Source organism: Pygocentrus nattereri, chromosome 16 (assembly GCF_015220715.1).
Source record: "Pygocentrus nattereri isolate fPygNat1 chromosome 16, fPygNat1.pri, whole genome shotgun sequence".
Taxonomy (NCBI): Eukaryota; Metazoa; Chordata; class Actinopteri; order Characiformes; family Serrasalmidae; genus Pygocentrus; species Pygocentrus nattereri.
Window position 1 is genome coordinate 7,360,807 of NC_051226.1, and position 144,179 is coordinate 7,504,985.

General features: G+C 41.3%; 3 protein-coding genes across 17 annotated transcripts in view; all 3 read right to left on the minus strand.

The window, feature by feature from the left end:
* The window catches only part of LOC108444384 (WD repeat-containing protein 7), a 269,505-nt gene extending 257,468 nt beyond the window's left edge, over positions 1 to 12,037 (minus strand). The window contains exons 1-3 of one of the 2 annotated variants that reach the window (XM_017725554.2): positions 11,869 to 12,037; positions 1,299 to 1,470; positions 271 to 377 (exon numbers count right to left, since the gene is read on the minus strand). In XM_017725554.2, coding sequence (XP_017581043.2) covers positions 271 to 377; positions 1,299 to 1,457 — 266 coding nt within the window. In that variant the 5' untranslated portion in view covers positions 1,458 to 1,470; positions 11,869 to 12,037. The remainder of the gene's footprint in view (positions 1 to 270; positions 378 to 1,298; positions 1,471 to 11,868) is intronic. The other variant, XM_017725555.2, reaches the window with a different exon arrangement.
* Positions 12,038 to 15,868: 3,831 nt separating this feature from the next.
* add1 (adducin 1 (alpha)) lies at positions 15,869 to 90,797 on the minus strand. Of its 13 annotated transcripts, XM_037546214.1 has the most exons (19): positions 90,646 to 90,797; positions 58,877 to 59,082; positions 55,417 to 55,579; positions 52,814 to 52,965; positions 51,390 to 51,470; positions 49,001 to 49,150; positions 48,084 to 48,227; positions 46,282 to 46,380; positions 45,332 to 45,505; positions 43,375 to 43,722; positions 29,740 to 29,835; positions 29,308 to 29,397; positions 28,524 to 28,541; positions 25,485 to 25,568; positions 23,748 to 23,904; positions 23,178 to 23,465; positions 20,732 to 20,815; positions 19,788 to 19,821; positions 16,151 to 16,289 (listed from the first exon to the last, which is right to left on the minus strand). In XM_037546214.1, coding segments are annotated over exons 2-19 (2,355 nt in total). In that variant the 5' UTR covers positions 59,069 to 59,082; positions 90,646 to 90,797; the 3' UTR covers positions 16,151 to 16,288. The 13 variants fall into 13 exon arrangements, with proteins under 13 accessions (XP_037402108.1, XP_037402106.1, XP_037402107.1 ...); XM_037546211.1 differs by lacking the exon at positions 19,788 to 19,821 and having other exon boundaries at positions 15,869 to 16,289; positions 43,468 to 43,722; XM_037546209.1 differs by lacking the exon at positions 19,788 to 19,821 and having other exon boundaries at positions 15,869 to 16,289.
* Positions 90,798 to 131,266: 40,469 nt separating this feature from the next.
* The window catches only part of LOC108436950 (programmed cell death 1 ligand 1-like), a 21,120-nt gene continuing 8,207 nt past the window's right edge, over positions 131,267 to 144,179 (minus strand). For both annotated transcript variants that reach the window (XM_017713728.2, XM_017713737.2), the window contains exons 5-9: positions 142,160 to 142,273; positions 138,621 to 138,686; positions 136,635 to 136,691; positions 135,539 to 135,641; positions 131,267 to 132,800 (exon numbers count right to left, since the gene is read on the minus strand). In XM_017713728.2, the coding sequence (XP_017569217.1) occupies positions 132,347 to 132,800; positions 135,539 to 135,641; positions 136,635 to 136,691; positions 138,621 to 138,686; positions 142,160 to 142,273 (794 nt within the window). In that variant the 3' untranslated portion in view covers positions 131,267 to 132,346. The remainder of the gene's footprint in view (positions 132,801 to 135,538; positions 135,642 to 136,634; positions 136,692 to 138,620; positions 138,687 to 142,159; positions 142,274 to 144,179) is intronic.

The window sequence follows — 144,179 nt, forward strand, 5'->3', positions numbered from 1 at the left end:
TATTTTTTAATCACTTTTTCTTTGTGCAAGTGGATTATCTTATATGTAATCTCGTCTGAAACATCCCCTGAAAAATGAATAGCTTGTAAACGGCTCTTGAATGTAAATTGAATAAATGAAGGGTCTTCAACTCCTTACACTGTTAAATCATTATATAAACCTACTGCTGTAAACACTACATATCATTCAGGAACATCTTTTATGTAGAGATTCCTCAACTCTCATATACGGACACAAACTCAAACGGCCACACACTCAGTCTGTACCCACCCGCTCTCTGACGCGCTGACCATGTACTGTTTGTCACTGCTTGCACTGGCCTTGGAAAGACAGGTGATGGAGGTGGTGTGTCCGAACAGCAGAGCCCGTGGGTTAATCTGCACAGCCAGGGAACAGACAGACATGCCACTACTAACTAGAGCAAACTGAGAGGTATAAATGTGAAATGAACAACATTCAAAGACTGAATAATGAAAAGCCATGATTTTAGTAGATAAAGGAACAAAAAGAGAAGTGAAAGAGAGGAGAGGCGGGAAGAGAAAAGGACAGAACAGGAGAGGAGAGGAGGGAAGAGAAAAGGACAGAACAGGAGAGGAGAGGAGGGAAGAGAAAAGGACAGGACAGGAGAGGAGAGGAGGGAAGAGAAAAGGGCAGGACAGGAGAGGAGAAAAATTGAGAGGAGAGGAGAGGAGAAAAAAGGATAGGACAGGAGAGGAGAGAAAAGCAGAGAAGAGAAGAGGAGGGAAGAGGACAGGACAGAAAAGAAGGGAAGGGAGGAGGGGGAGGAGAGAAAAGGATAAGACAGGAGAGGAGAAGAGGGAAGAGAAAAGGACAAGACAGGAGAGGAGGGAAGAGAAGGGAGAAAAGGAGAGAAGAGGAGAGGACTGAAAAGAAGAGAAGGAAGAAGAGATGGGAGAAGAAAAGAACAGAAGAGGAGAGGGGAGGAGAGAAAAGGATAAGACAGGAGAGGAGAAGATGGAAGAGAAAAGGACAGGACAGGAGAGGAGGGAAGAGAAGAGGAGAGAAAAGGAAAGGAGAGGACAGGAGGGAAGGGAAAAGAAGAGAAAAGAAGAGAAGAGAAGAGATGACAGGAGGGAAGAGAAGAGGGGAGGAGGAGAGGAAAGGAGGGAAGAAAAGAGAGAAAAAGGAGAGAAGAGAAGAGGAGAGAAGAGAAGAGGACAGAAGGGAAGAGGAGAGTTGAGAAAAGGACAGAAGGGAAGAGGAGAGGAGAGAAGAAAGACAAAAGAGAAGAGGAGAGAAAAGAAGAGGAGAGGAGAGGAGAGGAGAGAGCTGTTCACCTCGAGGTCAGGGGTCAGGTCCCAGATGCAGATCTGACCATCGTGGCAGCCGCTGATGATGGTGGCCAGGTCGTCCATCACCAGCAGGCTGGAGATGCAGTGTGTGGGCGCGTTGCGGCTCCACAGCACTATGGGTAATACCAGACTGTTTCCCGACATGTTTTCTCTCAGACTACGACAGAGAGAGAAAACGACAATAAACACGCTGTGGGGCGAGTTCACGACACCAACGGACCAACAGAGAACCAGCCTCGACTTCCAGATCATACTGAGCAGAACAAACTGCTCCATCGCCGCTTCATACACGCCAGGGTCTCGCAAGCCGAATGTCAACAACAGCCATAATGTCCTTTCAACAAAGATCAAGTCACCTAGCATAGGCCAAAAAATGAGGGGGGGGGGGGGGGGGGGGGGAACTAAAATTACTTTGTCTTTATATATATATATATATATATATATATATATATATATATATATATGCTAGCTAGCTGCTTTTCTCACATCTCCAGCAGGAGACATTCACAACATTGTTATAGTATAACAGAATAGTGCAGTATAATAGTTTCTTCTCTCTCGATGTTGGACTTTTTCAATGCCAAAGTGAGCGTCTCATTTGCTTCATTTCCCCGTTCCACCTTAAATGTAACTCCACGGCACCATTTAAGGTGGGACAGGACAACTGGAACAAGAAGCTGGCGAATGCGAAGCGACTTCAGCCTTTAACTTTTTAGTGTTTGGCAGTTTCTCGTTGCAGATTAAACATATCAGGAAACCAGCTGGAGTCTGTTCATCTCCAAATTGTCGATGTTCGTCTTTAACCTCTCTTTGCCTTTGTGTCAGCTACTAGCTTGGCGAGACTGTTCTCTGCGTTGCTATGGTGACCAGCCGTCTGCGCTGATCTTCAGGGTTAAAGGGTGAATCAGCAGTTCTACATTAACTCCAGCGTTTAAGACCATTTACTGTTAAACTGTGTTGAAGGATCAGCAGAGCTTTATTTTACTGTAAAGGAGGAAGATTTTATTATTACCTACTGATCTGATTCTGCTGTGGACCGTCTGCAGGGCAGTAAAAGAGCCACATGTTGCCAACCCCTGATATGTGGACACTAAGCAGCAAAACCCATTTTGAATGAATTGTTTTTCTGGTGCCACTAAAACCAGCACATTTACATATATCTGCTTACAGAGCCTACAGCCGCTTAGCACCGCCCCTTCACGCTGAAGTTATAGGGAGTGTTTCTGATTGTGGGAATTAGACTTCTGTGCAGTGAAACACCCACATACATGCACACTAGTGAACACACACACTAGGGGGCAGTGAGCACACTTGCCCGGAGCGGTGGGCAGCACTATCCACAGCGCCTGAGGAGCAGTTGGGGGTTAGGTGCACTTCAGTCACGTACTGTCAGCCAAGAGGATCAAACCGGCAACCTTCCGGTCTCAAGGCTGGTTCCCTAAGCTCCAGCCTCAAAATTGTTTACAGTGGTGGTGATAGGAACCAGACATCCATCTCACAGACAAGCTCCCTCACAGAAAGTTACGACATGAAATAGTTATGAATTCACTGCGTTTACTGGTGACATTAGATTCACATGAGAAACCATGTGACCTCACAAGCTAAAGAGATCTGAGAGGACATCACACCCCCCCACCCCCCACCCCACTCCCCAAATCTGGCCTCCATCCACCGAGGGGTTCTCACTAAAAGCCACTGCTTTTCATTACCCAGAAGAGCAGAATAGATCTGTAAAATCATTCAATCAATCACTAACCAGCAGAGCGAAAACAGCCAGGCGTGCACTGTCAATACATTCCGCACCCACCCCTGCCTGCTCAATGTGACGGAGCCAGAATTAAAACGTCACTCTTTATTCGCTCAGTGATCTGGGACAGTGCGTAGGGACAGCATGATGCCAACGTGCAAGACAATGCACTTTATCACAACACGGATATGAAGCAGGAATACACCAAACTGAAAACATGACAACATATCCTGAGTGTAGAAATAAACAAATAAACTTTTTTTTTTTTGCTTTTTCTACTCTGGATTACTCTAACACAGTCACTGTGCTGAGTACAGACTGCATCTGTGGTGCCATCCCACTCAGGCTGCCACAATCACTCAGTTAACAACAAATTCATTAAAATTCGTCTGAAATGAGCATCTTTGCACAATAAATGCATATTTTAACCCCTTAAAGTCCCAGATTTATTACAAACCAAGGCTCATTACTCACAAACTACAGGGACCTCGGTGCAAACAGGTTGAGCTGTTCTTAGGTTATACACTCTTAAACTAGATGGGTCTTTAAGGGTTCTTCTATACAGAACCATGAACATTCATGTGTGATTAAAGAGTTCTTTAACAGTTTCTCCAACTGTGCTGTAGATGGTTCCATGTAGAACCTTTCTGAAAACCCAAAAAGGGTTCTGCTATTGTTACACTCTCAAGCCTATAAGAACAGAAGAACCCGTTTGGGTGCTATATAGAACCCTTTTCAAAATGGTACTATACAGAACCATATACAGCACGTTCACCATCAATCTCAGGAATCCTTTCAAGATGCAAAGCACCCTTAAATCATGCAAGTGGTTCTTTGAGTGTTCATGGTTCTATACAGAACCATATGCAGCACATTATCAATGTGAACAACCTTATCATGGTGCAAAGCACCCTTTAATCATGCAAGTGGTTCTTTGAGCGTTCATGGTTGTATGCAGAACTATTTTCTTTACTAAAGAACCCTTCATCATCATCATCATCATCATCAGAGTGTGCAATAGAAGCCCGACGGGTCGCGACCTGTGGTTAAATTCTCCTGCAGCGCTCTCTTACAGTTAGAACCAGGGCCTGAAGAACATACCTGGTTACGTTGTATTGGTTTTTTTATTAAGTTTTTTTTTTTTTCATAAATTGGGTTATTGCTCAGAAAAAAGCCCCATATCAGGAAAAACTTGATAGTTTCATGATAGTTTTGAGAAGATTTAAGCATAAAACACATTAAGAAAGAAATTTGATGCATATTTCTGACAAACCTGTATCAAAACTGACAGACTAAAGGCTATATGTACACACACACACACACACACACACACACACACACACACACACACACACACACATCTGTATATAAAATTACTCCAATAACAAAGCGTAAGAGACATATTGAACGTAGTCATAGTAAATACCAGTTTGGTTATGTAAAATATGGGGGGGGGGGCACTACATGTATGCGCAAGTACCATCAAGAACCAGTTTCAAACACTGCGTTCCAATAAAACCTCACACAACAACTCCAACACATTGTAGTACTTACACAGAAACATTGGTGTAATGTGAGAGACTCATCATTCACATCACACTATTGAGGCCACACGACTCCTTTTACATATAATAACATTCATTTATATGTAAACGATCACATCACAGGCCTCACATCGATATTACTATTAAAGAGACCACGCAATACCTGCACACTACATACTGCCCTTCAGACCAATAACCACCTATCTAGCACCACATCTCGCATTCCAAAGATGCTTTCCGATCAGAAGACTGTATCAATACACAAGTTGCATGATTTTCTAAGCCTAAATAACACGTTAACACGCGTTTCAGAGTTTTAACTTGCATTAGTGGATGCAGAGACAAACTGTGTTCACAGACGGTGGTTTTCAGAAGGGTCACTGAGCCCAGGCAGTGATTTCTGCACCAGAATCATGTCTGTTTTTAACACAGTGCTGTCTGAGGGCCCAAAGTTCACAGCCAGCAAATGCTGGTTTTCTGCTTTGTCCCTCGCATACAGAGATTTCTCCAGATTCTCTGCCCTTTTAGCAGTGCTACATTAACACAGCAGTAGCTCAGCTCGGCTGTGAGCTCTAGTCTAAGGCTTCTCTGTCTGCTGGGTGTATAAGGTTTGACACAGATCCGGGCAATATGACAGTTTTTATGATCATAATGATACATTATATTACAATATGCCTCTCTGAGCATGACATGGATATCGTTTGTACTCAAACACTTCACAACTGCATGTTTGACTACAGGGCTGTTTAATTTGATTTAGTGCAGAACAGTGTTGAAAACACACGACTAGATTCATATTTTTGGTAGTATTTTAAATCAAAGTACAAGAAAAAATAAAAAATCCATACATCATTCCAGTCACTGCACTTGTGGTAATAGCAGAACGCTTTTTGGTGCTACACAGTACCAATTTTTTAAAAAAGTAAAAGCGCTCCAAATGGAACCGTCTACAGCACACACCATCAATCTGAAGCACCCTTTCACCATGCACAGATCGCGCAAAGGCTTCATTGAGTGTATAGAACCATTTTCTTGACTGAAGAACCGTCGTTTTTAGGTCTAGGCCATCATTTAAACTGCAGCTCTTGCGATTTCAGTTACAGCAAAGCGCCTAATCGTTCATCTGCATCCGTAACCCACACAGACTCAGAACCACGAGGAGAAATCGCAAGAGAACATTTACCTCACAAGTTTGTGCCGTTTCATGGAAACCCTGACTCTCCGAAACATCGCTTTGATCTTCACCAAGGGAGGCAGCCTCATCCTGACTTTGGAGTTCTCCATTCGGGAAGCAGAAGTGAAAAGGACGTTTTTTCCCTGCACTAAAAGCGGCGCAGCTCTCAGAGTCTCCGTCACCAGCACAGCGGCGAACTACTGAGCACAACTATAGGAGAGACCATCTGTGCTGCCTAACTAATCAATGACAAACAGTCCACAACAGACAGAGAGCAGCATGTGGGACAGGAACTCCAGCACAGCTGATTGAGTCAGAGTTCAGTTCAGATAAAACAGTGTTTGATTAGGTTCTACGATGGTGCTCAGAAGAGACCACTCAGAAAAACTCCTGCTGACCCTCACAGGTACTCAAGTACTCGGTTGACCGTTCCATAGGTCAGTATTAGAACACTGAAATCGATAATCGAGTATTCATTACGCGTCATCACAGGACTGGAGAGAAAATAAGCAGGTTACCAAATCAGGAAGACGCTGGTTTTACGTTTTAACAGGACTATATAATCATTATATTATATATATAATTAGATTATAGATTAGACATTAGATTATATATAATCAGTCATTTGTTCAGTGCGATTGCCTAAGTGCCCTTAGTAAGCAGACAATGGGAAACTCCGGGTCGACGTGAGTCAATCAGATTTCTGCTTTTCAACCGGCCAATAAACTCACAGAATAAGTAAAGGTAAGGGTTAAACTCAAACGTCATGCCACGGGCTGGTGGGTTATTTATTTATTTACTTACTTAAAACATCAAGTTTAAATATTACATACTACTACATGTAGTATAATGAGGAAACTCTTCTAAATCAGTTCCAAGTGGCCTAAAGTAATGAAAGCAGGCTTCACTGAAGATCCAACATTACCCATTTTTTTTATTGATTACATGTCATTTCTACTTTTATTTACAATCAAACTTTCTATAAACCCTTTAAGAGATAAACATTCACCTTTCCGCCACCTGGTTTGAAGCATTTCTTCACAGTGGTGCTCAGACAAGCTCATACAGCTTATGGTCATATAACCTACGGACCAAACGAGATAGAGTTCACATATTAACACTGACAGGTTAATAAAGCATTATTTCAAGGAAAGAGATGGCAAAGGAGAAGCTTGTGGAGTCCAGCACTGAACTACACAGATCAGGGAGACTCCCACAGGGAAGTGACCGCTAAACTTGGTCAATCGAGTGATTAAGTGACCCTTATTAGTCCCACAAGGGGGAAATTTCACCACATACACACTAGTGAACACACTCTAGGAGGCAAAGCAGTGGGCAGCCCTGTCCACAGCGCCCGGGGAGCAGGTGGGGGTTAGGCGTCTTGCTCAAGGGCAGGTCAGTCAAGTACTGCCAGCTCAGGGGATTAAACCGGTCACAGGGCTGGTTTCCTAACCTCCGGCCCACAACTGCCCCACAGAGCTGTCCTGAATGACACAGCACTCCTACATCGCAAGCTGCTCATGAGTCAGGGGAGTTCGAGCACACACTTAAAAATGATGGTTCTTCAGTAAAGAAAAGGGTTCTGGATTAGAATCATGAACACTCGAAGAACCCTCTGCATGATTACATGGCTCTTTACATGGAACTGGTTCTTCAGATTGATGGAGAATGTGCTTTAGATCAGGGTGGCAAACTCAACTCCAGTAAAAAGGCCACATTTAAAAAATCTCCTCCAATCTGTCAGCAGAGAAAAAAAAATGTATTTCATTTTTAATGAATGCTGTGCTGTAACCCTTACCGGACACTGTTTATTAAAAAACGCAAACACTTCGACAGTAAAACACAGACCTTTGTAATAGACCTCAAAATATTACATGAACAGCTGAAACATTGAAAATGTAAACGTCCCCAGGAGCTCGGTCCTTTAAACCCGCCTATTTGCTTGAACTAGACACCCGGCATCCTTTCCTTGCTGCAGGTTTATTAAGCCTCGGGCTCAGTTTCTGAGCTGCTGAGCTGACGTTCAGGGCTCATGTTGGTTGAACCGAAGCTGAAATGCATTTTGGTGATATGACTGGTGTGGAACTGTGTAGAATTGAGGTGTAACTGCTGTCCCATAGTTTGTTGCTGGGGTAGGAAAGCTGGAGCACATTACACAGCAGTGCATGCTGGGGACTGTAGTGCAGCACATTGTGAAACAGGCTAATAATAGGATTGAATTGCGTGGGGGCCTGATTTTGTGTTTGACACAGGGGCTTTAGATGGTTCTAACCAGAACCTTTCTAAAAAGGGTTCTATATAGCACCAAAAGAGCTCTTCTGTTGTTACAAGTCTGGCATCGTAACTATAGAAGGACTCTTCTCTCTTTAATCATGCAAAAGGTTCTTTGAGTGTGTATGGTTGTATACAGAATCATCGTCTATACTAAGGAACCCTTGAAGAACATTTTTGTTTTTTTTAAAGAGTGTATGGAAAATTAAATTTTAAAATGTAAGGTTGACACCAGATGTGGACGAAGTACACAAATCATGTACCTGAGTTAAAGTAGAGATACCCAAGGTAAAACATCACTCCAGTAAAAGTAGAAGTTCCTCCCTTTAGACCTCCACTTGAGTAAAAGTACTGAAGTATTTGCCTTCAAATGTACTTAAGTATAAAGTAAAAGTACTAAAAGAGTAATTCTGGCTCTGATGTCCTGTTATCATTTTTATAACCAAACTGGCTTCATGAACTCATTTCAGGTGAAAGTCCTCCAGCGTCTCTCTTGGTAAACCAGTCTTTTAATAGAAGGTCATTAATTAGTGACGCTGACGTCTATTAAAATGATCATAAGCACAAAACACTGAAGGTAAACAGTTTCCATCAGGGAGAACCGAGTGGCTCTGAAATCACTTTTTACACACAAGCAAAGTTTCAGTTTCAGATTTATTTACAACTTAGTTCCAAGTTTAAGTTGAATAAAAACTGGCTTTAAACTCAGGATCACAGATGAGCTCCTTTACTATGTTGATCTGTAGGCGTCTGTTCATAAACATAAACCAGCCCAAACTCATTTACTATAAAATGAAATGGTGTTTGTAGAAATTCAGAAAAAAGCCGCGTCAGTCTCGACTGCATATGTGGACATATTTCTATATTGAGCTCTATTTACACAAAGTTAGGTTAGTTCATCATTTATGTTGAACAGACTCTCCCAAAGTTTTACGCTGCTGCGCTGACGTTGAACCGCGTGCTGCACTGGGTCGGTCTGACCAACAGGTCAAAACCAGCTCTAAACAAAGTGACCGCTGGGCCCTGATTGGTGCTCTGGCTTTGCGCTTCTTTCGTTTTGACATGTTACATTTTTATACACACAGAAACCAAAAGGAACGACAGATTTCTCAGAATGTAGGAAAAAGTCAGATATTAGACTCTGAAATGTAGTGGAGTGAAAGGAAAAAGTCGCCCAGTAATGGAAATACTTCAGTACAGATACACGAAAAAACTACTTAAGTACAGAAACTAATTACATTTACTGAGATACTGTCCTCCACTGGTTGACACCAAGCTACTGCTGAGCGATGTGACGCCTGTACCAGGACATTGTTTGAGATTTAACAACATTTTTAGTGATTTACTCGCTAATCAGATGATGAAACAGCAGTTTTCCTTTTGCCACGTGTGCTGTTAATATTTTTAGATCATTTATTCTATTCTGTGTGCTTTACTTACAATATCCAGGACCTGATCGTTCAAGGGGAATTCCACTAATTTTCCAAAACCAAATAACTGACATGCACACAGAGCCATTCACAGTGGTTTGGAGCGAAATGGTTGATTGTAGAGACTCAGATGTCTCTACAGTGGTGGTGATAGGAAGCAGGGGTCGCCATGACTACAACACAAACACAGACATTTTATTTACCATCCTAAACCAGCAGTGAACCTACACGGGTCTAAGCTTGAATGTTAAATGTTGATAAAATAGTGGAAAAGTGAAAAACAGTACCTTTGGGGAGGATTAAGCCCTGCATGCACCTCTCCACTATGAATGGATTAAAAAAAAAAACATTTCTGGGCCAAAATCTGATTTCAAAACTGGCGGCGTATTCATAACCATGGGACCACTTTCTGTGAGGGAGCTCTTAAAAGTTATTTCCAGCCATAGAGCACCAGACTAATCTCTCTTTGAACTGAGAAAAACCAAAGGTGAAATACTCAAAACTGAAGGTCATTAAATCTGACAAAACCGTGTGACTGGTTTGTAGCATTTGGTTCATTAATGCAAAAAAAATGCATGTTTTTCTAGATGGTTCTGGCAACCACGCTTGCATAGATCACGGCGTGACTAGCAAGCCGACCGCCTCTTTTTACTGAAAGTCCCGCCTTTCTCCACATGTTGAGCGTAATGAGCTTTTCTATTCATGTTTTAACCAGTGAACTGTGTCCTGCTTTATACCGTCCCTGTTGTGACCGGCGGTGAGGGCAGCGATAAGCTACAGCCAAAGAGAGCACAAGACACGAGTGAGAGGAAAGCATTCTCTCTCCCAGGGATGGGCAACATGACAATATACACCGACCGATCAGGCATAACATTATGACCACCTCCTTGTTTCTAAGCTCAATGTCCATTTTATCACTATGTAGCTGCACTTTGTAGTTCTACAGTTACAGACTGTAGTCCATCTGTTTCTCTGGTACTTTGTTACCCTGTTCTTCAGTGGTCAGGACCCCCATGGACCCTCACAGAGCAGGTACTGTTTGGGTGGTGGATCCTTCTCAGCACTGCAGTAACACTGACGTGGTGGTGGTGTGTTAGTGTGTGTTGTGCTGGTCTGAGTGGATCAGACACAGCAGCGCTGCTGGAGTTTTAAAACACCTCAGTGTCACTGCTGGACTGAGAATAGTCCACTGTGGGCAGCGTCCTGTGGGCAGCGTCCTGTGGGCACTGATGAAGGACCAGAGGATGACCAACACAAACTGTGCAGCAGCAGATGAGCCACTGTCTCTAACTGTACATCTACAAGTTGGACAGGCAAGGTAGGAGCGTCTAATAGAGTGGACAGTGAGTGGACACGCGCAGTGGAAAAAAGCGCATGAACTTAGATCCGACCGTCACATTAAGGTCGCACGGCCATGAATCGGATACGTATCCGAACTAGGACCACATATGAAAGTGGCTCAGGCCGGATTTGCGTCCACACAGCCCTGAAAACACCAGATCTGAGTCACATTAGGGCAAAAAAACTGATTTAACCAACGAGGCTCATAATGTGAACGTAGCCTAAACACCAATATCTGAAGCACTGACCCAGAAGGTCCCCAGTCTGACCCGCCTACCCTAGGGGCAGTGGTCTCCAACCCTTGTCTTGGAGAACCGCCTTCCTGTTCCAACCTGAATCCAATAAACTGCCCCGCCCCTTCCTTAACGCTATGCCATCTGATCCAGCCAATCAGGAGCTTGGAAAGTGGCTGATTCTCTGGAGCAGGTGTGGCAAATCGCGGCAGGCTCAGCAAGACCAGAGCTGGAGACCACTGCCCTGGGGTACACTGGGTGTACTTAGTGTGTCTGCACTGGATTTGCCGCAGTGTTTTCAGACGCCACTCCAAGGTGGAACCCCAAAATAGTGCACTATATAGTGTGTAGTGCACAGTTCCAGGCACATTGTGTTCCTCTTGACCACTGCTGCCCTCAGGCCTCATATTAATAAACGCTGGCTTGACATTTGCCTTAACGAGGCTGACCTGAATCGCACCGGGTACCGAAATACGCCTGGGGGAAAACCGCGATACCGAGTTTGGCTGATATCGCCCAGCACTAACGTCACAGGGAATAAAGCCACTCTGCACCTGATTACAGCCAGAAAGACCCTGAGAAGACCACCAACGCCGCCACAGCCGTTCATTCAAGGACATAAAGGAACACAAGCCGCGGTAAATGAAGGTTTCCAGTATAAAACTGTATAAAACTGATGTTAACCTGACACAGCACGGTGTCCATCACCACCATCACCACCAGCACCACTGCAGCGTCGCACCTTCGGGGCCGGTTTATTCACTCATTCTGGGTTCATATTGTAGTTAAACGCGCTCTGGTGAGGCGTATCTTACCGTAAGGTCCTCTACAGCAGCATGCCCCGCCTGCGGGACGATTTAAGCGGGATGAGAGCAGAAATTCGCGGCAGTGTTTGATGTTGTTCTCCCGTAAATTCGTCCTCGGACTGCAGTCAGCTGATCCGCGCAGCGCGCTGACGTCACCACGTACGACGCCTGCCGTGCGCGCTCGGAACGGTGCTGCCGACTAGCGGCCAGACTGGACACTGCAGCTGCATCTGATCTCGTTCTACTTCTTTCACTGTTTCCTTTATTCGTTTTACATTCATTCCTTTTTAAACTTTATAACAGGAGAAAATAAATAAAAAATAAAATACTGTGGGTATCAGAAAAATTCAGCAAACGGATTTTATATATATATACATACATACACACACACACATCAGGCATAACATCATGACCACCTCCTTGTTTCTACACTCACTGTCCATTTTATCAGCTCCACTTACTGTATAGCTGCACTTTGTAGTTCTACAGTTACAGACTGTAGTCCATCTGTTTCTCTGATACTCTGTTACCCCCTTATACCCTGTTCTTCAGTGGTCAGGACCCCATAGACCCTCATAGGGCAGGTGCTGTTTGGGTGGTGGATCATTCTCATTACTGCAATAACATTGATGTGGCGGTGGTGTGTTAGTGTGTGTTGTGGTGGTATGAGCGGATCAGACACAGCAGTGCTGCTGGAGTTTTAAGTGGAGCTGTCATAATGTTATTGACTGATCTGTGTGTGTATGTGTGTGTGTGTGTGTGTATATATATATATATATATATATATATATCGTTGTTGTCTGAAGAAAACCTTGTTTTCCAGTTTATGCCTATTGTCCTTTACCCTGTATGTAAGTTTCATCCTGAATGAGCTTTCAAGAGAGATCTAAGGGATCATCATCATCATCATCATCATCATCATCATCATTATCATCATTATCATTATTATTATTATTATGGGCACAGATATTGAAAGACAGTGTTCTATGAATTTATAAGTCAGATGCATTAATGCAAGTGTGGTTGGACGTAAGCTAGTGAAAACGGTCTTGGTGAAAGAAATGACTCAAGACAACATTCATTGTAAATCAATCATAGTTCTGAAGGAAAAGAAGTTTATTCATGGTCACAAAATAAACAGTACCATGAAAAAAAAAAAAAGATGGTGTCTTATTTTGGAAAGAAAATCAACTGAAATAATACAATTGAGAGAGTTTATGTTTAAACAGTCAAACCGGGACAACATAAAATCCAGAGCTTAAAAGAAACCAGCTACTAACTCAGCAATGCTAACAATCAGACGTCGTCGAAGCGAGACATGACGGAGCCGAAACAGTGATACAGTGGCAAATGTACAGAGGATAAACTATACAAGCTTTTACACCATGCAGTCCTTCTGGAAACTCAGGTTTGCTAGATACAGTCAGTCAAGCTGGTCTAAAGCCCAGATTCACAGGGTTAATAAAACTGGTCCAGCATCTTAAACCACAGACTAGGCGTAAACTGAAGGAAACCACTATTCACTGAGTCTGAGTGCAAATTCATGTTTTCTCTCATATAAACACCACATTGCACACAGTTTATCTCACAGATCTGCAGGAAGAGTTAGTGGTTTACAATTCGTGCTGTTGCCACCCCCCAAACACCCCCATGTCTTTTTTTGTATGGGGGGCCATACAGAAATCTGATATACAACACTGTTTCTATGTATATTATAGTATGTTAATGTACAGACATATACACACACACACACACACACACACCTCTCTCTGTTGTCGGATGCAAACCTAGTATCTCCAAAATAGTAACTTAATAGGAGAAGGAAAAACATACTTTTAATGTAAGTCCATGGAACCAGAATTTTTTTTCCAAGCCATTTTGGGCCGTTTAGGATGAAACTTGCATACAGGGTAATGGACAATAGGCATTTTCAAATTATGGCATAAACTGGAAAATGAGGTTTGCTTCTGACAACAGCTATATATATATATATATATATATATATATATATATATATATATATATATATATATACACACACACACACATACACACACACACACAATATTGGACATATGTGCATATCATATGCATCACACATATGTCTGAATAGTTTCATACATCCCAGTACAGTTGTTTGCTTTTAAATATTAAAATTACTTTATTACTTTAACTGCATTAGGAAGTATGTCAAAGAAACAAAGATGCATAAAAATGAAGCTAGAATATATGAGTAATATATGGCATCCATATATGAATGTTTCCTATACTGTTATGTCTCACCTGTGTGTTTGCAGTGATACATGGCTGAAATATATTTCACATATAAACATTTCCAATTACAAATATGCTGGCATGTCACATGTATGTCCATATGATTCTAAGGGAAGCCCATACATGCTAATATGCCATATATGTGAAATCAATATATTGCTGTATATCAGATTCTTGTATGGGTGTTCACTGTGTTGCATCTCAGGTAGTGGTTTAGCATCAATCGCTGTATTACAGGACACAGAGTGTATTTAAAAACATAGGTAATAACTGTAAATGTTATGCGAGACATCATAAAGTAAATAACTTATGTGCTCTAATGAACTGCAGTGTGATGGCAATGCCTCATTAGCATCATGATAATATCCTTTTTCAGCAGGAGGCATAGAGAGAGAGAGAGAGAGAGAGCTAATGGCAAAACAAAAAGTATTAGCATTTCTAAAACCCATCCAAACCGAGTGTTTTAGTGTGTTTAAGGCCAGACGAAACAAATCTGGACTGCAGCTTTAAAGGGACTCTTTCAGGCAGGGGTCACCAGCTCTCTTTTGGATTTAATCAATAGGTTCAGTTGAGACATGGCTGATGTGTGTGTCTGGCTATCAAGTCTCCAAAAACCTTTCACATTTTTTAAAAAGGAGTTAAGTGACAAAGAAACCTGGCAGGAGCAAGAATCGCTTTACTCACACAGAATGATTTAAAATGATCTGCAAAGCCGCTGCTGTACTGAAGGACATTTAATAGTGTTACTAGAAAAATAAAGAGTCAAAAGCGAAACACAAACATGTCAGGAAGGAGATTAGGGTGCAGCATTTATCACAGGAACCAATGGTGACCATTTGTTAATTAAAATAATTAAAAGAAAGCATTACATTTCATTCATATTCCACAGTTTAACTGGCTTTAAATAAAGGGGGGATCAAAAGGTGTAAATATTAGTTACATATACTGCATACAAGACCTTCGACTACAGGCTAGCAAAGCTATGGAGGCTGAAATGAGGCAAATTTCAAAACCAGCCCTTTTTGAAAAAGCGCCACCTTCGAAAGCTCATTCAGCACTTCTAGTCCAATTCAAGCACAAAGTTCCTCTAACCAGAGCTTCATCAGCGCCCTCATGTGTCTGAGATGGGTTTAGTGTAGAACACGGTACCTTTGATACATGATCTTATACTGTATATGTCACTATGACTTCTGTTGATTTGTCACCTGTTTATAAAGGATGACAGAATGAAATGCACATGGACATGGTTATTGGATAATTTAGCACCGTGCAGTTTTCAGCTTTCAGGTTTAAAGTCTTCAATTGCCACAATTTTTTATTTATTTATATTTTTTTTGCATGACTTTTTTTTTCTCTCCAAAGACACTTTGATAGAATCCCAATACATTCTAGTGGTTAATCAAGTTTAATCTTTTCTTATAAAAACAGGAGATAAAATAAAGTCTTCTGGAGTGTGGGCCGATGCATACATGCATAATAAAGCCACACAATACGCTTTACCGGACATCATAATGCAGTCACTCACCACACTAATAAGCAACTGTTGAAAACATAAATGCAGTGATTATTATAATAAAAAAAATTGGCACAAACTACAGGTGAACACAACATAAGCCAACACAAATGTATGTGTGTGTGTGTGTGTGTGTGTGTGTGTGTGTGTGTGTGTGTGTGTATATATGTATATATATATATATATATATATATATATATATATATATATATATATATATATATATATATATATATATATAGTGTGCATGTATGTATATTATATATAAAAATGAAAATAAAAAAGGTAATCGAATGGATGCCGTGGAAGCCTAGGAGTGTTTCAGAGCTTTCTCTCTAGGTCTCTGACTTCTTTTTGTTCTTCTTAAGAAATGAAGGGGTGCGGAATTTCTTCTTTTTCTTGGAGGGGGATTTGTTGGGGGATTCGTCACTGCCCTGGTCACCCGCAGCGTCGTCGGCCGCAGCAGGCTCCTCCCCGTCGGGGTGCGTGGGCGGCTCGGTGTGAGCCGGGGCGGCTTCTTCTGCAGGCAAGGGGGCGGCGGCGGTGGCGGCTTCTGAGGGGTCATCAGGGGTCAGGTCGGGGAGGGTCTGTCTCAAAGTGGCGGCATCGCTGTCGTCTTTAGGGCTCCGTTCCTGCTGCGCTTCTGCATGAGAGGACAGCAGGAGAGTTGGGAAGAAAGGTGGAGCGGGAAGAGAGGGTTTAAAGAAAGGATGTTAAATTAATATTCTGCGCAGGCCATGCAGTGACCACGTTCGGAGAGCGCGATGCCGGTCAGCTCCAGCTTAGTCTCATAAAAACACACCAGCAGCGTGGCTTTCGTACGCTGTATGTCCAAAAGTGTCTGGTATATACACTTTAAGGTGCACCCATTCCTAACTGTACAGTGCTCTGCGAAATCACATCACATTTAGATTTATGTCAAAACATCAATCATTAGATGTTTCTGAGAAATTTAGATATAATAATCCTCTTGTGCAAAGAAGGAAAAAGCCATGTCTATCCTACTATGATAGGTTTGAAAGGATGTGTAGCTGTCAAGAAGCTCCTCGCTGAGAAAAGTAGACGGACGCATCAAACAAAGAAGCTGAACAATGGGCTGACCACCCCAGAGTCCAGACCTCAACACCACTGAATGGGTTTGATTACTTCAGACAATGATCAACCAGCTTCTAAGACTGAACTTTGGATGTGTGTCTGCAGATTCTTTGAGGAACTGGAAGAGAGTCTCCTGAAAAGAATGGAAGCTGGAATAAAGGGAAAGAGTGACTCACTGAACACCAAACATCTGACTTTATATTCAGCCGGTGAAACCACTGCGTAGATTTTCTGCCTTTTTTCCTGGTGTTGACCGTCTTTGACTTTTGCACAGTACTGTGCATTTTGTATGTAAATCTGTTCAATTACTCACACTCAGTTTGGAGAATCTCCACAGAAAAGCAGTGACCCACAGAATGGAACACTGGAGCAGCTGCACTTGAGTCTAAAGTCACCACACTCAATGCCAAGTGAGGGCTAGAGGGGTATAAAGCCCCCCAGCACTGGGCTGTGAAGCAGAACTGTGTTCTTTGGAGTGATGGAGCTCCATCCAATACCTTTGGGATGAGCTGGCATGATCCAGAACTGACCTCACTAATGCTCAATCAGAACCTCACAGCAATCTTCAACATCTAGTGTAAAGCCTTCCCAGAAGAGTAGAGGCTGTTACCGCAGCAAAGGGCAACAAACTCACTATTAATACCCTTAATTTCAGAGGAAATAGCAGCAAACCTTTGGACATACAGTGTACCTCCTCTATTAAACCTCATCATCTGCCCCTCCTGACAAACTGTCCCTGAAAACTTCTAGAAGGATATGGTCACAGACTTGACACAAACACTGAAACAAAGTCCTCCTACTTCATAAACCGCCCTAATTTCTATATGTTCCATGCATACTGGTTACTTTATAATAAGATCTAACTTTTGTATTGTATAATAATCCTTGTGAATTAATTAGGTCACTCGAAAATAGAGGTATTTTCATATGACTCCTATTTGTGTGAGCTAAGTAACGCTGCACAAAACATAGAAAATCAACAGCATTCAAGCTTCTCTCATCCGCTTTGCACTGTCATCACAAACCCACACAACACAGCTTACTTCACATTTTAAAGCATTAACTCAGGCAGGTGTTTCACGGCTAAAGTCAAGCGCTGTCTTGCTTTCGAACTCATGCAAATAAACAACAGAGAACAGGTATCAAACCTGAAGTGCTCACAGCTCAAAAGCAAATAAACATATACATGTATATACAGAGATATTCAACAGTCACACCTGAGGACAAACTCATCACCAAAACGTCTGATCCTAATACAAGACCTCAAAAAACAAAGACGCAACTGTGACCGACAGCATCAAGCGCAACTGGCGCATTTCACACTCAGCAAAGCCAAAAACAGCACTGACACTGCGAAAGAGCACACGCCATCAAAAGAAGTGATAAACATGGAGTACCTGGACAGGTGACCATCAGGAACCGGAAAAACAATAGTCATACATTACCTGCTCTAAAGAATCTACAACATTCTGAAGTGGTACAGAAAGACGTCTGAGTTGTTGGTTAATCTCACAGAGGTTTAGAAAGCAGGAGAGTCTAGAAGCTTCTAGGATGAGCTTTGCAACTGGAAAGATCTCAAGGTGCTCCTATCAGTTTTTGAAAGCAAATTAAACACACTGGCCACTTGTTGAAGGAATAATTCAGCCTAATCTTTAGCTGCCACATTTGCATCGAACCATAAATGACCATGAACATTAATTTAATGTGTTACGCATTATTTAGAAAATAAGGGGAAGTCCATTGACTCTGAACTCATATATTGGGCAGTAGGGATGTGCAGGAGTACTTGAGTACTCTGTGTCTCACTGAAAATACTTTTCAGGTCCTCATTTAATCATAAGAGGACAGAGAAAACACACAGACCAACGATTCAGTAAAACGTGATAGAGTTTGGGGTGGATGAGTGCGAGTGAGTACCTCGCTACTGCCATGACGCACAGTTAAGTACATGACTGAGAACGCATCATCCTGGCCAACGCATCGCGGCCGTGGGCTGGAGGTCCTACCCACCCAGAGAGAGCGATGCCAACTGTGCTCTCTTGGACTCCCTGCTACAGACAGCTGTAGCATCACCAGGGATCGTACTCCTGATGATAGGACCAACTGTTAGACGGTTGTGCCTCTCGGGAGCAAATATTACTTTCAAAAAAACAAAAGCATTTTTGGCTTTGAGTAAAATTGTAAGTATATATTCATGATCATACATTATGTGTATGATTGTGAAACATTTTCTGTTTTTTTTTATTTATTTCATGCAGTTACTGAATAATTTGCCTTACAATCTGGGCATGTAATTTTAGCTGGAAAAACCAAAATACACCCATGAGAATAAGGGCCAAAACCCCCAATGTACACACGTCTGCTGAGGGTTTTATATGTAACGCTGATGGTGGTAAAATAGTGGTAAATCTGAAAAGGAAATTGTTTTCTTTGGGGACTATTTTGTCTTAGAACACCCTCAATGTATCCCTCCACCATGAACAGGTTAGAATAAACTGATTAAAATGCGTTTTAAGCCAGAGCCAAAACTACAGTAAACCAATGTCTAAGACATAAGGTTGAGTTTTCATGTTGTGTTGCTTTTAGAGGCCTTAAACTCTTCACATGTCTGGTTCCTCTCACTACCGCTGTGAACAATTCTGACTCACCAAGTTTCTCTAGAATTAGGCATTTTGCACCAAACTACTCTGAATGACTTCATATCTTAACCATTTAACTGTGCAGAATTTTTGAAAAATCGATGGAGTTCCCCTTGGTATCTCTTTCAGATATCCAAATGTACATGCACAATATAAACCATTCGTTTTTTATAAAAATACAAGGTTTCGTCTGTGGACTGACTCGGTAACTGATAGGAGCAGACCTCTGAGAAAAAGTCCAGTGAACACAAGAAAGTCGGAAGGATCGCAGATAGAAGAGACACTAAACAGCGAGGAGATAAAGCGGACGTGTTAGAGCTAAGAAGACAGAGGAAGCCATGCACCGAGAGGAAGCCAACACAAGCGTGGAGGTGAAGAGGAGCTGAGAAGGGGGACACTGTACTTACTATGGCAACAGGTACTCTTTTGCATTTCCATCTCCTGATTGTAAGGCAGCCACGAAGAAGAAAAAGCACAAGTAGAAAAAAATGTCTATGCAGGTCAAATCACAGCCACCATGTTAACTTAAAAAGACAGAAAAACCAAAAGGAAGAACAGAAAAATAGACCACCAGGAGAAAAAGAATGGACACAAAGCCATTCTTGGAAAGACCCCAGAGAAATGAGTATGAAGAGTGAATGAGAAACGTTTAAGACAGGTGGAATATTCCCAATTATTAGATTACACCTGAGCTTTAGCTGATTGTCCTGAACGATCACACAGCACTCGCACACAATAATGTGCACCAATGGTGAGCGGAGTAAAGCTGCTATGAGTGTCACTCAATTGAAAAAATGACTTTTTATTGCTGTATTGCAAGAACTATCTGGAGTTTTCTTTCATTTCAATTGATTTTTTTATTAGATAAATCACTTTTTATTCTGGGTTTGCTGTATTTTGCTGATATTACTGTGTCTCTGAAACATGTAAAAATCTTAAACTTGACAAAAGTGGTGTAATCCAAAGTAATAAAGACCAAGAGGTAAACTTAAAAAAGACATAATACAGAAACAACTGCATTTTATTATTATAAGCCAGTTCCAATACAATAATTTTTTATTTTGTTTTCAAAAGAAAAAAAAATAGAGCCAAATTATAATGAAAATGAACAATAATGACTATACAACTATAATGAAAAAAAAAAAACACCAATGTTAAACTATTTGTCCTCTTGGTCTCTTATTACATAAAAAACAAACAGCAAAAAATGTCTACAATTGTTAAAGACCACACTGATAGAGACATAGACAGGAACGGCAGCATTCCTATTATTAACCCCTGTGGCACACCAAAAATACAGTCAGGAAAGACATGCTTTTTTGGGTAACCCTGATCACCTGGATGAACCTACCTTCTTCTACTCGGATTGGGGTGCTAGGTGGAGTACGAGTGGGGCTCTGGCCTTTTCCCACCTCCTCTGGTTCCTGTGACTGATCTAAAAGGAAGAGAACATACATTTTAAGCTCGATTTACCTGCTGCTTGCTTAAGAGGAGAATACTTGCTTATTACATTTTTTGTAGCTAAGAAGGCAAGACATGACTTGCTAAACTGATTTGCTGTCATGAAATAAACAGCTGCTTCAATGTTTTGAAGGCTGTAACTTAACAAATCGACAAATGCTAAACAAAAAATGTAATTAGAATATAAACTCAAACAGCATAAAACTCTCAATGTTGTGCAAACCAGATTCGTTCAGGAAGGTGCACAGACAAGGACACAGCACAGGTACTGATTAGGGGATGACGCTCATGGCACAAAAGAGAACAAAAATCAGGCCCATTCTAGAACCCGGCTTCACCTCGAGAGTCAGAGGAATCAAACAGTTCATTTAAACTCCAGATCAGGTTTAAACAAGATATTTTATTAGTAACAAACTTACAAACAAACCCTGTCAGGAATTAATCCCAGTTAGAGGAGGGGTAGAGGAGTCACCACATCCACGTATGAGTGACTGCGTCACTTTTCATTGTTGCCCTTACAGACCACAACAGTGATTAAGAATTAGAGGTTAAATCAGGATTAATTAAGGGAATACTTTGTCCAAAAACGCTGCTGTGGTTAACAGAGGATAGAACATAGAAGGGGCCAGTTAGCATGAAATAACATGAGTTATGCCAACTGGGCTCAACCAGTTTTAATTCATTGTTATACTGTTATGTTATGTTCACATGTTTGCAGTAGACGGCAGGGCTGAACGATTTGGAGAAAATATCTGTGAGTGATTTTTCAGCTATTTAAATTTTGGTTATTATTTTATAGAAATTTAGGATCAGACCTGTTTATTTTTACCGAGAAGACCAGAATATCCACCTTTTCTGAGTTGAGGCTTGACCCCTTAATGTAGTGTGCCAGAAATCCAGTAAGTTTGAGTTGCAATGTCACAACACATGGAGGTTTGGTTGCTTTGGTTGTCCAACTCTACAGGCAGTTTACAACTCTGTTATGTCCAATTTAACCTCTTAAAACATTTTTTGATATGTTTGATAACCTATGCTGCAATTAAAAAAAAAAAAAAAAAAAAAATCAGCTCTTGCATTTTCCTAAATTGTAATTTCAATATGAAATTAATTTTTTTGCCCTAGAAGGCAGACAACGGCAAACCAGACATTTGGTTGTTTTGAAAAATGCTGCAACATTTTGCAGTCCGCAGTGGCAGACTGAATTCTTCATGAAGAGTCCAGTTTTCCCAACTTTTGCTGTCAACTGCAGTGGTGAAATAAACTGGATGTTGATTTTTCGGGAGCAATGGATGCCAAACATCCCACTGTTGAATTTTAGGCAAATCCAGTAATTTAAAAATGACACAGATCAAATGAAACATATAAATACGAAAAGAAATGTAGAGTTTTAATTCAACTCTAAATATGTGAATTAAGTTCCACAGTTTCTTAGGAAGTTCAGTAAGAAGGTCATTACAGTGATCAACTCTGCTGAAACAAATGCATGAACAGGTTTCTCTGCATCGCTCTGAGAGAGAAAAGGCTGAACTTTACAGATATTTCTCAAACGAAAAAATGCTACTTCAGTGACTATGTTTACACACCGATAAAACAGAGCTCAGAGTCTAAGATCACAGTCAGCTTTCCTACTTCAAAGCGAAAGAGCCAAGTTTCTCATAAAGCAGTGAGTTTTAGTACCAAGGATCAATCATACAGTTTTTTCTTGGTTTAGATGTAAAAACTCTGACATCCACAGAGAAATATCTGAATATGTGTGTCTTTATTTTCAGAAGAAATGGTAACGTGTAGTTCTGTGTCATCAGCATAGCTATAAAAATTGTTTCCTAATGACATCACCTAGAGACATCATGTACAAAGAGAAAAGCAAAGGCTCTAATATTGAACCTTGTGAGACTCAACAAGAAATGTTTTTTTATTCATTTATTTTTTGATGAATCATTCCCCAGTAAAACTAGAAACTGTATATTAAATAAAATTTAAACTATTCCAAAACTGTCTCTAAGAGGTCTTAGTTTGAGCTGCTTCACTTTAAAGTGTGGAATTTTTTATTCTTTTTTACCTTCTAACACAAACATGTGAAAACAGCAATAGGAACAAAGTTAATATCAGGTCCCATTATTAGCGTTGTTGGGTGAAATATTCCCTTTTAAATTAGGATTGTTTTGGGAAGGGTAAGCTGGGGAAGGGTAAGCATGAACGGACAGATAGTGGACCGGATCACCAAGAGAGAACAAACGAAATAAGACAGAAAGCGCTTGCAAAGGGAAACCCCACAAAGAGAAGCCTCCAGTGAGCAGGACGGACGCTTGGTAAGGGCAGATGGAGCTCCAGGGTACCTGCAGCTTGGCTGTCGATACCAAATGGAGCCTGCCCAGACAGCTCTGGGGTGACGCTGAGGGCTTTCAGCACAGCGCAGTGAAACTCCTTATGTGGTGACTCCGGAGGACCAGAGGGGCTGACCCTTCCTGAGCCTGCCCCAGAATCTGCGCTTCGGCTGGGGACAGTGGAGGAAAAAGGAGCTGCCGGGGTGTGGAGCTCCTCCGAATTGTGATCTGAGAAGGCAGAAGGGGTGGCAACTTCCCCTGGGTTTGAGACCAATGAGCTGACCGACTCTTCAACCTGTTCTGGAGGCAACAACAGTTTCTATCCAAACCTGTGGGGGGTGCTGCTGAGCTGCACAGTAACTCTAAAGCCACGAGCAAAAGTACAGGTGAAACTTAAAAAGCAGAAAAGATGATTTGTTTTCCTGCTCCACAATTACAGAGAGTGAAAGATGTTTGGCCATAGATTTCATCAAAGTATATAATGAAAAAAGGGGGAAAACCAGCTAATTGTGTAACAATAAGTCCTTATTCATTAAAATAATGTAGAAATTCCTCCCCCTGGACTCAGATTTGAGTTCTTACCTTCTTGGCCTTTCTGTTTGAGCTCCACTTCTTTGCGGTACTCCTCCAGCTCCTGGTCAGTAAGCTTGTTGAAGGGGTTTGGTCCAGTCTTGCTTACAATCACACGAGGCTGGTACTCCTTCTCAATAATGGCTTTAGAGGCGGTCACTAGCTCCCCCTGCAGCCGGAGAGATGAAATGCAATACAGACAGATCAAACATACTGGTAAACACATATGACAAGACATATTTTATAAAAACAGTATGTGCAAAAAAGAGGAGCATATTTTGACACTATTATAACTTTGATATATAAAAATAAACTGTATATTTATTCAATACACCTTCAAAGAAAATGCTATAGAATGCAACACCAACTAATTAAAATAAAAAGAACACCAAAATAGGTGGAAGACCGATGGATGGACTAATTTTTTTAATATTATTGATATGATATTGAAAAGCATTCTCTAAACAATAGAGCAAAGTTAAATTTATATTAAAAAATTAGCCAAAGGGAGAAATGAGTGCACAGAACAGGAACAGAATAGAATAGGAGTAGATCTGCTAATATTTTTAGTTTTTAGTTTAAATTTACTGATGTAAATTAATATACAAGTCAAAAAGCTCTTTAGTATCCACAATAAGATCAAAAGAGCATTTACTGCTATATGCATTGATAGGAGTTTTATTCTCAAAGCACAAAAGCTTGGAAGGAGATTATGATAAAGCACTGACTCCATTTATCAAGACTGACAGTAAACGCTGGCAGATAGTGAAGAACTGATGATTATGTACACTAATCTTGCCTGTAAGGTAAGGCAAGTTTATTTATAGAGCACCTTTCATGCTCTGCTATCATTCAAAGTGCTTTACAAATGATGAAATACAGTCAAAAAGTAGAGTAAATGAGAACAGAAAGGAAAACAAGACATTAAAACATGTTTAAAACAATAGATTTCAAAGAAATTTTTTTAATTAAAATAAAAATCTAATTAGAAATTAAATTAGGACAGTTAAAAAAAAATCTCATAAAAAATATTTTAAAAAAAATCATAATAAATAAAAACATAAAAAGAAAATAAATCTGTAAAAAGTAAAAACCCGTCAACAGAAATCTGTAGACTTTTTTTATTGCTTTATTTTATTTACATCTGCACCCTCTGTGGCATGCGTCAACATGTTTTATGTGTAGCATCTGTCAGCTGTGAATTATAATAAGGAAATTACTGATATTTTGACTTTCTATGTCAAAATAATTACTAATTTACTCATAATAATCACTTATGAAATTACACTTTCCTCAAGAGTAATAACTCTTAATAATGAATTATTTGAATTTAATAAACTAAAATCTTGAGAAAAAAGTCATTTTTTTACTTTGACTTTGCGCCTTTTGTAGTAAATCTGCCTCTATGTGCGCCCAAATGCTAATATGACCCAAAAGCAAACTCTTAACTCACTTCAAATGGAATGGCAGAGAACTTGCCACTATGAAAAGACATCTTGAACTAGAGTAAATGTCTCAGAACCTAAATTATTAATAACTTCAAAAGGAGAACAGAAGAGCTTACCAGCAGATCCAGAGTATGTTTAGTGTTTTTGAGTGTTTAAGAAAGTATTGTGTTATTTCTGCTACAGTATTTAAAAGCAAAGCAGTTACTCATTAGGTTGCATCAGATACACTATTAGAGAATGTGAGGAAATGTTGGGTGTGATTTGATTTTGAATGGAATGATTTTTATCCAGCAGGATGTACCTTTCTAAAAGACCTAGCAGGGCTACAGCTGTCTGAGAGGTCAAGGCCATCGATAGACTCCAAACAGTCAGACAGAGGAGCATCCTGCAATAGTAAACCTGATGAGCAGTGCACAACCAAGCCCCAATTATTAACACAGACACACAAAACCACACAAAACCACACAACACAGACACCCGAACAGAAGCAGGCCAGGCTTTGATGGACTACGTGCTCATTACTGTATTATTGTTATTATTTTAGTCTTATTTTCATAGTAAAAAACGGAAAAGGCTCACAAAATATTCATCCATGTAATGAAAATGTCCTTATATCTATATTGTGTGGACAGACACATATCATGTATATATGTATCTATATAGATCTATATTGTGGTTTAAATGTTAATTAGGGACTGAAAGTTACACAAAGTTCATAACCAGATTCAATATGACTTGCAATGATTTCTTGATACATTTTCCTACTCCATAAAAAGACAGAGTACCTGAAAATGTCCCTAATGTTACCATACTGATGTTAAAGCCACAGCACGAAATTAATTTTTTGTTCAATTTTGTTAAAATCAAAAGAAATAGCAATTCTGAGACTGGAGATAAATAACAGACATATAAAAACCTGAGCTTTGTTGCTGTAAGTCACTCTGTAAATCCTTAAATCATTTTTTTCAACACTTGACTTCACGTATTAACAACACACGCACAGTCTCAAAAAGAAGGTCTACCTGAATATTTAAGCCTCAAACACAAAATCAATATTCTGATAAAGATACAACGACAACAGTAGATACTCCACTCATGTCCTTCACCAGGTTTTGACGAAGTTCTCTTTTAATTTTCTTTCAAATGATCAGATTCATCCTCTCAGGGGAGGGTCTGGTGTACAACCCATGTTACAAAAACACGTTTCCACCAGACAGGTCTCCGAATCCACCTAAACTTACATAGTGCAGCTTTAACATGGTAATTGTCTATTGGAGTATTCAACATGAGGCTCTATGACAACAGAGTTCAGCCTGATCCATTCTATTTGGCTTCTTAGCAGCAAAAACACTACAAGCTAAACTTAAAAAAAATAAAGGTTCTGTTCAGGTACATTATTTGATTATCAAGGTAGAAAACAATGTAAATGTACCCTCAGAGGTACAACAAGTGGTTTTAAGGTCCAGTTGGTAACTTTAAATAAGTTTTTCCAGGTGAAAAGTACATATTTGTACCTTTTCATAACCTAGCATTTAAAACAGGATGATAAAATAAAGAGCCCGGAGGTGAGACGGGGTGTGTGGAGTCAATACAACTTAGAAATTATAATTTCAGTGGATTATGGTAGTTATGCTCCCTGACTAAAGGTACAGAGATGTACCCTTGAGGGAAACACCTCAGTGACAACAGCTATTTCTGAGAGTGTTTAGTGCTCTGACCTAATGTAACACTGACAAGCTAATATGTTAGTCCTGAACTAAAGCACTAACCACAATTACAACACATGTTATAATATGTTATGATACACCATGATTTGATGTTTGTTACATCTCTAATATTAACGTGTGTTAAACCCTTTGGAGAAGATGCTCGACCTTACAGTCTATAAAACTTGACTAACAGAGCCATTGTGATGAATGTAGCAGGTGGACGCATCATAACAGGAACAACGCAGCCACTCACACACTCACACTTCATAAACATGCACAGATCATTTCCCAAAGAAGCGAATGGGACAGACTCAAGCCAGACAGCTGCTAAATGGTTCAAGGTCATGCACTGCAACACCAGAAATCAAACCAAATGTGCTAGTCAAACCACACACAACATTTTCCACTGCAGCTACTGACTCGTCATGCTCAGGCTGTTAGCCACGTTATTGCCACCTACACAAGAAAAGCTCTTCTATTTCAGGTGAGCATGAGCACTGACCCTCTTGGGCTTAATAAAAGGACTTCGAAAAGGCTTTAAACATGCTGACATATTTAATTAAAATTACACTGGAGTCTCCAATTAGTAAACACAGCTCAACACACCATGCATGTTTTTATTGTGCAATAGGCAGCTAGAGCTGTCACGATGACTCGATTAATCGCTATCGGAAAAAATTATCAGGTAAAGTAGCTTTTTCTGTAAATCAGCAATGATTAGTTGGACGTCTGCAGGATGCTAGTGCATGTTTTGAATTTTGCTCCTGATCTCTCTAGGAAACAGGCTGACTGAGCCATGTATGTGTTTTGTTTAGTTTTTTTTATATTTTAGCATTTTAAAGGCTTCTTTATTTCTAATTTTCCATTACAAGTATCTTAGAATCTTATGCTTGTTTGGTTTAAATGCCAGTTTCAATTGACCTCTTTCTGGAGGCCTAGTGGCCATCATATACATTTGTTTTAATATAACCAAACAGAACAGTATAATTACAAATAATCATTAAATAAATAATAATTTCAATTTATCTTAATATTATAAATGAAAACTTAACTTACATATTTTTAACTACTGTAATTTATATAATAATATTCCTACATTTTTGTAATTACACTACAGAAACATATAATAAAATGACTATTATAATAACAACCAGTAGACGACTTGATTACTAATAAAACAGACAATGTCAGCCCTAACGCAATTTAAAACTAATTATGACATCACCATTAATTTTTCAAAACATGACTTATTAAATCACTTTGCAATAAATATGCAGTCTTTTACTCTAATGTATATAAGACTGAACACATGATTAGCCGCGTAGTTGTTAGTACAACAAGCATAACTTTGACGACGGGGCAGTGATGTCTCAACGAGGTCTGACTAGCATCTGGAAGGCAAACGGAGCAATCATATGGGTCATGCAAACTTATATTGCATGTTGTATGAAGAAAACTTGACTTCACAGAGGTGCCGTCATCCTCATCATAGCCTTAGTCGTTAAAGTCAAGGGAGACCAAAATAAAAATGGTACCGCAAAACTGATCAAACTAAAGGCAGATGAGCTCCACCCCAGGCAGAGGGATGCGAGGATGTAAACACGGTTAGCCCACACTCAGACTGTACTCACGTGCCAGATAGTCGCTCTCTGTGGTCAAAGAACAACGTCACAGTTACAGAACGAGCAACAATGGTGAGATAAAATGAACACGGTGAAGACCAAAGAAGGGGGGTTGTTTCTGTGTGTGTCCGAACAACTGATGAGTCAAACGGGAGGCTCATAGACTCACTGGCCACTTTATTAGAAATTCCTCCCTTGTAGATTCACCTGAATGGCGTACAGTGGCCAGTGAGTGGACAGGATTAGTGTTTCTAATAGAGTGGCCAGTGAGTGGGTAAAGGTCAGTTTTTCTAATAAAGTGGCCAGTTAGTGGAAGCACAAGCTAGATGTTTCTAACAAAGTGGCCAGTAGGTGGAAACACAAGGTAGGTGTTTCTAATAAAGTGGCCAGTTGGTGGAAGCACAAGGTAGGGGTTTCTAATGAAGTGGCCAGTGAATAGATAAAAGATCACTGAGCGAATGTACAAGCTAGATGTTTCTAACAAAGTGGCCAGTAGGTGGAAACACAAGGTAGGTGTTTCTAATAAAGTGGCCAGTTAGTGGAAGCACAAGGTAGGGGTTTCTAATGAAGTGGCCAGTTAGTGGATAAAGGTCAGTGTTGCTGCCAAAGTATTCAGCTGGTGGAAGCATAAAGTAGGTGTTTCTAATAAGTTAGCCAGTAAGTGGATGTCAAAAGTAAGTGTTTCTAATAAAGTGGCCAGTGACTGGATGTCCATGGCCGATGACAAACTACAAGATAGGTGTTTCTAGTGAAGTAGACAGTGTAGAGATGGAAGGGACAGATTTCAGCTCACCTGGACGAAGGAACGCTCCACCACAGCCCCTGTGAGCACCTGTGACTGTGGGCCTGCTGTTTTAATGTCCTGCAGGTTCTGCTCACGGATCTGTGTAGAAATACAGCGTCCAGTTACTGATACAATTACACCGCAAGTATGTAAACTGCAATAAATTCAATTCTCTCACTCACCACAATATCGGCATACCAAAATGTTTATAATACCAGAATTCATGTTAAAACATATTTTAATAAAGTTTTTTTTTCTTACATTCTACTAGTTTTACTGTAAAACGTTTATAATACCAAATCAGTTTAGGTTCACGTAAAAATGCCCCAATAATTTAATATGGAATCAAGTTATTACATTTAATAACATTCAGTGTCATAACAAATGTTATGACATTAAATAATATCATGAGTTATCCCAAGTTTGAACTCTTGTTCTGACCTTGTTGCGCATCTCCTGGACCTCTTTAGGGTTTGTGTTGAGTGGAACAAACTGATTGGCCACAGCAGCCTGTCGAAGGCTCTCCTCCTTCGTCCACTGCAATCATCAAAGCAAAGATTCAAACAAACCACAAACAAAACAGAGGGAAAAAAAGAACTTAAAAACAAACACCAAAATTAAGAAATATACACAAGCTTAACAGAACAATACTTCATGCTTTTCAAATTAGAAGAAAAACAAAAAAAATACTTAAAACTCAACTGACAATTATTAATTGCAATAATATTCCACAGAGCAGTGAACCAATGATGATGAATTCTGCTTAAACGATTTTTGAAGGTGGTCTGTCGCTAATTTAAATACATTGTAAATTGTACTATACACTGACGGTAAAATACATTAACCTGTTATTTTATAATGATGGGAAAGGTTGTAAGATTCCTCAATAACACCATTTATTTTTGAAAAATGCATCTATTAACTGTCTTTTAGTTTTTTAAGACCTAGTTAGTACCACAGTAAAAAATAGAGGAAAGTTTGTTAACAAACTTTAAGTTGGCTTGACAAACACACAATTAAAACTCAGGTGCTTGCTATGATGTTGCTAGGCCACTGCTATGGTATCCTAGGTGGTTGCTTAGGTGTTGCTCAATCATTGCTACGATTTCCCAGGTGGTTGCTAAGGTGTTGCTAGGCCACTGCTATGGTATGCTAGGTGGTTGCTTAGGTGTTGCTCAATCATTGCTACGATTTCCCAGGTGGTTGCTAAGGTGTTGCTAGGCCACTGCTATGGTATGCTAGGTGGTTGCTTAGGTGTTGCTCAATCATTGCTACGATTTCCCAGTTGGTTGCTAAGGTGTTGCTAGGCCACTGCTATGGTATCCTAGGTAGTTGTTTAGGTGTTGCTCAATCATTGCTACTGTTTCGGTGGTTGGTTAGTGTAGTGGTTAACACCTTTGCCTTCTACACTGTAGACTGGGGTTCACTCCCCGACCAGGGCAAGCACCCTACACTATACCAATAAGGGTCCTTGGGCAAGACTCCTAACACCACCTTGGCCTACCTGTGTAAAATGATCAAATTGTAAGTCGCTCTGGATAAGAGCGTCAGCCAAATGCCATAAATGTAAATGTAAATGTTTCCCAGGTGGTTGTTAAGGTGTTGCTAGGCCACTGCTATGGTATCCTAGGTGGTTGCTTAGGTGTTGCTCAATCATTGCTACTGTTTCCCAGGTGGTTGCTAAGGTGTTGCTAGGTCATTGCTATGGCATCCTAGGTGGTTGCTAAGGTGCTGCTAAGCCACTGCTATGGTATCCCATGTGGTTTCTATGGTGTTGCTTGACCACTGCTGTGTTATCCCAGGAGGCTGCTAAAGGTGTTGCTAGGGCATCGCTATGGAATCCCAGGTGGTGGCTAATATGTATATATGCACTAGTATGTATGTGAGTTTAAAATAACATCTATTTGTAGCAATCAGAGTTTCTTCACATTATTCATTCATTTCCTCTGGGGGGAAAATTTGTGTTTTACCAAATGCACAAAAACCACATGTGATCTGTCCTAAAACGACGAGCGCACTATTCCTGTACTGGCTTTACAATCCTGCATCGTTTCATGGTTCTAGCAGTGAAACTGCCACCTGTGAAAAAGCTGAAGATCAGTAAGCTGGCTTTGCCAAGTCAATTCAACTATATAAAAGTCAGTGGTGCTTCAGTCCAATGAGGAAAGCAAACATTGGTAAGAGCCTCAAGATTATTGAGATTCAGATCACTATAGAAAGAATAAACTCTCCCAGGACAACTCACTTACATAAATATCCTTATTCGCACAGAACGTAGGCCTGATGCCAAATCAGCTCTGACCCAAAACTGATAGAGGAACAGTGGCTGAAGACGCCTGTTCCAGTACAGCATGATCTTAATGCTAATGAACGCGTGAGCACTTGTGCTGGGTCTGTTTCCCATGATTGTAATTAAGCATGTTTTTACATCACTGTCACAACAAAACCTTGTATCTCGAAAATCATAGCTTTAAAAGAGAAAGTTACAACACTCTGAATAAAAGTTAAGGGAATAAATCTTGGACTATTTCCACTCCACTCATCATGAAATGCTGACACAAGGTAAACGGGCAGCTGGCATAAAAAAAAAATAAAAAAAAATGGAGATACAAGGGTTTGATCCCACAGTGACAACGGATTCTTTTGACTATTTTCTGACCATCTACATCATTTCCACAACTGGATAGGAATCTGCCATCAGTAAAGTCTTCTTTATCTGCGTCGGGGAGTCTAAACTAAATTGAGCGCTGCAGTCCTGCTCATCATCATTGATACTCGTTGCTGCTGGATTTACCGTAAGAAAGGAAAACTGAATCCTGAAGGAAGAGAATAAAAAGGAGGGAGGAAGAGAGGGACACAGAGGAGAGAAAGTGAAGGAGTACAGGATGAGAGGTTGTGAGGAGCAGCAGGTGTGTTCGGGGTGGGAGTGAGGCAGAAGCGCTGTGTGCTTTATAAGCAGTGAGGCGTCTGAAGGAAGAGCTCTGATCAATACCACACGCACACCTGCACACACGGGATGTGCACGGGCACCAGGAGGGCAGAATAAAGAGCGTGATTATAATGATAATTATCTTGTATAATAAAATTCGGAGAAAAAACAAACTAAGAATTTCATTGTACAAGACAAACCGCTTGTGTGTGACAAAGCTCTTAAAATGCTGAAATCTGAAATCCTGTCTTTGTTCATCGATAAAGGCTGTGATGACACTGACGTAGTTAGACTGTCAGAAATGCGGCCTAAAAGCCCAAAAGGAGGTGGAATTGGCGTGTGCTCAAGAACTAACAACTTAAAAATGGTCAATTATTAATTATTAAAAATGCTTAAAATATGATTAAGCCAGAGAGCTGCACAGTAAACATGTGAAGCGGTGACGGCTACCGTCACAACAAACGTGCATCATCATAAAGACCTTTTTAAGGAACGTTTTGAATGTAAGGGACGTTTGAAGACCTCCAGTCAGATTTCATGTTCTGATATTCCAAGTAAAAATGAGCCATCATCATCAAGAGGGAAAAACTTACTGCATTTTTGGAGCACATTTTAGTGCACAATTTCTGTTTATTTGTTGAGTTTAACGTAAAGATACAATTTAACATTCAAATTTTAAACAAAAAATGTGCCATAACCTTTTGCAGAGGCCACATTTGCCCATCTCCAATGTGTTAAATGCAGCAAATAAACAGTAATTGTGCAGTAAAATGTGCTGTGTGTTTTCTAATATCATCTAGCATTATATAAAATTTAAATAAAAGGTGGAATTTGACCAGGCGGTACCCAAACTTTTACACATGACTGTTTATGTGTATTTAGTATACAGTAAATTAAATGGGGGGAAAAAAAATCTTATTTATTATTACTATTAATTAATGGCTGAAATATGTGCAGGCAGATATGTTGATGCACTGTCACTGAAAATGCTTAACAAACAAAACTAAATGTTTCCCGTCAAATGGACACAAACCGTTTCATAAAATGAAGATATTCCAAACGGCTTTGCCCATTTTTGACTATTTGAATAATTTTAATACTGAATTCTACATCGTATTACATTTTGTTTAATTTGTTGCAGCCCTAATTATGACACATATATATCAGACAAAAGGCCTGTTTCTTTCTTCCCCTCAGTTAACCAAATGTGTGTTTATTAACTCAATCAAATTTAGGCCGGTTCACACCAAGTGCAACTTTTAATGTAGTGACCGTCACACCAAGTCTGATGCATTTCTGTTTTTTTTTTTCTGTCTAAATAGTGGCGGGAAGAAGACAGAGAAGGAATAGAATTCATTCCTTGATCAGCAGCAGTGATAAATTTGGTATTTTCCTTTTACGCGCTGCTACTCCTCACACAGGAGCTGAAGCTGCATGATGATGTGTTAGTGGGAGAATTCGAGGCTCTGCCCCCGCTTCATGTTCCTCTCATTAAAAAGGAGAGAAGGAACCACAGGGAGCCCATCGGCCCCTTTTGTCTATCTGATGAATGTGTCACAGAGATTTCATCAAAAAATCAGCGTTCATTAATGGGGGAAGCTAATGGTTTCATAAGCATGAACAGACTAGGACGCCTCTATATACAGTCACTGTTGTTCCTCGCCTTTCAGTTGCGATCCTGTGCGTTTTCTTTAACCTCAGCGTTTTTATAGTTAGTGTGTTGGCTGTAGTAAAGCACTTTTTGCTCTGCTACAACCAAGATGAGTGGTTCATTTTATTGTACATTTGTTTGAGTGGCAACAGAGCTCTGACTGGTGAGCCTGATTTTTAATGCATCCATACAATGTAATTACAAATTACTCAGCCCCTATATTTGCAACAACAGCGGTCCTTGCAACTGTTTTGCGTTCTCCTGCAACCGTTTTACATTCTCTTGTGACTGTTTTGCGCCGCCCGGCGACTGTTTTACATTCTCTTGTGACTGTTTTGCGCTGCCCAGCGACTGTTTTACATTCTCTTGTGACTGTTTTGCGCTGCCCGGCGACTGTTTTACATTCTCTTGTGACTGTTTTGCGCTGCCCGGCGACTGTTTTACATTCTCTTGTGACTGTTTTGCGCTGCCCGGCGACTGTTTTACATTCACTTGTGACTGTTTTGCGCTGCCCGGCGACTGTTTTACATTCTCTTGTGACTGTTTTGCGCTCTCCTGCAACCGTTTTACATTCTCTTGTGACTGTTTTGCGCTCTCCTGCAACCGTTTTACATTCTCTTGTGACTGTTTTGCGCTGCCCAGCGACTGTTTTACATTCTCTTGTGACTGTTTTGCGCTGCCCAGCGACTGTTTTACATTCTCTTGTGACTGTTTTGCGCTGCCCAGCGACTGTTTTACATTCTCTTGTGACTGTTTTGCGCTGCCCGGCGACTGTTTTACATTCTCTTGTGACTGTTTTGCGCTGCCCGGCGACTGTTTTACATTCTCTTGTGACTGTTTTGCGCTCTCCTGCAACCGTTTTACATTCTCTTGTGACTGTTTTGCGCTCTCCTGCAACCGTTTTACATTCTCTTGTGACTGTTTTGCGCTGCCCAGCGACTGTTTTACATTCTCTTGTGACTGTTTTGCGCTGCCCGGCGACTGTTTTACATTCTCTTGTGACTGTTTTGCGCTCTCCTGCAACCGTTTTACATTCTCTTGTGACTGTTTTGCGCTCTCCTGCAACCGTTTTACATTCTCTTGTGACTGTTTTGCGCTGCCCAGCGACTGTTTTACATTCTCTTGTGACTGTTTTGCGCTGCCCAGCGACTGTTTTACATTCTCTTGTGACTGTTTTGCGCTGCCCGGCGACTGTTTTACATTCACTTGTGACTGTTTTGCGCTGCCCGGCGACTGTTTTACATTCTCTTGTGACTGTTTTGCGCTCTCCTGCAACCGTTTTACATTCTCTTGTGACTGTTTTGCGCTCTCCTGCAACCGTTTTACATTCTCTTGTGACTGTTTTGCGCTGCCCAGCGACTGTTTTACATTCACTTGTGACTGTTTTGCGCTGCCCGGCGACTGTTTTACATTCTCTTGTGACTGTTTTGCGCTCTCCTGCAACCGTTTTACATTCTCTTGTGACTGTTTTGCGCTCTCCTGCAACCGTTTTACATTCTCTTGTGACTGTTTTGCGCTGCCCAGCGACTGTTTTACATTCTCTTGTGACTGTTTTGCGCTGCCCAGCGACTGTTTTACATTCTCTTGTGACTGTTTTGCGCTGCCCGGCGACTGTTTTACATTCACTTGTGACTGTTTTGCGCTGCCCGGCGACTGTTTTACATTCTCTTGTGACTGTTTTGCGCTCTCCTGCAACCGTTTTACATTCTCTTGTGACTGTTTTGCGCTCTCCTGCAACCGTTTTACATTCTCTTGTGACTGTTTTGCGCTGCCCAGCGACTGTTTTACATTCTCTTGTGACTGTTTTGCGCTGCCCAGCGACTGTTTTACATTCTCTTGTGACTGTTTTGCGCTGCCCAGCGACTGTTTTACATTCTCTTGTGACCGTTTTGCGCTGCCCAGCGACTGTTTTACATTCTCTTGTGACCGTTTTGCGCTGCCCAGCGACTGTTTTACATTCTCTTGTGACCGTTTTGCGCTGCCCAGCGACTGTTTTACATTCTCTTGTGACCGTTTTGCGCTGCCCAGCGACTGTTTTACATTCTCTTGTGACCGTTTTGCGCTGCCCAGCGACTGTTTTACATTCTCTTGTGACCGTTTTGCGCTGCCCAGCGACTGTTTTACATTCTCTTGTGACCGTTTTGCGCTGCCCAGCGACTGTTTTACATTCTCTTGTGACCGTTTTGCGCTGCCCAGCGACTGTTTTACATTCTCTTGTGACCGTTTTGCGCTGCCCAGCGACTGTTTTACATTCTCTTGTGACCGTTTTGCGCTGCCCAGCGACTGTTTTACATTCTCTTGTGACCGTTTTGCGCTGCCCAGCGACTGTTTTACATTCTCTTGTGACCGTTTTGCGCTGCCCGGCAACCGTTTTACATTCTCTTGTGACCGTTTTGCGCTGCCCGGCAACCGTTTTACATTCTCTTGTGACTGTTTTGCGCTGCCCGGCAACCGTTTTACATTCTCTTGTGACTGTTTTGCGCTGCCCGGCGACTGTTTTACATTCTCTTGTGACTGTTTTGCGCTGCCCGGCGACTGTTTTACATTCTCTTGTGACTGTTTTGCGCTGCCCGGCGACTGTTTTACAATCTCTTGTGACTGTTTTGCGCTGCCCGGCGACTGTTTTACATTCTCTTGTGACTGTTTTGCGCTGCCCGGCGACTGTTTTACATTCTCTTGTGACTGTTTTGCGCTGCCCGGCGACTGTTTTACATTCTCTTGTGACCGTTTTGCGCTGCCCGGCGACTGTTTTACATTCTCTTGTGACTGTTTTGCGCTGCCCGGCGACTGTTTTACATTCTCTTGTGACTGTTTTGCGCTGCCCGGCGACTGTTTTACATTCTCTTGTGACTGTTTTGCGCTGCCCGGCGACTGTTTTACATTCTCTTGTGACTGTTTTGCGCTGCCCGGCGACTGTTTTACATTCTCTTGTGACTGTTTTGCGCTGCCCGGCGACTGTTTTACATTCTCTTGTGACTGTTTTGCGCTGCCCGGCGACTGTTTTACATTCTCTTGTGACTGTTTTGCGCTGCCCGGCGACTGTTTTACATTCTCTTGTGACTGTTTTGCGCTGCCCGGCGACTGTTTTACATTCTCTTGTGACTGTTTTGCGCTGCCCGGCGACTGTTTTACATTCTCTTGTGACTGTTTTGCGCTGCCCGGCGACTGTTTTACATTCTCTTGTGACCGTTTTGCGCTGCCCGGCGACTGTTTTACATTCTCTTGTGACCGTTTTGCGCTGCCCGGCGACTGTTTTACATTCTCTTGTGACCGTTTTGCGCTGCCCGGCGACTGTTTTACATTCTCTTGTGACTGTTTTGCGCTGCCCGGCGACTGTTTTACATTCTCTTGTGACCGTTTTGCGCTGCCCGGCGACTGTTTTACATTCTCTTGTGACCGTTTTGCGCTGCCCGGCGACTGTTTTACATTCTCTTGTGACCGTTTTGCGCTGCCCGGCGACTGTTTTACATTCTCTTGTGACCGTTTTGCGCTGCCCGGCGACTGTTTTACATTCTCTTGTGACTGTTTTGCGCTGCCCGGCGACTGTTTTACATTCTCTTGTGACTGTTTTGCGCTGCCCGGCGACTGTTTTACATTCTCTTGTGACTGTTTTGCGCTGCCCGGCGACTGTTTTACATTCTCTTGTGACTGTTTTGCGCTGCCCGGCGACTGTTTTACATTCTCTTGTGACTGTTTTGCGCTGCCCGGCGACTGTTTTACATTCTCTTGTGACTGTTTTGCGCTGCCCGGCGACTGTTTTACATTCTCTTGTGACTGTTTTGCGCTGCCCGGCGACTGTTTTACATTCTCTTGTGACTGTTTTGCGCTGCCCGGCGACTGTTTTACATTCTCTTGTGACTGTTTTGCGCTGCCCGGCGACTGTTTTACATTCTCTTGTGACTGTTTTGCGCTGCCCGGCGACTGTTTTACATTCTCTTGTGACTGTTTTGCGCTGCCCGGCGACTGTTTTACATTCTCTTGTGACTGTTTTGCGCTGCCCGGCGACTGTTTTACATTCTCTTGTGACTGTTTTGCGCTGCCCGGCGACTGTTTTACATTCTCTTGTGACTGTTTTGCGCTGCCCGGCGACTGTTTTACATTCTCTTGTGACTGTTTTGCGCTGCCCGGCGACTGTTTTACATTCTCTTGTGACTGTTTTGCGCTGCCCGGCGACTGTTTTACATTCTCTTGTGACTGTTTTGCGCTGCCCGGCGACTGTTTTACATTCTCTTGTGACTGTTTTGCGCTGCCCGGCGACTGTTTTACATTCTCTTGTGACTGTTTTGCGCTGCCCGGCGACTGTTTTACATTCTCTTGTGACTGTTTTGCGCTGCCCGGCGACTGTTTTACATTCTCTTGTGACTGTTTTGCGCTGCCCGGCGACTGTTTTACATTCTCTTGTGACTGTTTTGCGCCGCCCGGCGACTGTTTTACATTCTCTTTGACTGTTTTGCGCTGCCCGGCGACTGTTTTGCGCCACCTGGCAACCGTTTTACATTCTCTTGTGACTGTTTTGCGCTGCCCGGTGACTGTTTTACATTCTCTTGTGACTGTTTTGCGCTGCCCGGTGACTGTTTTGTGCCACCCGGCAACCGTTTTACATTCTCTTGTGACCGTTTTGTGCTGCCCGGCGACTGTTTTGCGCCACCCGGCAACCGTTTTACATTCTCTTGTGACTGTTTTGTGCTGCCCGGCGACTGTTCTGCACTCCCTTGCGACTGTTTTGTGCTCTCTCAAGTTTTTTTTCAGTCTCTCGCAAAATTTTTGTATTCCCTCACAAATGTTTTGCATTTTCCCTCTCAAAATCCACTGACCTTGCCAAACTATCATGAAGGAGTGCAAAATATTTGCGAGGGAACCTAAAACTTTTGCGAGGGAAAGCAAAAGCATGGCAAGGGACCACAACATTATTATGAGGGAACACAATGTCATAACCTCTTTTTTTTGTTTAAACCACAGCCCCTTTTGGGCTCTGTAGAAAATCAAGAATGTTCTGATTAATAAATGTACGCAGCGTCACAATTACCAGTTTCGGAGTCGATGTGAAAGACAGCACCAACATCTTCATTTTCCAAACTTGATGTGTGTTTTTTTCGGCCATAAAAATCAGACTATGTGAATGGGCCTGTAGTCAGAAAGCACATCCCTACTACACACACTAAACACACGCACACACGCACACACACACACACACACACACACACACACACACACACACACACGTACAGCTACACAGACACACCACACTGACACAGTCTGCAGGGATGGACTAGTAATGAACACTACAGCTCACCAGTGTGACAGGATTAAACGTTAGTGTTTCTGAAATATATCCGTGCAGAAATAAACGGGTGGTCACTTTATAAAATATAATTTTTGCTAATAGAATTTGGCTTCTAAGATCTTATGCTATAAATCAGACTTTGAGAGACTGAAGACACTCACACACACACTGGTTGGTGGTAATAACGCTGATTATACGCTGGTAATACTCGCCAGATTAAGATGGGTAATGAATAGCAAAATGCATGTTGCTTTAAACTTTAAGCATTATAATAACGCATAAACTGTTAAAGAAGCGGTAATAGTCAGCATCAGGTTTAGCATGAGTAGCCATGACGTCATTACTGTAGCTTTTTTCAGCGCAGAACCAAAAGTCATGAGGAAGGGTTTCCGTATGGGGCGTTGGAGAAAGAGAGGGCACATGGGATGAACATGGAAACATGAGATACTCACTGATCACGAATAGAGCCTCACAACACAACACTCGCACTCCCCCAACTAGAGATAATCGTTCGGAGAGTTAAGAACTTCACAATGTTTGTTTTGCTTTTTTTTTTCTTTTCTTTTCTTTTCTTTTTTAAAGGACACTCATGCTTGGGAACAGATATGGGAATCTGTCATCAACTCTTAAGTCTGAAATACAAACAGGAAACTCAAATTTTGAACCAAGGATTTAAAAGAAAAAAAAAAAAAAAAAAGCCAAGTCAAAATGAAAAAGGCCAGTTACGGAGAGGACCTGGAGTCATCAAACTGCAAGCAATGACTCTGCAGATTCCACACCAAAAGCAGCGACTTTGTAGCCTTTCCCTACTACAGTTCGGGTTGCAACTGCAAATTTGGGGTCATTTTTTGCCAATTCCAGTTTATAAAATTACCCAGCTGGAAATTCTGAAATGTTAAAGTACATTTTTTTGTGAAATCTACCAACATCCTGCCTTTTCTCTGACCCCAGATTTGATCTCTCTTGTGTTTTCAAAGTAAAAACTTGTAGGGCAAGTGAGGAACAACCTAGCACGCCGTTTTTCTGCAATTTTTAAAATCCTAATCCAACTTAAATTTTAATTTGATCTGAACTTTTAATTTCTAAGCTGATTTTTAATTTAATGATCTAATCTATTATTTCAATCATGTTTCTATATTGTTTTAAATTTCTATTCTCATTTACTTAACTTTTTAAAACAACTCTGTATTTTCTGATTATATAAAATAGTTTTTTGCTAAATCATCTTAATAGTATTGTAAAAAGATTCATTTTTCTATACAAGCAACCCAACAATGTTTCCAGCACCTATTATCTATAAACAATTCAGCCGAAAATGGCAGGAGTGCAACACTTACACCTATTGACAGTTTAACTGAAACAGACTGAGGAGCTTTGTAATAATGGCTAAAGAAAAAAAAGAGGGGAAAATAAATAAATAAATAAATCAGGAAACAATTCATTTAATGCAAAGCTTTCTAACCTAAATACATAAATATTGTATAATTTATCAAAAATATATTAGCAAATTAACAAATGTCAGTACAAAACTATATGCACTTTATGTTCATAATTTTTATAGCAAGATTCTGATGAATATGTGAATAAAAACTTCAAAACCTCATTAGTTTGGGGGTCTTAGTTGTTAAACTAACCCCCACGTGTGGAGGCTGTACTTTAACCTGGCCAATTCTCTTAATTGATTCTCTTATAATTAATTCTTCTTAATTCTCTTATATACAGTGCAATGTTACAGCCACCAAGAAGAGATTAAAATAATATAGATGTGAATTCTGTGCCTTCTACTTACAATAAAAAGGTTATTTTTATGATATTAAAAGTCTTCAGGGTGAATCTGGAGAAATAGCTGTCTGAATGCTGTAATCATTCACAGATGCCGTTTCTATGATAACACCAGTACATGATCAAAAGCACATTTAACTCTAAGCACATGATATATCCCCGTTACGTTTCTCCTGCGTTAGGTTATTCCTCACTTTCCCCTCCAGACAGAAATAGAGGAGCTACTGTCTAAAAAAATTAAGTGGCTACCAGTTTAAATAAGAGCTATTCAGGAAACACCCTTTGAATACACCATTAAGGGCGTCAATGTGAGTTTTCTCTGCCTGTGAAGCGTCATATGGATCGTTTACCACAGAGAAACGGGTCTGTCATTTTTAACGGCTTGTGTTTATCTCCTCTTGGGAGGGGATCAACACGGCTCTTCATGGCTAACTGAGTTTGTGATCTGCTCCACCGAACCTTAACAGATAAACAAAAGGCACCACGAAAAGCGTAAACAATAAACAAAACCAAACCAAACAAAGAAGGAAAGTTGTAAAAGCACAAGTGATCAGCCACACTCACTTCAGGCACATGCCACGCCCTCCCAGAGCACCAGGAGACCAACCACAATGCATCTGATAAGTCATGCAACACCGCATGCACTGGGCAGCTAGAGAGCACCCTGACAGCCATTTGGCTGATAGGGAGAGGACAGAGGGGTTTGGCATTGTGAGAAGACGGGATGTTTCTCGGGACAGATATCAGAGCAGGAAAGAACACATAGGCTGTGACCAAAATGGATCTCAATCTGCATTTTAGGCCTTACTATGCCTAATTTTCTCCATATAAAAACCATATAAAAAAGTTGAAAATGTAGAAAATACTACCATCAACCAAAACAGCAAACATTACAATTAACTGCACTAAAATTAGGTTTTACTTCATGCTGGATGACTGACCTTAGAAAAGGCCTCAGTCCTGATTAGTCAATTGAAGCTGAGGCTTATAATCATCTTAAATTCGAACTGACAAATAAATAATTGCAATTAAAAATGTAATCATTTTAATTTTAATTTAATCATTTTAATTTTCATTTTAATTCAAATTTAATTTGGGGCAGTCGTGGGCTGGAGGTTAGGGAGCTGGCCTTGTGACCAAAAGGTTGCCGGTTTGGTTTCGATCCCGTGTCCTTGAGCAAGACACCTAACCCCCAATTGCTCCCCGGGCGCTGCGGATTGGGCTGCCCACCGCTCCGGGCAAGTGTGCTCACTGCCCCTAGTGTGTGTGTGTATATTCACTAGTGTGTATGTGCTGGTTCACTTCACAGATGGGTTAAATGCGGAGGTGGAATTTCCCCGCTTGTGGGATTAAAAAAAGTATCACTTAACTTAATCGTCTTTTTTAGGTTTATTGCATTTAGCGATCAAAGTACAAGTATAAATCAGCTGATCTGCAATCTTGTTTTCTAGCTGTCAATGGGTAGTAGCGCCTAACTGCTGACAGAACGGCTCAAACTCAAATAAACAAATACAACTGCCCTATAATAAACTACACTGCTGCCCCTTAAAAGTATTAAAGAACCAAAAAAAGACAGTGGAACTTTTGTTGCTCTCATTGCAATGCTAGCTTTACCTACCCCACCGCTCTCTCCTTTCTACTTATTTACTTTAGGTTAACTTTAGCTTTAGTGCATGGAACCTGGATATTACCCTAGAGCAGCAATGTTAGTTCAAGATCTTGAACTTTTAGAACTAGTGCAGGTTTCTCCGGTGCCCTCTGCGGTAGAGAAGTGATTTTTTATGTAAAGCTTTGGAAATTACTTGAAGTCTGATGATTTAATTATTAGGTTTTTTTTTTTTTTAAACTAGAAAATATCCCAATCATTTTTGATATCACCCAGGCCTAATTCTGATTCATCTTCAGTGATGAAAATGTAACAAGATTCATCTACTGATTCATGTATTTTACCCTTGCTTATACTAACCAGTTCACTCTATACAGCAGAACACTAATAAGAGAATAGGGATCAATTTCAGTCACAGTCCTCTGCTCAACAGTGTGGAATGTTTTAGAGGATCAAATCAGAGGTTTGCAGAAATACGAGACACCACACTGAATCTCCACCATCCAAGTCAGAATGCACTTATTCTGACTGTGGTGTTAATCCACCGTAAGCAGTCACACAACCACCACCTCACACATCGGCTAAAAGTGAAAAAACTACAGCGAAATGTTTCACCAAGAGGGAACAGTCAGTTCCTTTGTTTGCCAAACATCTTGGAGAGGGAGATGTGAGGGAGAAGCAGAAAGAACAAGGAAAATCTACAGACTGTGTTAAGAAATAATCGCGCTGTTCTGCCCGGGTGTCGGGGTGCTAGCCAGCTGCCACAGACGATCATTCAGTAGCAGTACTGTTTCTAAACTATGAACAATAAGGTAGGCACAGACCAAGCAGTTGGTTATACAGCTTGGCACGCAGACACCGGACGAGAGAGACTGCAGCAAGGGTTTGACGTGATCGTGTGTTATGTTCGTCCACACCTTAGTCTTCGCCTTGGGGCTGCCGCTGCCTTCCAGGCCCTCCTCGGAGGCCTCGTCTGGCCGGCCGGCGTTCAGCCAGCGGTTCTTGTCCCGCTGCTGCCGCTGGAAGCTGTGCTTCAGCGGAGAGCGAGCCCCCGAGTCGCTGTCCTCCGCATACGAATAACCTGTGGTGGAAGGCGGGATCTCTACATCACTGTACTTTTTAGCTTTGTCGCGCAGAGCCGGGCAGCGATACGGGTAGCCGGTCCTGTAGCCCTGCAGTGGAAGAGAGAGAAAACGGAGGAGAAGCAGTTTAACAGCATCATTATTAACCAGTGGTAATATTTTTACAAACATACCCAATCATGCCCCTTTACTGAATGCTCCAAGGTCACTCAGGGGGTTTACAACTTGAAATGCCTCGTACATTTTTAAAACCATTTCTCACTCATACACTGTTAGAAAGGTTCTGTTCAGGTACATTTTCTGTTCATCAATGTAGAAACAATATAAATGATCCCTCAAAAGGTAAAACAATGGTTTTACGTTCCAATTGTGGACCTCATATTAGTTTTTCCACGTGAAAATATCATATTTATACCTAAAGGTTTAAAACAGAACAATAAAATTAAAAGCCTGGAGGCGAGACGGGGTGTGTGGATAATGGTTCAGTTATGTTCCCTGATTAAGGTACTGAGATGTACACCTGAGGGCCCCATCCCAGTGACAAGAGGGCCACTGCCCGAGGGATGGTTTCACACCTTTATTATTACTCGAGAGTGCAGCTCATGGAAATAAGCCCAGAAATTGTGTGGAAACTTTCAGTCGATATCACATTTGTGTTTGTAAGTAGAAGAGGGGATATTTTATTATGATTTCCATTTGATAGAAAGTTGTTTTGTGTACAAAACTGCTCTGCCATATTTTGTAACATCAGAGCAAAGAAAACACATTTCTATCACATTGTTGTACACAAATGTTTGGCTGCACTTCATTTTTTCCCAATATGTTAAGCTCAAATTTAGAGAAATTGTAAAATAAAATTTGCACAGAAGTGTCATATGTAAGTGCCAAAGAAGTCAGTCCCAACTTGGAGAGTGTAAAGTAAAGATAAATTTACTGGATTTAATTTACTGGATTTCCAGTGTTTTATTTCTCAGCGCTGGTGCTGTTGGAGCTGCATCTTTGGGGATTCAGTCCTGAATATTCAGATGCTCTAAACAGGCTGTCCAACCTAGAATTACTGCTACAGTGAGCTTTTCTTTCCCAGCGCTGTCACTTTAAATACTACAATAACATCACAGCAAACCAAGTACCCATCAGCCCCTCCCTTGACCCCCCTCTGACATTTGAAGCCTGTAATGAGCTTTATTGTGTTTTAGTGTTTCAGTAAATCCTTCAGTAAATACTTCAACTTGAAGCTTCACTCTTAACACTGGAGGAGGCTTTAGTCCAGTAGGCTTCACTTTACTTAGAGCGGACTAATACAGCTTATGAGCTCTTATAATTAGCTATGAACAGTATTTATAATGCATCATGTTAACAATTCATAATGCATAATAAACATGGCTATAATGTGTAATGCATTTTAATAAACATTTACAACCATGTTTATAATGCCTTATGAATGCATTATAAAATGTTATGAATCTGTTTATAGATGCATACAAGAGGTGACATTCATAAAAAAGTGTGACCAATAGGTTTAATTTGGGTGTTAAAACTGTTGCAAGCTCAGTTCCAGCAGCAGTGATTTATACTTATGTTACTATATTTATTTTGAGTTCCCAGGGTGTTCCTATGACCCTGCTGAGGTGAGCTGGGAACTTGAATAAAACAAGTGCGCAACAGAGGGAAAAGCTGTGGGAAAAGCTCCACATCTCACCAGATTATCCAGCATCCGCATGAGGGCTTCGAACTCCTGCTCCCCGACCTGCCACTTGGGATGTAGGCTCGTCCCGTCTCCGACTGGCTCTGGGTGACGAGAACGGCTTTTATACTTGGTGGGGTCCAGCATCACCAGATTATCAGGACCACCTGCACTCGCCAGGGTACGCACCTGAAAGAAATGCCCATATTTATAGAGATGGTCTGTCAGGAAAGGTTTCAGGGAGGCTGATGTAGGAACGAACAAATGTAAAAACAGGGAATTTCAAGAACAAGGAGTTCTTTATTTTGATGGAGAATGTGCTGTAAATGGTTCTATATAGCACCACATAGGGTTCAGCTATTGTAACAAGCTTGATATTGTGACAACAGAAGAATCCTTTTTGGTGCTATACAGAACCCTTTTCAAAAATAGGGTGCGATATGGAACCATCTACAGCACATTCTCTATCAATCGGAACACTGTCATGATGTTAAGAACCCTTTAATCATCCAAATGGTTCTTTGAGAGTCCATGGTTTAACATAGAATAGGAATGGAAACTAAAGAACCCTTGAAGAACCATCATTTTAAGAGTGTACAATGCTAGTTAAGATGTACATGGTGTGCTGAATCAGAGCGTATGAAAGCTGAAGAGGAAGCACGTCAGCAATTAAATAAAATATGAAAACTACGGGGGGAATGTTATTCCTGTAATTCAGTCATTAACCAGCAGGTGGCATCAATTCTACTAATGTGTAGTACTGTCCTACTACAGTATTTCGCAGTGCTGCTCCTGGATTCCCCCTCTGCAGCACATTTTAGTGCTTCCCCTGCTCATAAACTGAATAGGTGGGTAGGGAAAACGTGAAAACACGTAATCTCCTGGACCAAGGCTGGGATATACTGTTCTAGCAGGAGTGAGAGATCAAGCAGTGTGAATGTAAACACAACGATGGGCAGTTTTACCTGAATCTCACAGGCTCTGACCAGGTTGTGGATGTAGTAAAAAGCCTCTTCCACTGTTTCTCCGACTGAAACCAGCCCGTGGTTCCTCAGAATTAGCACCTAGATGCCAAAAACAAACATATAAATCAAAACAAAGACACAGTCTCTTCTGAACAAGCATACCTTGTCAAGGCAAAAATTAAGCTTTTGAGATGCATTTAAAGACTTGTAAAAGATGTTTATAGTACATGATTTCATATGTGAACAGAAATAAGCTTGTGTTTGACAGACTTAGTGGCTTCTTTTTCCAATCAATATGTCGGAGTAAGAAAGGGAGTTAATCAACACGTCTTTTTAATCAGGTAAATCTATCTTCTGGAATTTTCTCAGCTTTTAAGCGCCTGGCTATTGCACGAACACGTAAATAATGAGTAAGAAGGTTAAAAAGACATGTTATCTCAAACTATCACCAGCAGTAAAGTTAAAAAAGAAAGACTTTTATCCTATAATTAGCCACACTTAGCTCAATCGGAATAGAACACGTCCATGTAAACACCTCAATCAGAACAGACTAGTCTGATTGAGGCCATTCGGAATACAATTTCTATCAGACTGAACGAGGTGGGTAATCCTGTAAATAATCCATTAAACAGAAGAATAATATCCATGTAAACCCTGAATCTGATTACACTGCCTATCAGAAAGCTTAAATACGTTCTACATGTCATAGTGAAAGTTTATACCGTTCGACTTGGCGGAGCAGTAACTGGTCTGCAGAGGAGACAAAGTTTATGCTCTGAGTGCTAAAAGACAACGGTGGGACGGATGTCCAGCTTATGTGTCTCAGAACACAATCTTCCTCTTCGCTTTCTTTAATAAGGACATGTGAAGGACATTTTCCTGACATTTTAAAGCAATTAAAAACACAAGCGCTGCTCACTGCTGCTCATCTCACTGACTAGACTCACGTGATGTTGGTCGTCACAGAGCACACTCATAATTTTGGATCGGATTATTTTTAGTGTGTATGAAAACAGAAATTTTTCCATCAGAGTGTTAAGTAGAGTCAGCATAAACAACTCCGTCTTAATCTGCACTCATCGGCCATATAAAATAATGGTTTATTTTATTAGGTTCAATTGCTTGTTAATACAAATAGCTAATCAGCCAGTCACACGGCCGCAACTCAATGCATTTAGGCGTGTAGAGGTGGTCAAGACAACTTGCTGAAGTGCAGACCGAGCATCAGAATGGGGAAGAAAGGGGATTTAAGGGACTTTGAACGTGGCGTGGTTGTTGGTGCCAGACGGGCTGGTCTGAGTATTTCAGAAACTGCTGATCTACTGGGATTTTCACACACAACCATCTCTAGGGTTTACAGAGAACGGTCAGAAAAAGAGGAAATATCCAGTGAGCGGTCAGTTGTGTGGACGAAAATGCCTTGTTGATGTGAGAGGTCAGAGAAGAATGGGCAGACTGGTTCCAGATGATAGAAAGGCAACAGGAACTCAAATAACCAACCAGAATCTCTGAGGAACGTTTCCAACACCTTGTTGAAAGTCTGCCATGAAGAATTAAGGCAGTTCTGAAGGCAAAAGGAGGTCCAACCTTTTACTAGCAAGGTGTACCTAATAAAGTGCCCAGTGAATGCATAATTGGAATGTATTCAAGCTGACTGGCAAAAACCTCTGCATGTAAACATAGACACTACCACAGAACTATGAAATTCTGATTGACTGTATTGACATTAACAACAGCTCTTAATAAGTTACTGTCGAAACTGTCCTTTAAGAATAATGATGCAGAAAATCAGTATATAGTACCTTGCTGGTGGGGCCGAGGTTTTTCTGTATGAGGATGTTCTCCTCCTCATCCACCAGGATACCGTGGTAGTCGTGGTAGGTCACCTCCCCCAGAGACAGAGCCTCAGGAGAAATGGGCAGGAGACCGCACTTCATCGCAGATACCTGGAGGAACACAAGCCGACGCACGGTCAGCTACGCCACTCAGGCGCACTTAAACAAATGAACCAACATGTCAGTGTTGACAATAAATAATGTGTGTTATTTTCTAAGTTTAGATAAAATGAGTGAAAGGACATTTCGATGAAACTCCAGTCTAATAAAATCCTTATGAACTGAAATGTTTTATTTTTGAACCATTGGGCTGGGCTGAAGGTGAAGAGATGTGTGTGAACAGTGGACTGCAGAGACAGTGGAGATGCTTGTTGAGCTCAGAATAAATAGTCACCATCAATTTCAAGTCAGACATTAGACATGTTCACTAAGCTTCTCGTATGTGCATAAAATCAGGGCCGGTCAAGTTTCGTGTCACATGATAATGGAGAAGATCTGGGAATTTGGAGTCTTTTTCATAGCTGAAACTCAATAGATATGTTCCCTTATTGTCTAGTGTGCATGTCCTTATAGCAAAATAACAGAAAATTCAGTAAAAGACAGAAGTTAAGTGTGCGATGGTGTCTGTATTCAAAATCTGAAGTGTATGCCCAGCTTTAGCTATTGGTTTGGTTTCCGTGCAAACAGTTTTGTGTGGTCTGAAAATTCCTGATTTAAACCAAAATCTCACATCCACATCCATTTCAAATCAGGCTTGAATTTCTGTGTGAGACAGCACACAGAAATTAACTGACAAATCATCGACAAATCAATTGACTGAGCATTAACCATTATTTAGTTAACAATAACAAAGAATATAAGCCAGTGGGGAGCGCAATCGTTACCGCGGCGCCAGCAGGCGTGTGGATGTGAACGATGCACTTGACGTCGGGCCGGGCGGCATAGATGGCGGAGTGCAGGGTGAAGCCAGCCTGATTCACACCCAGGTTAGTGCTTCCTCTGTCCACAATCTCCCCCTGCAGATTTATCTTCACCTACGAGGAGACAGGTGAGCACAGGTGTGCACACTGTTTTAGACAAAAATCTATAGGACAACATACATCGCTGCTATAAATAAGTCTGAAATAGAAGGAATGTATAAATTAACATCACTCAAAGCAAAATCTTTCTTTGAAAAACAGTTTAAATCAAGCTCATGCTACTGGTGAAGATGGACAAACATGGGGGAAGTCAAAAATGAGATGTATAAGTTGTTTTATAATTGCATCCTGGCACTTTAAATTAAAATCAAATTAAACTGCCAGGCGATTCCCACACCTTGTTGTTTTTTATACAGTGAACATTGAGAACAATGTGCTATCTATTGCTTTAATGTCCACTAAAGCAATAAGCCACAGTTCACAGTGATTTTACCACAGTTAAGGGGTGTTGTTAACCACGAGCCAAAGCACACAAAATGTGATAAAATACACTCACTTAATTTCACTGAATGTCACAAAACATTTTGTCCACCAAACACTGTAGTGTGGCATTTATGTGTGTTCATATCAAGCATTTTTAAACAGCTTCAAACACTGACTCAGCGATTCAGACATTAGAAGTGGAATGATTTTTTTTTATATCACCTATAAATGTGCCAGAATACACAGAATAAGTCAAGAAAAAAAGATTCTACACTGTAAAAGTAATTACTGGTAAATAAAAAATAAAAGTGAACCTGATCTAGCACCAACAATATCAGACAGAGAACACATGAAAGAGAATAGAATGAAACGAATGAACAGACAAAAAAAGACACAAAATAGAAAGACACAAGAGACAAAGAGATCGAGAAATGAGAAAAAGGAGAGACATGAGAAAGAAAAATGAGAGAAAAAAAGTGATACATTAGATGATACAAAATGATACATTAGAAAAGAAAACAAATGCAAAAGAAAGAGAGCAACACAGACAGACAGGACAAACAAAAGAAAAAAAGAAGAAAAAGAGATTCAGGGAGATGAGAGAGAAAGAAACAAAGAGAGAAAGAGCGAGAGAACAAATGAAAGAGAAAAAGAAAACAAGAAATACACAGATGGAACAAACAAAAGAGACAGAAAAGAGAGAAAGAAAGTCAATGAAGAGAGATAGTGAAAGACAAAGAAAGAGAGAGTGAACGATACAGAGAAAAAAGAATGAAATACAGATTCACAGAGACAGAAGAAAAGAGAGAGAAATGAGAAAGAGACAGAAAAAGGGAGCATGAGAGAGGGAGAGCGAGGGAGAGTGAGGGAGAGACAGAAAGAGCAAGAGCGAGAGCGAGAGCGAGCAAGAGCGAACGAGAGAGAAAGCGAGAGAGAAAGCGAGAGAGACAGAGAGAGAGAGAGAGAGAGAGAGAGAGAGAGAGAGAGAGAGAGAGAGAGAGAGAGAAAGCGAGAGACAGACAGAGCACAAAAGACAGACCAAGAGCGCGAGAGCGAGAGAGAGAGAGCGAGAGCGAGAGAGAGAGCGAGAAAGCGAGAGAGAGAGACAGAGAGAGACAGAGAGAGAGCGAGAGCAAGCGAGAGACAGAGACAGAGCGCAAAAGACAGACCAAGAGCGCGAGAGCGAGAGAGAGAGAGCGAGAGAGAGAGCGAGAAAGCGAGAGAGAGAGACAGAGAGAGACAGAGAGAGAACGAGAGCAAGCGAGAGACAGAGACAGAGCGCAAAAGACCGAGCACGAGCGAGAGCGAGAGAGCGAGAGACAGAGAGAGAGAGAGAGAGAGAGAGAGAGAGACAGAGAGAAACAATGACTTGGCAAAACATCTTGGAACAGCTTCACATCAGAACGTTAAGCTTCAGTGACGCTCAATTTTAGAATGATGTAACAAAATCCACTAAAAGCTGAATAATTCATCACCAACTCGCTGCTCTCTCTCAAACTGGGATATAAAGATGCTAAAACCACCTGTTCACCATCCTTCAAAGTCTAATATGGTGCTTATATAAGCTGTTCAGACGCCCATTAGCAGCGCTCTCACTGGGTGCTGTGATGTCAGCTGTATAGCACCTCCTCTCGGGTTAATATACAGTATTTGAGCTGTTTCAGCTTCTTTTAGAAGCTCAGCTTTAGTGAAGTGCTTCAATTAAACACAGTTCATTTAAGAGATCAGAGGTTTTGAAAGAAGAAATATCAGACTGGTATCGGCTGATCCTGCAGGTCTCAATATCAGTACAGATAAAGAAAATGTGGCGCCTCAAATTTCAGACACTTATTAAACTTCTAAGTCAAAAATAAAGAGGGCGGAGCCTTACCAAACTGGAGGCGGAGACTTCGCTGTACAGAAGTCCAAATGGGACAATCAGAAAACGCTCCTGTTCAGAGTTCAGTCTGACCTGAGGATGGACACACAAACGCAAAGGTTAAATAACCTACAGCAGCAATAAATATTTGATGATGATGATGATGACAATAATAATAATAATAATAATAATAATAATAATAATAATAATAATAGAATATGATCATTTATAAATAAAAAAAATGATGTAAGAATGCCAATCACTGACATCTTCACCACTTTTAATGAAACCACAGTTCTGAGGGAAGATTCACACTTCTTTAATCAGCAGTATCATGCCTATTTGAACTGACACACATCTGGCACTAAGGCCCAACCCCATTTCACCCCTCGCCCCTACCACTTAGCCCTACCCCTCTGTTTTGCGTGTTCACATCTAGGGGTAGAGTGTCCCGACTTTTGAGATAGAAGGGTAGGGTGAAGTGTTAGGGCTACATGGCCCTCCAAACGGAGGTTTTTCAGAAACCGGCAAGATGGCTGCACAAGTGACCAAAGAAACTCACAAGTTTAAGGTTTAGCCCCTGTTTAAGGTGCATACCCTCTTTGAAGGCCTATGATGTCTTCAATGTAACTAAAGCCCAGGAGTGAGGAGCTAAACTTTCCCCTCATCTGCTATCACTCCAGACAGGCAGGGTGGCCTACAAGGCAGCGCTAGAAGCTGTTAATGAAGCGATGCTCTTTTTATTTGAGGGTCCCATTTTGTCGGGAAGACTCAGGGTGCCATCCATGCAATGCAGGCCTCACACCAAATGACTTTTCAAACGATTTCACAGAAACCCATCTCTGAATAAAATCAAGAGAGTCTTGCTTGAGTCGCGCATCATCTCGACTGTTTAGTGTGAGCAGGTCAGGAGACAGAGAGAGAGAGAGAGAGAGAGAGAGAGAGAGAGAGAGAGAGAGAGAGAGAGAGAGAGAGAGAGAGAGAGAGACATTCAGGCAGAGAGAGAGACAGACACACACACACAGAGAGAGAGAGAGAGAGAGAGAGAGAGAGAGAGAGAGAGAGAGAGAGACAGACAGACAGACAGACAGACAGAGACAGACAGACACACACAGAGAGAGAGAGAGAGAGAGAGAGAGAGAGAGAGAGAGAGAGAGAGAGAGAGAGAGAGAGAGAGAGAGAGAGAGAGAGAGAGATGTTTATGGTTTAGTTCCTAACACCCAGTCATCAACGCTGAATCGCTGCATGTTGTGTCTCTCTCAAAATCTGAACACCCCAAGTTAAAATTAATGTTTTACTAAGTGAAAATAAGTTAATCTACAGAGAACACATATGAATATGGCATTTTTCTGTGAATTTCCGTGCATAATTTCTATTTCTTTGTGAAATTTAACATATAAGACACATAAAATATAAAAAGAGCCAGAAACACTCACCGTTAAGTGGTTATAGATGAGCTGGGACCAGCCGAACAGGTCGGCCAGACGGTAGAAGGCAGCGAGTTTGCAGCGCAGCAGTTTCTCTCCTTTCTCATAGGCGATGGAGTCAGAGCCTCTGAGGTCATTCACTGGGGTCACCATACCCAGACCTACAAAAACAACACACACATGAGATTAACAGACTGCCTACAGTATGTAATGACTTGATGAAATGGACTGGTGCACTGTGGAAACGTGTGCTATGGTCTGAGTCAGTCTGAGTCAGACTGTTTGCAGAAACAATGGACGTTGTGTTCTCCTGTTGCCAGCATAACGTTCTAAAGACAATGGCTGTGTTTACATGCAAAGATTTTCACCAATCCGACTGAATACATGCGCTTACAGATGAAGACTGAGGTGTTTATGCTCACTCTATTCGACAATCTGATGGAAAATCTGTTTTCATGCTCACTACAAGTAATCAGATCCAAAATTATGTCCATGCTTAGAGAACCACTTAGTGTAGATGTTACCATGACAACCAGCATCATATGAGTCCAGTCAGCGTGAGATGAGCAGCAGTGAGCAGTGCTTGTGTTTTTAATTGCTTTAAACTGATATCAGACTCATGGAAACGTTCTTCACATATCCTTATTAAAGGACGGCCAAGAGGAAGATGTCGTGTTCTGAGACACATAAGCTGGACGTCCGTCCCACCGCCGTCTTTTGAAGTTCAGAGCATGAACTTTGTCTCCTTTGCAGACCAGTTTCTGCTCCGCCACGTTGAATGAAATTTTCACTACTGTGCGGCGCAAATTATCAGAACATACTTAAACTTTCAGACTGGCAATGTAATCAGATTCAGGCGTTTACACAGATACTGTTCTTCTATTTAACAGATTATTTACAGGATTACCCAGCTCGTTCAATCAGACAGAAACTGTATTCCGAATGGCCTCAGTCAGACTTTTCTATTCTGACTGAGGTGTTTACATGGACAGAACTGATCCGATTGAGCTATTAGTCGGATTATTAACGGATTATCAGGCTGCAAGTAAATGTGGCTAGTGTCTGTCATGGTATGGGGGGGGTAAGACTGGGGGTAAGAACCTGCACATCCGTAAAAACATCATTCATTCTGAACATATTTTGAATAACACGTTCTGCCTTCTAAATGACGTCTTTTTCAGGGCCTTCCATGCTTATTTCAACATGACAACACCAAACCACACCCTGCACGTGTTACAACACCATAGCTGTGTGATGAGAGAATGCAGGAGCTAGATTGGCCTGATGCAGTCCAGAACTGTCTCCCACTGAAAACGTGTGCAAATCACAACAATGAAGGCCCTGTCTGGTTGTGCAGCTTATGTGACTATAAATAATTCCACTTTCAAAACTGGATCTTGTAGTGTCTTTAGTCCCCAAACGATTATTGAGTGTTGTTAAAAGTAAAGGTGATGAAAGGGGGCAGTCATGGGCTGGAGGTTAGGGAACCAGCCTGGTGACCAGAAGGTCACCGGTTCGATCCCCAGAACTGACAGCACATGGCTGAGGTGTCCATAAGAAAGCCCCCAGCCTAACCCCCAACTGCTCCCCGGGCGCTGTGGATTGGGCTGCCCACCGCTCTGGGCAAGTGCGCTCACTGCCCCCTAGTGTGTGTGTGTGCTCACTAGAGTGTATTTTATGGATCCAATTTATGGATGGATTAAATGCGGAGGTGAAATTTCCCTGTTGTGGGACTAATAAGGGTCACACTTAATCTAAACACAGTGGTAAACATGTTCCTGTCCCATCCTTTCTGGAACATGTTTCAGGCATTACATTCAGAGTGAGTATGTTTACAAAAAATAAAAAAGCTCATATACATTAAACATTATGGTTTCTACACAGGTCAACAGAATTTACTAATCACTGCTTCTCTTTTTATTAGCATTTCACACACTGTGCCACCTTCTTTGGAACTGGGTTTGTAATTATGCTGTGTTGGTTCACCTCCTGAACTGATTCACTGCTGCTCACGTTTCGCACTTTGGAGCTTCGAGCATTTTCATTTAGACCAAAAGGATCAAAACGGAGATGTGTGGGGCAGGAGTCTGTAGCTGGAGGGTATTGCCTGGGGCAGATGGCAGCAGACTGGGCTAGGGGCAAGAGTAAAAGAGCAGCTAATCCATTCAGCTCTGACTGCCAGGACCACAGGCATCTCAGAAAGCATTAAATAAGCCTACCTTAATGAGATAATGGGTCTCAGTGAGGTGAAAAAGGTCAGTTTGCATGTATGTTTGTGTTTACATCTCTTTTCTTGTGTGTATTTGTATATTTATGCATGTGTACAGTACCGTTTTAAACTGTTAATAATAATAACTAAGATGAAACAACTAGACCCAGACAATTATTACAGTATATTATCATTAAATAACTTAATTTACATATGTGGTTTTTGGGGTATGTAATGACCCAGAAAATGAATAAGGCTTTTAAAAATCTTAATATAGAGTTTACAGTATTAGCGTTGAACAACTTCACTGTACATGATGACCATGAAGCAAAACCATCCACACGTTTGCACGGTAATGTAAATGTGCATGACTCTGTCTGTATTTCTTTCAATGCGCACTCACTCATGTTAAGGGCAGCCATGCCCCCCTGCGGAGTGGCGGGGAACATGGTGGGGACGCTGGTGGTCATGAAGTCAGCGATCTGCTGCAGGGCCAGGAGGCTGGTGGGGTTCTTTCCCTTCTTCATCTGATCCTGAATCAGAGTCTCCAGCTCTTCACAGAAAGCCTAAAAAACACAACAAAACACTCACTCTTCCAACTCAACCTGTACCACAAGGCTAATGTGGCTAACAGTGCTGCAGAATTATAGTCCCCAGTCAGCGCAGTACAAACTGCACTCCTAGGAACATTTTCACACTCGGAGCGTTTCACTATTTTAGGCGGTCTCAGAGCGCAGAGTTGTGATGTCAAACAACATCTAACAAGTTTGAAGATGGTCTACATACGATTTGTTGTGAGGTCTGAAGGATCCGTGCTGTGAAAAGAACTTTGTGCTATTATTAACACATCTGAGCCAACAATCAGCCTACATAACCATAATAATCCATCCAAGAGGAGGGTATATTTTAGTTTGTCCATCTGAATTTACGTGACCAAATTGTAAGGCAAATTAGTCAGCAACTGCTTCAAATAAAAGTACATTTTTATTTATTTATTTTTTTGGAAAAGCTCCCCTCAAATTAAGAGAACGTGTTATGATGTCCCAAAACTTTTGTCCCTATATTGTACATACTGTATCAAGCTATTTAATCATAATAAGTCATACAAGAAGAGTTAATCATTTAAAAAAACACATATTAAATGCAGGGTCTTTAAGGTTTAGCTGTTGTGAGACCTTTTTGCACATAATCTATATTCACGTATTTAACGCGCTAAAACCTTCACATAAAGTCCGATGTGTATTTTTTGTGGATGGAGGCGCTGAGGAAGAAGAAATGGATTTACTGAGCAGTGCCAGCTGCATCAAAGTTCTCATTTCTCCTTCTCTTTCTCTCAACAGCACTCCTACTGTGGTGGCGTTCAAGGCTCTGCTTCAGCTTGAAGCTCCTCCCGGAGAAACTGAGTTCTAATGTCAAAGCATGTTTTCAGAATTGGACAGGGTCCCCAATATGAAAAACTTCATAAAGGAGGAATCCCACCACTATCCCTCAGAAAACCTGTGGATAATTAAATGGTTAAGATGTAAACTCAGAGTGTGAAATGCTCTGTTCCAGAAAAACATGCAGAGTCAGAATAGCTCACCATGGTGGTGATAGGAACCAGACGTCCACCAATACATTAAATGGCTATGAATTCGATGCCTGAGACTTTGTTTTATTAAAGTTTTGAGATGATTCTAGCCTTAAGGTCCATTCACGTTGAAGAAATACATGCTGGGTCTTGTGAGGCAAAATAGTAACCAAAGAAAACTTTTTCCCCCAGATTTTTCACATCAGTATTCCATATAAAACTCCTATCACTAGGAGTTCCTATCACTACCAATGTAAAGAAATCTGAGTCTCAACAATCAACCATTTCACACCAAACCACTCTGAATGTCCCCGTTTAAACCTAAAAGATTAAATTATGCAGAAAATACTCCTTTACAGCTTTGCCAACCCCCTTTCGTGCACAGAAACTGTACTAGAAACACTGAATAAGTAACTGTTAAACACTCATAGCGAAAAGAATCAATAGTTATGGTTATTTTTGTCCCTGCAACGCAGCCACATGAGGTTTCTGTCACACAGCACAGCCATGAAGGCAGAAATATATAACAGTGGCACCAGCCAGAGAGGAACCAAACAATCCAAATGCATTTCCAAATATTCAATAACGCTCCTAATCCCAGCCACAAGGGAACGCAAGAATAAAAATAAGTGCTTTATTGGAGAGCGCAGTCCAGTGAAGGATTATAAATGCAACTGACCTGGCTTTTGCTTTATCTACAGCTGTGATGGCTCAACATTCGCAGCTTCACTGAGCTGCGGGTGTTTCGCAACATCTGGCAAGAAGATGTTTCTAAATCACTAAACTCGTAAAACAAAAATGAAAAAGAAAAAAATCTTTTATTATCAGGTAATGGAAGAAGTCACTGACGGAACTTGTTGCGCATGAAGAAAATCATTTTATAAGTAATTAAACCACTGCTAAGCATTAATTCACTCAGGTCAGATCACGAGTGTTGAGGATGTTAAGACAGTGTCCTCTCATGCTCCTGTCTCTTCTTCCCTGAGGGTCTCTCTTGCTCTCTTGCTCTCTGAATAGACAAACGGGGGGAATTCTATCCCATCCTATGCTCCCACTAGCATCATGAAGACAATCTTTATCTGCCAAGGCCTAAGCAGTTCACAAAAACAGCCTTCTTCCTCAGAGAGCTGAGGCAGAGAGGGAGCTCATGAGGGGGTTCAGTGTTGGCTGAATGGTTGGCGAGTCTCGGCTGGAAACAGAGCGACAGTGAGCCTGAAGTCTGATCACATGCTGATGGGAAAAGTGTGGCGTATTATTCCGAACCGGTGCTGAACAGCGTATTGCTTGTTCACTCTCATCACAATATTGGCCTTTGAAACACTGAGGAGGCAGAAAGTGGCAATGCACTACTGATTAGTGCTGCACACACTTAAAAACATTCTTTAGTAAAGAAAATGGTTCTATATAGAACCTAAACACACAAACAACAATTTGCATGATTAAGGGGTTCTTTGCATGGTGAAAGGTTCTTCAGATTGATGGAGAACGTGTTGCAAATGGATCTACATTGAATCTTTTGGAAAATGGTTCTATATAGCACCCAAAAGGTTCTTTTATTGTTACAAGTTTGACATCATAACAGCACAAGAACCCTCTGGGTGCTACACAGAACCCTTTTCAAAAAGGTTCTATAGAGAACCATGCACAGCACATTCTTAGGAACCATTTCATCATGCAAAGAATCTTTTTTAAAAGTGCACCAAAAACCACTGAAATATATAAAGCACCTAAAAGGGTCTCAATGTCAAGCCTGTTACAACAGAAGAACCCTTTTGGGGCCTATATGGAACCTTTTTCACACAAAGGGTTCTTTGAGTTTTCTTTACTAAAGAACCCTTGAAGAATAGTTTTTCTCTAGGGTCCCGTCACGTTTTACTGGTCTTGACCTTGTCTTAATAATTCTAAATGGTTCACCTTCACTTAAAAATAAATAAATAAATAAAAATAAATAAATAAAAAAAAATAAATAAATAAAAAAAAAATTCACAAAGATGTTAAAAATGTTAATCAGTTAAAATTAAAAGTTAAAATTTAAGTTGACAGACACCTCCAAATAAAAAGTACTCGATAAATGATGATTTTGTATATATTTTGTTTATTAACATCTCAATTAGTACCTACTGATCATAATGAGTTTTTTCTCTAAATTGCTTTTTTAGTAGTAGTAGTAGTTTTTTGGACCTCAGTTTGGTGATTTGGCACTATATGTATGTATGTATGTATGTATGTATGTATGTATGTATGTATGTATGTATGTATGTATGTATGTATGTATGTTTGAATGAGTGTCTACCGGACTCTGAAGTATCATGGACACTCTCTTCCTCTGCTCCATCATGTTGAAGTCCTGTCGGAGGTCCGGCGCCATGTTCCTCTCTCTCTGGTACTCGGCGCTGCTCTCATCCACACGGTCGAAGTAGCGCTCCTTATGGGGCGGGTTGGTGGGGGCGGCCGTCACCACCCCAACACCTGAGTCTCCGTTCATCCTGCGATCAGCACCTGCAAAAGGGCAAAACGTTCTTAGAGAGCAAATCTGATACACTGTAGCCTACAAGAGTCAATGCTGATGTCACAGACTGATTGACTGATGTTGCCCAAGGCATGCAGCAGGTGGCGCTATACACTATTGTATGTTACTCTCATTACCCTCACAACTAGTACTGAGCAGTACGGACAAAACTTTTATTACTGTACAATTAAAATTTATTATAGAAATCTAAACAATATTCCCCAGCAATTATTTCCAGTCATAATAAACAAGGCTCCTGTGCTTTTGAATGGGCAGGGTCCTATAAACCTCTGAACTACAAATCATAATGTTTATCCCTGGTAAATCCGGACAAAAATGGGGATGTGGGGAGCTTCTACGCTTTCCTGCATCATTTTTATCAGTGTGACAGGTAAAAAAAGACATTATTAATTCTTAATTATTATTATTAACGTATTAATTAATGAAGCTAAATGATAAGTCACCAGTAGACAAGAGTCGAGATTCGTTTTCATGATCTTAAACGATGTTTCCATTTAGCAGTCATCACTGACCAGTCCAAACAGTCCCAGCAAACTGCTCAGGGTTGCCAGATTGGGCCAGATGTCCCTCAATAATAACATTTGTTTAGCAGTAATGTTTTCCATGATCTTTTTCATTTAGTTTTTTTAATAATAATAATAATAAGAAGAAGAAGAGGAAGAATAGTAACAAAATAAATTAAAGTAACAAAGTAAAACTTGGAACATTCAAATACTGCAGACAACATTCAACACAATATTTAAAAATAAAATGATTCAATAAATGCAGGCTGATACAGACGTGGCAGACAGGCACTAGATTAAAAACATATATTTCTTTTATGCATTCAGTTCAGTGAGGCTGTCCTAACCCGACTCCTCCCTGCCAGGTCAAAAGGAAGCGCAGCGTCAGTTTCCTGATCGCTCAATTTCCTCCAGCTGTGACAGATTTCAAAACACCACAACACAAAGAGATAAGATAATAAACACACTCCCCCCCGCACACACACACACACACACACACACAGAGTCCAGACAGACAGGGAGTGGACAACAAACTACACAGAAACTTTATTACAATACAAAACCTTCAAAGCCTCTCAGGCACAGAGAGCCCACGCCTGTGTGTTCAAGAGTTTGAGAGCTATAGAGTGCATTTTTAAACATAATGTGCCTGAACACAGTCCATTGAACAGGAGAGAGAGGGAGAGGGGGAGAGAGAGAGGGGGAGAGGGGGGGAGAGAGAGAGAGAGAGAGAGAGAGAGAGAGAAAAAAAAAAAACAGGGATCATGTCTGTTTCCTTAAGATTTTATATTATATCAGCACTTCTACTCTGTAAACTCCATGATAAGCCCACAAACACTTATTAATCGTCTTGTATAGAAACTATAGAAGCAATTGAATCTGCAAACACAGCCCAGTGCTGACGAGTGTTTCAGCACAACACAGGGCAGCCAATCAGAACACAGCCTGTTTACACATCAGTCTTAAAGGCACAGTAAGAAAACCGGTCTGTTATTTATGTAATTATATCATTGTATTGACCATTCTTATATGGAAATATAATAATGCGCAGCATGGAGAGGTTCCGTTTCTTACGGACGAACCGGTCAATCTGCGCTCAGGCTGAATAGGTGACTGTGGATGTGTTTCGCCAAATTCTCATTAGGATCACAAAGAGGCTGTTAGTAACATACAAATACAGCACTGTCTCCAGTTCTGACCGGCCTGGCCAGGCACTCACTGTGGGAAGGCTTTACGTGCTGCTGTTCTCCACTTTTACAAGACTGGACAGACAGACAGAGAGAGAGACAGAGAGACAGAGACAGAGAGAGAGAGAGAGAGAGAGAGAGAGAGAGAGAGAGAGAGAGAGAGAGAGAGAGAGAGAGAGAGAGAGAGAGACTGACTCAGCTTTATTGATTGTCTAATGTCTTTTGTCAGAGTGAGTGCTGTGTGGTGCCAGTGGGCTCTAACTCTTCTTGCACTAAAAGCCTCCTGCCTGCAATCAACCAGCACAGAACACAACAATACAACCACAGTGTAACTCCAGGGCCAGAGAAATGCGTTGAGACTACAGTACATACATTACAATTAACAATTCAGCAACTTTAAGGTCACCCACTGTAGATACAGCTTGTGTAATCTCCATAGAAAAGCAGTGACCAATAGAATGGAAACTCTGGAGCAACTGCACATGACCCTACGTTCACCTTGTCCAGTATAAAGCCCCCCAGCATTGGGCTGTAGAGCAGTGGAGCAGTGGAACTGTGTTCTCTGGAGTGATGGAGCGCCATTAAAAACCTTTGGGATGAGATTCAGACCTGATCATCCAACATCAGTACCTGACCTCACTAATGCTCAATCAAATCCTCACAGCAATGTTCAACATCTAGTGTAAAGCCTTCCCAGAAGAGTAGAGGCTGTTACTGCAGCACAAACTCACTATTAATACCCTTCATTTCACAGGAAACACTGCAGGAGCAGGTGTCCACAAACTTATACACCATGCAATATTCAAATTCAGATTCAGATTCCTTTATTGATCCCAGGGGGAAATTGCAGTTGTTACAGTTGCAGCCATTTATGTAAAAATAAACACTTTACTAATAATTTAAGACAATAATAATTTAAGACAATTAAGACAATTAAGATTAAGATTAATTAAGATTAATTAAGACAATATATTAAAAAAAGAGGCAAACTCGACGTAATGTTGTTAAAACTGGCTGCCGTTAACTTTGCCCAAAGTTATTTATGTTTGTTGGATCATGTTAATGTGATCATAGGGATGGATGACACAGAAAATAACAAAACCTCAAAAGATTTATCACCGTAGGTGTATCATCACACTTTGTTTTTCTGAGGTTGTGCCACATTTAATAACAATATTAAATAAACTTTAATTTATTCAACACTTAACAAACTGTTCCATATAGCATCCGCTTAAAATTTCACCAATATTCAGTTGCTAAGATGTAAACAGAGTCATTCAGACTGGTCTGTTGTGAAATGTTCTCTTCTGGAGAAACTTAGGCACGTTTAAATTTTTTAGTCAGTCAGTCTAAATCAATCAGTAGGTAATCTTCTCTGCAATGAACACACCACACCAAACCCCTCTGAATCACTGGGTTTACATCTGAGACATTTATTTATGCGTAAATTTTGACATATTGGTAGAATTCCCCTTTACAGGACTGAAGCTATGAGCCTTTAAAATCCAGATCATGAGTAAAACAGCTGAAACTAAAGTAATGAAGTGAAATCTGACCTCCACTCTGCAATGCACAACAGCCCCACAGCAGGAAATGACTAGAGAGTTGTGTAATGGGTCCAGCCTCTGGCCAGCTGTTCCACACAGCCATACACTGAAGAGGATAAACTCACCAACCCCTCCCCCCTAAAATTTCATCAGAACTGCCCAAAATGGGATCATTTAGACCTCATGCAATAAAAATATACCCGAAACAGCAAGAAAATTACACGTTTTATTGAGGAACCACGTCAGGCACTTTCAGACTGCTTTCATAAGTGCAGTAAGTATTTTGTTTGTTATGTTCACCACTGCTGGCGATGGGAAGTATACTGTTATTAAGTTAACAATATAGATATTTATGAAGTATTATAAATGGATTTTATCATACTGAAGACCACAAACAGCCCAAAAGCCAGAAAAAACATGAGCGTCTTATACAGTCAGCAAAAAGCCCATTTAAGGTCACTGCTGTGCTGCTCCTGAATTAGTCAGCGTACCCTTTCATACTGGTAACATACAGGTGGTGCACTAAGGCAGTGAAGCGTCCCAAATCTGATTTTCTCATCAAATCTTGGTTGTTATCTTTTAAATGTGATCTCTATGCAACATCAGTCTGAACAGATCAGCTCCTAAATTGAGCCGCATGCACAAAAGAGCAGAGCTTCATGTTGCTTCACGCAGCTCATCCAGAGATAAACAATCACGACTGCCAACGAACGCCAGTCACTCCCGGAGTTTCATCTTCATCTTCACCAGCATCACAGGAGTCGTCATTAAGCTTCACTGACCGACAGCTGGGCTCATCACCCACAGCTCAGATAAGTCACGTGAATTGGAAGTTTAGTACAAGGCCATTAGTGGACTTGAGAACGTTCACCCTGAGGCTGCTTTTATTGTGGCTGGGGATTTTAACAGGGCAAACTTGAAGAAGGCTCTGCCCAAATACTACCGGCACATGAAATTTCCCACCTGAGGAGAGACTCTTGACCGCTGCTACACCGCAATCAATGACAGTTACAAATGCCTCCCCTGCCTTGCCTTCAGCAAAGATGATCTCACCTCTATTCTTCTCCTGCCTGCATACAAACAAGAAATAAACAGGAACAACCAGTTCTCAGATCAGTGAAGGAGGCCATCTTCACAGTTCAAGACTGCTTTGAATCCACAGACTGGAAGATGTTCAGCTGGTACCAACATCAATGAATACGTTGACTCCATGACAAACTACATCAGTAAATGCACTGAAGACATTGCACCAAAAATCAATGTCAGATCATTTCCCAACCAGAAACCCTGGATCAATGCTGAGGTTCGGGCCGAAGAGCTTGGACTGCTGCCTACAACTAGTTACAGGAAGGCCAGATATGACCTTCAGAGGATCATCAAGCTGGCCAAAAGGAGCTTCAGGGACAGAATGTAATCCAACTATCTTGGCTCTGATCTCAGACGTATATGGAGTGGCCTGTGCACAATCACTGACTACAAAGTAGGTGTGAAATGGACTCTTCCTCCTCACTTGCAGATGAACTTGATCCTCATTATGCTCGTTTTGAGGCAACTGACACCTCACCTGCTGAGAAACTCCCAGTAGATGAGGAGAGCTGTGGTCTAGCCATTCCCCTGTCTGAGATGGTAAGAGTTTCTATCCACAGCCTGTCAGGCACCTGAACAAGCTGTTCCCAGTTACTATTTACCGTTCCCCAGTTACCATTTCACTCAGTCACTCTGTCAGCATTATTATTATTATTATTATTATTATTATTATTATTATTATTATTATTATATCATCTCTGCTATGGACAATAACACCTTAACAATAACTCACTTTAAAGAACAATAACACTGAGTCACTTAAGTCACTTTGAAATGTGCATTTTCTCTATATTTTGTGTATATGTAAAATATTTAAATTAGTTTATCATTTTTATACGTTTTTACTTTTACTTATTTACTTTCTGTAGAGTCATTACCTGAGCCTCACCTCAAGCATTTCAATGCATAAATGTCCTGACATGTTGTGCAAATGACAAGCTTGAAACTAGTTCAAGCAAATGGGCAGTTTTAAATAAATGTCACTGGGGACATTCAGAGAGGTTTATCAGTTTATCTGCAGCTAATGTAGTCACTGTTTTACGCAAAACAATTTGGTTTTATTTAAAATTATTTTTGATCTGTTTAATTATTCAGTGCTTATCTTTTGCTGTTGTAGATATGTCATATTTTGAACAACCAATGGCCAGTTGGGGTCAAAATGTTAAGAAAAAAAGAAAAGAAAAGAATAAGTGCTCCATGGATTTGTTGAGATTTTTTAAAATGGCTCTTTTGTAGTGGTTGAATTCGACACCCCTGCTTTAAGCTTTTACCAGACAGTTCTGCTCCGCCGTGCTGAAGGTCTACGACGCGGGAAACAACACCGTGATGTGTTGCTGGTCAATTCTCAGTTGGAATATCTGGAACGTTTCAGATGACGGACCCCCTCATGCGCCTTGACAAAATCAAGCTGAAAACGCGTGGGACGAGCGCTAGGCCACAGCTCCCGTCGCCTTGGAAACCGGGCAGGCTTCCACCAACTCCCGGGACGAGATCTGGTTTCCACGGCGAACGGCTGTGGTTTCCTGAGCTACGGAGTCCGTGAGGGGTCCGTCAGATAGAGAGGCTCTCTGTGAAAGTCCGGCTTTCAAAACAGGCCATTCACAAACACACAAAAACACTGGATTTGGGAATAAACACATTCATTAGAGCGGATTATCAAAGTCAAGGCAACAGGATGGAGGAGACATCCCGCTGCTTTTTGTTTTTTTTTTCCTTCTAAATGGACACTTCCTATAGAAGCAGGAAGGACCATCCGTGACATCAACCAGAAACCAACATCCACAGCAAAGGAAATGCTGTAGATCTTCCTCTGCACGGGTCAGAAACTCTAAAAGACAAGCATGGGGCAACATACGACCACATAAAGGCTCAAAGACAGTAAAGAAACAGCGAAACATTTTAACTCTGATTATTTTAAGAGAAATAAGATGAATATATGCATTTCTGCCACATCTTTTAAACGCTTTCTTGTTTATCTTTCACCATTAAAATATTTTGAGATTTAAAGATTTTTTTTTTTGTTTACATCAGCAATTTCATTATGAAGACAAACTGGAAAAATCAATGAAATTCCCGTCTAAAGACGTATTTCACTAGACCTGTCCAGGCCCTGCTAGCTTTCATTCAGTATTGGTAACCTTAGCATTTGGGTTTCACCGCTCCTTCAAACTGCGTATGGACTTCTCGTGAAGAACGGAGGATTAAAACCGAGAGCGATGGAGCCTAAAGCTCTCCACTGTCAGTATTAAAGATATCCGCTGCGGCTGTTCTGCACAAATCCCATCCCTTTCTGTTCTATTCCAGGACATCGCTTCAGAAACCTGCCAGTCGGCCTAATCCACACACTGCAGCATCTAATTACTGTCAATGATGATAATCAGCTTTTTATGGTCTGCGTCACTGCAGTTCAGGCTAGCAGAAAGCTGTGGGTGTGCGGTTACGTTACACTTTCAATCAGACCAGTTCTTTAAGGTTTAAAGGCCAATTCACACTGGAAGTATATCTAAAGAATTTTTCTCATCAGCCTGGTGCTTCAATTCACAGCATTCGGTTGTGTCATTAAGAAGACCACGTCTCCATGTCGGTAGGTGAGCCGAGACGCTGACTGTGCTCTGATAGAGCTCATCTCATCAGTTACTGCCCTGCAGGTGGGCATAAACCTAGGACAATAGACCAGAATGACCACTAAAAGATGAAAAGATGTAGACGCTTTAGATCCAGTCCCCAGTGCTACAAGGAGAAGATTAGCTAAAATGGCAGACTGGATGCATATAAAGTGCATTTCTACAGGGTTCAGAACGTTCCAGTGCGAGATATTTTATAAAAACTAATAAAAGTGGCTACTAAAACTGCCAAAGCTCTTAAATAATAAACTTACACATATATTTCAAGCTCAAGTCAGCTTCTTATTTGTGAATTTTCCATTGCACCATAAATGGTGCTGCAGTTGCACTGAGGTGCCTTAAACGTCAACCTTATTGAGGCTTCCCTCAGTAAGTGCATCAATTTCCTTCCTTTCCTTGCATCCTTACTTAAACAAATACCTCAAACTTTCACTTGGAGATGTTTACTGCACAGCTACCGAGCACAGCAAAGCCACCGGATCTGCTGAACTAGTCTCAATAGCTGATCCAATGCCGCATCCCAAACCACACACTTCCATACTTCAACTACACTAATAATAATAATAATAATAATAAAAATAATAATAATAATAGTAATAATAATAATAATAATAATAATTATATAGCTTTTTACAAGAACTCAGAGACCTACAGGTTTTCAAAATACAGAACATTAAAGACAAACATGAGAACATGAAGCACAGTCATAACACCACAAGCAAAAACACAGCAGGAATTGGCAAAGGGTTTGAGGACAGTCACAAGCAATAGAAAAGAGAGGGGTTTTAAGTTTAGATCTAAAAGTAGAGACAGAGTTGGCCTGTTGAACATGTGAGGAAAGAGTTCCAGAGTTGGGCCTAGAGAAAGCACGATCACCATATCCATGTAGGTTGGAAGGTGGGACAGTGAGTAAACCAGCAGAGGAAGACCTGAGAGTGAGCTGGTTTGTAGGGAATAAGTAGACCAGACAGGTAAGAAGGAGCAAGGTTATGTAGAGCTCTGTATGTGAGGAGAACAGTTCTGAATTGTATGCGTGCACTAATGAGTGCACTTCCAATGGTGTATATTCATTCTTTTTAGTGCGCTAGTGTGCGGTTTGGGACGTGAAAATAATAACGCAGTGGCAGTCTCAGCTCTTTAGATTTTAGCTTTTTGCAACAAATCAAATAAAATAGCAATACATTTAAATATATCAGTTCATATGCTTTAAAAATTACATACAAAGTGTTTTAAAAATTGACTGCCTTTATCTGATCCGATCTGTTATGGCTTCTCATTACAAACAGCCACACTACTGCTGAACGAACCTGAAGTTGCCTTCCAAATTGGTGGCATCAGAAAAGTCAGTGCAGAAATGCTTTTGCACGCTACGTTTCAGTCTGAACCACTCAGTGATTTTAGGCATGAAGCAAAATTTTTAATACTTTCAAATCGTTATGAAAGTTAAAAAAAATGCAAACCAGCTGTGAAAAGACCACGAACAAACTTTATGTTGAAGAATACGCAATCATTGTGAAGCTTACTGTTGGTGGTTGATCCAGCATTCCAGGTGGTTGCTAGGATATTGCTATGGTATTTTAATTAGTAGATGGGGTGCTGGCAAGCAGTTGATATGGTATTCCAGGTGGATGCTACAGGTGAGCCTGCAATGTACTCCAGGTAGTTGCTATGGTATTGCTAGATGGCTGCTGTGGTATTCCACTTGGTTGCCAGGTTACTGGTATGTGGTTGCTTTGGTTTTTTTGGTGGATCCTCTGATGTTTTTCTTAAAAAACAATAGGCTTTTAAAATGATTGCAGTAAAAATAAATAAATAAATAAATAAAATAAAAAAAACAATCTAATAATTTAAAGTTTAAATGCACAGGATTCAGGCATAGGCTCAACGTGCAAAGCTTGGTGGTCAAATCTTCAAGAAAATGTTTACATCTTCCACATAAAGTTATGTAAAAATGTACTGTAGATGCAAACTGCGACGGAAATAAGTATCATAGTGTGAAATTAATGTGTCATTACACCCTTAGAACTAGCCTAAAGTCAGTCCACTACAAAAATACAGACCCATTCACTAGTGTGTGCTCTGCCAACCCTAGCTGATGGCACAAGGTGGTACGCTGCCAATTCTTTGGCATCCTCTAATAGTAATGATTAGACTACTGGCCCGTTCATTTTTCTCTGACCGATGGATCCTCTCAGACCATTTGGGAACACTATGCCAGTCTGCCTGAGGGCCGTCACATTTTTCCACAAAGATTTCCATCAGATTTTCCATTAGAAACCAGACAACCTCAGTGAACTCCACCTCTATAACACTTCTCTTTACCCTGTACAGCTCTGAGCTCAGAGGACTAAAAGATACTCTGTCACTGTGATTGTACACAGTATGAGGGTGTAATCGTGTTATTCAAGCACCTGCAAAAGGCACAATACACAACATGCATCAAGATGTTCCGTTTTCATATGCTTTTAATGGATAAAACAGTAGTGTCTCATTTTAATAAAGAAAATTAAGTTATAATAAAAAGTTGTCAATGGTCCAATCCTCAGTTTAGTGGTCTACATCTTTATGACGCATGTTATTAAAGCACTGAACACACCTATAATTCACTCAGAGAAGTGTTTTAATGATATCATATTGTCCACTCATACTTCATATATACAATTTAAGGTGCACCCATTGCTGATAGACATTCAACTGCACATGTATGATCTACACAGAAAAGCACTAACCAACAGAATTGGATGCTCTGGAGCAGCAGCACATGAGCCTAAGGCCACCTAATGTCAAGAAGAGGCTAGAGGGGTATAAAGCCCCCCAGCATTGGGCTGTGGAGCAGTGGAGCGGTGTTCTTTGGAGAGATGGAGCTCCATTAAAAACCTTTGGGATGAAATTCAGACCTGATCATCCAACATCAGTACCTGACTTCACTAACGCTCAATCAAATCCTCACAGCAATGTTCAACATCTTGTGTAAAGCCTTCCCAGAAAGGTAGAGGCTGTTACTGCAGTAAAAGATGGACAAACTCACCATTAACACCCTTCATTTCAGAGGAATCAGCACTTGTGTACAAACCTAGAGACACATAATGTACATATTTGTTAGGAGGATCTAAACCACCCAAGAAACCAAAGCCAAAACAATCCGTTCTGACCACAACTGGCTCTTCTGTGTCACGGGTTTGAGATAGCGACGCAGCATGAATGCAGCTACTGCATTTTGGGAGGCAATCCGACTAAAACTATATTTAATTGTGCCAGGAGTGTCCTTGATACACAGAGCAGCTTTTGGTATTACATAGGTAAGATTAGCAGCAGTGGTGGGCTTTGGGCACAGTGACATGCTAATGAGACCACGCAGAAGCATATTCATAATGGTGACTATTGAAAACAACATCCACCCACATCCACATCTCATTCCCTCCCTCTCTCCCCCCCACACATACCTGCTCTGCTCTTCAGCTAGGCATTCAGATCCAAATGACAAAACAGGCCCCCAAACACTGACATGACTACCAAGCAAGCAGTGTTACCATCGGAGCCTGTCAGTGAAGAAAAGCTAAAATACCATCATGAACAGCCAAAGAAAAGTTTCTAAAATGACCGAGAAAAATCTTGCTGCATTGAATTAGCGTTTGCCTTTTTCTGTAAAACTACCTTTTTTTTTAATTAACTATTTTATAATCACTGTGATACGCCACAACACGCTTCTCTGAACATAGCATGGATATGCATGATGTTCAGTTTTCATGTTTGGAAGGGAGAAAACGGTAGAGTCTCATTTTAATAAAGAAAATTAAGTTCATAAAAAGATGTCATAATAGACTGTTAAAGATATATAGGCCTATTTAGAGGTTTATTAGTCTCTAGTTTATAAATCTCTATGATTCATGTTTATAAAGCACTGAATAATCAATTTGTCCACTCATACTTCACATATTCAGGCACTTTAAGATGCACCCATTTTCTCCACAGAAAAAGCACTGACTGACAAAATGGGACACTGGATTGGTGCATATATATATATATATATATATATATATATATATATATATATATATATATATATATATATATATATATATATATATATATATATACACACACACACACACACACACACACACACACACACACATATATACACACATATATACATATACACACACACACACACACACACACATTTTTTTTCTTGCCCTCATAGTTCATTGACAAGGTTTGTACTGTAATTAGAATGCAGCAACACGGCTCGTCTTCAATCTCCCCGAGTTCAGCCACGTCACCCAACTGTTGCCCTCCCTTCACTGCCTTCCTGTAGCTGCATGCATCGGACTCAAAACCCTAATGCTCGCCTACAAAGTGGACCAGCCCCTACCTACTGGTGAAATCTCAAACTGTACCATGAGCCCTTCGAGCTTCGAGTCCCGCTCGGCTTGACAAAGCACTTCTTGTAAGTCGCTCTGGATAAGAGCGTCTGCTAAATGCTGTAAATGTAATTATGTATTATGTCGTCGATTTGGAACAATAAACACAACTTTCATAGGATTTAGTGCAACATGCCTTGTAAAACACTGAATAAACATCATTATTTATTTTTATATTATAGTATTTTTATATGTGAAACTACGGGTTCTATTTTGTCTGTTTCGACTTAAAATATCATGATGCGGATTGACGGAGAATGTACTGTGGATGGTTCTATATGGAACCTAAACCCAAAAAAGGGTTCTTCAATTTTTACAAGCTTGAAACTATAAACAGCAGAACCCAAACAACCACTGAAGACCCATCATTTTTAAGAGTGCAGTTATAAAAGGTTACTACTATTACAAAACAGCAGTATTAGTATAATTGTTGTTAATGTTCTAAAAATACAACGCTATTATTATCGTTATTATTTACTTGTTCAGAATTCCGCTAAAGCTGCCCAAGCGCAGAGGTGAGCGTGCATCTTCCGGATGGTCACCATAGAAACAAGGAACACATATCCATGGAAACGGCTCTCGGGATTACATAACAGTGTACAGTAACACGCCACTTCTGGCATGAACTCGTCCCACACACACCAACAATCCAGCAGTGTGCCTCTCTCATTATGACAGCAGCTCCAGAAGCTCACACGCTAATCTATACGTCCACTTTTCTTTATGGTTATTGTTCTATCACACCGTTTTCCTCTCCTCTGGGTCTAACCACACTGAAAGGTTGAACAGCTGGGTCTGTTAGTGTTAAATACTCTACCGTCTACAGCTCTGAGCAGCCACTGATGTAGGTGTTATGATGAAAACAAGCTGGACAAAAGATGCTGCAGCACTTTCCATTACTACATACTACAGCGAGGGGGGGGGGTTTACAAATAAGAGAGCATGATAGAAGAGAGAAAAGAGAGGAACAAGAAAGAAAAGGGGTGAAAGAAACGGAAAAGACGACGAAAGAAAAAGAAAGTACCAGAGAGAGAGAGAGAGAGAGAGAGAGAGAGAGAGAGAGAGAGAGAGAGAGAGAGAGAGAGAGAGAGAGAGAGAGAGAGAGAGAGAGAGAGAGAGAATTAAAATGAGAGAAAGAGAAACAATGAAAATGAAAAGAAGAGAGGGAGAAAAACAAAAAGAGAAAGAGGGAAAGAGAACCAGCTCAAGAGATAAAAAGAAAGAAATAAGTGACAGAGAATCAGATATGATGAGGAAAAAGGGAGGAATGCAGAGTGTAAGAGTAAGAAAGAAAACAAACAGATAAACAGACAGACAGAAACAGACAGACAAACAGACAGACAGACAGATAAACAGACAGACAAACAGACAGACAGATAGATAAACAGACAGACAAACAGATAGATAAACAGACAGACAAACAGACAGACAGATAAATAGACAGAGCTTTATTAATTTTTAATGATATGTATTCAGTATTTTCGTGTGTGTGTCAAAGGTCAACCTGTCAGGAAACAGCAGGCACAGTTTTTGCTGTCGTGTAGTAAAGCTAATGTTAGCATGGTGGCTGTGACGTGCACGGCCCCGCCCGCCCCGCCCCCGCCCCGCCCCCGCCCCGCCCGGCCCGCCAGGTCCCCACAGCGGCAAAATCACGTTATCATTTCCAACCTGCCATGTTTCAGTTAGCGCAGCTCGCTAGCTTTAAAAACTGACCACAACGTTACGCAGCAAATGTAAACAAACACGACAGGGGTCCAATTTAAAACTGTTCTGTGTGCTACAGTTCAGCGTTAGGTTGGACAGCCAACTTCCTGTAAATCTTGTTCAACCTATGACCCCATTTGTGGGCGGAGCATGGATGGACAGTGGAGCAGTAGCTCTGGCTTACCACTTTTTCCCTTTTCCTTTCTTTACGTTTGAACTCGTCTGGCTGTGGGAGAAGATAACACACCAATTACATAACCATCACTGTGGAGGTTCTCCAGCTCCTGCAGAGGCAGTGAGAATCTCCTGTATCACTGTCTGTAAGAGGTGGACTGTTTGAAGGATCCTGCCACTCAAACTCTTTGCTCTGTAATGTAGGTCGGATCCCACCAGTGCCAGAGGAAAGTGTGCAAAGGATAAGCGCCCGAGCAGAAATCTGCCGTGTGGACCTGCTGAGAGATTTAAAGGCACTGAGAACCCCCACGCATGAGGGAGTAGGTGGGTTTTAAGAGCATTCACTCATGCTGGTTTCATAAATAAGAAGAAAAGAGTGGGAGAGAATATATGAGAGAGAGAGAGAGAGAGAGAGAGAGAGAGAGAGAGAGAGAGAGAGAGAGAGAGAGAGAGAGAGAGAGAGAGAGAATGAGAGAATATGAGAGAGAGAGAGAGAGAGAATGAGAGAATATGAGAGAGAGAGAATGAGAGAATATGAGAGAGAGAGAATGAGAGAATATGAGAGAGAGAGAGAGAGAATATGAGAGAGAGAGAGAGAGAGAGAGAGAGAGAGAGAGAGAGAGAGAGAAAATGAGAGAATATGAGAGAGAGAGAGAGAGAGAGAATGAGAGAATATGAGAGAGAGAGAGAGAGAGAATGAGAGAATATGAGAGAGAGAGAGAGAATGAGAGAATATGAGAGAGAGAGAGAGAGAGAGAGAGAGAGAGAGAGAGAGAGAGAGAGAATAGAAAAAAAAAAAGCAACGATGAGAGAAGAAAGGAGATATTAACGTGTGGCCTCCTAATTTATTTGCTTTTTTGTTCAAACGTTGTAAATGTTCCCTCAGAGGTCCAGCAGTGGTTTTAAGGTCTGTTTGTGAACGTCAAGTCAGTTTCTCCAGGTGAAAAGTTGGTATTTGTACCTTTTCATAACCAAATGTTTTAAAACAGAGCAGTAGAATAAAAGGCTGGAGGCGAGGCGGCGGGTGTGTGGAGTCAGTACAGCTTAGAACAGATCATTACAGTGGATTATGGTTCAGTTACGTTCCCTGACTGAAGGCACTGAGATGTACGTATGAGGGTTCCACTCCAGTGACAGTTTAGTACCTTTATCTGAAAGTGAACTGGGAGGGAATAGAGCACTGTATACTGGCTGCGCTCAAAACACTGTGAACCACCATTCAGTGATCAATTTAAAAGCACTTCTGAGAAACTGTAAAGGCGCAGCAGTTGCCAAGACCCGGTTTACACTGGGTCACTTCATGTTATTAGTCTCTGGATTGTATCTTGAAGATTTAAACCACATGCATTTACACTCGGTAGTCAAATGTGATTACCAAAGAGTAGCCAGACTGAAATCTGATTGCTGTGTTGGATGGAATATGCAAATCTGTTTGTTACACAGCAACCAGATACCTGTTTATAACTGTTTATAAAATCATCTGCAGTTTGTTTTGCACAGTAGGATCTGTCCATATTGTATCCTCTGAGATACCAATCATGTGACCAGTGACGCACTGCATGGGGAGGAGTTTTAGTTACACTGGGAGGAGTTTCAGGTGTACTGGGAGGGCTTTATGTTGTATTGGGAGGGGTTTCAGCTGCACTGGGAGGGCATTCATTTGTACTGGGAGAAGTTTTGGATGCACTGGGAGGAGTTTCGATTGCACTGGGAGGAGTTCTGGTTGTCATACGTGTCTTGGAGAGATGGACGTGTTTATGCTGAGCATGTGGCTCTAAAGTTTCTCAGTCCACCTCCTGAAGTGGTTTTAGTGATCAGATTTGTATCGGTTTTAAATGCACCTTGATGCATTTGCACTTGTATTTTTATGTGGCCTCATCCAGACATAATTCTGATACTCAAGATGCAGAAAATGACCAGGTGTAAACAGAGTCAAATACAATAACAGCATTAAAAATCTGGCAATAATTGTCAAGCTGTACAACTTTGACTATCAAAATACAGCTAAACTACAAATCTCATGGAGAAAACACTCAGCTTGCTCAAATACCCTCCCCGATACAGAGTTCCACTTAAAGACTCTGCAACACTTTTCAACATGTGTTGAAAAGTAAAATAAACAAATACATGCTTGAAACTTGTCTCACCAACTTTTAAATGAACACAAACAGAATTGGCAGCAATATGAATTTTTGTTTGCATAAACATAAAAAAAAAAAAAAAACAGTCAATACATTTGTAGTATTACTTTTGTATTACTTACAATACTTGTAACACTCTATAATCAAAAAGCTCTACAATAGTGCAATAACTAACACTTTCTGTGCAGAAAATTTTCCTTACTGGAGGTTTCAATTAACAAAACCTTAAATAAATCAAATGTGCACATAAAAGCAACATAACCATTCTAAACACAACAAAGTGGATGCAAGAACAATTCGCAACAATACCGGACCAAAAGAACACCACTGACTATGTCCATTCTCTTCTGGCCTGGCACGTCCTGCATGTATGCATCTTTCCTCACTTGAGACTAAAATCCAAAAACGTCAGGATATTAACTTTGTCCGGTTTGAGTAATGATCTCTGAGGAGAGACTATGTGCCCACTCGCTCTGAACAATGTCTCTGATGGCACACAGGTTGCCGGGATGCACAAAAGCTTCCTGGCAACCCTGGAAAGATGAGGCGGTGTTGCGCTCGGGGGATTTCTGTCCTAACTGCTGAACCCCTCATCAATCCAGCGCACCCAGAAAACCAGCCAAAATCAGAGGAATTGCATGATCGTGCTGTGAGCTACAGTGTAGAACTCACCTAGTGAGTCTTCACCTGTGGAGCTGCTTCTCTGAAAGCATTTTAAAACTAAAACAACTTTAAATGAACATGCATCTGAGCTGTGGCAGAAGTTTAATCTCTGAAACTCTGCTTTTCCTAAAAGCAGCACACAGCGTTTACTCGCGCAAGGCAAAGCACGCTATCTTCCCTAAGTAGTGCACTTCGTGGATCATGAAATAGCACATCCTTCACCCAAAGAGTGCATGAAATGTTCGACTAAGTCATCTATAAATCAACATTAACAATAGATTACAAATTCCCTATTTAAAGCTCAGCTGGTCGCCAATGATGATTGATTGTTTGAAAAGTAGTGCACTATGTAGGGGGCATTGAGTGATTTGAGACAGTGTTATTCTCTTCTCACAAAGTAAACACTGCAGGCGAGACGAGAAAGGGGAGCTGTGCAGATTGAACTTCCACAGCATCTCGTTCCAGAGCTCATTTTGGAGACACTGCTCCACAGAAAGGTGTTAAAAGCTTTAGTTTTGAATCACAGTTGATTCGCCAATTGTTTTTTTTTTGTTTTTTGTTTTTTTTGATGCTAAAAGCTTCATTATATATTATTAACGAACCATAAGCATAAGTTAAACCACACAAGCCTTTACATTTCTTCTATTTCGAAGTCCTCATAGACTTCTATGTTAAAGTTAACTTCCCTTGCGTTCTCTAAAAAGTAGCGGGTGTTGGTTACGAAAATGAGGTTTACATTTACGGCGTTTGGCAGACGCTCTTATCCAGAGCGACCTACAGTTCAATCACTGTACACAGATAGGCTAAGGTAGTGTTGGGAGTCTTGCCCAAGGACTTTTATTAGTATAGTGTAGGGTGTTTACTCAGGCAAGGATGGAACCTCAGTCTACAGCATAGAAGGCAGTGGTGTTATCCACTACACCAGGGGTGTCAAACTCAATAGCACAGACGGCCAATATTCAAAAACACGCTTTAGTTCGCGGGCCGAACAGAATAAACATTTATTGAACACACTAAATCTAAATGTTTTTTGAACATAAATATGAATAAAAATAGACAGGAATGTTATTCTGGAATAAAAAAAATAAACTTAAACTTTAAATAACAAATTTCTTGCTCTTCATAAAAATATATCCACTCAAAATTATACAAGTTAGAAATATGAACATGCTGCAAAACCAAAAACCTGGAAATATAAATAAATTTTGTGCTTTTCAGCAACAACAAATAACGAATCAAAACATTCAGTTTTCTTTGCTCTTATGCCATTTTATCAGAGCTGGATGCTTGGCATCTTTTTTTGGCAACAAGTTTGTTTATGTTTGGCGTGAGGTCCCGTGTTGGAGACTCTCAGGATGGATTGCAGGTGCTCATCAGTGAGACGACTCCTGTGTGCTGTTTTGTTTGTCTTTATCACTGAGAACAGCTTCTCACACAGACATGTGCCACCAAACATACACACGGTTCAAGCCGAACCTGGGGAGCTGGGGCGCTGCTGCGGGAATGGAGTGAATAAACTGTGGGCCCTGCAGTGTCGTACTTTGCCTTTAGTGTCTCATTACACTGCAGCTCAATCAGCTCCATCTGAATCTGCACAGGTGCAGTTTCCACGTTGACGGCAAATGGGTTGCGAAGCAACTCAAAATTCTTCTTTTGTTTTTCAAAGTCACCAAAGCGCCGCACAAACTCACCCAGTGCGCTCAGTTTGTCAGCAAAGTGCGTATTTATGAACAACGTTGTGCCGACTTGGTTCAGCATTACTTGGCAACAGGGAAAGTGAGGCAAGTTGCTCTGGTGCCTTTGTTTCTCCCATAAAAGCAGCTTCACTTGAAAGGCCTTCACTGTGTCATACATGTCAGTGATCTTGCGGTCACGTCCCTGGAGCTGGAGGTTTAATGCATTGAGATGAGCTGTTATGTCAGCCAGAAATGTCAACTCACATTTCCACGTTTCATCCCGCAAAACGGTGGAGTCTTTTCCTTTCCTGTCCACGAACTGACAGATTTCGTTGCTGAGCTCAAAAACTCTGTTGAGAACTTTTCCCCGACTTAGCCAACGCACCTCTGTATGATAAGGGATGTCGGCAAACTCTGAATCTATCTCCCACATAAAGGACTGAAACTGCCAGTGATTTAAACCTTTACTTCGGGAAGTTTAGGGTTTGCGTTACAGCGCACATTACATGGTCCATCTTCAGGACATCTTCAGGACATCTTCAGGACAGTGCTCCTCCTGCATCTTCACTCGCATCCTTCGCACTAGTCCACTTCTTTCACCGCACATAGCCGGTGCTCCATCAGTTGTAAGTCCAATAAGTTTGTCCCAGGGCAGTTTCATGTCGGTTACACTTTGACATACGTTTTCAAAAATGTCCTCTCCAGTCGTCCCGTGCATCAATTTAATGTCTAATATTTCCTCTGTAATGCACAAATTGGAGTCCACCCCACGGATGAAGATGGCTAGCTGTGCAGTGTCAGTCATGTCAGTACTTTCATCCACAGCGAGAGAGTCAGCAGTAAAGTCTTTGCTCCTTTCACTCAACTGTGTTCTTAAATCAGTGGCCATCTCACAAACTCAACCAGCAGCCGTATTTCTACTTAGGCTTAAATTTGCCAGAATCTGTTTTTTTGTCTGGACATACGACGTCACACACCTTGATCATGCAGCTCTTCAGAAATTCTCCCTCGGTGAACGGCCGGGCTGCTTGAGCGATCTCCCTGCTTTCACAGCAGCTTCACTTTGTGATTTTGCTCGGGTGAAAAACGTCCTGCTGGAATGTCAGCTTCTTTTTTAACTCTTCTACTTTCTGTATCTTTTGCTCTGCATTCAGGTCTATCAGGTTATCCAGATGTTTTGTCTCATAGTGCCGTCTTAGATTAAATTCTTTGAATAGAAAAGCGCCTCAAATGAGACAAACAGGTTTACCGGCAATGTCAATAAACATTATACTCAGCCTCCCGTCGGTTTTGAAAGGCTCTGTTTTCAGAATCAACATTTCTCTTCGGCATCGCGAGGGGCAAGCTTCACAATAACTTGTAGCAACAACTAGACTTGATTGGCGTGGAAAGCGCTCCGAAAGGCAGCTGAAGCGCTGCATTATGGGATCTATTGCCGGGCCATTAGTAACAATAATATAAAATGATCTCACGGGCCGGATATAATTGCAAGCCGGGCCGGATGTGGCCCGCGGGCCTTGAGTTTGACACATATGCACTACACTATACTAACCACATAAGGTTTAACGTGTTGCCCACTTTCGCCGCTATTTTCTTTTGGCATGTTCTGCAGACAGGCTGGTCATCTTCAATATCTTCACTAACCTTTCCTTCTGCAATCTTTCATTCAAAATATCAACAAAAATGACTGGGGTGGCTGGGGTGACCATGGCAAAACCTTAATTCTACGGTCAGTTAGCCATTTTTGTGATGATTTTGAGGTGTGTTTTGGATCATTGTCCTGCCAGAAGATCCAAATTATGGCCCAATGTAAGCTTCCTGGCTGAGGCAGTAGGTTTTTATTATATTTCCGCGAGTGTTTGATGGAGTCTGTGATACCATGTATCCAAATAAACTGTCCAGAACCATTGGAAGAAAAACAGTCCCAGTATATCAGAGCCACCACCATACTTCACTATGGGGGTACTTTATTGCATGGCTATCTGTGTCCACGCCAAACTCACCTCTGGTGTTTCTTGCCATAAAGCTCTATTATTGTTTTAATCGGACCACAAAACACAGTCCCAATGGAAGTTTCCGTAATGTCTGGCAAACTGTAAGCACTCTGGTTCATTGGGCCTTGACAGCACCCACAAACAATTTGTTGCTATGTAGATGTGACTGATTGTGGCTTGGGAGGCGTTCTGACCTTAAGATCTAACTAATTTCTGCAAAGCTGTGATCCTTGGAGATTCCTTGGCCACTCAAACTATCCTGTTCTCTGTGTTGGGTTAGTATAGATATAGAACAGACCCTGCCACAGCCTAAATCCACAGTCTGACAGATTTCTGTTTAGCCCCCTGCATTAAATACGCTGCTAGGGCCTAGGATGGCACAGCAACACTGCAGAGAGGCCAAAGCATTTCTCTGATTCTGCATTAACACAATAAGAATCAGAGCCAGCTGCCCAACAGGCCCAGCAAGCACTCAGCACCAAGTGAAACCCAGCACAAAGCTCCACTCAACGCTCTACAGTAATATAACATACAGAAGCAAACTATTCAATGCAGTTTAAGACCAGTTTAAGCTTGCAGGCAATCAGACAGAATTAAAGAGTCTAAAATATGGGAGAGAATCTGTATGTCCTACATGTAGAACAGGAATATATAATCCACAATCTATAATCAAACATATAACTGATCATCTATAAGTAATACCAAAATAATTGTCATTAACTTGATAACATTAGGTAGATTCGCCAATGAACTGGCTGCAGGTTTATGCGTGTCGACTGTGTTGAAAAGTATCATTTGTTCTGACTGTTTTACATGTGAACATTAATTGGGAAATGTCTGCATAATTCAGTCATTGGGATGTAAACAAAGTCATTCAGACTGGTTTGCTATGAAACGGTTCATTTAAAATAAATAAATAAATAAAACGGACACTTTTCTTTACAGTGGTGATTATAGGAACCAGGAGTTTTAGTAACAATCATTCTATATACCCAAAACCAGCATTGAACCCAAACGTGTTGATGATGATGGTAAAATGCTGGTAAATCAGAAAAAAAAAGCATTTTCTTTGGTCACTATATTGCCTTATTACACCTGGCACATCTCTCTCCACTTTAAATGGCTTTAAAAAAAAACATTTAATGCCAAAATCTTCTCAAAACAACTGTAAAATGCCTCGGGCACCAGGCATGGTATTAATAAACGTTTCATGTAGTAACTTTCCCATGAGGGAGCTTTTAGAGGTCTGGTTGGACGCCTGGTTCCTATCACCACCACTGTGAATAATTCTGACCCAGTAATTTTCTCTAGAACGGAGCGCTTCACACCAAACCTCTCTGAATGACTCTTCTTAAGCCATTTAATGGGGCAGAAATGTTGATCAATTTGGTGGAATAACTCTTAAATAAGTTAAATGTCATACACAGGTTCCCAACCCTGGTCCTGACGAACCCCCTGTCCCTGGTCAACCCACTGTTGGTACACATTTTGAAATTTGAAATTTGCGTCTGTAATTTACAGTTTAATTAAAATTATGTCTCTTTCAATATTTAACATTTTTAAATTTGATCTGGGTTACTGCTTTATATAATCCTAATTACTGCAAAGCTTTTATCGCCTGCCTGTAATGCACTTTGGACTATCACCAGTATAAAAAGTGCTCTGTAAATTTGTTATTATTATTATTATTATGACACACTTACTGTTCAAGGCATTTCAGAGTGTAAACACATCTGTTTACAGATCTTATTTTGTAAAGGTTTAGGTGGCTTGGACTACATGGATCTATGTGAAACTGATAAAGCATTCTGTGAACGTGTAGGAGTGAGTGAGTGAGTGAGTGTGTGTGTGTGTGTGTGTGTGTGTGTGTGTGTGTGTGTGTCATGCCTTAGCCAGATGGTGTAGCGTTATTACGCAACACTAAGTAGGGCTGGCAGAGCTACGGCATTCTGCAGCGCGTTCCTCTGGTGACCCACAGTGTAATACTATCAGTCCACTCTACAAACACTCCAGCATGCTGGATTCTTCAGGGCTAACTGAGACAGAGACAAAATAACGGAAACGCCTGAAGTGTGCCTGTGTTTTTTGCTAAATAAAATGAATAAACTGGCCGATCACACATTGGATGCAAAAAATTTACCGAATCCTATCGTGCATCCCTAATTATTTTATGTATTTATTTATAAAACTGTAATTAGTTAATAGCCTAATCAGAAGACAGCTTGATTAATACAATCAAAAGCAAAATTTGATTATTTCCCTTTCCCCAAAGACATAGACATATGACAAATGTTCATTTATTTTTAAAAGTCAAAGTAGAGGTGGGCTATATGGCAAAAATGTTATCATGCCACTTTAAGACATTTTCACAATACACAATAGGCATCACGATATTTTGTTTTTTCTGAGATTTAATAAGTTGGAACAGACAGAATATAACCTGTAACAGTTTTACAAACTGCACTGCACCAAATCCAATAAATTGTGCTCACTTCATAACGAAACTTGCAATTAGACCGTGCTCTCTAAGCTCTGTTGTTCACAATATGCTCAGAAAAGTGAAATAATTTATCACGATTATGGTCAAATATCATCATAAGGCCCTTCACTACATCAAAGGGACTTTTCTGAAAAGGAAAATAAAAAGTGTATCCTGTAAGAGTTTGAGAATAACCAGGTGAATGAAGAGTCTGTGAAATAACGATGAACTACCAGTCTGAAGTACGTACAGCGCACACGGTGACGAATCAATGATTCATAACGGGCTCCATCCTGACCCAGATAAGAACAGAGAAGTGTGTGTGGAGGGGCTATCTCAAGCATGTCACCAAACAGATGTGACGTGGGGTGGGGTCAGTTTGGGGGGCGAGTGTGTGTGTGCGTTGGGCCTAAAAACATATCTGGGTGTGGTTGTGTCTGAAACATGTGGTGAGCGGTTCATTTTTAAAGAGAAACAACTGAGAAGAGCCCATTAACAGACACCCTGCTGGAGCATTCATCAGTGTCCTAACACAGGACGAAAACACACGGAGATCACTGCACACACAACAACGTCAGAACAGCAAGGAAACAAGACCAACCATAGAAAACCTTCACCTGCAGAGAAATCACGTTACAGGGCCCACTTTTTTTAAAAAGCAAGAAAAACCCAGTTTTATTTGACTATCAAATGAGTCGTTTGTTGCAGCCCTACTTTAAAACAATCATTATTAAGTTCAAACTGTAACCTGGCTGTTTCAGTATTTCAGCGACTTTAAGAAAGGCATTACTGAAGAAGCAATTTTTTTCCCTTTTTTTAACTTTCTGTTACAGTGGTTTCTTAATTTTTTGTTTGTTTTGTTTCTATGGTTTTGCTCAACACCCAGTCAACAGTGCTGAATCGCTGCATGTTTTACTGATGTGTAAATCTTTATGTTGAAAATAATAGTAACTGCACATTTTACAGAGTAATTATAAAAACTCTGAGTTATGATCTGTCAGAATGTTCAGCTCTACAGTGAACTGGGCTCCCTGATCTTTATGCCCAGCCAGCGTATCTTCCCATCTGTACCACCACACAGCGGAGGAAAAGGGTTCCAAGTTTCCATCTGGTGCCTGAGGGGAAATAATCCAAAAATCTAGTTGCAGTCTTGCAAAGAGTGACCCTGCAAGATCTCCAGTCTCAGCAAATTCATAGTCTGTGACTAGAAACTCTGACACTGTGGTAATAGAACACCTTAGCAGCCACGCGGGCTGCCACTGCAATGGCCTTGCAGCCACAGCAATGGCCTTGCAGCCACACGGGCTGCCACAGCAATGGCCTTGCAGCCACCCATTTATACTGAAGTTATGAGGAGTGTTTCAGGCTGGACTGCTTTTGGAAGGAGGCACAATACAGGGCAGCCAATCAGAACAGAGCTCATTTAAATACATCAGCCTTAGAGGCACAGTAACAAAAACAGCCATTCATTTTAAGGATCAAAGAGAGGTTAGAAAATGATATATAAACCTACGCAAACATCATATGTGAATTACATAATAGGCATCAAAAATAAAAATATGAATATGGGCTTTTCTTTGTTTGTTTACTAAGATAATATAGAAGCACTGGGCCGTTGAGTTCTCCTCGTCCTTCTCCACACTAACTTCCAAAAATGCCTCAAGGCCTGCACTCAGCTGGAAAGGTACTAAAATCTCAGACACAAAATATCCCAGAGTTTAAATAATTGATCACTGCACAGCCTAAAAAACCACCTGTACTCTCTCCTGCATGTCAACAACTCGTAACATAACAGAAGAGAAAAAAAATGTTCTTATTTTTAATGCATGCTCAAGTCAAGACATTTTATTATAAGTCATTATAGATCATTCCTGTTCATCCATTCATCATCAATTGCTCAAACATGTAAAGGGTAGCTGGTGTTCTCAAATGGCGTCAAGTGGCGCTGAACGATATGACGATATACACTGTTGTTGTGAGAAACTATCACAATATGCTTTGGTGAACCTATCATAGATGTTCTTCACGTTCTGGATTTAGTGCAACACAGTACGACAAATATTGAATAAAAATTGATTTTACATTTTTCCTCTGTTTTAACTGATCAGATGCCTTAAAAAAAAAAAAAAAAAAATATATATATATATATTCTTCTTCTTTTGGCTGCTCCCTTTAGGGGTCGCCACAGCAGATCATCTGCCTCCATCTTGTCCTATCTACTGCCTCCTTTACTTTTACACCAACCATCTCCATGTCCACCTTCACTACATCCATAAACCTTCTCTGAGGTCTACCTCTTCTCCTTCTACCCGGCAGCTCCATCTCCAACATTCTTTGACCAATATATCCACTATTCCTCCTCAACACATGTCCAAACCATCTCAACCTGGCCTCTCTGGCTTCATCTCCAAACTGCTCCACCTTCACTGTCCCTCTGATATTATATTATATTATATTATATATATATATATATATATATATATATATATATATATATATATATATATATATATATATATATATATATATATATATATATATATCCATATTGCCCACCTTCTCACAGAAAGCACTCATTTGCACTCCTATAGCACACTATAGTGATAGCACTCCTAAGAGAGCAGGTAATGCAGAGAATAATTAAACTGCTCTAGCTAATGCAGCTCCTTAAACCTACTGTTTTCTGAAACTCACTCCAAACCTGAGCTTGACGAGGATGAGGACAGAAGGCCGTGATCTGAGCGGAGCATTCCTGGAACACCGCGGTCCTACACACCCACATGTGCGGGCTAAATGTAGCCCTCCTGGGTCTGGCCTTTAGAATAGCTCACATACAGCAGATAACTCACACTGAGAGCGTCACCACATCAGCTCTGCTGTTATACAGCGACTGCTGCCTGCAGACCCAAAGACCAAACTAAAGCAGAATGATCATTAGGGATGCAACAATCGGGAATTTTTATGGACAATTCTGATTTCTTTACAGTCCAACTGGGGCAATGGCCAATTTTCATTAGCCTTTTTAACTCCAAGCTCACATTAGCACACTTCCATTAAACTGTAAAATAAGGTTAACTTAAAAACATCAGTGCTCTTTGAGTTAACCTGAGAGTGCCACTGTTCACTCAACTCTTTAGTTTAGTTAAAGGTTCTCCTAAAGGTTCTCCTAACCTTTAACTTAGTTTAGTTAAAGGTTTATAGTACTCCAGATCAGCCAGGTAAACAAACACAGCTGGGTGTATATATTACTTCAATGGTTAAATATAGCTATTTTTAAAAGTCAAGGCATATTACAATAATAATAATAATCTACAAAAACAGGGTTACTTGGGGTACAGTAGCAATGGCCTTGTAACACAATAGCAGCCACCTGGGATATCATAGCAATGGCCTAGCAACATCTTAGTAACCACCTGGGATACCACAGCAATGGTCTAGCAACACCTTAGCAACCACCTGGGATACAACAATGGCCTAGCAACACCTTAGCAACGACATGGGATATCATAGCAATGGCCTAGAAACAACTAAGCAACCGCCTGGGACACAAAAGCAATGGCCTAGCAACACCTTAGCAACCACCAGGGATACCATAGCAATGGCCTAGCAACACCTTAGCAACCACCAGGGATACCATAGCAATGGCCTAGCAACACCTTAGCAACCACCAGGGTTACCATAGCAATGGCCTAGCAACACCTTAGCAACAACCAGAATACCATAGCAATGGCCTAGCAACACCTTAGCAACCACCAGGATACCATAGCAATGGCCTAGCAACACCTTAGCAACCACCTGAGATACCACAGCAATAGCCTAGCAACACCTTAGCAACCACCTGGGATATCACAGCAATGACTTGGTCAATCTAACGCTGATTTACAAACCCTCTAGTTACACCTTCCCATCCCTTTCAGGCCATATTATCCACTACTGAGTCAAAACCTTTCGGACGAACCAACTGCTCAATCCATTCAGAGCAGCACTGAAAGGAGAACCACTCTTTACCAGCCATTCCCACAGTTCATTTAACTCTGCTGAGGTTCGTGCTGCAAGGTTATCATGAGGTTATCAGGCTGCCTGCCTCACAGTAAACTATATCAGTGCTTTATTATAGCTTGCAGCGATAAAACACTTATCGTATGTTCTATAAGAGACTCAGCAGAGCAAAAGGAAGCAGAGAGAAAGTAGGAAGAGAGTGAGAAAAAAAATTACAACATGAAATGAGGAACACATTTTCATCTCTCTGGAGAGCCTGTGTGGGTGTGGTGGGAGGACAGAGAGAGAGAGAGAGAGAGAGAGAGAGAGAGAGAGAGAGAGAGAGAGAGAGAGAGAGAGAGAGAGAGAGAGAAACAGAGAGAGAGAGAGAGAGAGAGAGAGAGAGAGAGAGAGAGAGAGAGAGCAATGCTAACACATTATGAAGCCCATCATGCTATAAAGCTTAACAGAGAGAAGCTGCAGAGGAAAGAAGGAAAAAAGAAAAGGCAAAAAAGAAAAGAAGGAATTAACAAAAGTTTTAAGTATTTGACTGATTTGATATCAACTCAAATCAGAACATAAGAATAAGAGTTTAAGCACAAGAGTCACTACTCTGAACATCTAACTTAGGAACACAAGAGCTGTCCAGAGCAACTGGATCACTGGCTGTTTCATTCCTGACGAATAACGAGATCCTGGGAGTCTCTCTCTCTCCCTCCCTCCCTCCCTCCCTGCCTCTCTAATCCCCCCAATGGGGTGGGGGTTCAGCACACATGCAAAAAGACAAACACATACATCAGCTTAGTAGTTCTAAACTCGGGCATTAAACTCCAGCATCCACCCCAAACATCACATGCAGTATGTAATGATGCACTCGGGGCACAACAGAGCTGGACGATACAGCAAAAATATATACTTAGACAGTGTTTACATAAAAGAGAGATTTCATTCAACGTGGAAGCAAACGGATCTGAGTGCAGATCAGCTTCGGTGCGTGAAATCAAGCGCCAGCTTACCACCACCTCATTTACATGAAGCACGCCCTATGTAGATGTTTCAGACGGGAGCCAATAAAACAACAGTATTCTGCAGCTCTTGAGCCAATGGCTTTGCTAGTGGGTGGAGTCTGAGGTCTACAGTGCATGTGCTGCTCCTCCTACTGACCAAACCTTATAGTGTTTAAATTATAAGCACTATAAACAATAAAATGTGAAATAAACAAACGCCTTTGTATTTTTATAAGAAACAGAATGATGCGATTATATCGTGCGATTATTTTCCTAAAATGACATATTTAAACGCTGTATTATTGCAGCATATGAGACGCCTCTGCACTAGCTGTGTTTGGTTTTGCTTATTTTTGGGTGGAGTAGCATAAATAAAAGCACCGTGTAACGGATCTAAAATGGAATATGGAATACTTAGTACATATATTTCTGGGAATAGTTCCAGGAATAATGGTTCTATAGTTCATATGTTTTTATGAAGCTTTTAGCAACTCTTATAGACACATTACAGCGAAATCCTTCAACCGAGGATAATAGTCATGACCAGGTCAAATAACTAATCAGATTTATGTAATAATTGTGACCGGCCTAATCAAACTACCACTTTAGTAGCTGTACACAGAAAGCTGAGATGCAGCCAGGGTGACGTTAAAAAGTTCAGAAACTGTCAACTGTCTTTCATAACTAGACTTACTAGGTTGAATATTATGTGGGAACGCATGCAGTTGCGTGACAGCTTCCAGAAAAATACCATCAAAAACTGATTCCCTTAGACATTCCTGAGGAGCTCCGGGCCATTCTGACCTGGACTGTCCTTGATCTGCACAGTTTGGTGTTTTCTTGAAACAGCTGACTCAACTCATCAGCTTCTTCTCGGGCCCACCACGGGGTTAAAATGGGCGTGTATTGAATGAGGGCCACAGGAGCAACATTTGCCTTCTGTAATGACAGAAATGTGTCCTGTATCTGATATTTTAATAGACTGTAAACACTAAGCAGAAAAAAAGAAATGCACAAACAATTAATGTTTGGAAGTTTGAATGAAAACGTACCTAGAAATGTAACGCCTTTATGATCATCTCAATAGAGAAAGAGCCCTTAAGAACAAAGCCCTAAAGCACTTTTCAGCGAGCAGTTCTTAAAGAAATCTCCCTTTTGTGAGCAAGTATTACAGAACGTTTTAAAAGCTTAGATAAGCATCACATAATGTAAAGCACATTCCAGCCAAGATGCATGTTATTTTTGAAGGAAATTTACATGATATCATGATTTTCCGCTGCAATCAGCCAACATACGAATATTTTGGAATGTATTTTCAGAAATGGTTTGGGGGATTACGGACTTCCAGTCTTCCAGTATGGTAGGAATGCTAGAATAGCAGCTCCAGTTCTACACCAAAGTAGAAAAATTTGGACGCCAAAACGCATCTTGGCAGATTGAAGTGCAGCAGAATCAAGAAAAATCTTCTAAACTGTATTTTCACCAAACTATTTGGTACTTTAAGAATTAAACACTGCATGTTAAACTGACTCACAGGCACTCTTATTAGCATATAGAAAATCTGATGTCGTGGAAACTAATTTGTACGGCACATATTGCCGCTGTCTGGACAAAACGTCATCTCTCCAAAATGGTAATTTTACGGGAGAAGGAAAAAAAAAACCTACTTTACTTTTAATGCAAGTCAACAGAACCAGAGTTTTCAAATTCTGTCAAAAACTAAAAAACAAAAATTGAGATACGAGGGTTTCTTCCAACAACAGCGATAAACTGAAAATCATAAGCAAGTGATACTTTTTTAATCCCACAAACGGGGAAATTACACCTCCACATTTAACCCATCCATGAGGTGGAACACCACATACACACTAGTGAATACACTCACACTAGGGGGCAGTGAGCACACTTGCCCGGAGTGGTGGGCAGCCCTACCCACGGCGCCCGGGGAGCAGTTGGGGGTTAGGTGTCTTGCTCAAGGACACCTCAGTCATGGACTGTCGGCCCTGGGGATTGAACCGGCAACCTTCCGGTCACAGGGCCAGTTCCCTAACCTCCAGCCCACGACTGCCCCCAACAATGCAAGTAAATACATGCAATCTCACTCTGTAGATGAGATCTTGGCCTATTTGTTTGTGTTTTTTTGGTCATTCACAGCGGCATTCAGATTTAGCTTAGAGTGGGATCTGATATGTTTACTTGCAATTTTCAACAAAGCTTACTTTACAATGTAAATGTTGCAGTGGACTAAACACCAGTGCAGCAGTCCAGTGCAACCCTCAGTGATGAAAGCCAGCAGACAGAACGATGCCTCTGGACTGAAGAGTAGCTTAGCTGACAAAACCCAAAGATCAGCTTCATAACCAAAGGAATGGACCACAGTGCAAACCAAGGAGTCCAAGCCCAGCAAACAGAGAGATATCCATGGGATTAAACATCAACCTAGCCTTAAAACAGGGCAATCCAGGTTCCTACAGTACTGTCCACTGAGGTAAAACGCCAAAAACAGCCCCATAGTAAAATGAATCGACCGTGACGCAACCCAAGGAGGCCAAACACAGCAAGCAGAGAGATAACCATGTGACTACAGATCAGCCTGGAGGCATCACAGGGAAATCCAGGTTACTACACTGTAGTCGCGGCACAATACGGCAAAACTTCTCAATACTTTAGGAAAGTTTTTTACGACACACAATGAGTCACAATACTTATTTTTTCTAATATCTGATAGGTTAGAACAGACAAAGTAGCACCACATATTAAAAATACTATCTAAAAGTAATAATCCAATTACAGAGATTGAACATTTAACAGACTGAGCTGCACTAAATCCAATTAAACATTATTATGCTCTCTTTTTAAATCAAACATGCAGCTGGGAGGTGACTTAAGCACTACCAATATCCACTATATGCTCAGAAAAGCATATTTTGACATATTGTAACGTAATTTATCACGATAATGATAAATATCGTCATAATGGCCAGCTCTACTGCGGCAAAGCCTCACATCAATGGGACTAAACATCAACCTACACGCTTCAGAAAGATGGTTATGGATATTTTATATATATATATATATATATATATATATATATATATATATATATATATATATATATATATACACACACACACACACACACATATAGATATATATAGACATATGTATATACACACACACACACACACACACACACACATATATACACACACACACATACATATATATATATATATATATATATATATATATATATATATATATATATATATATATATATATATATATACACACACACATACATACATACATACACAGACATATACACACACACACATTATATATAAAAATATATATATATATATCTATATATATATATCTATATATCCTTATGCTTAAGTGGATCTTTGCATAGTGAGATGGTCCTTCAGATTAACAGGGAATGTGTATTTGGTATCTATACTCTTAGAAAACACGGTTCTTGCAGGATTCTTTAGTAGAACCAATGGTTCCGTACAGAACCACAAACACTGAAAGAACCATTTGCATGCTTAAATGTTTTTGCACAGTTAAATGGTTCTTCAGATTGACAGAGACTGCGTTCTAAATAGCACCAAAAAAGGCTCCTTCGATTGTTTACAAGCTTGACATCAACAGCAGAACTCTTTTTGGTGCTATATTAGAACCACATAAGCTACAACACATTCTCCATCAATCTGAAGAACCATTTCACCATGCAAAGAACCATTTCAGCATTCAAACGAATTTCTGAGTGTTCGCAGAACCACTGTCTTTACTCAGAGCTGCCTGTTCAGGTGTGTTGCAGCAGGTTACTGGAGGTGCTATCTACAGTGACAAAGCCGAAAAAGCAGCCTCCTATCCACTGGGACACAACCTGAGCCCACAAAGCCTCTCGTCCGCGGGGATTGTGTGGGATTTTCTGCCTCCCTCCCACGTTGGGCCGCGGAACCATTAGCTACAACCCCTCTGCAGCCATAAATCACACTTATGCACTCAAACGTTTAAACGGAGCGGCCTAAATCCCCCTAAACTGTCCCGTCCTAACCGTCCTAACACACCCACTGACCGACCGAGAGACGCAGCGCTGCTGACTTCAGATTCGCCAGCTTCTCGTTCGAATTTTCCGTTCCACCTTAAATGGGGCAGCAGTTACACGTAACCATTGCAACCCGCCCGCAGCAGGTTACAGGTAAGTGCCGCACCATTTAAGGTGGAACGGAAAATTCGAACAACAAGCTAGCGCCAGTTTTCCATTCCGCGGCGAGAGGGACAGTTCAACACCAAAAACATGCAAAACACGGGCTGCAAATGTCACCGGACTTACTTTAGCTCAGCTGCGAGGCGGCGTGGAGGGACAGCGACTCGGAGGCGGGGACGTGCTCGCAGGGCTCGCCGTGTTTTTCTGCTGTTTTTCTGCTGAAACTCTTCGGCTTCTCTCTGCGCTGCTCTCTGTCCGGACTGCTCAGCCTAGCTCCGCCCACTCTGCGGGCGCGGCCGCTCCAGTAACGCGCCTCGTTATTGGACGAAGCTCTCCGGCACACCTCTATAACCGTTGATGTGAGTGGACGAGGCCTGGCGTGAGCGCCGGCGGGCTCCTCTCGGTCTAGCGAGATTCCCGGGAGGCCGGGATTGTTTACGTTTGTGCCGTTTTTCGTTTTTCTCTCCTGTTTCTAGTGCGCACCTGTTTAACATGGATACTCAAATACTAATGCTTTGATTTATATTCACACGCATAATAATGGCATAATAACACGCCCATTTCCGCCGCCGGAGAAAAATATGGACATCCAGTAAATCATAACAATGAGAATGTTTCACATAATTAAGACTTAATAGCTCATAATTACGATTTAGCGTCTGCATCTTATAACTATGAATTACGTACTCATAATTACGACGTAGTGTCTCGTAAGAATGGCTTAGTGTGTCATAATTATGATTTGGTACCTCATATTTCTGATTTATTATCTCATAATTATAACTTACTATCTCATATTAATGACTAACCTGCTCACAACTGTGGCTTTGTGTCTTATGATGGTGACATACTATGTCATATGTATGATTTGGTGCCTAATAATTCTGATTTACTTTCTTATCATTGAGAATTTTGCCTTCATTATGATTTACTAAATGGCTAAATATATTGACGAGACACGAGAGCTCATTCAGCTCAAGACTCACTCTCCCAAAATGCACCACAGAGCGCCACAGGAGGTCATTCTTTCCTTAACTTAATTTAAATAATTTAAATAATGGTAACTGCTTTATACCTGATGTTTCATATTACTATCACAATCACCGCCACCTTACTATATATCATAAGTACTTAAATCTGGTGTACATACTGTAAATGTCTCTATTATTCTCATAAATTATTAGTAAAGTGTTTATTTTTACATAAATGGCTGCAACTGTAACAACTGCAATTTCCCCCTGGGATCAATAAAGGAATCTGAATCTGAATCTGAATATTTTTCTGTATGTTTTTTTTCTGTGTAAAATTCACAGCTTTAGGTGGTAAAGATCGTCCAGTCTTACAGGCTTACAGCAGGTATAGCCACACCATTGGACTGGGCGTCGATGTTGAAATATGCATCTAACATGCACAGCTCAAGTGTTTGGCGCCACCTTGTGGCGAGAGTTATCAACGCATGATTTTTTTCTTTCATTTTTATCATTTTTAGGCTTTAAAGGTGAAGTTCAGTGAGCACAAAGCCAATCTAAAATCCGTGAGGATGATGATGATGATGATGATGATAAGCTAGATAAGCTACAAGAGTAATTGCCTGAATACCATGCAAGAGGCAGTGCAGTGAAAACAATATTTACTCGCCAATACAAGGTGTACAAGGATTTTTTCTTGGGGCAGGTGTCAACATCAACATGAAAGCCACTAAAATAAATATAGAAAAAGACATACTAAACATAAATATAACATAGAAACATTACACAAAGAAACTGCGATTCAAAGGATGTGCAGTGGAGACACAGTATACAGTAATGAGGCACACATATACAGTATGTACAGTTAAGAGAACTGAGCAGCAAATATTCAAAAATAAACATAAATGTTAACAAGTATGTATATCGCAGCAAGTTACAGTGCATAGGTGCACTGACTGCATTAACCATGTATGTATGCAGTGAAACATGCACACACCTAACCCGCTTATCATTCTGGGTCACAGGGGTTGCTGGAGCCTATGCCAGCAGTCATTAGGTCACTAGTCCATCGCAGGGCAGACAGACAGACATACACATTCACTTACACCTAGGGGCAATTTAGCATGTCCAATTGGCCTGACTGCATGTCTTTGCCCCCAAGATACTGGAAAATTAATTTCAAAAGGTGTCCAAACAGCGTAGTGCTTTAGACAATATTTTGTCTATTTTCATAGATGCGTTTGATAAATACATTTACCTAAGTATTTGTTCATTTGTTCTAAGACAGGGCGGCATGGTGGCGCGGTGGGTAGAGCGAGGAGGGCCTGGGTTTGATTCCCAGGCCAGGTGACTGGCGTCCTCTGTGTGTGGAGTCTGTGTGTGTTTCCTCTGGGTTCTCCGGTTTCCTCCCACAGTCCAAAGACATGCAGTCAGGCCAATTGGACATGCTAAATTGCCCCTGGATGTGTGTGAGTGACTGTCTGTCTGCCTGCCTGTCTGTCTGCCCTGCGATGGACTGGCGACCTGTCCAGGGTGCATCCTGCCTTCTGCCCAATGACTGCTGGGATAGGCTCCAGCACCCCCCAAACCACCCGATTTTGACATGGACTGTAGTGTATTTGTAATGTATTTCAAACGTGAAAGCACTCAGCCATGATCTTCTCCGCCCTCCTCTCTTCCTAGATGAGTAACCGTCCGCTGCAGCTCAAGCTTGTGTTTGAAGATGCAGAGCCAAACCAGACAGAGATGAAGGAGTGTAAAACTGGACCATCAGTGCTTGAGGCAGCCTCATTTCTTGAGCTGTCACAGTGCTGGCCCTTCTTAATAAATGTAATGCTGTGTCTGTCCCATCAGAGATCCAGCTGAATGGTGGTGTCCAGGGATTTGTAAGACTCTGCTGTACCGACTGCGGAGGCAGTGAGGTGGGTTTCTTTCTGAAATCAGTGGTCATCTTCACAGTTTTTGTTTATTTCCCTCCAGGGTGTTAGCTCTGCACCACGACACCAGTCGCACTACTTCCAACCAGTATGTGGTTGTTTGAGATGAGACTTACCAGAGTAGTGTCATCTGCAGGCTTAATGGGCTTAACAGAGTGCCTGCTAGAAGTGCAGTCACTGGTGTGTGGAGAGTAGAACAGGGAGTGAGCACGCCGCCCTGTTGAGCACCACTGCTGAGGCAGGGAGGGTCTGAAATGTGGTCACCCACCCTGACAAACATTTCCAAGAAGTTGTGGATCCACTAGCAGACAGGGGGGGGTGGTTGAGGGGGGGTTGGGGCTTGTTGAACTGCCACAGTTTTAACAGTGGAAGATCAAGAATGATGGAATTGAAAGCAGAGCTAAAGTCTACAAACAGCATGCAGTTGTAAGTGTTGGGACCATTCAGATGTTGGAGGATGTAGTACTGAGCCAAATTAATGGCAGCTGGAGACCTGTTGACTTTGAGGCACTGAAGTAAATGTACTGACTACAGTTAGCGCAACATGTCTGTAGAAATTCAGGCAGGAGATCTTCAGCTTCTTAGGAACCGCTAAGATGAAAGAGGTCTTAAAGCATGCAGGCCCAGCAGACCGGGTCAGGAAGCTGTTCTGTACAGAACCTGAGTGTTGCTGGTGAGACAACATGAGGACCAGCAGCTTTCCTGATCTTCTGTTTCCTGACTACACAGCTGACATGCTGTTTAGTGACGGTGATGGGAAGTAGTTGTAGGCGTGGAGGTGTGAGGAGGTGGGGGTGAGGTGTGAAAAGGCTGCAGGCAGTGTGTGTGTGTGTGTGTGTGTGTGTGGGAGGGGGGGGGGTCCTTTGCATTTCAAATTTTGAACAAAAGTTATTGAGCTGATTTGGGAGCAGGGGGTCTCCTGCTACATTTGAAGCTTTGGGCTTGTAGTTTGTCATGGTTTGGAGTCCTTTCCCAATGGAGGAACAGTAATTTGAGGAGAAGTGCTGCTCCAGTTTTTTCTCCTGCATTTGTGTTTGCCAGTTTGGCTCCTTCATTCTGTGCATACTTTGCCTTTCTGCAGGCATCATGGTCCCAACTTCTATAGGCATCTTCCTTGGCTCTGAGCAGTTCCCTGCAGTTCCCTGAGGTTATTGGAGAGCGAGAGTTTGTTGTGATTGTGCATATAGATACGCAGATAGATAAAATTTGAATAGGTCCTTGAGGAGACGGCATATTCATAGTCATCCAGGTTGTTATTTGCAGATTTGAAGGAGTCCCAGTTGAGTCCAGGCATTTCCTCAAATCCTCAATGGCTTCAGGAGACACATCCACACTGATTTCATCTCAGACTTTGTGGTTGTAAGCTTTATGAGGAGATAAGATGGATAAGGGAGTGATGAGAGTTTCCAAGTGGGGCACAAGTGGTTGCCTGGTATGCATCCTTGACGGTGCTGTAGCAGTGTTTTGACTTGTCTGGTAGGAAAGCTGATAAATTAAAGTAATAGCTTTCTGTGAATGAGCTTTTACAGACACTAAACTCTTCTGGTTCCTATCACCGTCACTGTGAACAATTCTGACTCAGTACGTTTCTCTAGAACGGTGCATTTCACACCAAACTGTTTACATCTTAATCACCTAATTATGCAGTAATTTTGAAAAATCAGTGGAATTCCCCTTTAAACTTTACAGCAGTTTGAAGTATTGGTCAAAACTAAACATTTGTCCAATGCCAACAATGTTTATAAGTAATTATCTGCTGATACTGATGTGATTCCAACATCACTGTGCACCACTGGCCTGCTACCGTCTGCAGGATGGTTGATCTGCAGGAGCAGGGCGGTCACCACTAGGTGGCAGCGCACACTCACTTCAACTTCAGTTTCTCAGTTCTGTGGTGTCATGAGCTGTTTTGCTCTCACTTTTATACCCATCATCAATTCACACTGAAGTTATAAGGGTTGTTTCAACCTTGACTGCTTTCTGAGTGAGGCACAGCCAATCAGAACAGAGGAAATTCACATATGTTAGTCTTAAAGGTGCAACAGCCTTTTTTTAATTCTGAAGATTTACGTAAAAGAGAATTACTGATAAAAAAATCCACAAAATGACATTAACTGAAAAAAAGAGAATACACCGCTGACCTGCATGCTGCAGGCGCCGTTCTGCTCCCTGGAAAACACCACTCACTCCAGGAAGTTTAGCTGGCTCTCTGAGTGACCAAGTCCACTGATGCAGAGAAGCTGTTTTGCATCTTCAGAGTGATTTCTAACAGCCACTGTAGGTGGTTGTGGTCCAGTGGGTTGAAAGCTGAGTTATCAGTCCAGTCTCAGTTTTGTTCTGCCGTGCCCTTTGGACAAGAGAATGAGAACAAAGTGCTGGAGGGGAAAAACGTCTATGTTAACCTGCCGGTTAGTATTTAACCCACTTTCAGGGGAAAAATAACCACAAAATAAAAAACAGCTCAATATATTGACCCTTGTGTGGTGTTGGGGTCTGTGAGACCCATTTTCAATGTTCACCAAAAGAAAATGTGGGGTTGGGCTGAATTCTGTGGGCAGTAAAAGTGTGGAGGTGCTGGGTCCTTCACTCTGTTCACCTCCTACATGGCTTGTTGTTAGTTACTCACAGCAAGGAGGACTTGGGTTCCCCGGCTGAGTGACCACAGTCCTCTCTGTTCTATGTTCTCCCTGTGTCTGCGTGGGTTTCCTCCAGGTTCTCTGGTTTCCTCCCACAGTCCAAAGACATGCAGTCAGGCTGTTTGGACGTGCTAAATTGCCCCTTGGTGTGAATGTGTCTGTCTGCCCTGCGATGGACCTGTACAGGGTGTATCCTGCCTTTTGCCCAATGACATCTGGGACAGTCCAGCAACCCCCGCGACCCAGAAGAAGAAGTGGCTTAGAAGATGTATGTGTGATTTAAAGCCCAATAATGTGGTGGGTCCACCAGACCACTGAGTAACAACATCAACACCACGCAAACGTTAAAGAGCTGCACATGCTGGACATGCCGGGTGATGAAGTGTGCTGGCAAGATTAAAGCTGACATCATCCTGGACATCACCTTTTCCACCCACTACATCTGGTGGAAGATTCAGGGTCATCAGAAACAGCTCAGCCAGACATGCTTACAGCTTTTTGCCGAGAGATGTAGCTCATTAAGCACAGTGGGCACCTGACACCTTACACTTAAACCTAACCAGCACCTCCTTCACTGTATTACATTTACATTTATGGCATTTGGCTGACGCTCTTATCCAGAGCGACTTACAATTTGATCATTTTACATAGGTAGGCCAAGGCGGTGTTAGGAGTCTTGCCCAAGGACTCTTAATGGTATAGTGTATTGGGTGTTTGCCCAGGTGGGGATTGAACCCCAGTCTACAGTGTAGAAGGCAAAGGTGTTACCCACTACACTATCCAACCGTATTACAGTAACTCAGTAAGCTATTATACTATATATCTACTCAGACCTGCATATGTACAGATGTTCACACATCTGTTTAGCTGCTTTCATACTGACCCGTTCTTATTTTTTATTCTATTCATTGTATTTTTATCTTATTTGTGTCTTATACTTGTTAACAGTCTGTGTCTCGTCTGGTCTGCTCAGTGTGTTTTAAGTCATACATGACTCACCATGACTAATTTCACATGTGTCTAACATTCTTGCTTAAATAAAGTGATCCTGATTCTGCATGTAAGCTGTGTTGTTTTACTGTTGAAGCAAATGTGCTCAATGTGACCAAACCCAGATAACAGTGTCTGAATAACACTAATGGGATTTCTCATTTCCTTAAGTCAACATGACTTTAAGGTACTAGTGTAGACATTAGGCCTACGTTCTCCAGGCAAGTGGTGCTGTGTTAGCAAAAATTCACCATGTAAAAGTCCCTGTAATTTGAACCTGATACCGAATTTGTCCAAACATGAGAGTGTTAAGTGTCAAATACCCCAACTGAAAGAAAAGTTGTGATCGTGCAGGATTAACCATCCACCACTCTCCCTGTTCTGCTTTAAAGTCATAAACATGTTGTTTTATCTCCCTGGTCCTATTAAAGTGCCCATATGATGGAAAACGTTTAATTTAGTATGTAAACATGGTTAAAGTTTTAAATCGTTCACTCCAGTCCGTACAGTCCATACTTGGAAACTAAGCTGCTCAAAAAGGCACTTTGGAAGGCACCGTGTTTGTGCTGTCATGCAAATCAACATATTTACACACAGTCGTATGCAAATGTTTTAACACCCCCAGTAAAATGACATGTTTAGTTGATTTTCTAAGTGAAAGGTACTAGACTTAAACCTGACAGTTTCCTGCAAATTTTAACGCACAGTTTCTATATATTTGCCAAATTTAACATGATGGAAAAGAAGCACAGTAATAAAAAGCCTGTTTAATTGTAAGAGATTAAGAGAGGTTGGAAAATAGTCAAGAAAGAATTAGGACTGGTTTTTGGTAAAGAAACCAACCCAGATGTTGTAATTGGACATCAGGGCTAAATCAGAAATATAAGATACATTGTTTTTCTGTAATTTTCTGTCTAAATGTAGTGACTTGCACTCCAGCTCTAAAACATCGTCTGAGTTTTGGTGATGTCACCCAGCATGCACCAGGTGGGATAAAATAATATTAACCAATAATATCAGTGATCCTCCCTGTAGGACCCAATGATTTCCAAAATGTGGAGGCCACGGATGGAAAAACAGATTTCAACTAATGGAATTTTTTGGATCCACCAAGGAATTTACAAGGAAATTAATGCACTTGAAAAAGTCCATGCAAGCTACCTGCAAATCTACAGGAAGAATATGGAGAAATCATTAGAACCATGTTGGAGTTCTGCAAAACTCACATTCGGCTTCTCTCTGTGCTGGTGGTCTGGCTGTGCATAATGTATGAACTAATCTGTCCTGGTTGAATGGGTGGAAACATTCTAATCACCCAGTCATGTGACAGAAAGTTAGAGGTGGCGCCTGACATGGCCAATCAGATTTCTCCAGACCCCTCTAGCTAAAATACAAGCTGTCATCAGATCCTGCTGGTGTGGGTTCACACTGCTTTTTTCGCCTTCAGTGAGCCACACAAAACCTATCTGAGAGCTAAAAGCAGTGGTACGATTATACAATAGTTTTAGTGAGTGTGGGTTCTAAGTTAATTCATTCATTATTCCCTGGATCATTCTTGCTGCTACTGCTGGGATAGATCGCTGGCCAAAGGGGCCCATAAGGGCCATCAAGGGGGCTCAAACACAATCCACCGCAGATGTCAATGCTAGATGAACGGGTAGCTTTTGCATATGTTCAGAAGACTAAATTAAAGAAATAAAGGAAGAAATGTAAGTGTGTTCTGGCCTGTTTTCTGTTTTCAAGTATTATTGACTTATGGAATATTGTCATTGCTGTTCGTGTTTATCCTTTCATGTGTATAAGACTACTTCTGATTAGAATTAAAGCAAAGTTTGGCTGGAAAGAAAAGGAGAAGAAAAGATTCAAATCTTAGCCAAAATTCTTCAAATCTTTCACAAAAACCTTTAAATCTTACATCAATATTTTTCACAAAAAGCAATAAGGCTAATTATGTTTATTTTCAAAGCAAGAAGTAAACAATTCCACACACTTATCCTTCTAGGTTGTAGGGGGAGCCTATCCCAGTGGTCATTGGGCTGAAGACAGGATACACTCTGGACAGGTCGCTAGTCCATTGTAGTGTTCCTAAAAATAGGCAAATACAAACATTTTCACGACTGCTTGTGTTAGTGTAGTATTTTTTCACATACTTTCTTACAGATAAACCCAAAAATAAGAATTTTGAAAATATTACATGTATGACATAATTTTCAATGCCTCTGAGTAGTTGAACTTCAAAAATACAGCATAAAGTTTGAATGCAGAGAAAATGCGTCCTTGCCGTCCTTAGTCTCTGCTTTTCAAGTGTCTGCTTGTCCAGACAAGATTACATATCTTGATAACACAACCAACACTGAACTCTGGGCAGTTTGGAAACATGAGAGCGTGAGCAGCTGTCATGTAGCTGCTGTTGTGAACACAAAACTGGCCATTTATCAGTTTCAGTAATAAAGTTGACATGGTTTGTGAGATTGCTTGAAAACGTACACAGAGTTGTACATATGTATCAAGCCCCCCTACCTTGTAGCTACACTCACTGGCCATTTTATAGGAAACACCCACATCATAGGTGCACTTTTGTAGGCTTACAGACTGTAGCACATCTGTTACTGCACAATTTATCAGCCACCCTCAGGGACCACCATAAAACCATAGATGAACAGATATTATATAATTTTTCTTGCGGAGTCCCACAGGGTTCAATTTTGGGTCTTTTTAGGGATTCAATTTTGGAAAACATGAGAATTTTTTCATGGCTATGCTGATATTACAGAATTATACATAAAATTACATAATATACACACACACACACATATACATACATATATACATATACATATACAGCTTCTTCAATAAAGCAGTGGTCACCTTAGAGGTGTGTTTGGGGTCATTATCATGCTGAAACACTGCCCTGCGACCCAGTTTCCGGAGGGAGGGGATCACGCTCTGCTTCAGTATTTCACAGTACATATTGGAGTTCATGTGTCCCTCACTGAAATGCAACTTCCCAACACCTGCTGCCCTCATGCAGCCCCAGACCATGACATTCCCACCACCATGCTTGACTGTAGGCATGACACACTTATCTTTGTACACTTCACCTGATTGCCGCCACACATGCTTGAGACCATCTGAATCAAACAAATTAATCTTGGTCTCATCAGACCATAGGACATGGTTCCAGTAATACATGTCCTTTGTTGACATGTCTTCAGCAAACTGTTTGTGGGCTTTCTTGTGCACAGACTTCAGAAGAGGCTTCCTTCTGGGGTGACAGCCATGCAGACCAATTTGATGTAGTATGCGGCGTATGGTCTGAGCACTGACAGGCTGACCCCCCACCTCTTCAATCTCTGCAGCAATGCTGACAGCACTCCTGCGCCTATCTTTCAATGACAGCATTTGGATGTGATGCTGAGCACGTGCACTCAGCTTCTTTGGACGACCAACACGAGGTCTGTTCTGAGTGGACCCTGCTCTTTTAAAACGCTGGATGATCTTGGCCGCTGTGCCGCAGCTCAGTTTCAGGGTGTTGGCAATCTTCTTGTAGCCTTGGCCATCTTCATGTGGCGCAACAATTCGTCTTTTAAGATCCTCAGAGAGTTCTTTGCCATGAGGTGGCATGTTGGAACTTTTAGTGACCAGTATGAGCGTGTGTGAGAGCTGTACTACAAATCTGAACATACCTGCTCCCTATGCACACCTGAGACCTAGTAACACTAACGAGTCACGTGACATTTTGGAGGGAAAATGACAAGCAGTGCTCAGTTTGGACATTTAGGGGTGTAGTCTCTTAGGGGTGTCACTTTTGTTGCCGGTGGTTTAGACATTAATGGCTGTATATTGAGTTATTTTGAGGGAAGAATAAATTTACACTTTTATATAAGCTGCACACAGACTACTTTTCATTGTGTCAAAGTGTTACAGTTACAGACTGTAGTCCATCTGTTTCTCTGATACTTTGTTAGCCCTGTTTCACCTTTTTCTTTCAATCCTATCCCTTATTTTTACTTGTACCCCTCCCCCTTATTTGAGTGTCACATTGACCCTTGGAACTGAGCTACAAGTGGTAGTTGTTGAGATCTTCCCTTGTTGAAATGAGACCCTCAAATAAAAAGAGCATCACTTCATTAACAGCTACTAGCGCTGCTCTGTAGGCGACCCTGCCCGTCTGCAGTGACAGGAGAGGAGGGTAAAGTTCAGCTCCTCACTGCTGGGCTTTAGTCTTATGCCTTCAACACGGGGGACAGTTATTTATTATAACCCACCCCTAATTCTTCAGTGATGTGAAACTGAAGTCAGATATTCTCCAACTTCTTGTTTGAACTTTCCCGCTCCACCTTAAATGGAGCAGCATTTCTGACACATGAGGCATGAGAATGTAACTGCTGCACCATTTAAGGTGGAACAGGAAATTTAGCTAGCTAGCTACAGAAACATCCATTAGTACTAGTGATTTCTTATGCTTGTTCAGTAGAAAAGGACCATAATACATTGAAATAACATTAAACTAAGATAATATGGTGGTTATTGTATTTTATATTGAAGAAAATACTGACATGTGGGTTTCTTTGGTCTCTTATGCAGCCATCTTGCCAGTTTTTCCTCATAACACTCTGTTTGGAGTGTGCCTCTGAAAAACCTCAGTTTGGAGGGCCACGTAGCCCCAACACTTCAACCTACCCTTCTGTATCTACAAAAATCAGGACACCCTACTCCTTAGGCGTGAACGTGCAAAACGGGGGTTAGGGCTAAGTGGTGGGGCAAGGGGTGAAATAGGATCGGGCCTGTAACAGGCAGTAGTGGCTCGATTTAGGGAACACAGGAGTGAAGAACATCTTTTCACTGAATTTTATGGGCAGTGGCCATCAAATGTAAGGGAACCACACATGTATAGGGGTGCAGGGGTGCCCAAACATTTTGTCTTGATGTCCAAAGTGTAATATTTGTGGTGGACCTAGGGTCAAAAAGCTAGCTACCCATTTGCTTGCCCCATGTTTTTGTATGTATATGTGTATACATGTGTGGTTTCCTTACATTTGAGGCGCACTGCCCTTAAAATTTATTCAGGTGTACAGGATCTACACATAGTGCAACTGGGCTGTTCTTCACAATAGACTACAAGTAACACTAAATAAATACAGTAAATATATGTGTTAGGGCTGGGAAACACAACATTGTGAAATCTTGTACCTGCCCAACACTGAAAGAGTGAAACAGTAGATTAGTCACTCGAGGACATGAACGTCTGTGAAAAACAATGAAAGATGGAATAAGGAAGTGGAAAGAAAGGGGCATAAAGCATTCACAAGGAAGATGTGTTCATGTGTGGGAAGCGCACTTGAAAGACTTGGAAACTCTGTTTAGCGTAGTGTTTCTATCGCTGCAGGCAAACCTTTTTTACCTTATTTGAAAATGACAGCTGTCTTTGAAATGGTGTGCACGGTTCATGAGGAATGGACCAACAAAAAGGGTTCAAGTTCACCTCCTTGTAACTTCATTCACTGGGTGTTTTATCAGCTCCACTTACTATATAGCTGCACTTTGTAGTTCTACAGTTACAGACTGTAGTCCATCTGTTTCTCTGATACTCTGTTACCCTGTTCTTCAGTGGTCAGGACCCCCACTGGACCCCCACTGAGCAGGTACTATTTGGGTGGTGGATCATTCTCAGCCCTGTAGTGACACTGACGTGGTGGTGGTGTGTTAGTGTGTGTTGCGCTGGTCTGAGTGGATCAGACACAGCAGTGCTGCTGGAGTTTTTAAACACTTCAGTGTCACTGCTGGACTGAGAATAGTCCACCAACCAAAGATATCCAGGCAACAGCGTCCTGTGACCGCGGATGAAGGACTAGAGGATGACCAACACAAACTGTGCAGCAGCAGATGAGCTGTCATCTCTGACTTTACATCTACAAGGTGGACTGACAAGGTAGGAGTGTCTAATAGAGTGGACAGTGAGTGGACACAGTGTTTAAAAACTCCAGCAGCACTGCTGTGTCTGATCCCCTCATACCAGCACAACACACACTAACACACCACCCTCATGTCAGTGTTACTGCAGTGTGGAGAATGACCCAACACCCAAATAGTACCTGCTCTGTGGTGGTCCTCTAGGGGGTCCTTACCATTGTAGAAAATAGTCCAAAATGGAAATCAGAGCTGATAAAATGGACAGTAAGTGTCGAAACAAGGAGGTGAATGTAATGTTGGTGTATATAGTGAAAATCTTTGAAATATTTAGATGGATATCAGCATTTCTTAGTGTTTGTCCTTGTTTGCTTTAACGGCAGTGTGCAGTGGAGCTGCTATGCACAGTTTGGTCAAAAAAAAGCCTCTGAGAAGGAGATAAAATCCACCTGCACATCTTTAACAGAAGAGATAAAACTGATAAACAATCTGAACCTTTTGTACAAAGTCCATAACACAGTCAGTCAAGGTCACAAATTTGCTCAGATTTCAACAGTGTTCTAGAAATACTGCATAATCTTCAGTCTTTCCTCTTCATTTTACTTATCAAGGTCTTTTTTTTTGTAGTATTAAATGAAAACAACCCTGGGCTTAGATTACTGTGCATGCACAGCAAGCATTTAATTGCTCAAAAACACTACGCTCTTCTCAAGGCAGTTCAGTATTAATTACACTAATCATCCCGTACTTGGTTCAGTTTATTAGTACTTCATTATGCTAAATCAAGTGCGCTGGTGATTGAATTGAAGTCCATGCGACAGCTGGAGGCGTCCAGACGAAACCTGGAACCAAACTTTGCTGTTCAGACCAGCTCAGAAGATCAACTACTCTTAATTCATGTTATTTTTTATATTTGCATTACATTTACAGCACGTGCTTTGCGTATCTAGAGAAAGTATCTTTGCTGGTTACCAGTAGGTTCGAGAGAAAGCCAGTCCTGAGGTCAGATACTGCTAGAAACAAAGAGTCCATGTTGATGCCCAGAGAACAGTGCAACACAATACAATACACTACATAAGTGCAGTACAGTACATTACAATGAATACTTAACTCAGTGCTAATTTAAGTGCTGTATAAAGAGACCCTGTTTGAAGACCCTGAGAGACTCAGCTGTATGGACAGCCAGTGGTACAGGAAAAAGTCTTGATGCTTGTCTTCCATGCATATTGAAGGATGGCGGGTCAAGCCGAGCTGTGCTCAAAGTACAAAGGGCTTGAGGAACAGTTCGAGTTTTGACCATTGCCATCAAGTTAGGAGGGGCTGGTCCATTTTTGGCTTTGTAGGCCAGCATTAGGGTTTTGAACCTGATGCGTGGAGCTACAGGAAGCCAGTGAAGGGAGCGCAGCAGTGGGGCGACGTGGCTGAACTTGGGGAGATTAAAGATGAGCCATGCTGCCGCATTCTGGATGAGATGCAGAGGCTCGAGGAAGACCAGCCAAGAGCGAGTTGCTGTAGTCAAGCCTTGAGATGACAAGAGACTGAACGAGCACCTGGGTGGCCTCTCGAGTGAAGAAAGGTTGGATTCTCTGGATTTTTTTAACTGTGTTTATGTTCATTTGAATGCATTCTCATGATATTTGGAGTTTTCACAAGCAGAAGCATGCACGTTATATACAGATAAATGTTTTTATACAATGCGCTTAGGTTCCTAAGACTTTTGCATGACTGTGCATGAAGTCAGGCTCTCTGACAACATCAGTCTGCATACATTTTGCTGCAACATTGCTGCATGCATTATACATCGCATAAAACCAAGCATGCATCCATTTCTGGTAAGCATGCTGTAAGACTAGTAATAAAACCCTTTTCCTTCTTCCTTAATATCACACCCAAACATTTATACTCCAGGTGGTAATGATATAATAGCAGACCAGGAAGAAAACATGACTTAATGACGTGTAATAAAACTAAGACCAAAAACTGGAATAATTGATATTCCCATAAGCTCCAGGCAAGAGATTCAGCCTTTGTGTACAGCACCCTCACATTCTACGTTCATTCACCTTAGCATCCAAAACCTGATCTTCCTGTTAAATGATCGGAAACAGCAGACTGTGTTTCACTTTGAATCAGTGATCTATTCATGTGCCCTGCTTTCTGTAACAGACTGTTATAGCTGTTTATAAGGAAGTAGGCTGGTGATTCCTGCCACACAAAGCGAACTGTTGTTGACAACGTGATGTGAGTTAAAGGAGAAGATAAAAGCTCTACAGTGAAATACTGTCAAGAAGTCATTAACCCAGCATGCCAAAAACACACCCACTAGGAATATTCCCATTAAGCGCTAATAAGAGCCATAAAATAAGAGTCATAAAGTCTTTTGAGTTCAGAACTTTGGAAGCTCATTTCCTTCGGGATAGCTCCTTCATTCGGGCAACAGCATGTTGACATGTCAACTTGTATCTCAAAATAATCCAAATCCGAATCTTTATTCTCCAAGTATAACATTTTTCTTGATGCAGGTGTCAATAAAATTAAATCCATTGTAATAAATATAGAAAAAAATGGTATAATATGCACAGTTGCATGTAAATGTTTGGACAATCCTGGTCAGGTTACACATGAAAATTTAGTCCCACCTTTGCATGAAACATATTTAAACGTGACACATTTCTGCAAATTTTAATTCACAACTATTACTTATTTCTTGAATTTAAAATGTTGGGATGAAAAATAATAATCCAACACTTTGTAAGACCCTCTTTGGCCTGAATCATGACACCAAATGTTTATTGCAGCCAGCAAACAGTCTTTGCTTGTAATCTTGATTTACTGAATGCTTCTAATTTGGAAATATTCATAGGCCACCATAAGTGCACGTGCATCATGTTTCAGATATACCCACCGATTTTTGAGAATATTTCAGTCCTGGGGATGATGGAGACCAATTTTTTTCATATCTTGAAGGAGTTCAAGGCTAATTTTGTTGATCTTGTTGTGAGGTCTGATCTGTTTTGTCTACAGTTTCTGATGTTAGCTTCCACAGTTTGTCCATATTTTGCAGAATCCTTTCTTCCTTTTCTCCATTCATTTTCTGTGCCACTGGCTGCCACACAACCAAAAACCATAATAGATCTGTCCCCATGCTTTACAGTCAGCAAGGTGTTCTTTTCATCAAATACTGCTCCTTTATTTCCGCTCCAAACTTACCCTTAATGATTATAGCCACTTAATTTACATTCATAAAGATGCAGTGATGCTTCACAGGTCTCAGGGAAGCCTGTGATTGCCTTCACCCTCCTAGCGCTGGTGGTATCATGTGACTAAGGGAGTCCTAACTACTGGGTGCCAGTGAACAGATGAGAAAACTAGACGTTTCCAGTAGAAGAAAGTATGAGAGATCCTGAAGGATAATGACATGGTATATACAGTGAATATAGGGGTTATGTCAGTTTCAGTGTGTGTAATGAAGTGCATGTGCAGATGTGTAAAGCAGACATCAGGAGGATGATGGCCTGAAGAAAGATGATGAGGCAGTCGGTCTGATTCTTTACTCCCACATTTGGGCTCCACTGAGAAACCACTGTGAGAGAGAGTGACCAGTCATGAGGAGTCACCCATGACTTTCTCCAGCCTCTTCTATATCCTAGATGTGTACAGGTCCCCATGTATGGAGAGTCAGCAGCCAGTGACTTTCCCTACATATCAGACACTCCACTATATGACGTACTTTGTGTAAATAATGATGCATTTTCTCAGAATTCTGACATAGTATCTCAGAATAATGAGAGTATTTTGAAACAATTTCATTGAGTCATCATTTTTAAGACACCAAGGCAATTAAAATTATATATTATTAATTTCCCGAAAATAACTTCTAAATTTAGGAAAAAAAACAAGTTATTTTGACATAGTCTTTTTCAAAGATCCTAAACCAAATGAGTTACTATTTTGATTTAATGACTTATTGTCTCAAAAATGTAAATTTGAAATAATAATATTACATTTCAAGATAAAGTCATAATTTTGAGATACTAAGACATTTTTCAAAGTTATTTTGAGATGCTAAGCCTTAAGAAAAATAACTCACTATATCAAGTAGCTACATTTTGAAAAAATAAGTTACTTTGCCGTATTGTGCCCGTTTTGAGACATTAAACCAAAGGAATCTCAAAATAACTAATTGCAATTTTGAAATAAATTAAGTAAGCAAGTAATAAATTGAGATATTAAGTTAGATCACCAAAAATACAAATAAAATATATAATAAACACAGCTGTCTTTATGTTTATTCTTGTGAAGTGTATATTAGCTGGTTTTCTGTTCCAGAATGAGTTTTCATGCCTCAACCGTTCAATCATGTAATTATCAGCAACTTGGTACAACAACAGCTCAGCCATGAAGTGGTAGACCATGCAAACTCACAGAGTGGGTCTGTCGAGTGCGAAAGCATGCAGCATGAAAAATTCACCAATAATCTGCTGCATCAGTCACTACACAGATTCAGACGGTCTCTTGAAGCAACGTCAACACAATTACTGCATCAGGAGCTTTGTGAAATGGGTTTATGTGGCTGAGCAGCTGAAAAAATCACATTCTCAAATAGGTTTGTTTATTTCTTGTAAAACTTTTGCACTTTATGATTGTCTGGAATAAGTTAACCATAGGCATGTGCAGACACTGTGCTGCAGCCATTTTCAGTTCCTGCCTATGTCGGGGACTTTTTCCTTTTCGGTTTTTTCTTCACTAAGTAAATGCTTACTAAGTCATTGGGTCATTGGCTTGTCCAGTTGAGAACATTCCACTTTTTGACCATGAAAAAGGCCACAGTTACTTCAGCAGCTTGTTCTGAGTCACTGTCTGACTGCAAAGTGAGTTCAGAGTTGTAAAGTATTTGTTTGGGCCTGAGTGGGGATCACAGAATTCATCCTGCAGTTACATCATCCAGAAATGGGAGCAATCCAGTTCTGGGGTGGCTCTGATTCTCACATGAGAAGGCTTGTTTTGGATGGAGTTTTAGTCATGAATGTCTAAAAACAAACAGCCTTTTTGCATACTTTCTAGCAAACTTTCTCTCTGGCCTTTCTGTTTCGACGCCTACCAACAATTTGCATCTTATAGTGAACTGTAAAAGGTCATGCTGTTATCTCTCTCTTCCTACCTGGACCTGGATTAGTTATATCTATGGAGGTTTGCCAACTTTAGTGATAATAAATTAATCTGCAGCGTATATAGTTTTACAGTCTGACGGTAATAATTGTAGAGTGATTTTAATCCAGTATGAATCTGCAGCGTGTGTAGTTTTACAGTCTGACAGTAATAATTGTGGAGTGATTTTAATCCAGTATGAATCTGCAGCGTGTGTAGTTTTACAGTCTGACTGTAATAAATGTGGAGTGATTTTAATCCAGTATGAATCTGCAGTGTGTGTAGTTTTACAGTCTGACTGTAATAATTGTGGAGTGATTTTAATCCAGTATGAATCTGCAGTGTGTAGTTTTACAGTCTGACTGTAATAATTGTGGAGTGATTTTAATCCAGTATGAATCTGCAGCTTGTGTAGTTTTACAGTCTGACGGTAATAATTGTGGAGTGATTTTAATCCAGTATGAATCTGCAGTGTGTGTAGTTTGACAGTCTGACGGTAATAATTGTGGAGTGATTTTAATCCAGTATGAATCTGCAGTGTGTATAGTTTTACAGTCTGACAGTAATAATTGTGGAGTGATTTTAATCCAGTATGAATCTGCAGTGTGTAGTTTTAAAGTCTGACTGTAATAATTGGGAGCGATTTTAATCCAGTATGAATCTGCAGCATGTGTAGTTTTACAGTCTGACTGTAATAAATGTGGAGTGATTTTAATCCAGTATGAATCTGCAGTGTGTGTAGTTTTACAGTCTGACGGTAATAATTGTGGAGTGATTTTAATCCAGTATGAATCTGCAGTGTGTGTAGTTTTACAGTCTGACTGTAATAATTGTGGAGTGATTTTAATCCAGTATGAATCTGCAGTGTGTAGTTTTACAGTCTGACTGTAATAATTGTGGAGTGATTTTAATCCAGTATGAATCTGCAGCTTGTGTAGTTTTACAGTCTGACGGTAATAATTGTGGAGTGATTTTAATCCAGTATGAATCTGCAGTGTGTGTAGTTTGACAGTCTGACGGTAATAATTGTGGAGTGATTTTAATCCAGTATGAATCTGCAGTGTGTATAGTTTTACAGTCTGACGGTAATAATTGTGGAGTGATTTTAATCCAGTATGAATCTGCAGCTTGTGTAGTTTTACAGTCTGACGGTAATAATTGTGGAGTGATTTTAATCCAGTATGAATCTGCAGCGTGTGTAGTTTTACAGTCTGACAGTAATAATTGTGGAGTGATTTTAATCCAGTATGAATCTGCAGTGTGTAGTTTTAAAGTCTGACTGTAATAATTGTGGAGCGATTTTAATCCAGTATGAATCTGCAGCGTGTGTAGTTTTACAGTCTGACTGTAATAATTGTGGAGTGATTTTAATCCAGTATGAATCTGCAGTGTGTGTAGTTTTACAGTCTGACGGTAATAATTGTGGAGTGATTTTAATCCAGTAGGAATCTGCAGCGTGTGTAGTTTTACAGTCTGACGGTAATAATTGTGGAGTGATTTTAATCCAGTAGGAATCTGCACCGTGTGTAGTTTTACAGTCTGACTGTAATAATTGTGGAGTGATTTTAATCCAGTATGAATCTGCAGTGTGTGTAATTTTACAGTCTGACGGTAATAATTGTGGAGTGATTTTAATCCAGTATGAATCTGCAGCGTGTAGTTTTACAGTCTGACGGTAATAATTGTGGAGTGATTTTAATCCAGTATGAATCTGCAGCGTGTTTAGTTTTACGGTCTGACGGTAATAATTGTGGAGTGATTTTAATCCAGTATGAATCTGCAGTGTGTGTAGTTTTACAGTCTGACGGTAATAATTGTGGAGTGATTTTAATCCAGTACGAATCTACAGTGTGTGTAGTTTTACAGTCTGACGGTAATAATTGTGGAGTGATTTTAATCCAGTATGAATCTGCAGCGTGTTTAGTTTTACGGTCTGACGGTAATAATTGTGGAGTGATTTTAATCCAGTATGAATCTGCAGTGTGTGTAGTTTTACAGTCTGACGGTAATAATTGTGGAGTGATTTTAATCCAGTACGAATCTACAGTGTGTGTAGTTTTACAGTCTGACGGTAATAATTGTGTAGAGATTTTAATCCAGTATGAATCTGCAGCGTTTAGTTTTACAGTCTGACGGTAATAATTGTGGAGTGATTTTAATCCATTGTGCATACGTGACTGACCTGAAACACCAGAGGTCCCTCAGTAAACACTGATCACACTTTCGCTGCAGGCTTTTTCATGCGTGGGAGGAGGTAAGATTGCTTAAGCACCGTTAAGAAACCGATTTGTTTACATTCAGCTCAGCTGCACCAGCAATGCATGTCAAACCAGCAAATCTTCACGTAATGAAACAGGAATCTGGCAGCAGCAATGGTTGCACGTATACCATCGTGACATTTCATCCTCTTGATAGCCTGCTTTACTGGCACTGACCCTTTTTTGGTGCGTATGCAAATTGATAACAGCAGACTCCAAATGCAAAAAATGTACAATAATAATAAATACATGAAAAGCCACACTCAGAATCAACTTTTCTGCCTTATGCATGAGCTCATGCAGCAACACCCTATTACTCAGAGAGCCAACTTCCCAAGTACTTGTAGTCACCTAAAACTGAGGACAGTGTGCTTTGTGCTTTGATTCCTGTTCGGCTTATCCAGCGTAGATGCAGATCTGTATCTTTGAACTGAAGTCATTTCTTCATTCCAAACACAAGTGATGGCTTGCAGAGACAAAAAATCCAGTAAGTCCTGCGTGTCAGGGCAGCAGGGCGCTCTATAGACGCACTCTTCATGTGCTTTATTTTTATTTGTCTTACAGTAAACTGAACGTCATATGAGTTCACCAGCTGTACTTACTGAAGCGAGATATTGCATCAAGTTCCCTTTTCTAGTTTAATGGCGGCTGATTTAGCACTTTAAACGGATACTCGTTTACTCAGACGCACTTTACGGTAAGCTGACTGGCTTCATCACCTCCCCACCCTTCCTCCCTCCCTCCCTCCCTCCCTCCCTCCCTCCAACCCCAGCATGCTCTAAAAAAGCTACTTTTGCAGAAGATCAGGGTTTGCAAAGTGGGGTTTTATTTCAGTGTTTTTCAGTGCTTTTTGACAGCCACATCTGCGGCTATCAGAGTCCACTAGAGGGAAGAGTCATGGCCACACATACAGCTGTCGGAAAGTCCCTCACATTCAGGCCTGACTGTAAACTGGACTTCCTCTGAGAGTGGTGAAGAGAGAAGCCCTGTGTTGACCAACACGGTAAGCTTCTCTTTGCTGTGCGTGTGGGAATAGATGCATGTTTTCTCACAGGGGGAATTTATGCTCTCTGCCTTTATTTCAGAATGAACAATGAAATACCACAGAAAGAAATATCACACCCGCACCGGCTATTTTAACAGAGACACTTACAGCGTGGCCCATTTGTTCATGTACAAGTTGTCAGCAGCCCTCAGTGCCCCGTTATAGGTGACCGGGTATAACGTACATGGTGGACCAATCTCAGCATCTCTCTGAGATGCTCTTTTTATGCCAATCATGTTATTGACCTGTTGCCAATTAACCACCAGGTGTTTTTTTAGCATTACAAAACTTCACCAGACTTTTGTGGCTGCCGTCCCAACTTTTGTGTTTTTGGTGTCAAATTCAAAATGGACATATATTTAAAAAAAACAAAACAATATACTGTCTAGTTTCCACATTTGATTTGTTGTCTTAGGGTTTGAATTATTTGCCTTATCACTGCATTTCATTTTTCTTTACAATTTGCACAGCCTCACAACTTTTGGAAGTGAGGTTGTAATATTAAAAGTAGTTTGATGACATGAAACATTCAAGTGTGACAAATATGCAAAAATAGAAGCAATTGGGAAGGGGCAAATACTTTTTCACAGCACTGTTTATTGCTTCATACAAACTTGTCTACTACACACAGTAGCTACTTATTAAATGAAGTGTCATCAGGTCATAACTTTGATAACTCTCATAACTACCTACATACCTTTGCACCGTAAGAGACGTTTTCATAATGATGGTTGACTGATGATGGCTCACCCTTCTCACTTCCCATAGTTGTGGGGTCCAGATGGTGGCCATACGCTTCATTGGCACTGGCCACCCCTGGGCTAGGCCTCTGCACCTGCACTGGATAAGTATTTCATAATAATTTGCTTGCTTATCAATTTTTGTTTGTATATTTTACCTGGTTTAGGTCAGTTCTCATCAATTCCTCTCTCTAAAAAAGCTCTCTATTGTTCTGTCAATACAATGGCCCAGAAAAGTCCCTAAAGAACACGCAAGTTGGTTTTGAATGGGTCTCTATGCAATCTTCAACCTGTAGTCAGTACAACCCTGCTGTAGAAGTAACAGCTAGTGATTGTTTACAGGAACTCAGTCAAACTGCTGAGATTTGGACTGATATAAAGTACTGATTTTGTTCATCTAATCAAATTTTGTCTTGCATTGTTTACATTCACAGTACAGCATGCAGTACACTGTTTAAGGTAATTAGAAAACACCAGCTTCTCTTGACGTTGTGCCAAAATATAAGGATGAATGGAACAAAAACCTTTGTCAGATCATCGGATTCTGGAGAGAGATTCATTTTTGAGTCTTGTTTTTCTTGGCTTTTGGTTTCACTGTTGGTGTGACGTTCTTATGCTGGAATGCAGTGTTAGCTTTACACCAGATTTAAAGAGACCCATGTCTTCCAAAAAGATCCACCTTTGACTCATCAGGCCACAGAATACTATACCAAAAGTCATCCACATGCAAGATGAGCTTTTGGTCAGGAGTTGTTTGCGCCTTGCAGCTCTCCCATGTATGCTATTTTTGCCCAGTGTCACTTATTGTGGAACTGTGGACATTGACCTTAACTGAAGCAAGTGAGGCCTGCAGCTGACCTGAACTTTTGCATGCATTTTTATTAATGCAGTAACATTTATCATGTAAGCCATAAAAAATTATTTTAGCCTTTTCTGTTCAGAGAACATTATTTCAATATTCTTCTGGCTCATCCAGGTGGACTTTAGAAAACTTCATACAGCTGAAATGTTCTTACTTCTGGAGTTCTTTTTTATAATTACCCAGAATATTCTATGCCTTAGTCTTAGTCATTTTTGTTGAAAGACCACTCCAGGAAGGAAAAGAGTGGTGTTGAAGTTCCTAAATTCAGACTCTATCTGTCTGACAGTTCGGTGACTCACCAGAAGTAGTTTTGAAACCTCATCTTGCCCAACGAGCATTGGCAAGTAATTTTCTGAGGTTCTCAGAAATCTAATTTGGCTGAAATACAACATGCACCAACAAATGTGTGTGGTAAAAACCAGACTTTGATGGTGAAGATTCAAGTTGAGGTTAAACCACCTGAACCTCCTGACCTAATAATACCACTAATAATTACCTATACAAAACTGATGATTTCAGACATTGACACATGCTTGCCAGCAAAGACATTCAATCCTGGATCACTTTGCTCAATAAATGAATGAAAAACTATGGAATTGTTTGTGTTTTTTGATTAATTGAGTTCTGTATACACTATATTACCAAAAGTATTCAGTCACCCTTTCTTAATTAGCAGTCTAATTACTGCTAGTTTAAGAGTTTTTGGGATGTATCCAAAGCTCAAAGAGGAGTTTATTATTGACAGAATAGGCTTGGTTATTACTGGCAAAATTTCCTTGAGTAAACCTGTAGGAACTGGATCTAACATACAAGTGTTACAGTGGGGAGCGAGGAGGCGGACGCATGTGCTGAGGTAAGGGACGTTTATTATGCAAATCCAGGGTTGTGGTCGAGCCAGTCCAGGTTCCAATAATCATGGGAACAATCAGGGGCAGAGTCACTAAACAAGGGGGCTGGACTACAAAACCAAAAAAGAACAGTGGGCTAAACCACAACACAACACAAACACAGGGACAGGACTGGGAGGGCCAATCGTGACAAGTAAATTATTTTGTGGAAGAAACAATTTTACCTAGTTAATTTTCTTGAAAAGGAAAGGTAAATGATTCCAGCCTCCCTGCAGTGATTATAATATTCTCAAGAATTAAACTGGCATTATAAAGCAGCAGTACCGGCTAGATATAGTCGGGCTCACCTCAACACACAGCTTGGGCTCTGGGTCCAATCTCCTTGAGAGGGGCTGGACTTTATTCTTTTCTGGTGTTGCCCATGGTGAGAGGCGGCGGGCAGGTGTGGGCATTCTCATAGCCCCTCGACTCGGTGCCTGTATGTTGGGGTTTTCTCCGGTGGACGAGAGGGTAGCTTCCCTACGCCTTCGGGTTGGGGAACGGGTCCTGACTGTTGTCTGTGCTTATGCACCGAACAGCAGTTCAGATTACCCAGCCTTCTTAGAGTCCTTGGGAAGGGTGCTTGAAAGTGCTCCTCCTGGAGACTCTATTGTCCTACTGGGGGACTTCAACGCTCACGTGGGCAATGACAGTGAGACCTGGAGGGGTGTGATTGGGAGGAATGGCCTCTCTGATCTGAACCCGAGTGGTGTTCAGTTTTTGGACTTCTGCGCAAACCACAGTTTGTCCATCACGAACACCATGTTTGAACACAAGGATGTCCATAAGTGCACATGGCACCAGGACACCCTAGGCCGCAGTTCAATGATTGACTTTGTAGTCGTGTCATCGGACTTGCGGCCATGTGTTTTGGACACTCGGGTAAAGAGAGGAGCTGAGCTGTCAACTGATCACCACCTGCCGGTCAGACCAGGCAAGCCCAAACGCATAGTGAGGGTTTGCTGGGAACGTCTGGCAGAAGAACCTGTCAGATTGATCTTCAACTCACACCTCCGTCAGAACTTTGACCAGATATCGGGGGAGGTGGGGGACATTGACTCAGAATGGGCCATGTTCCGTTCCTCCATTGCTGAAGCGGCTGACTGTAGCTGTGGCCGTAAGGTAGTTGGTGCCTGTCGGGGCGGTAATCCTCGAACCCGGTGGTGGACACCCCAGGTGAGAGATGCCGTCAAGCTGAAGAAGGAGTCCTACCGGGCATGGATGGCCTGTGGGACACCAGAGGCAGCTGGCAGGTATCGACAGGCCAAGCGATCTGCGGCTTCAGTTGTTGCCAAGGCAAAAACCCGTGTATGGGAGGAGTTTGGTGAGGCCTTGGAAACTGACTTTAAGTCGGCTCCGAAAAGATTCTGGCAAACCGTCAGGCGACTCAGAAGGGGAAAGCAGTGTGCCACTAGCACTGTATATAGTGGAGATGGTGTGCTGCTGACTTCATTGGGCGGTGGAAGGAATACTTTGAGGACCTTCTCAATCCCACCGACACGTTCTCCAGTGAGGAGGCTGAGTCTGGGGACATGGGAATAGGCTTGTCCATTACTGAGGCCGAAGTCGCTAAGGTAGTTAAGAAGCTCCTTGGTGGCAAGGCTCCAGGGGTGGATGAGATCCGCCCTGAGTTCCTCAAGGCTCTGGATGTTGTGGGGCTGTCTTGGCTGACACGCCTTTTCAACATTGCGTGGACATCGGGGGCGGTGCCACTGGATTGGCAGACTGGGGTGGTGGTGCCTCTTCTTAAAAAAGGGGACCGGAGGGTGTGTTCCAACTACAGGGGAATCACACTCCTCAGCCTCCCTGGCAAGGTCTATGCAGGGGTACTGGAGAAGAGAGTCCGGCTTATAGTCGAACCTCGGATCCAGGAGGAACAGTGCGGGTTCCGCCCTGGTCGTGGAACACTGGACCAACTCTTCATCCTCTCCAGGATTCTGGAGGGTTCATGGGAGTTTGCCCAACCAGTCCACATGTGCTTTGTGGATCTGGAGAAGGCATTCGACTGTGTTCCCTGGGGTATTCTGTGGGAGGTGCTTCGGGAGTACGGGGTACATGGCTCTTTGCTACGAGCCATTCAGGCCCTGTACAAACAAAGCTGGAGTTTGGTTCGCATAGCCGGCAGTAAGTCAGACTCGTTCCCAGTGAGAGTTGGACTCTGTCAGGGCTGCCCTTTGTCACCGATTCTATTCATAATTTTTATGGATAGAATTTCTAGGCGCAGTCAAGGGATGGAGGGTGTCCGGTTTGGTGACCTCAGGGTCACATCACTGCTGTTTGCAGATGATGTGGTCCTATTGGGGACATCAGGCCGCGAACTTCAGCTTTCGCTGGATCGGTTTGCAGCCGAGTGTGAAGCGGCTGGGATGAGAATCAGTACCTCTAAATCCGAGACCATGGTTCTCAGGCGGAAAAGGGTGAAGAGCCCTCTCTGGGTCGGGGATAGGCTCTTGCCTCAAGTGGAGGAGTTGAAGTATCTCGGGGTCTTGTTCACGAGTGATGGTACAAGGGAGCGGGAGATTGACAGGCGGATTGGTGCTGGGTCAGCAGTGATGCGGGCTCTTTACCGGTCTGTTGTGGTAAAGAAAGAGCTGAGCCATAAGGCAAGGCTCTCGATTTACCGGTCGATCTACATTCCCACCCTCACCTATGGTCATGAGCTTTGGGTAATGACCGAAAGAATAAGATCGCGAATACAAGCGGCCGAAATGAGTTTCCTCCGCAGGGTGTCTGGACTCTCCCTTAGAGATAGGGTGAGAAGTTCAGTCATCCGGGAGGGACTCGGAGTAGAGCCGCTGCTTCTTCACGTCGAGAGGAGCCAGCTGAGGTGGTTCGGGCATCTGGTTAGGATGCCTCCTGGACGCCTCCCTCGGGAGGTGTCACAGGCGAGTCCACCTTGGAGGAGACCCCGGGGAAGACCCAGGACACGCTGGCGCGACTATATCGCCCAGCTGGCCTGGGAGCGCCTCGGAATCCCCCTTGGAGAGCTGGTGGAAGTGGCTGGGGAAAGGGAGGTCTGGGCTTCATTGCTTAGGATGCTGCCCCCGCGACCCGAACCTCAGACAAGCGGAAGATAATGGATGGATGGATGGATATAAAGCAGCAGGTTTGTACAGTTTAACTGTGAATTCTGAATTTTCTGCTACTTTTTTTGATTTTATCACTAAAGAAATGTATAAAATCATTGCTGCTATAGGCTAATGGCAGTGACTTTTGTTCTCTGTTGTCTAGGATTATTCTTATTGTTTTCTGTGAGAGAAGAGAGATGGGCTGATCTTACTGCAGTAAGAGCTCTTCTACAGTCTATAAGGCTCTCCTTCCAGGCAAACTGGAACACTTCTAATTTAGTCAGACACCATTTTCGCTCTAGTTGTCTGGCAGTCTGTTTTAAGATTAAGATTAAGTGACCCTTATTAGTCCAACAATGGGGAAATTTCTGTAGTGGTTAACACCTCTGCCTTCTACGCTGTAGACTTGGGTAAGCACCCTACACTATACCAATAAGAGTCCTTAGGCAAGACTCCTAACACCACCTTCGCCTACCTGTGTAAATGATCAAACTGTAAGTCGCTCTGGATAAGAGCGTCTGCCAAATGCCATAAACGTAAATGTAAATGCATTTAACCCATCCGTGAAGTGAAACACCACATACACTCTAGCAAGACCCCATAGTTAAGCCTAGGGGAAAAGGGGCCAGTAACATATGGTTTTGATGTGATGTTTGTAACACGAACCGGGAAGGACCAAGACACAACTCGTTCAGCGTCTTACGTGCTGTTTATTTCACACTGCACCGGGGACAAGTGAGTGAAATCCTCCCCTCAAACCAACAGCCACCAATATTTACAATATTTATAATATTTATATTTCAAAATAAACACTAAATGGACTTCTGGACCCGGGCGGCACCAAAGGAAAGAAATAATCAAAACCAACAAAAAATAAAGCTACCCTAGTTCGTTGCTTAGTGAAAAACAAAACACTGACTGCAGTAGTCTCCCCAACACAAAACCGAAATACACGGGTTGGCGCCGCCCCTTACCTAGGGTGTCTATACATAGGGCCACTACGTGACGTAATATGTATGAGCGCGCCCCTCTACCCTGTCCAGAACCCCAAGAAAACACAGCAGCAGCAGCGAGAGAGAGAGAGAGTTATAATACAAGAAAACAGACTATCAGTGCCAGGAACTTAAGCTTGCACTAGGCCACATCAATAACCCGACACACAACACAGCGGAGCAGCAAGGAAAACACGGAACCAGCTTAGACTCCAGGGGTAACGCCAGCTTCCTCGAGCTTCGCCGGTCTTCTTTTAAAATCCAAGTCCCTCCTCCAGGGCCTGAATTCTGGATGATGATTGGCCACAGTGGAGGATGGGTCCTCTGACGATGATTGACACTGCAGCCAACCTGTAATAGAGATAGGGAACAAACGAGGGAGGGACATACTGGCGAGCAAGCACGAAAGGGAGAGACTAGAAAAGAGAAAGAAAATAACACCAGCCAGAAAAAGCCCCCCCTTTTTTCAGGCCCGACACGTAACACAAGCACACACACACTAGGGGGCAGTGAGCACACTTGCCCGGAGCGGTGGGCAGCCCAATCCGCAGCGCCCAGGGAGCAGTTGGGGGTTAGGTGTCTTGCTCAAGGATACCTCAGTCATGTGCTGTCGGCTCTAGGGATCAAGCTGGCGAACTTCCGGTCACAAGGCTGGTTCCCTAACCTCCAGCCCATAAACTGCCCTGCATGTTTTTTGTTTTGGTTTTGTAGTCCAGCCCCCTTGTTTAGTGACTCCATCCCTGATCGTTCCCACCTGTGTTTCCACCTGTGTCTTGTAATCCCTTGTTGGCCCTGTTTAAAGCTCGAGTGTGATTGTTATACCAAGGGGCGAGTTTTTTCTGCCGTACTATTTTACTTTTTAATGAAGCCACACTATCTAGAGTAGATTGAAAAGTATCCTCTAAGAACTTGGTCATAATATCTAACATGGTGATGAATGTACATTGCCACTAAACTGAATTTCGTATGAGATTACATTCAAGAACAGCGCACAGAGATTAGTGGAATGAGTTTCCAAGGCTGAGCAGCTGCATCCAAGCCTTACATCACCAAGCGCAATGTAAAGCTCCACTGGAGCAGTGGAGACATATTCCCTGGAGTGATGAATCATGCTTCTCCATCTGGCAATCCGAATAGTTTGGGGATGGCCCTTTCCTGTTCCAACATGACTGCGCACCAGTGCATAAAGCAAGGTCCTTAAAGACATGGATGAGCGAGTTTGGTGTAGAAGAACTTGGCTGACCTCAACCACATAGAACACCTTTGGGATGAATTAGAGTGGAGACTACGAGCCAGGCCTTCTCATCCAACATCAGGGTCTGACCTCACAAATGGAAGAATGGTCAAAAATTCCCATAAACACACACCTAACCTTTGTGGAAGGCCTTCTAAGAAGGCTTTGAAGCTGTTACAGCTGCATATTAAACCCTGTGGATTAAGAATGGCATCTCAAGTTCATATGCGTGTGAAGGCAGACGAGTGCATACTTTTGGAAATATAGTGTATCTATTGCTATGACTCTAATGAAGATCTGGTCATATTTGGATTGGCCACTGCAGATGGTTTGTACATTTAACTTCTGGTCAACCACTTAAATTCATCCTAATTCGCCCCCTTTTACCTAAACCAAACTCAGGCCCTAATCTCAGCTTTAACCTCAGAATCAGGATAGTGACCAGCAAAATCATATTTACATCAACCATCACACATACAATTGTAGGCAAAGGTTTGCACATCCCTGGTTAAATGACATGTTTTGTTGGAAATAAGTTAACTCATCCTCTACAGAGAATACCCCACCATGTGAAACTTTTATGCAAATATCAGTGCATAATTTCTGCCTATTTGCTTAAGATGTAAGTTTACAATTCTTACAGAATTTCTTCAACTTTGCTAAGTTGGTGGGCTTTCTTACATGAACACCACATCTTAGGTTCTGCCACAACATTTCTATGCTGCAAAGAAATGATACATACAATTTAAAATGTGCCATAACTTTTGTACAGGCCGTAAAATGTTAAAATCAGTAATGTGCTCGATGTAGAGGATGTGGTCAGTTGTTTTCACTTAGAAAATCAACCAAAACACAATCTGACAAAAAAACTTTTGCACACAACTGTACATTAATGATAACTTTCTTTCAAAAATTCAAGAAAGTAGAAAGGAGGCACCAGTGTGACCAGGGTTTTCTCTGGGTTCTTTGGTTTCCTTCCACAGTCCTAAGACATGCAGTTAGTGTGATAAGGTAAGTCACCCTTACCTATCACCAGCCTTTTAAAGGCTCAATGCAGAGACAATTTTAACAAAGACATTCAAATATAGACTGGGCACTGGAAATCACTGGTGCAGGGGGATCCAGTTTATCTGAGGAGAAAGAAAACGATTAACATGTCTCTTCAGCATATAAATAACAAATAATATTTACTTGGGATGTTAAGCTGCAAAGTATGTTTTAAACAAACCGGTTGTTTATGTATATCGCATTGCTGCTGTTTGGTTGCTATGTTGCCCCATTGTCATATTTTATTTATGAATGAAGTATGAATTCATTTTCTCCTTAATTTAAAAATGACATGCTCGGGTGTGTGAGGGCTCCTAAACGTTCAACACATCACACAAGATACAACAACGTACTGAGTACCTCTACGGTGCTGTTAAACTGCACTCTCAGAAAAAAAGGTCCTAAGCTGTTATTCTTATCACTGGGGTGGTACCTTCAAGGGTACCTCTCAGTACCTTTAGTCAGGGAACAACTGAATCACACTCTACTGAAATGATCTGTTCTAAGCTGTACTGACTCCACACACCCCGCCTCGCCTCCAGGCTTTTATTCTACTGTTCTGTTTTAAAACATTTGCTTATGAAAAGGTACAAATACAAACTTTTCACCTGGAAAAACTGATTTAATGTTCACAATCAGACCTTAAAACCACTGCTGTACCTTTGAGGGAACATTTACATTGTTTGTACCTTGATGAATTATAAATGTACCTGCACTAACCTTTTAGTAGTGTATGAAACTATAAATCTGGAGTGTTGGTCATTTGCATACACATGTACATCCAGTAGGCCTATTTACATGCTACACTATCATGATGTTCCGGCCTCTTTGACATTTTACCCCTAGTAGGAAGCATGCAAAGAGTTTCAGGCTTTAACCCTGAGTCATACGTGCTGTCTGCTGGATGTGTGTCAGTTGAGGGCACATGTAACGTTTCTTCTCTTACAGGATTATCCTAACACTCGTGCTTTGTGTTTAAGCACAGAGGATGGTGTTTTGCAGATTTTATTGCTTTATGGCTGGAAATCGGCGACAGTCTGGCTAATTTGTTTTAAAGAGACTTTCCCACAGGACATCTTTATCACTATACACATCAGACCTGTTGTCAACATCATAAATCCTAGAGGCACCATTTAACATTTTCACTATCTGTTTCAATAGGACATGATGGGACAGTAAGTGGGCGGAGTTCATCTGGTGAGGCTTTCACTTTTAAGCGAAATGAAGAAGAGCAACTTTTCCCCATGTTTTTTTCCCCCTCAAAAAACGAGATTTATTTAACATGCCAACATTATTAAAGCTTTAAAGCATACAGCTCAATCCATATGATAACTAAGCTGCCGTTTTAGTGTGGCTGGTCAGCTGTTGGCAGAAGGACAGAGAGACAGGCTGGGCGAATGAGCCCAATCAGTAATAGGATGTATTACATAAGTAAGTGGCAGCATCTGTACATGGTTAACAACAGTGAACATAATATATGGAACAAATATTTGCACTGCCTAATTATATTTATGGAACAGATGCATTTTGGTGCTCTGTAGTTCTGAATACTTTTGCTAAATACAGTGAAGTGCACTGGCCGTTTAAAACCATAATGCATCTTTGCTAAGTACAGAATCCTCTCCAACCTCCTCTCCAACCACTTCATCACCCGTCCTTCTCAGTCACGTCAACCACCAATCTCACTCCATTTTTTTTCAGCTAGGAATGGCAGAGCTAATGTTTGTTACCTAGGTAACTGTAGCATGGCATGTACTACCCCGGGCTCAAGGAGGACACTCACCCAGATAAACACAACCAAAGCTAAACTAAAGATGCAAGACAAGCTTTTCATTTTTCTCATTAGTATCCAGGTAGATAGAGCCAAGTAAGCTCTCCCATTGGTTAGGCTGCCAGGAGCTGAGCTGAAGGTCTTAATTACCTACATAAAGTCAAATTACAGTCAAATAAGTACACCCAAAACCAGTTTAGATTTTTTCAGCATGTGTGGACATACAGATATCTGGTCATATATATATATATATATATATATATATATATATATATATATATATATATATATAATGTGTGTGTGTGTGTGTGTGAAAATGCCTGTTACCCTTTCCATATATGTATGTATGTATGTCATGATGAATGTGATGAATGGCCTAAATGAAATTGCCCAAAATGACACACACACACACACACACACACACACACACACACACACACACACACACACACACACACATATATATATATATATATATATATATATATATATATATATATATATATATATAATTTTTTTTTTTTTTGTGATGACAGTATAATAACAAATGCATTTACATATACACACCTATTCCATTTACAGGAGTTTAGCCCCGCCTACTGATGTTATAAGGAGTGTTTCAGCCCAGACTGAGGCACAAAGGGCAGCTAGTTAGACATTGGTCAGGTTAAAATGAATTATGGCTGTTTTTGGGTATGTAAACCTATATAAAAAGTGCTCTATAAATAAAATGTATTGTAAATATGGAGTGGTAATGAGGTAGGAAAAAAAATACAGAAAATAAAAAATAATAAATAGACCCTTTACAGTAGTTAACTCATGCCTTTGTTTAAATACGTGATGCAATGCATGCAGGGTTAAGCCAGCATCTACAGATGAGCTGTGGAGCAGTGGAGATGGAAAGATTGTGAGGAGGAAGCTGATGTGAAGATAATATATGTGTTACATCACATATCTCTCCATGAATCAGGTGTGAGGAAATCCCTCCTTTACCCTGAAAAAATTTGTAATACAAAGAGCTGTACAGCAGTGGGCTTACAGCTACAGTTGGTCTTCAGAAGAAACATCAATCTCTGCTCTTTGGTTTGTATTACTGCTCATTGTTGCACACTGCGAAAAGAGGCTCAGTCCTAACTGAATAAAACGAGGAAATGTTCTGCATTTATATATGGTGTCCCGATGCATGTGAGGTAGTTTGTTGCATGAAATATAAATGCATTCTTTCAGCTTTCATTTTCAAAATCTGTTGCTAGACGGTTCCTTAAGAAAACACCCTTCAGAATTCATACACTTCCTCTTCTTCTCGCTTTATGTGGTCAGAAGCTATGTGGTTATCGGAAGGCCCTTCAGACGGCAGCGAGGGGCCATGAATGCCGTGACAACTGAAAGTGACGCTCTTCAGCATTCCAAGATTCTTAAGATTATGTTTATGAATAGAACTCTTGTTTTAGGGCTGGTGGTCACAGTCTTTACCTACAGACTTGCCTTTCCAAAACAGCTGCCTCAAAAGCTCTATTGTTCTGCTAAGCTGCAGAAAGTCCCTTAAGTAGAAACCAACTCATTTTCAATTGGTCTGTTTTGTGGCTGAGTTAAACACTGAATCACGATTAATCACATTTGTTTTATTTGCTATAATTTGACCGAGAAAGACCCATTTAAAAGGTAGTGCATTTTGTTTTGTCTACATGAGTGGACATAACAAGGTATTATATAATGTATTTATATATGTAAAGTGTGAGCACCCCTCGTCAAATTCCATGTTTAGTTAATTTTCAAAGTGTATGTAAGTAACACATCCTCTACAGAAAACACTATTGCACACTTTAATACATGGTTACAGTTTAATTTTTGAATTTAACGTGTAAAGGAAAATAATTATAACATAAAATGTGGCCTGTTTGAAAGTTACAGGACATTTTATATTTATGCTTTATTTTTTTCAGCGCGTTAAATTCAGCAACAGCAACTGGCGATAGATAAATAGCAATAAAAATGCCATGTTTAGGTTTGTTCTCTGTAGAGGATGTGTTAACGTATTATCACTTAGAAAATCAACAAAACAAAGAATTTGACCAGGGGTGTACAAACTTAAACACATTTAAAACGTTCAATGTCTGCATGTTCCAATGGGCAGTATTCAATCATCTGTTATACAGTAGGTATAAGTAAATATTATGTAATGCAATAAAAAAATAAAGAAAAATTGACTTTGCAGTCATTTATTAATAAAAATTGATCAATATTGGTATTGCCCCCTTTGACAGAAACAACTTTATATAAGCAATTCCTATAACTGTCTTATACTGTCATATACTGGCGGAAATTTTCGCTCATTCCTCCGTCCAGATTTCTTTGAACTATGCAATGTTTGCAGATTTTCTTGCATGTACAGCTTGTTTCAAATCTCCCCACAGCATTTCAATGGGATTCAGATCCAGTGGTTTAACTAGGGCATTCCACAACCCTCTATTTCCTTTTGAGCCACTCCTTGGTGGGTTTACTTTAGGATCATTATCCTGTCAGAAAGTCCACTTCTTCAGCATCAACGTTTTGGGCTCACATTCTCCTCAAGCTCTCACTGGTATGGAAGAGAATTCATAGTCGATTCTATGGCTGTAGGTTGTCCAGGTCCTGAGGCAGCAAACCACTCTCAAACCACATTTCCATCATCATGCTTTACAGTTAGTATGAGGTTCTTCTGATGAAATGCTGTCTTTGGTATTTTAACCAAGCATGGTTTCTGGTACTGTGGCCAAACAATTCTACCTTTGACCCACCTGTCCAGGGCACATTATCCCGAGTGTCATGGTCTTCACCTTGATGTTCATTAGCAAACTTTAGTCTTGCTTTAGTGTTATTTTTGTGGATAGCAAAAGCGCCTCCTGGCGTGCCTCCTGTGTGGGTCAAATTTGCGCTCGTTTCTCGTTCTAGTATTAGATGTCTGCACTTCTGCATCAACAGTGGCCAGGGCTACTTCTCTTGATTCTGTGATGAAATTTTGGTATCTTGAAAGTCTTTCAGCATCATAAGGTCTGCTCTCAGGGTAACTATGCTGGGGCAGCCTGGCCTGGATGAGTTGGAAGTGGTTTTACATCTTTAAATCTTCTCTACTTGTACATGGTCTTCTGGACGGTGAAAGGATTGAGTTCTAATATTTTATAGCTAACATTTCTCAACCCACTTCCTAGACGCATACGCATCTACAACCTTCTTTCTGAAGGCCCCAGAGAGCTCTTTTGATCTAAGCATGATGATACTAAAGACTCCAGTAACAAAAAGCAAATCAGACTAGATATCTGGGGTTCATATAGGACATGTTCCTCCAAGATGCTCTCTAACACTATTCCAATCATTAGCACCTGATGCCTGACACATTTGAAGAAGTGATATAAATTAAGGTGATGTTGCTTTTTTCCTGGGGAAATTACATTTTTGTTTATTTCAATTATATAAAGGGTGATTTTTGGTCACTTGTTAAATTATATCACCGTTATCTATCAGCATTGTCTAAATGAAGAGTGGTCATCTGTATGTCCAAAGATGCTAAAAAAAGTCTAAACCTTTTACATTTTCTTACTTCTTCATATGGCAGTATACTCTATATACAGTCAATGGTTCAACTCCCTCATAATAGGAGCCACTCACTTTCATTCAAACAGCTTGTGGATTCCTGGTATTGTGGAGACTCTTGAGGGGAACTGGAACTTTCCACGTTGCTGTTGCTTTCTCTTACAAGCACTGACCAATGTGCTCTGCTGAAGGCATCCCACTGCTAATGTTACTGACATATCAGATGTTCCCAGCATCAGATCTATGTTTTGCTTGTAAATGATACTTATGGCTTTGGGTAAACAAAGTCACCATGGCAGTAGCTGGACATAACTTTGGTTTCAAGTAGACAGTCATCAGTGGGAGTTGGTTTTTAATTGTTGTATTGGAATGAGCGGACCACTGTCATTTTTTCTACCATAGCCATTGCATGCAGCTGAGCTTCAGCCTGGAAGCGGGGATGGTTTGAAGTGTAAAACTGTGGAATGCATTATTAGCATTTGTTATTGGCACAATCAATAAATAATAATTTAGGATTGTTTACAGAAAAAATACTCAAATTACCCCAAAATGTTTTCTGACATCCTTGCTGTATAATGTTCTGTTGTAAGCTCTATTGGACACCACTACTACTCATTAAGTGTTTACACTGCAAAAAAATCAACAACATTGATCAACATGACTGTGTTGCAGAAATGTTAGTTAATATCTGTTTCCAGAAAAGTGCTGTTAAATGCTTTTTCTTTACACTTTTAGTTTTTCAGGAAAGCTTACTTGCTCGCAGTGGTAAACCGCAACTATTACGAGCTACACTGTCAGTTTTTTTGCATACATGTCAAAAACAAAACAAAAAACAAAAACTAAACAAAAAAAACCACCTCTACAGTAATGGTAGTGTCTGCTACCTCCCCTATGGGACTCTTGTGGTATGTTAGTGGTAAACTAACAGCAATTCACATGAACATTTTTGGCTTTTTGTTGTTTTAGATTTAGCAAGGACATTTGAACCTAGTTAAAGATGTTCTATGTTTTATTGGAAGTTTCTAACAGACATATCACTGATTTTTCAACATTTCTACATAGTTCAACCATTAAGATGCAAGCAAAGCCATTCAGAGCGATTTGATGTGATATGGTTGATAGTAGAGACTCAGATTTTGCTAGAATCCAATTTTGATAGAAACCAGGGGTTGCTATGTGTCTTCTGAGTTTTTATATGTGATGCTGATGATGCCAAAATAGAGACAAAGCTAAACAAATAAGGTTACTGCTAATTGGACTATGTTACCTTACAATGCCCTGCATGTAGCGCTCCACCAAAATCTTACCTGTTTTAAATTAGTGTTTCAGACATCAGGCAGTGAATTCATAACCATTTCATGTACTCTTATTATTTACCATCCATCCATCCATCCATCCATCCATCCATCCATCCATCCATCCATCATCTTCCGCTTCTCCGGGGTTCGGGTCACGGGGGCAGCATCCTGAGCAATGAGGCCCAGACCTCCCTTTCCCCAGCCACTTCCACTGGCTCCCTGGGATTCAGAGGCGCTCCCAGGCCAGCTGGGCGATATTGTCACGCCAGCGTGTCCTGGGTCTTCCCCGGGGTCTCCTCCCCGGTGGACTTGCCTGTGACACCTCCCAAGGGAGGCGTCCAGGAGGCATCCTAACAAGATGCCCGAACCACCTCAACTGGCTCCTCTCGACGTGAAGAAGCAGCGGCTCTACTCCGAGTCACTCCCGGATGACCGAACTTCTCACCCTATCTCTAAGGGAGAGTCCAGCCACCCTGCTGAGGAAACTCATTTTGGCCGCTTGTATTCGCGATCTCGTTCTTTCGGTCATTACCCAAAGCTCATGACCATAGGTGAGGGTGGGAACGTAGATCGACCGGTAAATCGAGAGCCTTGCCTTATGGCTCAGCTCTTTCTTTACCACAACAGACCAGTAAAGAGCCCGCATCACTGCTGACCCAGCACCATTCCGCCTGTCAATCTCCCGCTCCCTTGTACCATCACTCGTGAACAAGACCCCGAGATACTTAAACTCCTCCACTTGAGGCAAGAGCTCATCCCCTACCCAGAGAGGGCTCTCCACCCTTTCCCACGTGAGAACCATGGCCTCGGATTTGGAGGTACTGATCCTCATCCCGGCCGCTTCACACTCTGCTGCAAACCGATCCAGTGAAAGCTGAAGTTCGCGGCCTGATGTCCCCAGTAGGACCAGTGGGACCACAAACAGCAGCGATGTGACCCTGAGGTCACCAAACCGGACACCCTCCATCCCCTGACTGCGCCTAGAAATTCTATCCATAAAAATTATGAATAGAATTGGTGACAAAGGGCAGCCCTGATGGAGTCCAACTCTCACTGGGAACAAGTCTGACTTACTGCCGGCCATGCGAACCAAACTCCTGCTTTGTTTGTACAGGGCCTGAATGGCTCGTAGCAAAGAGCCATGTACCCCGTACTCCCGAAGCACCTCCCACAGAATACCCCAGGGAACACAGTCGAACGCCTTCTCCAAATCAACAAAGCACATGTGGACTGGTTGGGCAAACTCCCTTGAACCCTCCAGAATCCTGGAGAGGGTAAAGAGTTGGTCCAGTGTTCCACGACCAGGGCGGAACCCGCACTGCTCCTCCTGAATCCGAGGTTCGACTATAAGCCGGACTCTCTTCTCCAGTACCCCTGCATAGACCTTACCAGGGAGGCTGAGGAGTGTGATTCCCCTGTAGTTGGAACACACCCTCCGGTCCCCCTTTTTAAAAAGAGGCACCACCTTAAAGTCACTTTCCAAGGCCTCACCGAACTCTTCCCACACCCGGGTTTTTGCCTTGGCAATGACTGAAGCCGCAGATCGCTTGGCCTGTCGATACCTGCCAGCTGCCTCTGGTGTCCTACAGGCCAACCATGCCCGGTAGGACTCCTTCTTCAGCTTGACGGCATCTCTCACCTGGGGTGTCCACCACCGGGTTCGAGGATTACCGCCTCGGCAGGCACCAACTACCTTGCGACCACAGCTACAGTCAGCCGCTTCAACAATGGAGGAGCGGAACATGGCCCATTCTGAGTCAATGTCCCTCACCTCCCCCGATATCTGGTCAAAGTTCTGATGGAGGTGTGAGTTGAAGATCAATCTGACAGGTTCTTCTGCCAGACGTTCCCAGCAAACCCTCACTATACGTTTGGGTTTGCCTGGTCTGACCAGCATCTTCCCCCACCACCTGATCCAACTCATCACCAGGTGGTGATCAGTTGACAGCTCAGCTCCTCTCTTTACCCGAGTGTCCAATACACATGGGTGTCCTGGTGCCATGTGCACTTATGGACATCCTTGTGTTCAAACATGGTGTTCGTTATGGACAAACTGTGGTTTGCACAGAAGTCCAAAAACTGAACACCACTCGGGTTCAGATCAGAGAGGCCATTCCTCCCAATCACACCCCTCCAGGTCTTACTGTCGTTGCCCATGTGAGCGTTGAAGTCCCCCAGTAGGACAATCGAGTCTCCAGGAGGAGCCCTTTCAAGCACACTTCCCAAGGACTCTAGGAAGGCTGGGTACTCTGAACTGCTGTTCAGTGCATAAGCAGAGACAACAGTCAGGACCCGTTCCCCAACCCGAAGGTGTAGGGAAGCTACCCTCTCGTCCACCGGGGAAAACCCCAACATACAGGCGCCAAGTCGAGGGGCTATGAGAATGCCCACACCTGCCCACCACCTCTCACCAAAAGTCCAGCCCCTCTCAAGGAGATTGGACCCAGAGCCCAAGCTGTGTGTTGAGGTGAGCCCGACTATATCTAGCCGGTATCTCTCAACCTCGCGCACTAACTCAGGCTCCTTTCCCGCCAGTGAGGTAACGTTCCAAGTTCCAAAAGCCAGTTTCAGCAACCGAGGATCAGAACGCCAAGGCCCACACCTTCGGACACTGCCGATCCACAATGCACCGAACCCCTACTACTGCCCCTCCCATCGGTGGTGGGTCGATGGGAGGGGGCTTATTATTTACAACTCTTATTATTTATAATGTTTATAAACCAGCCATTAGGGGTGTATAAATGGTGAGGGTTGCGTCAGGAAGGGCATCCGGCGTAAATCTTGTGCCAAAACTATCATGCGGATCACAAATATGATTGCCATACGAGATCGGTCGAGGCCCGGGTTAACAATGACCGCCTCCGGTGCTGTTGACCAGCAGGGTGCCGGTGGAAATTGGACTACTGTAGGTCGAAGACCATCAAAGAGGAGAGGAGGAAGGCAGGTTAGACGGCAGCGAGAGAGGAGGAAAGGCATGAACATAGGGACCATGACTGGTAAAGGCAGAGAGCTTGCAGACATGATGGAGAGAAGGAAGGTAGATATTCTGTGTTTCCAGGAGACCAGATGGAAAGGAAGCAAGGCCAGGAACATTGGAGGTGGATTCAAACTGTTCTACAATGGTGTAGAGAGGAAGAGAAATGGAGTAGAGGAATGGAGAATCAAATGTGATTGGTTGATTCCTGTGTCACTTCCTAAATCTGTTAGTAGTTAGGAAGTCCAGTTCTTGAAGTCTTAACCAATGGGAGGGCTCGCTTAGCCATATCTGTCTCTTTTAATTAAAACCAACTTCTAACAATGAAATAAGAGAATTATTGCACTATTTGCAAAGTGTAAATACAACAAGAATGACAACGATATTACCTAAACATAAACTGAGACTTAAGAAGACCCTCAGAGTTCCCCACTGCTTGCTTGTTTAATGATTGTATAATCTGTAGCTGTAAATTTTGAAGACAACATAACTGTAGCAACCTGAATTATAGCAAAGACAAGCCCACATCCACGAATGCCAGATGTTTTCTCCTCTCCACAGCATGTTTTCAGTAATGCACTTCAAAGCAGACAATTTCCTCCCCCACACATTACAAACCCTCTGATAGTCTCATTACAGTCACTGTGGTTTCCGGGCTGCTTATCATAAAGTGGTTTCCATGCGTTCTGCAGACATTTAATGCTAGCAAACACTAAAACCTGCTCCGTGTATTGATGTTGGTGTGAATGTTTCCCATTGAACTGGACCTTTTGGCCTTTTGAGCAGTTCTCCTTTGCAGGAAACTACCCCCCGCCACCTCCGCCTCCCCCGCCTCCCCAGTGCCAGTTATGCATTTCTAGGAAGTGTGAGCAGGCCTACTGCACTGAACAGAAAGTAAAACTAAATGAGCTATTAGAGCAGCGCTGCACTGAACGGTAATATGGTGCTTTAACCTCTGAAGGGGCTCTATGTGAGCAGAAGTTGCACATTAGTTTTATAGCATTTACCGAATTATTTAAATAATTTGTAGCACTTACTGAATAATGCACATTATCTAATTTGATCTAAGTAGTTACCAAGTAATTCATAGAAAATTCATAGTAGTGACAATAGTTTCTGAATAATTCACAGTAGTTACTGGGAAATTCTAGTAGTTACTGAAAAATTCATAGTAGTTCATGAATAATTCATAATGTACACTGAATAATTCATAGTAGATACTAAATAATTCGTAACAGATGCTGAATAATTCATAGCAGATAAGTTATTAAATAATTCATAGCAATTTTTGAGTATTTGTAATAGATACTGAATAACTGATAGAAGTTACTGATTCATTTATAGCAGGTACTGAATAATTTATAGTCGTTCCAGTATAATTCATAGTAGATACGGAATAATTCAACATGGTCTAAACTGAACAATTCATCCAGAATTTAATGAATCATTCACAAATATGAAAGCAGACATTCGGGACTCCACTGAAACTCCTAACACATAAAATACCATGTTAAAATTGTACATACTTCCAACTCACTTGCATCACTCACCACAAAGCAGAAAAATAGCATTTCATCATCTTAAAAATACCCCAGTGGTTTGACACAGTTCATAATAAAGTACGTCAGAAACAGAAATATAGAAATATTTTACATACAATGTCCACTGAAATACAACTGTGCAGTAGAAACAAGTAAAAAGATGAGTTCTTAGAGAGTTTTTAGTCAGGGCAGCGTTAGCTTTGAGTCATTTGGTCGTGGCAGTGGTTGAGCAACCATAGAGAAAAAAGGAAACTTAGTGCTGAAGTAAGCCCAAGGTTTAATGTCGGTACTTCTCATTAATCCTTTTCTGGTGACAGTTCAGTGCAGTAAAGTTATCCGTAAATGATCACAGTTTTAAGGTCTCCATCTCAGATGCATTTAAAATTTCATTTTGTTGCTTTTTTTCATCATATGTGCTATAAACAGTAACCAAACCACTTCCTGAGAATGTGTGTATGTAGATGTGCAGATGTGTGCATAGGTTAATGCGTGTAACTGCGTCAATGCAATGCTGTAACAAGAAAGGTCATGAAATAAAAGGACGTTACACATAATGGAAACCCCTTAAAAGGTCAGGCTAAATTCCATACCAAGGCTTGTTACTCAGGACCTACAGGGACTTCAATGCAAACTGACTGAGCTACTCTTAGGTTATAAAAGTGTATAATAAAACGCTGGGCCTGCCCATTTAGGTCCTGGCCATTTAAGGGGTTAAACTGCAACAAGGGAAAAAAAAAGAATACATTCAATTGATCAGGTCCATGAACATGCACCATAAAAATGAACTGAGTTTTCACATGAACTACATTCTTTGGGTCATAGCTGTGTTGATGTAAGATGTCATTGCAACAGTATGGTATGTAATATTCATGTGGAAGTGATTTACACGTTTGAATCAGGTCACTACTGTTTTTTCAGTCTATGCGTCTCCATTCAAAGCTCAGTTCTCTGCTATCTCTGAAGCTGCAGGGTTTTTGTGACAGTGTCCACCAGATTGCTGTGCTGTCCCGGCCGGGCTGTGATCAACACCCGGCAGGCGCTTCGGTCCTTTAGGAACTTAATGAGAGACTCATCCATCTCCCTGCTCCCTTCTTTATAGCTGTCCAGGATCAGGAGGCTGTCTGTGTTCCCCAGAAGGATTTCCTTGACGTCAGCTGTCTCCAGTTCCGCTTCACTTGGAATCTTTGTTTTTACAACTTGGAAAAAATCGCCTTCTGCTTCCTCAAAGTCCAGTAAAATCACTAGCCAGGTCTTGCTGATGTTGAAGGGATCAGAAGTGGATCCGTCAGCCCATGAAAATGCCAGCTTTTTGGCTAAAGATGATTTGCCACTTCCTTCTTCCCCTTCGAGAAGTATAGCTTCCCCTCTGCCTGGAACAATGGATTGGAGCTCGCACTGGCTTTCCCTGGAGAGGATAAAACAGTTTAAGATAATCAGCTACAAGGAACTGTGTTGGTGTGCAAAGGTCCATGAGACAGAACAAACATTGCATATACTGAGATTGCCTTCGCTGTAAATGAACACAATTGTATTACTAAGCCTATGTGCTTTATTTGTTTGCATATAAGTTACTTATTACCAGTACTGTGCACAGACGTTTGAGAGGTGGAGGTTCAGGGAACAAAAGGGCAACATGACTTGTGAATTAAACGCAAATTAATCTATAGCATATTACTGATTTCAAATAGTCTAATACAGTCTTATCATGTTTCACAGGAAATCAACCAGATTTTTCCAACTTGTTCCCAGAACAAAATACAACATTGCATGCAATTACACACTGCCACCAGAGAGGTCTCCAAATCCCAAAAACGTACATAGTATAGCTTTAAGGAGTAGAACGTGGCCATGTGTAATCTAACACTTGTGAGCAATGGATTATTATTATACGACCGGTGGAAAATACAAATCGCAAATTAGCAAGCTTCATGAAATGTGTTAGTAAAGTTGGTTTGGCAGTAGCAGCCTAAAATTTGAGCAGCTGCTGGAGTTAATACTTTATATTTAATACTTTATATAACACTGCTGTCGGAACAAAACTTCGTAGCTCCATGTTTGTCATTTTTCAGTTTTTTTACATAATGTGAAAATGCTTGTTGCTCTCTACATTGTGTGTACATTTCATGATAAATAGACCAAAGGAAATGGGCCAAGATCTCTTGGAAAAAAGCCTGGTTCCATTGACATAATTGACTGTTTTAGAATATATAGTTTTATAGTCCTTTTTCTTTATATTTAAGATTTTTGATACTTTTTTCCCCTTAAATCTGCATTTCATATATTTTAGCCTTATGTTTATATATTTTAGCCTTATGTTTAAATTGTTTTGTATGTAGGAAGTGCCATTGGATTGCTGCTCAATTTCGTTGTACACTGTGCAATGACAATAAACGCATCTTATCTTATCTTACTTACATTGAAAGTAAAGTATGTTTTTTCTTTCTCCTGTAAAGTTATCATTTTGGAAATACAAGATGTATATATATATATATATATATACACACACACATCTGTTCGATTCATTGTTTTGCATTTTGACGCCCAAATGAGATCAAATCATATCAGATTTGGAGCTTGTTTATTTACAACATGTTGCCATAGTAGCCGTTTTTATTAAGCCTGCTCACAGTTCTTTACAGTCGTGTGATGCTGACTACAGAATGACACATGACTCCAAAAGCTATTTCAATGCTGTTAGTGTTCTTAGGAAAAACGTGTTCAGCCAGAAGGCGCCAACAATGAATTTACTGAAGCAGAAAAACAAGTGCATTAACCATGTGACAGTGTGTTTTCTGATTCCAGACAAAGATATCAGGAATCAGTCTGCCTGTGGGCTTTGACTCAAACATTGCTAAGCCCTCTGTTTCTCCTTTCTCAGAGATGTTTTAGTATATTTGCTAAGGCGCTGATGGATCATGGTCATGTAGCATGACCAATTATGCTTCAGCAAAAAACGACCAAAAAAAAAAAAACAAAAAACAAACAGGACGTGACATGTTATGTCACTCTAGATCACAAAAGTCTTTTCCAAAAGACATTTCTACAGCCAGATGAGTTTTTCAGCAAACCTCAGCAGTGTTTTGATACCCCAACCACTCACATTTCATTTTACCAGTTCTTTTTCACGCCAATGACTGGACAGCTGTTCAGCTGGTCATTCAAATGCTTGTTATAGTATGTTTGATTTTCCATGTGAGCTGGGTTAGATCATGGTAGACTATCAATAAATCGAGTTTTTAAGGGAATTTTAAAGAAAAGCAGGCTAATTTCTTAACCTACTTTCTATTACAATTAACACTAATTTTGACACAATTCGCTCTCAGTACACCTACAGTACCAGCCAGTGGCCTGAACCTGTTTGATCAGCTCGGATGCCAGAACTCCTTAGGGAAAGTCAAAGAAACTGGTTGTTCTAGTGAGAAAAAGTAGGAGAATCCATAAAAACAGCTTTGAGAAAACATTCTCATGCTTGTCTCAGTCTCAGAAGCTCTGCCCACATGTACACAAAACATCTGATGTTTATTCTATGCTAAAACGGCCAGAACTATCAAGATTTTGACGGCTGCATTTCTGTTGGCTACTTGCACTTTTGCATCTCAATGCTTACTTGAAGCATTGCTGAGATAGTGCCACTTATCGTAGGTAGACATCACTTGATTTACCGTGGGTATGTTTTTGTGGCACCTTCCTGAAAATCACCCTCCTCTTTATGTTATATAGTCACTTTTTTCAGTCATTTCATACATTTCAGAAGCAGCCTAATGGCTTCTCTTATAAATCAACAGGGTTTCTGTTTAGTTAAGTACAGCGAAATGCTTCAAAATGACTGACTTCAATAATCTCCCATACAATGGAAGAAATGAGTTGCTTGCTTGTTTGTGCTTGTTTTATCACTACGTAGGCGTTAAAAGCCTCATGAAGGCCTTCCTGATGTCATACAGTTAAAAATAACTGCTCAGCGTTTTCATGTCTTGTTGGAGCACCAAGCCACATCCACCTACCGACAACACCGAAATGAGCGTCATGCGTGTGTACCTTTTCCACAGGCGTGTTGTCATTTTCAACAAAGAAACCCTTTGCCCACCCACCCCCCACCACCCACCCCCCCACCACTTTTGCCCTGCAGAGATGAAAGGGTCGTACCCGCAGAGTAGGCTGTGCTGGAGTGTGAATCCTGCCATTGTGCTGAGTTCGGCGTATTTCTGTTCCAACACCTCCCTCAGATTCTCCGCTTTCCCCTTGCACACTGGAAAAACAAGGGGTAGTACAGCAGATCAACGCAAAATGTCAAGTGTTTTGAGCTGCTAAGCAACTGAAACAAGCCACGGCAAGCAGCATGACACATTTCTAGCTGACATCCACATGCCGAGCAGATGCTTCTTTCCCACGTCTGCTTTGTGATTGTTAAATTGTTACTTATTTATTCATAACAGAGGCGACTGGCGGTTCTTAATCTGTCCAAATTTAACCGTGGGCTAATTTTCACCAGCTATGGACACACAGCTGTTTCTTTAAGGCCAGATGTGACCAAATTATTAGTGACTATTAGTAAAGAAAATGGTTCTGTATAGACCCTCTATATGATTAAAGGGTTCTTTACATAGTGAAATCATTCTTCAGGTTGATGGAAAATGTACTGGAGATGAAAAGAGTTCTATATAGCACCAAAAGGGGTTCTTCTATGGTTACATGCTTCACGTCGTAACGATAGCAGAACCCTTTTTGATGCTACATCAAACCCTTTTCAAAAAGGTTCTATATAGATATCTAGAATCTAGAATCTGAAGAACTCTGTCACCATGCACAGAACCTTTCAGTCATGCAAAGGGTCTATATAGAACCATTTCCTTTACTAAAGCACCCTCAAAGAACCACCTTGTTGGAGAATGTACACAAATAATGCAATTGATTGCAAAGCTTTTAAGGTTAAACTGGCTTTTAAGTCATGTTTAACGCACTTAGGTTAATAGCCAGTGATGATAATCACATTATTGTGTGTAGTTTTATTTAAAATTCAATTGTTTGCGACTAAATGAGTGGACAAAATAAGCTTGATCAGAATACATTTATTACAATCTTATTTTTTATGAACCTGAACATGAAAATCACGTCATTTCCACACAGTCATTAACTTGTTAACTTTGACCACTTAATAGTAGGTTTATGTTCATAAAGCTAAATACACTTTTCCCAGCAGCAGTAACACCAGAACATCAGAAACAGTCCAATAATTGTTTACCTTCTGACGAAAAAGCGAATGTGTCAGCTCTGAAAAATGGAGTCTTTGGTAGTAAAGCTGGTGGACAGAAAAGAAAACACACATTAGATTAATAATAACTACTAATGAATTGAGCGGTGATTCCTCAAGGAACTTTTCCTGAGTACAGACCACATCTTCAACAGCTTAAGGCCAGGTGGCGGCTACAATCTAGAGGGGCATTTTCCTTTGAATTGGTGTCCAAATCCATGTTGACTTCTAAAGAACATGAACAATACAACTGCTTTCTACCTGACGCCTCATCAGCCAAGATTTCCATCCAGTTGCTGAACTAAATTCCCGAAAATAACAAATTAGACTGGCTTTCTGTCAATTCTGTACCAGAGATTACGCCACAGTACTTCACATTCATAAAAACACTTCTAAGAAATAAGGAGCCAATTTTCAGAGAAAGATAATGATAAGCAGCTTCCTGTTGCCTGAAGGCTGGGCATGTCATCACCCTTATGACTTTATAATATTGGTACTGATGTTATCTGTAAACGCCTTTCCATTTATCCCATTTCTTTTTTTTTGGATCCAGTTCAGTTTTCATATCTGAAATGCGCCATTTACTTTAAATCATTTTTAATCATATTATCATAGTATGCCTACAAACACGTGGATGGAAACACAGCTGTTGCTTTCAGCCCATTGAAATTCTCTCTAAATGGTCGGACCACCTGTTTATTTAGATATCATGGCTACACTGGCTCTTTCTTCATGTCCTTATCAACCAAACCACTTTATTAGAGGATGTAATCATTTCTCGCTTAAAAAGGACGAAACGCAGTGCAGTGAAGTTAATGCAAAACGAGTCAGTGGTCCTGCAATTGTTTGTGTTTTCCCTGCTTGTGTTAATTCAGCTTAGTACAGGGGTGCCTAGTCCTGGCCCTGGAGGTCTACCAGCCTGGGTAGTTCAGATCCAACACACCTGGCCTTATTATTCAGTTGCCCCTGAAGCCCTTCATTACCCGGATCAGGTGTGATAGACTGTAGTTGGAGCTAAACTCTGCAGGGTGGTAGATCTCCAGGACCGCAAGCCCCAAGTAGCTGATGTAGTTGTTTTTGCCCTCCTCTTAGCTAAGAGAAGGATCCTTTTGGCATGGAAACCCACCACCTCACCCTCACACGCTCTATGGCTAACTGATGTCATGTTTTTTCAAACTATTAAATTCAATATTTATATATATTTAAATATTTAAATTTAATAATATTTAAATATTAAATTCAGCCTGAGAGGTACTGGAGACTTATTTGACCGGATTTGGCAACCATTCATCTCCTATTTTAAATGCCTAGCCAACTTAAATACTGATTAGAGGACGTCCTTATCCTTTTAAGTTTTATAAAATTTATTTTTATTTATTTTTATAATGTATTTTTAAAATTTTTATTATTTTAAAAATGTTCATTTATTATTTTTTTTTTAATTCATTTAATTATTTTACTTTTTGGGGGGGGGGGGGGGGGGGTTTGGGGACGCAGGCAGAAACCGTGTGTGTGTGTGGGGGGGGGGGGGGGGGGGGTATCTAGGGTTGAGTGGGCAGGGTGGGGAGGGTGAGTAGGATGATAAGGGTGAGTAGGGTGGGTTGGGGGGAGTGGGGTTAGATTGTTACGAGATATTGTGGAATTGACATTGTTATAATTGTAACTGTTTTCTTTCAAGTTGTGAAATAAAAGGGGAAAAAAAAAGATCTCCAGGACCAGGATTGGATACCCCTGACTATGATCTATGCCCCGCCCACAAACTCACGGGCTGTCAGTCGTCAGTTTCTAGCTTATAATTCTAAGTCACCAAGCTGGACGGTGTGGTTGTAGCTAATTGAAGCTGCGCAGATTGGACACAACAGTGAGTTTGCTAACATTAGCTCAACAACAACAGCCCAACGATCCTAACAGTGGGACCTCACAGGTGTGCATAAAACGTGACCTCTCAGCACAAACACCAGCATCAGTCATACTTACAGTCAGTCGACGTGACGGTCAGATTACGCTCCGACGATTTGCATATGGAGTCTCTGTTTTTTTGCCCTATGAAGAGATAAGAGCTGTCTCAGTTTCAGAAGTGTTTTACATCACAGTAGTTCATATATATTGAAATAAGACAATATAATAATGGAAAATGGAAATCAAAACCTTTTCCTTTTCAAATCATTTTCAGATTCATCATAAATTTGATAAAAACAAGTACATTTTAGGAACATCATGAAAATAAAAATCCACGCATAAACACAGTAAAAGTCAAAAGCACCTACTCATATTAGCTCAAACTATTGGTCTTGGGGTGGTTAGGCTTGTAAAAACACCCCATATCATCACAACAGATGCAAACAAACCTAAATCATGCTTAAAATTAAGGTTTTTCAAGGATTCTTTAGTAAAGAAAATGGTTCTATATAGAACCATGAACACTCTTTGCAGGATTATATGGTTCTTTGCATAGTGAAATTGGTCTTTAGATTGATGGGGAATGCGTTGTAGATGGTTCTATACAGAACCTTTTTGAAAATGGTTCTGTGTGGCACCAAAAAAGGCTCTTATATTGTTTAATGCCAAAAAATGTTCCATACAGAACATTTCTGAAAATGGTTCTGTATAGCACCAAAAAGGGTTCTGCTATTGTTACGGCGTGATGCCTGTAAAAGCGTAACAGAAGAACATTTTTGGTGCTATATAGAACCCTCGCCAAAAAGGTTCTACATAGAACCATCTACAACACTTCCATCAGTCTGAAGAACCATTTCATGATGCATGGAACCCTTTAATCATGCAAAGGGTTCTTTGTGTGTTCATGGTTCTATATTGATCAAGTTTCTGTACTAAAGATCCCTTGAAGAACCATCATTTTTAAGTGTGTACAGTAAATGGACAAAATGTGGTTCTTAGGCAGTTTGTGAGCTGACATGGGGAAATAAATACACTGAATATGTTATAAACTGAAGGGAATCAGCTTTAAATGCTACTTATAAATCTGTTTAGAAGCTGTGGGAAGAAAATCTCATTTTACTGGCTAAGCAAAAGAACCTTAATGTACATCAATGTAAAAAGAGCCTTTTTGGGCTTTTTCTATTAGTCGATTCATCATGACGTGAAATCATAAAAGGAAACAAATATTAGGCTCAAATTTTCACAGCATGAACTGTCTGGGAAGCAGCTCATCCGTCATGTGACTGTAGTGAAAAGGGATTTATGTCCCGTCTCGGCCTGGCGTGCCTAGAGTGGTCTTCATGATATCATCCAGGAGGTCACCTAGAACGCTATAAGTCCCTTTAGGCGATATTACTGGAAGCTTTGAGGGTGAAACGAAGCTTAAACAAGACAGGAAACCCTTTTCGTGACATTAAGGACAGCGCCCCGCTTCACAGTCCTGACACGTGGCCTTTACCTTCGTGTGGTTTTCTGCCTCGTCTCATGGGAATCCCCCTGGCCATCGACTACCTGGTTTCTATTTTCACTGCTGAAAGAAAACAGCCGTATGCGGGGGTGGGATTGACCAAGTCATGTCACGTTCAGGACTGTGTGATGCCATGAAGGCTAAGGGTAACACCGAAGTTCTATTCATAGACGCTCATGTCATCTTCTCCTGACAGACATGTTAAAACAGGGAAACGGAAGCGCAGAGATCTGTGCTGAAGGGGAAAAACTGCTTCTCCTAACACAACACAGCCACAGCAGGGATGTTTTATCACTTCCATCAACTTCACATGGAACTGATGGAAAGATCAGTGACTAACAAGACTATGTGAATGAGTGTAACTGTGGCTTTATTACCAAGTTTAATAAACACGACAGAACTCTGACTCAGTATAGGAGTGAATATGAGTGACTGTCAGTTTTAATATCATTCTGTGTGAAAGAGAACGAAACCCCCCACCCCCCGACACCCGCCCCGCCATACATTTCCTTTCCCGAAAAAACAGCCATTATGTGCAAATTTATCACTTTTCATCATCAAGAATAAAATAAGGTTTAATTACCACTGGGATTTCACAAGATTTAGCCAGTATTCCATAGAAAACGGCTGTATTCATCATTTTATTGTGAAATCAACTCATCTAAACATTTTCTGTAATAACACAGCAAGTGACTGTTAATATTGAGCTGTGTAATGTTGGGATATGAGAGCAACTGAGAGTTAAAATGCTTTAATGATAACAATTTTACACCTGAAACCTGGAAAAAGTGGAATCATTAAAATGACGTTTGTATAAAAGGTTTAGAGCTTAGGCCTTAGTGTTTCTGTTTAGTTCCCAAAACTCCACAGAGCAAACGTTTCCTTTTGGAAGCCCAGTATTACCTGTAGTTTTCATTCAATAGCCTGTTTATCTCATCAATCCTTCCTTAACTTCTTTATTACTTATATGAACCCACAGTTTAGCTTCATTAAAACTCCATAGATTACGTGTTTATAATAGCTAGTGAACCATTTTTGGAAAACAATGACTGATAGGTATTTTTTACACCTATATTATTCATATAAACCTATTTTTTTCGCATTCAATCTTAATCATAAATCACATTTTAGTGGTTAAAAACAATAATTACCAAGTCGTAGGGTTAAATTAGGTCAGGTGTGCTGCTGTTGATCCATGCAGAGCAATGAGAAGTCTTAAGACTCTAAGCCCAGAAAAAGAAACTACTTTTTTCTGAAAACGAGGAGTCTCTCGTTACTTTTTATGCTTTTTTTGTGTTTATTCTGATATAATATAGTGTCGTACTGGCAAAAACACATTGATTACTGAGATCAGTGGTGGTCTCCACATTTCAGGTCCCATGTGTCAAGACACAATCCTATCTGGCCTGCAAAACTGTTTTAATCTCTTATTAATATTAGCCCGTTTAACAATGCGCAGCACTATAGTCCCAGCATGACTCCGACTCTCCTACCTCAACCACAATCTATGGGGCAGAGGTCACACCTCAATTCTACTCAATTCTATGCAATTCCACCCCAGTCATATCACCAAAATGCATTTCAGCTGCAGTTCAGCAAATTTAAACAATTAACGTGAGCTCAGCAGCTCCGAAACTGAGCCCAGGTCTTAATCAACCTGCTTTAAATTTGGACTATTTCAAATGTCCATGTAATATTTTGAGGTCTACCTATATTTTACTGCTTTAAATGTTTTTTTTGCATATTTTGAATTAACAATGGCCAGTTTGAACACAATATAGCACAAGATTGATTAAAAACACATTTTTATTCTGGCCCACATATTTCTTGAGATTTTTTAACGTGGCTGTTTTACTGGTTGAGTTTGACACCCTTGCGTTAGGTGAAGCCCCCTGTGCTGTGAATAAGAAAACAACGCCACTGACAATTTATCAAACCTACTAAAATGACTAAGTGTTGACAGCAGTGACCCAAAGCCATACAGTCTGAATTAATGAATGACTGAGTGGTTTGATGAATGGATGTACAGAGAAGGACCGCAGCCTGTGTTCTAGGCCCAGCGGGGAATGAAAGTGGCTGAATAACGGATATAGAGAACAGAGAGACCAACCTTTCTTCCTCCTGTGTACGATCACAGAGGCAGCGACGAAGCCCATGCACATCACAACAATCACACCGATGGCTGCATATGCATGACACCACTTACTCTTCCCAGGAATTTCACCTGCGGAACAGAAACAGCACCGTCATGATCCACTGCTCATGATGACCAACACTGAGAGATGGAAAATACATTTTATGCCCACTGTACATGTCACAGTGCTGGCTGAAACCACAGACGCTATTGCGGTAACATCGGCAGCAGTTCAGAGGAACAGGGTAAAGAGACCGGAGTCTGTTATCAGCGGTTGAGCCGAGATGATCTCAGATAACCTCGTTAAGTGGGAACTTCTCCAGCAGCTGGTAAAAATGGACGCTGTTTGGGAGAATTTTTCTGTAAACGGTTTCCACTTTAGGGAAGTTGTGGCTGTGGTGTAAATGTTATTAATACAATATTATTACAGGTTTTTTTTCTCAGCTTCCTAACTACAGAATTCACCTAATGTGAAACAAAAACCTATTATACTGGAAAGTTCTTGAATAAAATGTCTTGGCTCCAGCCTTCAACACCACAGTTTGGTTCTTCCAATTTTGACTTTTGTTAGATCACAGTCTTTACATAATGAGATAAACTCAACAGTACTGAGAAATAATGTGATAAATAGGGAAGCACAGATTTGTATCTTGCTTAACCCCTTAAATGTCCAGGACCCAATGGCAGTTTTTATTACATACCATATCCTAAGAATAGCTCAGCCAGTTTGCACTGAAGTCCCTGTAGTTACTGGATAATAAGCCTTAGTATGTAATCAGCCTGACATTGGAAGGGGTTAATGGGTTAATACTGAATATAGCAGTGGCCTACATGTCATAATCAGACCCCCAGCCCAAAGAGTGCACAACCCACTGAATCAGATGAGTATAAACCACTGGATCAGCATTTCTACATAGGCCAGAGTGGTAAAAAAAACACCTGAGTAGAAACATTCCAGCCTAAAATCCGCCTCTAACCACAAACCACATTCAGGTATTCTGTGTGTGTGTTTGAGAGACATAGTGTGACTAATCAAGGAAAAACAACAGAGTACTGTGACGCTGACCAAACAAGTGTGTTAATATATGTGTTTGTTTATGTATGCATATAAACGAACAAACAAAAATTTCGTTAATGCACACAGAATTTCCCGTTACATTTCCCGTATAAACTGAGTGCATGCAAAAGGAGAGTAACTGCAAAAAGCACCTGTCTGTAAACCAGCACGTTTCTTGCCTGACGTAAGCATGCACATCTATATTTAGGTGGAGCCCCCAGGCCTGTGATTCAGAGATCACCGAAAGCCGCAGACCTAATACACACCAGCCACTCAGGCATGTAGGCACTTTTGGAAACCTAACCACAAAAACCTTGTGGAAAATTTATGTTAATTATGGAAAAGCTCAGTTTATTTCGGGAACTATCCGCAGGGAGTGACCTCAGTGTAAGCTGTGGTTTTGCCGGCAAGTTCAGCGAGTCCATAAACACAAATGAGCCACATTCAGCGTTCAGTCTCTCCTGAAATGTGCACTTCAGTGGGGAATCCTCGGGTTCTTTTAGGCCTAACGATTTCTAGGAACTAACACACAAAATGCCTACAATGATAAATCATTTTGTACTTGTTGTAGTTAAATAGTTTGAAATGATAAACAAAAAGTTTAATCAGGTTTTTTTTCTCTGTGGTCTGTAGGTGCATACAGCCAAACAAGTGCTCCCATTGGTTAGGACTTCAGCAGCTGAACAGAAGACTTTACATGTGGCAACCAAACACCTTTTGATTTACAATGGTTTACCAATATTGTAAGAAAATACAGACTGATTCAAAAAGATTCATCCAAACAGAGCAATGTAGTAAACCGTAAATGGTGTAAGTGAACATAAAATGTATTATGTCACATTACAAGTGCTTAATATGAACCTCCTCCAGCTGTACGGACAACATAGAGAAATTCATCCCACACTCAATTGAGCATGTCGGGTGTCACTGCACTCACGG

Excerpts from the sequence above, each read along its gene's own strand:
- add1 (XM_037546209.1), bottom strand. The coding sequence starts at position 59,068 with ATGAACGGAGACTCAGGTGTTGGGGTGGTGACGGCCGCCCCCACCAAC. Across the intron at positions 29,836-43,374 it reads GCTGTATAACCAACTGCTTG|TGGACGAAGGAGGAGAGCCT; the intron begins GTCTGTGCCTAC and ends TGATGATTGCAG. Across the intron at positions 23,466-23,747 it reads CAAACAGAAAGGCCAAGAAG|AACAGGTTGAAGAGTCGGTC; the intron begins GTAAGAACTCAA and ends TGTTGCCTCCAG.